Raw genomic sequence first — 126,933 nt, forward strand, 5'->3', positions numbered from 1 at the left:
CCAACTTTTTCTCTAGTGCTGGATTTTTCTTTGTTTTATTGTATGTTGGTCTTTTTAAAAAAATATGTTTGACTTTGGGTAAAACAAACAGACACCCTCTAGAGTCTCCTGGATTATATATGAATATCGAAAATATATATAAAATGCAGCCCTAGTCTGCAAAGTTGCACATATGATACAGTCACCAGCAATGCAGCTATCACATCACACCAAGGCTGATTATGTTAAATAGCATGGAAAGGGGACTGCAGGCCTGAAGGAGGAAATATACATTTGAATAATTAAATAATTCAAATTAAATAATTCAGAGTTTCTGATTTGGTCTGAAGATCAGATCCTCAGGTCTTGCTCATTTCTTTAATCCTACTGTACTACCAGTCCAGGAAAGTTGGTAATGTCCACAGAAATGCCAGTTATGTAAATGCAGCTATTTTTCACCCAGAGAATTCTTGTTTTCTCTCCACTTCCATTAAGCCTTAGCTCAACATAAATGATGAATCAACAATGAACAACTCATTAACTTATGAACTGCATATGTTAACATGGTTCCTATTTTAGAACAGTGAGCAAATATCCAAAAATGTTTCTCTCCTTTGCTTCTCCTTTCAGCCCGGCTCATTCATGTCTTACCCTCCCAATGCAGGGTAAGTAACAGGCCTGTTACTTGGCAAGCCAAGTTAATAGCTAATGGACTGAAGAATTGTGGCCTGGAAGGGCCAAAGGTGGAAGTTCAGACCCAAATAGCCAATAAAATGAACAACAAAAGGAAAGGGAGGAGTTGGAAAGAATCTCTCCTGTTGCTAGGTCACTTTTCAGACAGGAGTGCAACATTAAGGGAAAGGAAGAAGTCAGCAGCATGAGCAAAGCCAACAGAGCTTCCCAAAGCATCCTGTCCCTTGCTCAAATAGGGCCCAAATGGCCTTCCTGGCCTATAAGTTGCTTATTGGCTTTGCAGGTGAGTAGAGTTACTAGGAGGTAATATTCCACTGGAGAAGTATTCAAACTCTCTTGTGATGGGTAGTGGCAGGTGAGAAATTGTTTCTAATTAATTGGAAAGTGATTTCAGCATGTTGGTTGTCCAGCAATAATCCTGATATGCATGTGTGTCATGTTAGTAAGGCAAAATCCATGGGGTGTTATAATTATTAGCTGATTATTATTTTTAACTGATGAGCTACACTTTGATGTGTTACTCTAGGGGTGGGACAGAAATTATAGATCTGATTGAAGATATTGGACAGCAATTAGATAGACAAGCCTTCTAGATACACTATGCTATCTTATGAACAAGGACAGTAGCTTTATAAAGGGTGGGTAAGTGTTCTACTGTAGCCCATTGTTCCTTCTCTCTAGCATCTCCTGGTCCAGGTGTCTTTTCTCTGTGTGTTTCATTTTCTCTTCATTGCCAAACTGCCCAAGGAGCAACTGAAGGAGACTCCATCTTGGGATGGACTTCTAGCACATAATCTCTTTGCTTGTGGCATCTCCACGGCCATTCAATGTAACCTGGGTACCAGGTAAGATGGTTTTAATCCTTCTTCCCCCATATTCCCACAATCTTCCCTAGGGCCCATTTGGTTCAGTTATGGATGAAAGCCAAAGTGGTTCAGTGACAATGTTGAACAATGAACAAGGAGATTCAGATTGAGGCCTACCTTCAGCCAAGGAATCTCCCAGGATGATTTGGGACTAGTCATTACCCAGCTTCAAAAGGTTGCTATTGAAATACAGTTGGAGGAGGGAGGTGTTTAATACTGTCTAAGAGGAAAAGCTGCCCATAGGTTTGACAAACAAAGAAAATAAAATAGGCAATCCACAATGGCAGAGCTATTGGTATGGAATGATGTCGTCAGAGGCTGAGGAGAAAGAAGGGTAGGCTGGTTGCTACATTCTACTCCTTTCAGGTTGTGATGCTTTGTGCTGTTCTTCTGAATTTTTAAAATTTGCAGCTTTCAAGACTGGGCCAGGATGTAAGAACAACTGAGGGACAATGTTTACTCTTTGCCCATCAGCCAGGATACAATTGGCCCCATGATCAAAGGAGATGATCAACACATCCAGTATGGATGTATTCTATATTACATTTTTAAAAAAGCACCAATAAGACTTTTACTGAAGAAAACTTCCCTCAGCCTGGGAGATATTTGTAGGCCTGTCTCAAATGTTCAATTTCAGGAAAAGATTGATCAAGAAGCAGCTCCAGTTACAAATGTATCTGCAACTGCAGATACATTTGAATTATAATGGTTTTTCTGGTTCCATTTCAGTCAAGCTTTCAGCCAGGATAATTTATTGAATGAATGACCTTCATTAGATATGGGATAGGAGGAAAAATGGCCTCGTTAATTCTTCTGGATTTCTTGGAACCTTTCGGTACCATCAACAATAGCATCTTTTTAGAACCTCTGGTAGAATTGGGGCTTGGAGCCATAAAATAATGGCTCCAAGCCCCAGTGGTTCTGGTCCATCCTGTCAGACTGTGCCCAGAAGGTGGTCCTGGGAGACTATTGTTGAACACAACAAAGGCGTATCTTTCTTGCTTTTTTGGATAACTGTATTAACAGTTTTAAAAAAGAAGATAAAAGCTAACACAAACTGATAAAAAGAAAGGAGGGGAAAGAAAGACATCAAAGAGAAAGCTAAAAGTGCAAGAAACAAAACAAGAAAAAGAAAGAAAGAAAAATTAAAAAGAGCCCTCCTCCCCCAAGTTGTTTTACTTTATATAATCTTATGTTCTTAGAAGTCTAGGCAGAATATAGAAAGGATATGTTGTGTGTCTAGAAAGCTAACTTTGGAGATGGATAATAACTCCTCAGTATAAGAAGTTGCCACCAGTCCTTCCACCATGTTTATTGCCTTTCTCATCCCTGCAGATTGCCTCTGGTGCAGGCTCCGTCTTTTGAATTCCTTATCCCAGCCATGGTACTGACCCAGCAGATGGCTCCTGCTCATCAATCAAAAGAAAACAGTGAGTTATGGTCTACAGCACCCACCACTCCTTCAAAAACATATCACTAGACACAAGGCATTGTAATGACAATAACAAAGCTGGCAGATTCCCTATGTCACTTTCTTTGGATTTAGCAAAAGTTGTCATATTCAGTGGAAACCAGGTGGTGATGACAGGTGTCTGATTTCATTGTAAATCCATCCCTTAGAACAGGGGTGGGCAATTGTGGCTCTTTTACAACCTGTGGACTTCAACTCCCAGAATTCCTGAGAAGCAAGCTGTCTCAGGAATTCTGAGAGTTGAAGTCCACAGGTTGTAAAAGAGCCACAATTGCCCACCCCTGCCTTAGAAGAACTAATGTAACCATCTCATATTATATCAGGACAAAATGCACACCTTGCCTTGTCCAATCAGTAGAAAGGCCATCTAAAGCAGTCTTCTGTTTCCACCTGTGCTCCCTGTACAGGTAAAATATGGAAGGTAACAGCTGCTTTTTATCCTTACCTTTTGATACACTCTTTCTATTTTTTCTTTCTTTTCTAAATGATGAAAAAGTTTTAATCAGAGGGCCGTAGTTAATATTTTCAGTTATTGTTTGGGTTCAGATTTTGTTCTATTTGCCCTTTGATTTCCATTCTTTCATTTAGAATCTTTTCTCTAGTGAATTCTATAGATTCTGGGGTTTCCCCCTTTCCTTAATATTTTTTTTGTTCTGAGAACTCAGTACAAATGTACTGTCAGATATAAATGCCTTATTCTCTAATGTGTAAATAATGTATATATGGAACATCAGGGGTTAACTTATTCTTTGGACTTTAATGTATTCATAATTTACCACTCCCATTCCTGGCTCCACCCCTTGTATATATAAGGAGCCATCCTCCCCATTTTCATTGCTTCTATCTTGAATATTCAGCGAATATAGAATGCCTATTATGATTAAAGAGAAATATATTTAAATCTCTAACTTCTATTATCTTTATTGAGTCTGATCCTGAAAATATTGCAACAAGCTGGTAGCAGAGGATGGTTAATTGACTCAATAAGTAATAAAAAATGTCCAAGAAAGATAGGCCCAACACCAGGGCCTACAGCAAAGAAATAGAAACTGACCAAGAGACAATCAACGAATCCACTAATGCGATTTCGAGAGAATCCGAAGAATACACCACTGAAGAAGAAGAACTGATGAGTGAAAATAACGACCAAGAAGAAATCGAGATAGAAAATAACGAACTCAGGTCTGAGATATTAAAGATACTAAAAAGCCAAAAGAATGATGAAAGCCTCATCGCGGACCTCCAGGAGATGCTGAGAAACAGCGGAGCAGCGAGAGAGAAAAACGTCATTAAAGAAAAACCCAAAGATCAAAAAACTGTGAGTGAAATGACTACTGAGAAAATAGTTGTAAAAAAGAAAAGATGTGACATCGCGCGAAATTTTGAATGGCAGCCATCTTGTTTTCAACGAACTTCAAAAGAGAGTGAAGCGGAGCCAATCAAAACGCTCAGTTCAAAATTTCTGGCGCGAAAAACGCTATCAGACGAAGAAAGTGAAAAAGAAATCTCAAACTCTTCAGATGAACCAAAATCAGAAAGTGAAGACGATTTAACAAAGTCTCAAGTAAAGTCAGCAATGAAAACGCTTTTTGCTGCTTTTGGGCCAAGATTGAAAATTTCCAAGACATCAACAAAGAAGCAAGAAATCAAACCGACAACTCAAGACCTGCACGCTCCCATCCTGACTTCGAAAACGACGACACCCGAGCCCAGAGAGCCATGCCGATTCCGTCCTACACCGCAGACAGAATCGAGTGCCAGCGCACACAAGAGAAAGAAAAGAACCGTCGCCACCACCAAAGCCCCAAAAACCGAGCCAGAGACCGACTCATCTGAAGAGGAGCGGATCGAGAGAGCTGAAATGGAGAGAACCTTCCACAACAGCGCCAAAGAAGAAATGAGCAACGCGCATGTGCAAAACTACGTAGACGGCCCCGAAAGACTTGAACTGGCCAGAGAATCGCGCAGACTCGTTACAAGCATCCCAATGCCGTTCTGTAATTTCCTGCACTTGAGAGACCACGGACTGCCTCAGGTTGTAAGTAATGGACAGAATAATGTAGGGAATTTACCCAGTGACTTCCCAAAACTTAGAGTTGATGGCATTAATTTACAAGAGTGGTACCAACAGCTTCAGGTTATTTTTATGAAAGAAAATTTACTATTCTTTATAACTAGTCCTCCAAGAAGACCTTGGACTTTAAAAATAGATTGTTTACATCATAGAGCATTTTTCATAATAATTTCTAGCGTGTCTCCTGCAATGTATCATAGCATCAAACCAAACCTAACTGTATCAGAAATAATTCAATGCATGTTTAATCTATTTCACAGCGATAGCGTAGCCACAACCACGAGAATGTCTAAGGATTTCTTTTCTTCTAGAGTGAAACCAGGGGTTTCTATAAGTGAGCATTTGATAAATCTAAACAAAATAAGAGCAGAGCTGCAATTGAGGGGGGAAGTGATTTCAGATCAAACAATGAAAAGTGTTATTATCAATTCACTTGATCCATCATGGGATAGCTTTATGTCACACTTAGATACCATTAATTTGGGATATTTATCAATAGAAAGTTTATCTAACAAATTGATAGCAGAAGACAATTCAAGAAAAAATCGTTTCAGTAACCAAACAGAACACAAATCTTTTAGGAAAGTAGTCTTTCAAGATAAATATAATGAGGCCTTTAGATGCCACAATTGTGGATCCAGGGAACACAGTAGAAGAGACTGTCCCAAAGTCCCAAGGGAAAGACATAGGCCAGAATACAGGAGCAAATACAATTACAGACAATCTTCCACAGATAGACACAAATATAGAAGTCCACCAAATTACAGAGAAAGTAGAGGGGGTAGAGAAAATTCAAAAGAGAGAAAATCTGGGTCACTAAATGGGCTAAATAAACAAGACAGCACCAGAACACAACAAGATGAGAACAATAATTGGCTTATTGATTCTGGTGCAACAAATCACACCACTAACAACAAAAGTATATTATCTTCATTTACAGAAGATAAGTTTGTGATAAAGGTAGCTAATCAAGAAAAGGTTCAAGTATTAGGCAGAGGAAATGTGACCTTGCCTGGTTTAGGGAAAATAGAGGGGGTATTATTAATCCCAGAAATACCTCACAACATACTGAGTGCCATAAAACTAAGCAGAGAATCTGACATCAATATAGTTTTCTCAAAGGGGAAAGCAACTATAGAAAAGAACAAAACAAATGTAGGCACTGTGATGATAAAAGGGGGTCTACCCTATCTGATAACCAAAGAAAGATGGTTACATAACATTGATTCAAATATGGAAGATTGTATTGAAGCAGATGATGAAAATGTCAGTAACAGTGACAATGATGAATGTAAAATAACTCATGATAACAAAAATACACACAATGAGAAGAAACCAAAAATAGGTAAACCAATTCATGATGAGTGTGCTCACATCTTACATAGGAAGTTAGGACATGCAAGCTTTCCTGTAGTACAAAAAATGACTGAACACGCAGAAGGTGTCAAAATAAAAAATTGTGAAAATTATTTGGAATGCTCAGTATGTAAATCCACCAAACTAAAAACCAGTCCCAGACCAAAAAAATCTAACAGATCAACCAACAATATTTTTGATTTGGTACATATGGACTTAGTTGGTCCATTAACTCCATCAATTACCTATAGAAAACGTTACTTCCTAACAATAGTGGATGATTACAGTCGCTATGGTTTTGTTTACACATTAAAGCACAAGGATGAAACCTTTCAGAAATTTAAGGAATTCTACAAACGCATAGAAACACAACATAATATTAGAATAAAACAAATTATGACAGATAGGGGATGTGAATTCATGTCTAAAGAATTCTCCCAATGGTTAAAGGATAGAGGGATGCTACATTTCACGTCCAATCCATTTTCTGCATTTCAAAATGGGATTGCAGAGAGAAAGAATTCCACACTACAAACCATGATTAGATGCACATTAGAGGATGCTGGTTTAGGCAAACAATTTTGGTCAGAAGCCTTACATTATTCAAATTACACTCAAAATAGGACATGGTCCAGTATTGTGAATAAGACACCATATGAGGTGATGTACAATAGAAAACCCAAATTAGCACACATGCACATATTTGGAGTTACTGCAGACGTACACATACCTAAACAATTAAGGAGAAAGGGAGAAAACGTATCCAGGAGATTAAGATTCATGGGATACGAAACTGGAACCAAAGGGTACAGATTCATTGATAATAATAACAAATTTATAGTATCCAGAACAGCTGTGTTCCATGAGCAGGCCAATTGGTCTAAATTGCACCTTAATGAAATATTTCCTAATAAAAGCAAAGATAATATATCTTGCGAGGAAGGAACAACAGAAATTCAAAGTATTAACAAAAGTAAGAACAAAACCAAAACTTGGACAAACAGTCAGCATAAAATAAAGACAGACACATTAACAAAAAAGGAAGCTAGATTTTTACATGACAACCATAGCAAACCTGAAAGAAATATTAGAAACAATAGAAACCAAATACCAAATAAATACAAAGATTACATAATGCATATGGATAGAGAACAAATAACACCTAATACATATGAGGAAGTATTGAAACTTCCCCGTGAAGAAAGAGAAAAATGGGAACTAGCTATGGAAAAAGAGATGGAAAGTTTACAAGGATTAAATGTATTCACACCTGCGATCGCACCTAAGGATAAAACAATTATAGGTACCAGGTGGATTTATAAAATTAAGAATTTAGAAGGAGGTAATACCTTATACAAGGCCAGACTAGTTGCACAAGGTTATGCACAAAAATATCCAGAAGACTATACTGACACATATTCACCAACAGTGAGAACAGAGAGTGTCAAAACAGCTCTTGTAATAGCATCTGCACTCAATCTGGACGTGTTTCAGTATGACATACAGACTGCATACTTACATGCAAAATTAGATAAGGAAATATATGTAAGAGCACCACACAGTCAATACACTAATAAGAACGAAATTTGGTTATTAAATAAGAGTCTGTATGGATTGAAGCAATCTGGAAAAAGATGGTACGATTGTTTGGTAAAAGTACTTAAAACCATGGATTTCAACGCCACCACTGCTGATAACTGTTTCTTTGTAAAAAAAAGTAATGATCATATTGAATTTGTATTAATTTATGTGGATGATATTTTATATATTGGAAAGCATAAAGAGAGCAGGGAAATCTTTGTAAATAAGTTAAACGAACACTTCTCTTTGAAATCACTAGGTAGAGTGAACAAATACCTTGGTGTACAAATTAACAAAACAAAAAGGGGATTCAAACTTACTCAGAAAGATAAAATCATTGAACTCCTAAACAAATGTAACTTAAATAATGCCAAGACATGTGACACACCTATGCAAACTGATTTTCTCAGAAACATTGATGAATCTTCCCCTGAGTTTAAGGACAACACATTTTACAGATCAGTTATAGGTTCACTCCTTTATATATCCAATTGGACTAGGCCAGATATTGCATTACCTCTCAATTTATTGTCAAGATATGTTAGCAGACCAACCTTGTATCATTGGGAAGCTGTCAAAAGAATTTTAAGATATCTAAAAAGTACATTAGATTTTTGTTTAATATTGGAACCCAATAATGACAAAGAACCAAAAATTACTTGTTATGCTGATGCAGATTGGGCTGGTGATACATCATGCAGAAAGAGTACCTCTGGTTATGTTTTTCTATTGAACGATTGTCCAGTTTACTGGTATACTGGTAAACAAGAACTGGTAGCCACTTCTACCACAGAAGCGGAATATGTTTGCTTGTCTAAAGCTGCAAATAACCTTGTATGGTTCAATGATTTGATCACAGATATTTGGAAGAAACCTACTTTACCATTTATTATGCATGAAGACAATAAAGCAGCCATTGAAATATCTAGATCCGATGCAATTGGACAAAGGTCCAGGCATATTGATATAAAATTTAAGCACGTGAGACAACTATCTCAAGACGGATTCATCAAAGCAATACATTGTGATACTTCTGAACAATTAGCTGACATATTAACAAAACCCTTACCTTCTAAACAACACAAATATTTAACTTCTAAATTATATGTATTATATTGTCCTGAATCTGAATGTAACTGGTGTTGTATAACGAACCGGCATTTAGAGGGGGATTTGTCAGATATAAATGCCTTATTCTCTAATGTGTAAATAATGTATATATGGAACATCAGGGGTTAACTTATTCTTTGGACTTTAATGTATTCATAATTTACCACTCCCATTCCTGGCTCCACCCCTTGTATATATAAGGAGCCATCCTCCCCATTTTCATTGCTTCTATCTTGAATATTCAGCGAATATAGAATGCCTATTATGATTAAAGAGAAATATATTTAAATCTCTAACTTCTATTATCTTTATTGAGTCTGATCCTGAAAATATTGCAACATGTACATATCCTTCTTTTTCATTTAGGCACCGAGGCTCCTGAAATATGTGCTGGGCTAAGCTGTGAGAACACAAGAAACCCGATGCAATTATTCCATGAGGTTGGTAGATTTGATGATCTGTCAGAGAGCAAAGTTGGCTCTAGGATAACTAGCACTCAGATAAGAGTGCCAAACAATAGCACCTTGGGCTCAAGAGAGAACTGGAGAACAGGGGGAAAAAATTCTGTTGTGTGAAGAGAAGTACATTTTATAATACTTTCAGGGCTTTTAGTGCTTGGTAATATTATGTATGCATCAGTTGCCTGCTTAGTTTAGTGTAGGACAATTGATGACAAGCTACATACCGAAAAAACCACAGATGTTAAGCTAGCAGATGGAAATTTATTAATATCCAAATAGCTTGTCAGTTTAGAGGAGAAATGTAGATATTTATTACACTGCTTTTAAACGGTTGTTAAATTATAACTTTATGTTAGCCTTTTGCAACAAAAACAGCAGTCTTGGGCAAAGGCTTGGGGTGTCATACTGGAAGTGGTTAATAGACTGAAATAAGACCCCACCTCCTCCCCATATGCAGCTTGCTCCTTTCCTTGCCATCTTTGTTAATATTTAAGTCAATTTTAATGTTAATAACTATTGTTTTCATGTTTTATTGTGTTGCATTTATTTGGTTGTAAGACACCTGGAGTCCCCTGTAGGTGAGATGGGAATAAAACAAAACAAAACAAAACAAAACAAAACAAAACAAAACAAAACAAAACAAAACAAAACAAAACAAAACAAAACACCAATCATTAGATTATTGCTGAAATCAAATCATAGTTCTCTTAATGCACTGAATAGAGTGGACTATGATCCATGAAAGATTATGAAATAATATACTGTTTAATTTTTGAAGTTTTTTTTTATTTTTATACAGGTAGTCCTCGACTTACAACAGTTCACTTAGTGACCGTTCAAAGTTGCAAAGGCACTGAAATAAGTGACTTATGACCATTTTTCACACTTACGACTTGCAGCATCTCCATGGTCACATGATCAAAGTTCAGATGCTTGGCAACTGACTCACATTTATGACGGTTGCGGTGTCCTGGGGTCATGTGATCAGTTTTTCCAACCTTTTGACAGGCAAAGTCAATGGGGAATCCAAATTCACTTTAATAACCATGTTATTAACTTAACAAATACAATGATTCACTTAGCAACTGTGGCAAGAAAAGTCATAAAATGGGGCAAACTCACTTAACAAATGTTTCACTTGGCAACATAAATTTTGGGGTCAATTGTGCTCGTAACTCAAGGACTACCTGTACTTCTCAAAAATGCTAATAAGCACAGTTCAGCATCCACTTCAGTTTGCCATCTAGCAAAGCACCTCTAACCTCCGGGCCAATTCTGCTACAGTCTCTTTTCATGTCAGAGAACAATTTGGTAATAATGCCAAAGCCATAGCTTCTTGACAGCAAGAAAGGAAACAGTCGTCATGTAATGGTTGAAAGGTTGAAAGGTGAAGAAATGGTAGACCTTTCTCTTGCCAAATTGGTAGGTTGTCCGAATGCTCCACGCCCCTCAGGCAGGGGTGAAATCTACATACCTTCCCTACCGGTTCAGAAGTCACATCCGCGCGCGGACCCTCTGTGGATATGCAAATCCTTCTGCATATGCGCAGAGGGTAAGAAACAGGTTAGTAACGACGACTGGGTGGGTGGGCAGAGCCTTGCGCTGGCATCACTACCAGTTCTCCGAACCACCCACCACCATCGTTACCAGGTAGCATTTCACCCCTGCCTGCCCCAGGTTAATCTATTTTGTCTGCATGGAAGTAGAAAGATGGAGCAGCAATCATGAGAAGGCATTGTTATTCCCCCACCCCCATCCTCACAACTCCCAGTGAAACAGTGGTGAAATCCAAATTTTTTTACTACCGGTTCTGTGGACGTGGCTTGGTGGGCATGCTGTGGCTTGGTGGGCGTGGCTTGGTGGGCGTGGCAGGGAAAGGATACTGCAAAATCTCCATTCCCACCCCACTCCAGGGGAAGGATACTGCAAAATCTCCATTCCCACCCCCCTCCTGGGGGGAGGATATTGCAAAATCTCCATTCCCACCCCACCCCATTCCCACCCCACCCACGCCAGTCAGAGGTGGTATTTGCCAGTTCTCCAAACTACCCAAAATTTCTGCTGCCAGTTCTCCAAACTGTTCAAAATTTCCGCTACCGGTTCTCCAGATCCTGTCAGAAGCTGCTGGATTTCACCTCTGCTGTGAAATGGGTTAGGATAAATGTAACTGGCCAAAATCCACTCAGTGAGGTTCAGAATAAGTGGAGATTTGAATTTAGGCCTCCCTCAGTCCTAAACCAGCATTCTAACTCTACTTCCCTAATCTGAGCATGCTACAAGAAATCACCATATAGTATGTCCAGAATTTTGGGAGCTGAATTTCACACATCTCGACTAATCAAGTTGGGAAGGGGTACTGCATTATTATATTGCTCTGGCTTTTCTACAGGATTTCTTCTAATAAATCCTATAGCTTTAATAATATTTCCACTCTTCCCTCCTCCAGATCTCTGGTGCAGTACTAGTCTCTGGTCTAGTACAGATGCTGTTGGGAGTGTCTGGAGCCTGTGGATGGATTGTCCATCATTGTGGCCCCATGGTCCTGGCCCCAAGCCTTTCTGTTATAGGACTTTCAGCTTACAAGCCTGCTGCTCTTTTCTGTTCTGAGAACTGGATAATCGCTGTGCTGTAGGTTCTTCAACACTTTTTCCCTAACTCATTTCAGAAAACCAGCCAAATATCAGATACCTTTTCCAACCATTATGTGGTAACCAGAGGTTCTCTAAGAAGTGGCATGAGTATTCCAGCTGATTGGTTCTTTCACAGAAAGCTCTAAGAGGGCTTCTTAATGCTGAAATTGAAATCCAGGTGTTCTTAAAACACAATATGTTTCTCATTTTTAAATATTCACCTATGACATTTTGAATTCCACAAAACTTTTTGTGAGGTAATGGCTGACATGCAAAGTTTAAATCTTGGGTTTTCCTTCTACTAATATAAGACCAATTTAAATATATGCCATTACCCTCATATTTACTTTTAAATGCAAGGTGCAAGATGTGCAAAATTCCATATTCTTGACTCTTTTTGTGTGGTTGGCATTTCTCTAAATGTATTGCCTCTAATACCAGAATAAGGATTTTAAATATACATACCTTAATACCCAGATATCCTCTTTGTGCAAAAGGGAAAAGGTTGGGTGTGAGGATGCTTCTGTTGTGTCTTTCACTTCAACTAAAGAGAATAAAGCTCCTGTATGGACAGATCTGTGTAAGACCAAGTTCCCTCTTCCTTTGGCAGTATATTACAGAACCTCACCTACCCTACCATCTTTTTCAGGCTTGTGTTGCTGTGTATTTTGATATCCCAGCATCTGGCTTCTTGTCGACTGCCTCACTGCCAGTGGAGCCAAACAAAGGGACTTTCTGTAACATTTGATGATCCAGCCCTCCACATGTTTTCGGTACCAATTCATGAGTTATTAGTTAAAAGTTAAGAATCAAACATCAGTGCCATAAAACAAACGAAAGGAGGTGATATCCTGGAGATCAACATCCCCAATGTAGTAACACATTTGACTCTCCTCTCTGAATCCAGGATGTGGGGAAACAGCTATGTTTTCAAGGTCCATTTAAGGGATAGCAGGATTGGGACTACTTAAACCTCCGGAATGGTTCCCGTTAGGTCCCATCAGAGGATGCTATGTTAAAGATGGGTGGATCGTGCCTAGTTACGAGATGGGGAGAGAAAATTGAAGACTCAGCCTCTATGTTGAGAAGGAGTCTTCTCACGTTCACTCAGTAGTGGGTTGCTACCGGTTTGCCTTGGTTTGAGTCAACCAAGTAGGAGCGGCTGCAGGAGGCTCCGCCAACCTGCCCGGACATCATCAAATACGATCTGCGCATGCACAGAACCAGTAGCAAAGGTAAGTGAAACCCACCCCTGAGTTCACTCTATATTTCCTGCAGGTTCTGCTGCCATTCTCTAGCATCTGGGTTATCTGTTGGATTCTTAGACCTGTTGCTTTCCCTTGGGACGGTTTGCATCCTTCCACACAACATCTTAACCTCAGCAACAGCACTCTGCAGTCCCCATGGTTCAAAATACCTTACCCAGGTTAGTGAGTTGGCCAAGCCAGACTCTGCTTTTCCCTTGTGCTAATCTTCAGATTTCAATTCTTTTCTCTATTCCAGGTGAGCAGGGCTGGCCAGTCCTTAGCACCCATGCAATTGGTATTGGTGCTGCTATGGGGGTTACTGCAAGTGTGAACTCCATAGGCTGCTACCTGCTGTGCAGCAAAACCCTAAAGAATCCACCCCCACTGCGGCATTCATGTAACAGAGGACTCTGTGCTGAGGGTCTTGGCAGTCTCCTATCAGCTTTGCTGGGAAGCATGTCTGGAACTGCCTCCAGTATGTCCAATGCCTGTGCCAGCAGCTTGACTCAGGTACCAGTATGGGTTGGGGCCATGGGATTGCACAATGCAGAGATCTCACATGAAAATCAAAGCCCTTAAAGATTGGGGACATCAGCCCAGTTTCAGAAACAGCCTATAATATTCTTCATTTGTGTATGGAGATATGGTGGCTAGGTTCATACAACAAGCTAAGCCTTAATACAGTTCACCTTTTGTGACTTAGAATGTTTTAGGAGTCCATAGATTCATGGTTTATAGGCTACAGTTCTTGGTAAGTGTTGTGTGAACCCACCCAAGTCTAAATATCTTATATGAACACAGACATTCAGCTAGATAATGACTCAATTTCTTTACATTTTTCTCCTAAGAATAGACAAAGCAATTTATTCCTTTTGGTTTCTTTCACTTTGGGCTTGCCATGTTCATTGAGCTGTACATACTACTTACTTTATTGAATGAACTGTATTTTATTAAATTATGATACTATAGTTATAATCTATTTTTCTTTTGGGAATTCAAGTCAATTTAATATGGAATCTCTCTCCAGTTTTTAACTTCACAATAACTAGGAGGAGCATGATTGAGTTAGGGTGTTCATGGGATTTCCACAATTTGAGCTCCAGGAGGAAGAACATCTGAGCCCATCCAGATATTGGGGCGAATGGGAAATGCCAGAGAAGTACAGGTAGTCCTCAACGTACGACCACAATTGAGTCCAATACTTATGTTGCTAAATGAGAAATTTGTTAGGTGAGTTTTGCCCCATTTTATGACTTTTTTTTGGCCACATTTGTTGAGTGAATCACTGCAGTTGTTAAATTAGTAACATGGTTGTTAAATGAATCTGGCTTCCCCATTGACTTGGCTTGTGAGTAGTTGATCATATGACCTGGGACACTGCAACCGTCATAAATATGAGTCATCTGCCAAGTATCTGAATGTAAATCACATGACCATGGGGATGCGGCATCGGTCATAAGTATGAAAAATGATCATAAGTCACTTTTTACAGTGCCATTGTAACTTTGAACAGTCACTAAATGAACTGTTGTAAATTGAGGACTACTTGTACAAAGTAAGATTCACACACAGTATGACACATGCTGAAAAATCTGTTTCCAAATGAATGCGAGTATCACACATCTGAAGGGATTTTTTTCCTGTTTGTTTCATTTAATGGAGCCCTTTTACTCCGAGCTTCAATTTAGTTTAATGGCATGTAGAGAGATCTGTGAGGTAACATCCATGAGGCCAACTTAGTAAGAGATGAGCTTTCATTCTGTTTTCCATATTCAGGCTACCTCATATCGCTCAGTGTGGATTGGGGCATTGGCAAGCGTAGTGTTGGGCCTCTCTCCCCGTCTCATGGGATTTCTTACCACCATCCCTCTTGGAATTCATGGTAATAAATGCTTTCTGTATATCTCCCTGTGCATAGATTGGGGGTATCTTGGACCACTATCTGCTTATTCACATCAGTGAGATAAACTGGTCCTGCCTCTTTTTTGAACTGAATTGAATACTTTATTTGGCCAAGTGTGATTAGACATACAAGGCATTTGTCTCCAATGCAGAAGCTCTCAGTGTACATGCAAAGTGACAGAATAATTATAATCACAACAACAACAATAATAATGGGGAAGATAATAAGATCAATAATAATGCTACAGCCATACTGCGTTGGTAAATAAACATAGACATTAGACAGCATTGGGAGAATTAGGTGTTCAGCAGAGTGATGGCACAAGGGAAAAAACCTGTCCCAGTTGATATGGCCTGCAATGTCCCATACCACCATCCCGAGGTGATGAGTTGAAACAGTTTATGTCCAGGGTGTGAGGGGTCTGCAGATATCTTCTCAGCCCCCCTTCTGACCTTCACAATATACAGGTCTTCTATAGAAGGCAGGCTGGTTGCAATTGTTGTTTCTGTAGTCTTAACTATCAGTTGGGAGTCTGTACCTATTCTGCTTGGTTGCTGTACGTAAACCAAAATTTAAAAAACAGATAATTCTGGAACTTTATTTCTGGAGACAGGGACTCTGCATGGTCATTTTTAGCAGTGCTCGACTCCCAGAAAATGTCAGGGGTACACTCCTTGATTGTGGGTGCTTCCTGACAATTTTTTAAACTCACCCTGTCTTATTTATGGGATATTATGGGAACAGAGGTATTATTACTGATTTCCATTTGTAATTCTATTTGCAACAGCCATTAGAATTTTTCCATCTTTTTTTTTCTTACCATAAAAAGATCTGTTAGGCAGGAAAAGATGGAAAAGCAGAATGCCTGTTGCTTGGTAGCACCAGGAAATGGCCATCTAAAATTACTCTTTATTCTACTACTCTGTCCTAACATCAAATGAATTCTGTTCTGCTTTTTTCATTCATGGGGTATCTTTGATCGCCAATGCTGTCTTCAGGAGGAGTGCTTTGCGTAACATACAGTGTAGCTGTGGGTACCGGTGTCTCCTACTTCCAATACACAGATATTGATTCGGGCAGGAATATCTTCATTGTAGGCTTCACCATGTTCATGGGACTTCTGGTTCCAAAGTGGCTGTTTGGAGCACCTGGATCCCTTACCACAGGTACTGGCTGGGGGTGGAGTGGGGTGAGGATTTCTGCATGCTCAGAGCTATAAGAAGTATAGCAAGACAAATGAAAAGGGCATGATTTTTTTTAAACCAGATGTTTTATTTTAATGACTTGTTTCATTCCCAACCAGCAAGACTATTTCTAATCCTGGCCTATAATAAGAGTTATAATAATCAAAATATCTGGACAGTACATGTAAACTCTGCCTGTGTTAATACATTCTGAAAGTACAAGTAATTCTTTACAAACTTATAATAATGAGATAACTTACAACCTTCAAACAAGCGTCCCTTGATCCAGGCTGCTGAATTAAGCTATATTGAAATTAAAGAGAAACAGAAATAAATGATTTTAGATAAATTGTTGAAGATGTTATTTTTCCCATATGAAGCTTACTAAGTGTGAAGATGTGCAGATAAGGACTTTATTTGTGTTATCACTCATTCTGTGGAGATTTAGATCTTCCTGGCTGTGGGATTATTATTTAGGAATTCCCTTTCAAATGTAATTGCTAGGCAAAAGCTCTATTTCAACAAATATCTTTTTCTTTTGTCACTTCTATTTTTAATTCTTTGCGGATTAAATTAGATCTACGCGGGAAATGTTACATATAAAACATCAGGACATGACATTGTTAAATTAATAATGATGCTCTTTCTACAGGCTATATCCCATTAGACCTCTTTCTGCTTTCTTTGTTGATGGTTCCTTCTTTTATAACTGGATTCCTATCCTTCTTCTTAGAAAACACAGTCTCAGGTGAGGAGACAGATTTACTTATTCTGATGAGTTATTGAGACAGGTCTTCTAAAGTTAATTATTCATAATTTAATGTTATTGCCAGAGACAATAATTGCTGCATGTAAGAGTTTGATAAGAGTTTTGGATTAGTCATATTGCTGAAAATTCTTTGTATATTTATTGATTAGTGGGAGTAACTGTTAATTTTAAGTTATTTTGATTGTTATTCTGAAGGTAGTTTTCTCAAAGCTTTTTAGAGATGGTCTATAATTATGTTGCATTCAGTGAACAGAAGTATACTTGCCTAGACTGTAAGATATACTGTTCTCAGTTGAGTCACCTTTTAAAAAATTCTCTCCTAAAATGTTAGCAAGGTCTTGTTATTAACGGCAGCAAGTCAAAACAATTTTTTAACCAAATTTTTATACATCTGATTCTTAGCTGCTTATGGACTTCTTTTATTTGCTTAGTACAGCACTTACACAGTTTTAACATTGCAAACTGCTTTGAGGGCCAAAAGATGCAATTTATATTATTTTACAAACAATGAAAAAGGAAATTTTACCTCATAATTACAATCTACATTTATGGATATTTTGAATTGATACGATCATTTTTTTCAAGGTACTCTGCAAGAGCGTGGACTACTCAACCCTTTGTCAACAAGAAATCTAGAAACCGGAAGCAACTCGCTTCAACACAGAAAAGAAGAGGATTCTGCACAAAGATGTAAACTACCTTTAAACCCACAAAGGCATTTGCTGGCATCATGGTGTAAAGGGTTTCCTTTCTGTCTTCTCTGTCCCCTTGTGAAAAGTGAACAGGAAACTATGAATCATTATCCGTTATCCAAAGAACTGCACCACTTAGATGAAGAAACCACAGATCTACTGGTGAAAAGGGAAACAGTGAAACTGGAGTCAGAAATAGAGCTGGAAACAGAGAAGAAATTTAAAATTATGCAAGGGGATTTGGAGAATCATAAGCATGGTAGCTCAATGGTTCATGAGATAATTCCTCTCTGTTGATTTAAAAAGAAGCATCTTTCCTATAAAAATATTCTACAAAGACTATATAAATTACTTTGAAATTTCAAACATTTTGTTTGCAAACTGCCTTGGAGACAAAAATAATGTGACAATCTTTGTTAAACATGTATTTTAAAATTCTTCCTTTAGCATTTCTTTGCCTGAGATATTTGTTTGTTTATTTCCATCTCCCCAACTTCCATTAAGAGATTTTATTTTTCCGCTTGAGTGAATAGTTACTCCACACTAAAATAGACAGTGTGCAAACCTAGACCAGAATTCTAAGCCCAATTATATTAAAGTGCCTGTATTGGATAATGAATCTGTGGGGTTTTTTGTACTTCTCTTTCATTAAAGATCTGAATCTTTAATTATTCAATGAAAACCTTTATTTATCACTCAGATTGCCCAGAACAGAGGTATTCCTCCCAGTGTTGTTAGGTTATATTACAATCATCTTTACTGACTTAGGCTGAAATTGTCTCAAAATCCAATAATTCTGAAGGTCCTACACACTGCAATTATGTATATTGGGTTTTACAATAAAAATGTATTTAATGCTTTATTTTACATATTTTAAAACACATAAAATATAGAAAACATAACAGCACAAAACATACCATTATGAACAATAGGACTATCAGATCTCGGCTTCAAAAATCTGAACTATTGTCAACAAAAAGTTGTCTAAATTTTCCAGCCAAGAACTGGCAATACAAGTTAACGGAGGAGGAAGGATTTACAGTATGCCAATTTATTTATTTTATTTTATTTTATTTTGAATTTGTATACCGCCCTTCTCCCTGAGGACTCAGGGCGGTGAACAGCCAAGTAAAAACATCAAGTACAAATATTAAAATACAGTTAAAATATACCTATATAAATTTGGCCCCATTAATTAAAAACAATAAACAAAACACTTAAAAACACTTAAAAAAATTAGGCCAGCCCGGCTTGCTGGAAAAGGAAGGTTTTAAGGGCACGGCGGAAGGCACCGAGGTCTTGGATTCTCCTTATCTCTGGAGGCAATTGATTCCAGAGGGTAGGTGCCCCCACATAGAAGGCCCTTCCCCTGGGGGTCACCAGCCTGCACTGTTTGGCTGATGGCACCCCGAGGAGGCCCTCTCTGTGGGAGCGCACAGGTCGATGGGAGATCGTCGGTGACAATCTCATTTTTGGGTCATTTTCTAATGGCTTGGAACATTTTGCTTTTCACATCAGGACCATTTTTTCAACAAGAGAGTCACTTTTCAAGATCCTTTTTATCTTGTCAATCAGTCAAGTTTATGGATTATTAGAAAGAATATTTGTAATAGATTTAGATAGTAAAGTTGAGGCAGACAGCATTTTTTTCTTTTTGTTCTGCTTTATTTTGCTCTTTTAAACGAGTAGCACATTACAGCTAGCAGTTAAATGCTAAAACGTTTTCACTTTGGTTTTCGGATTAAAGTAGAGCTTGCTTTCTGGACCGCTGAACTAGTGCAGGCTGCATCTTTTTTTTGGTTCTGAGCTTTACTATTATTTTACTAGAGGCGTTCAGGGGCTATCTTCGTGCCTGTTTTTAAAGAGCATATGAATGTACTGCATCCAATTTTAGTCAGAGGAGCCAGAGGAGTCAGGTAGCAAACAGCCTCAAGGCGCAGCAGGAGCAATAGGATTGTTTCCAAGACCTCTCCCCGCTTCCCACTGAGTAATCTCAGTAGTTCCGGTACTCCGTGTGGAGGGAGGGTGTATGTTTATATTATAAGGCAGGACAGCCAGCAAAGTACAGAAGTGCAATATTTGAAGTATCTTCTCCTGCCTCCACATCGCTAATTCTTAAGCAAACAAAACAATTCAATACAAAACAAACAACAAAAGCACGCAATATTACCCACCCTGCCCTACATGGACTCAGTGACGTCCCTTTCCATCTAACTACAACTCCCGGCATGCCTTGGGAGATAAGGGAATTGTGGGAATGGTAGTTTCTAATGGCTAAAACCTTTGGTAAGGCTGCATCCGGGAGGAGTACACTATGGATCATGGAAAACGCTGTTTTAAAAAACCCTCCTCGCGGCTGCAATTCTGCCTTTGCTGACAAAATGCTGTGAGAGCAAAGCCAAGGGAGGTTTTGTTATTGCGACCTGTCTTTGGATTTTCCTTCCCGTTACCTGACCTTGCCGGTAGGATTTCTTCCCTTTCTTTTTGCTTTTCCTAGCCCCCTTTTCCTGCTTCACCCCCACTTGGTTCTTGCCTTTTCTTTCTCTTGGAAACGTTTGAGAAGCACTTTAAAGATGAATTTGGTGCGAGTTACTCAGGTTGAGTCCAGCCTGAAATAATCTCAACATCTGTTGCTCTCAGAATATCTTCAAAATTCCCCTCAAAGCTGTACTGCCTGTAAATGCAAATTTTTAGATCTTTACCCCCCCCCCCCCCCTTTCTCATCATTCTCATCTTTTTCCTTCCTCACTACAAGTTCTAGGCACTTTGAGTACTGTGTATAGGTAGTCCTCGATTTACAAGAGTTCAAAATTACAACAGTACTGAAATAAGTAATTTATGACCGTTTTTCACACTTACAACGCTTGCAATATCCCCATAGTCACGGGATCAAAATTTGGATGCTTAACAACTGACTCACATTTATGACAGTTGCAGTATCCCAGGTCTTGTGATCACTTTTTGTGACTTTCTTACAAGCAAAGTCAATGGGGAAGCCAAATTCACTGAACAACCAGGTTTCTATGGAGATTCTCAGTCATCCAAGCACCTTTGGGTTAACACAGCCAGGTTATTCACTTAACAACTGCAGTGATTCACTTAGCAACTGTTGCACAAAAGGTCAAAATTTACTTAACAAATTTTTCACTTAGCAACAAAAAATTTGGGCTCAGTTGTGGTTGTAAGCTAAGAACTACCAGTACTAATTTGTGATTTTGATTTGGTCTATAAAATTACTGACTTCAGAAGGATTTTGGAGGTTTTGAAAGGAAAGCAGTTATATAAATCAAATATTTCTTTCTCTGGGTTACTTCCCCTGCTTTTAGTCATTCAAATCCAACATGGCTTAGATTCTTTATTTCTTTATTTTTGCTTTTTGGTTGCTGCCCCTTAATTATAGAGTTACCCCGGTTGTATTTTCAATCAAACTAATTTGATCGCAGATGACAGGATTTAATTGGAGCTAATGAAAAACTAAACAAATCCTCCTACACTGTCAAAATGTGCACTCCTAGGCATGTCACTTCTGAATCAAATTGTATAAGAGCAAGCTACAAATAATTTTATTTTTAGAATGTATATTGCTGGGTGAGCTATTGCAAACAATGGAAACACAAATAGCAGTCAGTTACTCTTGCTGTTCCGTAAGTTTCTGATTTTTTCCCCTTAAGCTTTAACCCTATCTTCATTCACCACTTTTTAAAACCTGCTTTGTGTACCTTTTATAATGTGGTGTGCTTTACTGTTTATTTACAATATTTTATGTTGCTTTTCATTAAAAGTATGCCAAAGTGATTTGCAGACAAAATTGATAAAATAAATAACTAAAGTAAAACAAACATAGAAAATATGAAACAGTAAAAACAGAAAACTGATTATAGTAAAGCACTATAATCAACAGTTGTTAGGTCAGATGACTTTCAAACTGGTAGATCTGGGGAATATCTGGAGGCAACTCCATAAATTAGTAATGTTTATCAAAAGTTTGTAAAACTTTCATAAAGGGAACTGCTAAATTCGCACTGGAAGTATGTAGTTCCAGACAGTAAAGCATCATCAGAACATAATTATTCTGTAGGCTGTGCCTATAGACCAGGGGTGAAATCTAAAAATTTTCGCTACTGGTTCTGTGGGCGGGGCTTAATTAGTGGGTGTGGCTTGTTGGTCAGGTGACTGGGTGGGCGTGGCTTGTTGGTCAGGTGGGCGTGGCCAAGTAAATGCACTTCTTTGCTTTTTTTAACCTACAAAACAAAACACTACATAACTGGCTCACCCACAATGTAAAAGCAGCTGTGCTAGACCCAAAATGGCCCCTGCAACAAGCAGGAACCTCACACAGGCACAAAAAGCCCAAAAAACCAACTTTCACACTTTACACACACACAACACAACATAACTGGCTCACCTACAATGTAAAAGCAGCTGTGCTAGACCCAAAATGGCCCCTGCAACAAGCAGGAACCTCACACAGGCACAAAAAGCCCAAAAAACCAACTTTCACACTTTACACACGCACAACACAACTGGCTCACCCACAATGTAAAAGCAGGGGCAAAATGGCCCCTGCAACAAGCAGGAACCTCACACAGCCACAAAAAGTCCAAAAAACCAACTTTCACACTTTACACACACAAAATTCCACATACAGCTTTGTGAGATTTTGTGTTTGTGTAGTTAGAGTGAAACACTACAGAAACACACTAAATCTCAGAAAGCTGCACAAATATTATTTTATTTTATTTTATTTTTATATAAAAGCAGCTAAATTTAAAACTTCCTAAACTTTAAATGGCTAGGTCTAAAAAAAGAACAACTAAAAAAACCCCAATTAACTATTTTTTTTTAAGCTCCCAAAGAGGAAAAAAACTTGCAGGCAGGCAGAAAGAGCTGCTCACCAATGAGCTTGATTGCAGGCAGGGAGATTCAGTTGCTTGCTGATGTAATGGATTGCAGGGATTACAGCAAGTGAAGCAAGGCAGGCGTGCGAAGGTAAGAAAGCTGGAGGCTGGGGGGGAAGGGATTTTTGCTACTGGTTCTCCGAACTGCCCGCCGCCATTGCTATGTACTCTCCCGAGCCGGTCCGAACCGGGAGCATTTCACCCCTGCTATAGACTATTAACTGCCATTTTATCTTACAACACAGGAATATATTTGGTGGTGATATTAAAACTATAACTAGGCATTAGTTTGTGATTGCAGGAATATATTTTAATGCTGCACGGTTTTGCACCTATTTATGCCAAGAAAAACAAACAAAAAATGCAGGCAAGTTTGGAGTAAGCCATGTTATATATCCGAATTTACAATACATTGAGAGCTTTTAATGAATTATACCAGAATTCAAAGCATGTTTTTTTAGAATGAAAACTCAGACCTTCATCTTCAATATAAAAATAAAGATTTTAAAGCTACGTTTTCCTGTACTTTGGCATGCTATGATAGGTGTTTGCAATGCTTTGCCAGTATCTTCAATGTATAACATATTTAAAGAAATAAAATCGAAGGATATTATTGTTTACAGGATGGAGACTTCAGATGACCCACAGATTAAACTCCTTCTGCAGCCTTGGGCTTCAGTTTGTTTTTCTGAATCTACCAGAATGATGGCTAAGGCTTGGTTTTGTGATTCTAGCTATATCTTGCTCCTCTCTGACCTCAGTAATATGTGGTATGAAAGTGCAAATACTGAAGTAATACAACAGAGGTCAAAGGTAAGTAAAAAATTAAAATTATGAAATCATTCAGGGTATTTTATTCTAAAGGTCCTCGATTTACAACCGTTCATTAGTGTCTATTCAGAATGACAAAGGCACTGAAAAAATGACTTATGACCAGTTCTCACACTTACAACTGTCTCAGCATCCCCAAAGTCACATGATCAAAATTAGGGCTTTTGGTAACTGGCACTTATTTATGATGGCTGCAACATTCCACGGTCACATGATCACCATTTGAGACTTTCCTGGATGTCTTCCAACAAGCAATGTCAATAAAGAGTGTTGGATTCACTTAATGATCTCATGATTCATTTAACAACTGCAGAAATTGGGTGTGACTCACTCACTTTGCTGAGCAATGTCAATTCTGGTCCCAGTTACGGTAATAAGTCGAGGACTACCTCTTTTCCAGTTTGATGCTTCCCAGATGTATTGTAATATAGCTTGAAAAATTGACAGCCTATATGTTATTGGATAGTAGAGTTTGTAATTTAGGACAGTGGTCCCCAAACTTTCTGGTTTGGTGGACCGGAGGGAAGGGAGAGGAGATGGTTCTGTGTGAGCAGCAGGGATGCCCACTAGCACATATAGCTCCATTTGCTTAAGCGGTGTGCGTGTGCACCCTCTGCTTGCACAAATGGAAATTCACCCACAAGTGGGCGAGCCTGCCATTTGTGCAAGTGGAGCTGCATGCGCTTGCTTGCCTGCCACTTGTGTGACCCAGTTCCGAATGGGCCGTGGCCCGGGGTTGGGGACCCCTGGTTTAAGATATCCAAACAAGGAAGGGTGGGTAGCTGGGTGGGTGGGTGGGAGGGAGGGGGGGAAGCTGGAAAGAACCGATCAGTCCACTTCAGCAGGTAGGCTATTAACCTAAGTTTAAAGGAAAATCCTAGGAAAAGGAATCTGCAGAGAAGTAATTCTGAATTACAAGAAGCAGATGCTACGTAAATTGTCATCTTGTTTCTCCACTTCACTAGGAAAAAGTCATCCAGGTCTGAAATGAAATTATAAAATGAAACCAATGTGTTATTCCCAAAACAAACCAAATATTAAGAAAGATGTCCAATCTGTACAAAAATATAGTTTTTGAGTTCTAGATTGGGCAGCATATAATTTTTTAAAAAAGAAATGACTGAATTTGGTCTCCCAGCAATGTCTTAGTATGGACTCTGAAGCTTCTGGACAGTTTAGGTGCTTACATACACAGCTATGAAATGAGATTATGTTATGTTCTTTGAAGAATATTATTATTATTATTATTTCATTTTATGTAGGAGCTGAATAAACGGCTAACTGCTCCTGTAGCCTCCATTCTGAACTGCCTGCAGAACCTGTTATCTCCTCTTTTGGAAGGGAAAGAGAACAGCTCCGTCTCCTTCTCCTGTCAGCTTAGCTCTGGCACACTTTTACTCCATGTGAAGAGTGAACTTCTAGGATTGCCCTTCTACTGGGATTTTCACTGTGGGGCAGCACCTCTTGAGATGGTGAGTTGAAGAATGATGTTTTCAAATAGGAGAAAAAGTTGAAAATTTCTGTTCTAGGGACATGATGATGTTTGGCTATCAGAAGATTCCTAAAATCTCCTTGGATTTGGAATTGCTGCATAGGCACAAATTAAAGACAGTATTGATGTAATATATTGAAGTGTCACTTTTCTATTTGTAGCTTTTGGTTCAACCCTGCCTGTTGGAAGATGCTCTAGTTCTGCCAGTAGTAAATGGCTTGTTTACCTATGGTTTACTAAATAGCCTACAGTTGGCTTTCATATCTTTATTTATTTATTTATATGCCACCCTTCTCCGGAGACTCAGGGCGGCTTACAACGCGTCAAGCAATAGCCTTCATACTTTTGTATATTTATACAAAGTCAGCTTATTGCCCCCACAATCCGGGTCCTCATTTTACCTACCTTAGAAAGGATGGAAGGCTGAGTCAACCTTGAGCCTGGTGAGATTTGAACTTGCAGTAATTGCAGGCAGCTGAGGTTAATAACAGTGCCTTAGTCTGCTGCGCCACCAGGGCTCTATATAACATGCGAAGTCAAGATAAAGCAAACCTTATTAACTAAATGAGCCATTGTGAAATTAGGAGCAAGGCTACACTGATAATCAATTGTCAGAAGATCATCAATTGTCAGAATAGTGTTTTTTTAGTGTAATACAGAACTTAGTGTACAAACATAGAGATATGGTGATTTTATACATATGAGTATGTGTATGTATAAAATCACCATATCCCAGTGATGGGTTGCCTCCAGTTCGGACCGGTTCGCAAGAACTGGTGGTAAAACTGGCGGGAGGCTCTGCCCACCGGCCCTGCCTTCATCAGGTTCTGCGCATGTGCAGAAGCTTCTGCACATGCGCAGAAGATCGCGAGTGAGCAAAGCAAGCACACACGCGCGGCCCTGTTGCGAACCGGTAGTAAAGGTAATTAGAACCAACCCCTGCCATATCCCTATGTTTTTACGCTATGTACGATATATATACCGTGTGTAGGTGTGTGTATGGCTTTATTTTGATGTTGTAAGATGCCCAGATTTCCTTGTAGTGAATTGGGCGGCAAAAAAATTTAATACATACATACATACATACATAGAACTGGTAGAGAGAAGTTCCCTGAGGATGGGCTCCAGCACAACTCCGAAAGTTCGGAAGACTAAACCTCTAGTCCTGGTGACTGACCCAGATTGGATTCTGCAACATTATCCTGGGACACAAATATTTGCCTTCATTCGTAAGAGGGGAGTGATTTATTCTCCAAAACACCAGAGGGCAGGACAAGAAGTAATGGGTGGAAGCTTGTTAAAGAATGATCCAATCAATATAAATAAAAATGTAAATGTTTGTTTGTTCAAAATCTTAAATCTCCGAAAGTTCTTCACTGATTGCTTTGAAATTTTGACACAACGTTGCATTTGAATACGTGGGTGTTTTTATATACCTATATTATATAGATGTCACACCTGTGACAGGTAAAAACATGCTTTTTTGAAAAACAGCGCCATCTGTTGGACATAAAAGCAACACACGCTATACTAAATATTTTACTATTCCATTTCAATGTTCACAAAGGGAAATTATTGGCACTCGGTCAAAAAATATTGTATACCCACAAGACTGAGCCATGGCAACGTGTGGCCGAATACAGCTAGTCTAGAAATAAGAAGAAATTTACTGACAGAACAATTAATCAATGGAATAGCTTGCCTCTTAGAGTTGTAGGTGTGCCATCAGCAGAGGTTTTCAAAAATAGACTGGACAACCATTTAACTGGGACGGTTTAAGCTCTCCTGCCTTGAACAGAGGGTTGGGCTAGAAGATCTCCAAGGCCCCTTCCAGCCTTATCATTCTATGTTTTAAGAAAATGGCAAGCGGATGATGTTTCAAATCAACTCTGCTAAAGTAAATGGATAAATATGCCATACTTAATGTTTAATTAATTTTAATTTTGCCGTTGGTACACCAGGGGGCACTCCAGGCTCAGGTAATGTACTTTTGCTGGTTCCCAAACATCTGGATTCCTTGAATTCTGAATTCCACTATTACACTCATATTGAAATAAGAGACATGCCTTTTTTTAAAAAATAGAGAGATGTGGTGACTTCGGTATAGAATGACTTTTTTTAGTTTTGCAATCTTGCAAGACTTGATAGTATTATTTTAAAAGGATTCTGGCCATGCTGGCTGATAGGATTTACAATATATTAAAACAACTGGAGAGAACTAAATTGGAGGAGGCAGATTTGGAATATTACAGAAGGATAAGCAAGGGCTGTTGGTTTTTGCTTCTTAATACATTTTCCCCTATTATTCAGGATGAAAAAGAATTTAGGATTTTTCAGGGAAAAGATGAATCTTAGCAACACCAATTACTATAATAGTATTTAAAAGTTATGAATGCATAGAAGAGACATATCCATGGCACCATCCTATTTTAAATGTAGTGATTCCTTTTGATTTTAGCATCTCTTCCCTCCTTGAGTTATAATTGCATAATTTCTTCCTACGTACCCTTTTGGATGATGTTGGACAAAGCAGAGACCATATCTGAATTATGAGATGCCTTTTTGCAGGAGAAAAAACAACAACCCTCTTCTATGTGGCCGATAGACTCTTCCAGAAGACAACAAGAAAGCAGGAAGTACATGCAGTGGTCTGCAATGAAATAATAGAGAAATCTTTTCAGACTTGCATATTACTTTTGCTGGTCTCCTATAGCAGCCCTCTCTAAAAATGTTGAGATGAAACATCAGTTATAAATGGTTGTTACCTGATGCTTGGCCCTCTGCTATCACTGCTGCTACTTATGCCCTTTTTTCTCTATGACAGATGTCCCGCCACCTTCTAAGGCCTCTCATGGCAATGAGTTTGGCCTTACACGGTCAGGTACAGGAGTTGGCATCTTTGCTGCTCCAGAAGGATGCAGAGATTGAAGACTATCGGGAGAGCGGAGCTACTCTCAGTCTAGGTGAGATGCTGTTTGGTCTCCACTGTGCTTTAAAGCTTTTCTTCTTCATCAATGCTGGCCCTGAGGGTGTTGTGGCCCGCCAGCGGCCAGCAGAATTGGCAGCAGATTCGGACAGTGAGGAGGTTGGGGAGGAACATGGGCCAGTCCTGGAGTCTGGTGAAGGCTCAGACGATGGCTCTGAGTCAGAGGTAGAGAGGGGGCCAAGGCCATCTGGTAGTTCTTTGCTGCCTCCAGAGTCTCCGGAGTCTGACATCAGCGAGGCAGAAGAACAGCGTGAGCCTGTTCCCAGTGTGCGCATACGCAGAGCTACCAGGAGACAGGAACAATTAAGGAAACAGGGTCGACTTGGGAGTAAGGTTTGGAGATGATTGGCCCCTCCCATAAGACATAAAAGAGAAGCAAATGGGATGTGAGCTTTTGCAGGAAGCAATTAGTTCATCTGGCCGATTCAAGATCTGAAAATTCTGTTTGTGACTCTGTGCCAAGTTTGGCCTTGTCCTGCATCTGGAAATTAGGTCTTTGGCAGCGTTCCACGTGAGATAGGTGGGTGTTGATAACCTTCCTCTGAAAAACTGTTTATCAAGCCTTGCAGACTGTAAATGAAAGTAATTTACAGCCATGTGAATTAAAGAGGTTTGCTGGGACTAAGTTTGTGCTGTTTACTTTCTAAGGAAGCCTAGGTCATCTTTTACTTTCACATGTGCGAAGATCCACTAAGAATTTGGAGCAAATGGAAACTGCTTTTCCATCATTCTTTCCACCATAAAGTTGTATTCAAACTCATGTTTCTGCTTGAGATATTGGCTCTTCTAATTCTTACCATCTGGAGAACTGAAAGATTCATGCCAGTTAGGCAAGAATTGGGGTTGAGGTTTTGATGAGTTTGGTTCTCTGAGACAAAACAGCAGTTCAAGAGCAAATAGAATTAGAATAGAATAGAATAGAATAGAATAGAATAGAATAGAATAGAATAGAATAGAATAGAATAGAATAGAATAGAATAGAATAGAATTCTTTATTGGCCAAGTGTGATTGGACACATAAGAAATTTGTCTTGGTGTATACGCTCTCGGTGTACATAAAAGAAAAGATACATTCGTCAAGAATCATAAGGTACAATACTTAATGATAGTCATAGGGAAACAGTCAATATAAATCTTAAGGATACCAGCAACAAGGTTACAATCATACAGTCATAAGTGGGAGGAGATGGGTGATAGGAACAATGAGAAGATTAATAGTAATGCAGACTTAGTAACTAGTTTGACAGTGTTGTGGATGTGACTATCTGAATTTTCTTTCAAATCTAAACAGCAATAGAGAGCTTGCAGGCATGGCTTCTTCAAAACTCTCCCTATTTACTTTGATATTTCTATTGCAGAACGTCTAAAAACAGAACCCTTTAAAGAAGAATCTTTCCTGCACACATTTGAGACTGAGGTACAATTTTCCTTTTATTATTTAGCATTTGTGCAGTGGGGAAAATGCTTCTCCTAAGTTAATGTAACAAACTCTATCATAATCAATTATGGACTCTACTGGTACATTGTTCTGAATGCTTTAATATTATATCTATTGGATGTCCTATTTTATTCAATATTTTATTTTGGTCCCATGCCAGATCATTTGATTGCTCTTTCAATAAACTTCATATATACTGATGAGCATTGCTTTGGTTGGCCATGGGAATGGGAAGGAAGGTCTTTGTTACATTAAGGCAATGTGGCTTTAGTATAGGATGATTTAATGTTTGTCTTTCTGTGCTATTATGCATTCATGCTTTGAAGACCAAAGAAAATGAAGCATTGTCGCATTATGCTAAGTAAAGGATCAGTTAGCATGATATCTGATTATATCATGGAGAATGAATTAGCTTGGAGTTTCAATGATATGTGAAACTTACCAATATAATATTTGCTTTATTATTTAATAATAATGCTAGTAAACAATAAGAAAATAATTGAAATGGTATGTGAAGCTATTGATTCTGTGAAATTCTCATAACCTGCAAAGCTATAATTTCCATACTTCTTTAAGAGGATATAATGTGGTTAAATTGATATTGAACAAAAGAATCAGTACAACAAATATTTAACAAATTATTTCCTCTTGCCTACCATTACTATTAAAATTTCAGAGATCTCTTGTAGAAACTTTTATCTTGATAATGCCAATGTTAAAACCCTCAAATGGCCAGAGCTGAGAATATTAAACACTACTTATTGCTCTTATGTAGCTTATTCTTTGTCAGCTCTGTTTATTATTACTATTATAGTTGGTCACATAATCAGACAGATGTTTAGACTAGATTCGGCATTTTAGTCCATCTATCGAGTCCTTCCCAAGGATTTGGGATAGGCCTGTGATGGCGAACCTATGGCACACGTGCCACAGGTGGCACGCGGAGCCATATCTGTGGGCACGTGAACATTGCCCTAGTTCAGCTCCAGTGTGCATGTGTGCGCTGGCCACCTGATTTTTGGGCCTTCCGGGCCCACCGGAAGTCGGGAAAAAGGCTGTTCTGGCCTCCGGAGAGCCTCCGGGGGGTGGAGACCTTCTTCGCCCTCCCCAGGCTCCAAGAAAGCCTCTGGAGCCTGGAGAGAGCGAAAAACAGGCCTACAGGGCCCACTGTGCCATCATGTGCCAAAAGTGGGGGGAGTGCGGGGGGGTCGCGCACGCATGCGTGGTGGGGGTGAGGCATATTGAATTATGGATGTGGGCACACACGCGAGCAACACCCCCCCCCCGCGACCCCCGCTTTTGGCATGCAACAGCAAAAAGGTTAGCCATCCCTGGGATAGGCAATATTGTTGTCTGATGGTGTTAAAAGTATTGTTTCAGGATGTAAACTGTTCCAAGTAAAGCTGCTTTTTGCAATTGATGGATGGTAAGTTTGTCAATGCCTGAATAAGGTTGCTGGGCAACAGCCTTCCAACACACTAAGGGAGGAGAATTAGACATGTTTCACCTCTTTTATTACTGTAGGGTATGCTCAAACATGGCCACACACCAGGGGTGAAATGCTACCAGTTTGCATCGGTTCGGGCCAACTGGTAGCAATGGCGGCGGGTGGTTCGGAGAACCGGTAGTGGCGGCAGTGCAAGGCTCCACCCACCCGCCTGGACATCGTTACTTCCTGGTTTTAACCAGGAAGTAACCTGTTTTTTACCCTCTGCGCGCAGAGGGTCCAAAATCGCACATGACGCATGCGCACTTCCGAATCGGTAGGGAAGGTAAGTAGATTTCACCCCTGCCATACACCTATGCTTGATCAGATACATCTTTTGTTCTCCTCCACCAGTACTCCAGAGCAATTTCTCATTGATTTGTGAGACAGTTCCTTCAAGGGCCTGGTTGTTTGCTGGCTGTAAGAGCTACCAGAGACCTTGATGAGAATGTACCCAAGCAGGGTGGCAGAAGAGACCTCTGCTCTTATTTAGCAGCTGAGGCACCCTGAATTTAGTTTACATAAAAGCAGTGGTAAGAGTATTCTTGAGGCTCATTGTCGGGTATGCAAGAACTCAGACTGGTTTTATCTAAGAGGTCTCATTTGGAAGTCCTTTCTGCTCTTTTTTTTTTTTTTTTTTTTTTGAGTGACTTTCCAAGGCCGAATAGCCCATCTGCATAATTTCCTTTAAAAGAACTGCCAATATACAGCCTGATGTTCCTTTTAGGACAGTACAGTGTAAGCAACAAATCTGAAAGCAATTAATGTGTATAGTATGACTTCCTCCCCCCACAGAAAATTTTATGCAGTGCCTAGATTTACCGTTTGTCTGGTGGGACTAATTCAGTTTAGTAGTTGTCAGATTATGCAGAATGTATCCGATTGCCAAGTTGTTGAAAGTTCTTCTCAATAAATGGTTCTAATTGGTGGTAACCAGGGAATTGCTCTTAGTAATTCAGCAGCCGTAGCTCAGTGAAAAATAAGATGGGTATAAAACTTTTCTGTTTAATCACAAACATCTCCAAGCAGGGCTGCTAAAGATTTCTGTCAAAAACTCGGGAATGATACTATTGATGGCCTGTTTAAGCTATAATTTGCTTTGTATGGTACTTTGCATGAAGCCAAGTGTTCTGGTTTGTAAATTTTTATGGTTTAGCATGTGGTATGAACCAAGCTCCACTGTGGCTTGTTCAAGAAACCATGTTTAAAGCAGTCATGATGTGTAAACTGAGCCAGTGTCATATTCACTTGATGTACTATTTTTGAAAAACAGAAGATTGTAGACCTTTTCTTGACTTGAGCTACACCTTTGCCATAATTGTCCGTAGAATTCCAAAAATATATATGGAGTAAAAAGACTAATTGAAAACCTTTGCTGAGAAAAAAAGGATTAGTGAGTCAGTGCTAGATTGTTGCAGTGACAAGCTTTGAGAAAACTAAATAGAAGGTGATTCTCAGATTAAAATAAAAGTTAGAGGAATCTAAGATCCTGGAGGAAGAATCACCCTTCAGAACAGAAATGTGTGGATCAGTGGTGAAATCCATTTTTTTTTACTACCGGTTCTGTGGGCGTGGCTTGGTGGGTGTTATGTGGCTTGGTGAGTGTGGCAGGGGAAGGATACTGCAAAATCTCCATTCCCTCCCCACTCCAGGGGAAGGATACTGCAAAATCCCCATTCCCTCCCCACTCCTGGGGGAATGATATTGCAAAATCTCCATTCCCACCGCACTCTAGGGCCAGCCAAAGGTGGTATTTGCCAGTTCTCCGAATTACTCAAAATTTCCACTACCGGTTCTCTGAACTGCTCAAAATTTCTGCTACCTGCTGGATTTCACCCCTGGTGTGGATGTAACTATATGTTCATATATGTGAAATGTTAAATGTTATGCAAAAGAGGACATGTGGCCAGGTAAGATGCAAGAACATTTTTAAAAGGCCACTTGAGATTTTACTTTGGAGTATTCCTTTTCAGTTTTGTAGGAGTATGTAACATTCAATGTGTTTTAAAAGGGAAGATAAATTTGTAATTATGTTTTTTATAAGATCTTGATTGAAGCCTTCTAGCTTTAACAGTTTCGTGTGTGTATGAAGCTTTTCCATTCTGGTGACTAGATAACTATATTCATCATCTCCAACCATGCAGGGAATTATGGGGAAATCCCAGTACATTTAGAGGGCTCCAGGTTGTAGGAAACTAATCTATGCGATGTCTGTACTAGGCTAGACAGCTGTTACCTTACTGAGTTGCTCTGCAGGAGATTTTCCTTGGACAATATGTACTGTAGGGTTTTATCAGTAGTCATAACTATGGTCATGAAGAGCTCTTGTGTTCATAGGGCTGAAAGTTTACTTCGTCCTTAGTTAAGAGAAAAAAAAAAAAGCCATGTATTGTAAGTTGCTTAGGTATAACAGATTTAAATATTGCCTGTCTCCTGATAAAAATTGCCCAGAATATTTTTAAGTACTATGGTCCTGATTTTGCTACACATCTGCCCATCCTTGCACAATTTTCTCCAGCAAACAGGATGTGGAAAGGTGAAAGATCAATCTGGGCTGGACCAGAAGGATGTACCATCAAAATAAACAATTCTGAAGAGGAAGATAAACAAACAGGCGGTTCCCCGATGTGCCTGTCACTCCTGGGCAGGCTAAAAGCAAAAAGTGGGCTATCTATGAGAGTGTGGCCCATACTGACCACTGACCACTGACGTCAGTAAATTCTGGGTCAAAGGTAGTATTAGAAGAATTGGAAAGACTGATGGGAGGAGGGGATTTCTTGGTTGGGCCCAGGGAGGTCTAGACATGGGGTATATTTGCATGTCTTGGAAACTATATAGGGCAGGGGTCCCCAAACCTGGCAGCTTTAAGACTTGTGGACTTCAACTCCCAGAATTCTCCAGCCACCATAGCTGGTTGGAGAATTCTGGGAGTTGAAGTCCACAAGTCTTAAAGCTGCCAGGTTTGAAGACCTCTGATATAGGGACTGTGGAGCAGGAACTAGAAGACCCAGGAAACTGGAATGTCCAGGTAGAGACCATGATGTTTTTGGCCTAACGTCTCGATGATTGAGAATTCTAGGAACTGTAATCTTAATACATATGGGGAGGTGCTTGTTTGGGGAAAGTTTTATTATTATTATTATTATTATTATACAAGGTAGGAATATAGACTGAAATAAAATCCAGGACTTATCTACATATGACAGAATGTCACAGTATAAGTTGATGGAAGAATAAAAAAAATGGCAGACGATACTTTTTTGAAGAAAAAGAAGGATTTTTTAAAATGCTCTCACTATTTTAACCAATTATAATTCCAGGATGATTAACTTGATAGGACATATACTTGAGACAGGCAACCTTTTTTATTTTGAGGGTGTATTTCAAAATTTAAAACAGCCTCTTGTTTGGGTCCTCCAAAAATAAGTGGACAGTGTGGGCCATGGCCGATTCTTCTGCAAAAGGTTCTTCTGTTGGGCATGGCTTTTCACCAAAATACTGGTTTTCTAGAGAGCAATCTGGTGATGATAACTCCCTAGCTTCCTTGGTCACATGTGGGGTGGTGATGGGGCCTTGGAACACTTTCAAAAACAAAGGCTGGAATACTCATCGTTTAATTTTTGTAAAGAATGCTAATGAGGCTTGGGTGCATTCTTATGAATAGCAATGATACCAGAACGTGGTGCTTTATTGTGTTACCTGTCAAATTTTTCATCATGGTTTCGATACATGATTGGTATGTGTCACATATGAGCATTCCTGCAGTTGATAAATTATTCCTTTGCTTTTTATTTGCATTCCCTTTGACTATCAATAAGGCTGCATCTGAATTTTTTTTTTTCACAAGACTTCTTTTAATTGATAATTTTGCTATATCTCACATTATTGTCTCCTCATCAGGGTCTTTTTTGTGTCATATAGAGCCCTTGAAAGTCCTTTTATAGAAAATGCATTCACTTAGGCAATAATTGTCAGTCTTTGTGTGTAGGTGAGGGGGGCACTATTTGTTTCTTGCTGTCATTGTAAAGGCTTTACTATAGTTGTTCACTGCAGCTTTAGGCTGCAACTGGGTTGGATTGGGTTACTTTACTATTAGGTTATGATATTGTGTAATTCTGTGTTTTCTTTGTCATGAACTGCCTGGAATCTTTTTTATTGTGGTGGTTTACACATCTTGAATAACCAAAAATAAAAAATGAATGACTAAGGCAGGTTCAATGCCAGGAAAATCTAATCCCCAAAAGTTTAGGAACCAACAGTAAGGTGCACCAGTATCTAAAAAGAAGCCACTTACCATAATATTGCCTTCCTTCCAACCCTGCTGAATATGACTTAGAACAACACTCTCAAAGCATACTTACGCCACGATTCCATGAGAATACATAGTAATACAGGCAACAAGTGGAGAAGTCAAGTGATTTATCATTCTGAAAGTAGCAGATCTCATGTTAAGGAGTGACAAAGTTGCTAGGTGGGTCTTCTTAAAACCTGAGTAATAGAAGAAGTATGGAATAACTCACCATCTTGCTTTAGGTTCTACAACCCTTTTCTCATGTAATTTTTTTTTCTACTGAGTGGGTCAGAATCAACAAATTTATGAAAACCCATTTCCGGAAACGTGGAAAAACTTTCTAGCTAAAGTATTTGGAGAATTGCTATGGGGTGGATGGGAACAATTTCCTAAACATCCTCATTCTATTCCATCATTATTAAGACTGTTCAAAGAGTTGAGTCACAACAGATCTATTTTATATCCCTTGACCAAGAGCACCTTAAGCAAAAAACGGACCTTAAACTGAATGGCATAAGAGGCAAACTATATTCAATCCGTGCCTTATCTTTTGACTATGCTTATGTAGAGCGTTATCAATTATTTATGTGGAAAAAGTCAGCTCTGCTGCTTACTTTCTGTTTGATAAGGCAGAAAGTGATGTATCTATATTTACGGTAGATGGCAACAGATTTATATTGGTAAACATAATGCATCTGGAATCATAGCAAGTTTAATAGCCTGATATGCTTGGCTTCGTGGTTTTGGAACTCAGTAATCTTGCTTTTGATAGTGATCATTTGCTTTATGAAAAGATGAGTTATAAGATGGATTCAATGGTATATGTAAACTGGTCCCTTAATCAGGTGATTCTTGGCCTATTTTGTCTGATTGCCCCAGTATTTCAGTGTTTGAGATATATTTGTTTCTGTTAAAGCTACTTCTCTGAAATCCAATTCGGTCACAAGCAAAGATACATTCATCAAGAATCACAAGGTACAACACTTAATGATAGTTATGGGGTACAAATAAGCAATTGAATCATATTAGGAAGCAGCATTAAGGATACCAGCAACAAGGTTACAATCATACAGTCATAAGTGGGAGGAGATGGGTGATAGGAATGATGAGAAGATTAATAGTAATGCAGACTTAGTAACTAGTTTGAGTGTTGAGGGAATTATTTGTTTAGCAGAGTGATGGTGTTCAGGAAAAAAGATTTATTGGACATAAATATATAATTATATTTATCTTGTCTTGGTCTTTCTGTGTACCACAAGAAGCTGTATCTTTCTCCAGCTCAGTCTCTTGGCTTTCTAAATAAACAAGATCTTAGATATTGCTTTCTTGAATGAATGTATAGAAATTTCTATTTTTCAGCATTTACAGGGCCTCTTGTGTTACTAGGTATTACTAACATACAGTATATCCTATTCTGTATGAGCTCTGCAATTTTGGATCATCTGTCACTTTCCACCTCCATTGCCTGCCCATGCTCTCCAAACTCATTACTAGAAGAGGTGTGTTTCTTTGCCTTTGATAGTGCATTTTTCTCAGATTGTTTCCCCCCCCACCCCATAATCACTATCTTAATTGCAAATTATTGATGCTTTCTTTTGCAGGTGGGGAGCACGTTGTCAAAGTCTGTTTATATCCTCTCTTCAGTTATGAAACACTAGTTTTATATCAACACACTACAGTGTAGCTTTTACAGTGTATCCCAAAAGACTCTACAACCATGATGGCGAACCTATGGAACGCGTGCCGGAAGTGGCACACAGAGCCATCTCTCCGGGCATGCCAGCCGTCGCCAGTTGATCTTCTGGGTTCTGGTGCGCACATGCACACCTGCCAGCTGGTCTTCACATGCGCATGCGTGCCAGAAACCGGAAGACCATGTGACCGGCACGCATGTGCATGCCGAAAACCGGAAGCTCAGCTTCCCAGCGCACACATGCGTGCCAGGGAGCTGCTCTTCTGGTTTCCGGCACTCTTCCAGCGCTTTCCGGAGCTGCTCTTCCGCGCTTCCCCCTGCATGGGCATGCACGCTCCCGTTTCGGCACTTGGTGCCAAAAAGGTTCACCAATAGTTCTCTACAATATATCCCAGAGGTGCTTTTCCAAAGTCAACTGGACTGTCTTGGGTTTCTTTTTCCCTTGAAAATGTTTTGTTTTTCATCCAAGAAACTTCTTCAGTTCTGTCCTACCCATGAACCAGAGAATGCCTCATAGTTTTCAAGGAAAACTATGGTCACAGTGGTCTTGGGGATGCTTTCCAAAAGGCAATTGAGCTTTCTTGGTTTTGTTATTCTAAACCTCTTCAGTAATGTAGATATGACTTTCTTTTTTTGGTGAAATACTGGTGCATGGTCTCCAATTTGACTCTGATAAGTAGGATAAATGGTAGTAAGCATAAAACTTATCAAAGAAAGGCAGGCCACATTCTGTCTAACACATAGTTTAATTTCTTCTTTTCTTGTGGAGGTATGCGGGTGATCTCAAGGAACCAACTGGCAGAACAGGATTGCTTAGCCTTGATTGTAAATAGGTGGCTTTTTATCATTGTGACCTGTGGAAAGATTAAACCTGTTGATCTCAGTTTCCTTGTTAAACTGGAAGCTCATTCCATCCCATTTAACTTTTCATAACTCCCTCAAAATTTGATTACATTATCAGGCCTAGGAGCCCGAAGGGAACTGTGAGTTATTGAGGTGGTTCCACAATTGTTAATATTTGTTGATCTCTCCTTGCCTTTTGATTGTTATAATAATGTTAAAATAGAAATTTTATTGCTTGCTTTCATATAATTATTTTTTATTTTTTATTGTATGCCACTCATCTGGGCAATATGATGAATAAATAAAGCTTTTCTAAGCTGTGAACAGAGCCTCTGTTATGGTGGTATTGCCTCAGACTAGCTCCTATCTTTCTAGTGTCTCTTTCCCCAGCAAAATCTGATGCCATTTTAGCTGGTCAATCAGTGTAATACATATTATGATGGAAACCTGAAGAGGAGAGGTATTCATTATATAACAATTCTTGCTTCTTAATGTGGCTGCTTTAACTCACATAGAAGAAACATGTGGTACCTTTCAATCTATATACTATACTATTTTGAATGTTTTATGGATGATTACTTATCTTTATAATTCTCCCCTTTAAAAGTTTCCTTGAACATGATAAGCATGTACCAAATATAAAGTGGTCAGCCCAAATCTCTGCGTAAGGGAGCATTTCAGTATATAGCCTTCGAACCAATGGTCATATGTGGCACAATTTGGGAAGAATTTTATTAGCAAGGGCAAAAAGTGTGCCTAGCAATCTTGTTGTGACCTTCCTCTCAGATGTGTGTAGCAACAATGTCCCAAGAGGCAAGTAGCTCTGTAAGGTGCTTTAGAGAGTTTGCCTTCTATTGCTAAAAGAGCACCAAGATCACTGGAGAAAGTGGTAGACCAGGATCTCTATAAAGCAAGGGTGTCAAACTTGATTTTATTAAGGATCACATTGGGATTGTGTTTGACCTGGGGGGGGGGCAAGGTGGGTGTTGCCAGTTTGACGTCATTCTTGTCAGGGGCACCTGAACTCCATTTTTGGCCATGACAGCCTCCTGCAACCCTCTGCCAGCGAAAACGGAGCTCGGGAGGGCCTCATGTGGCCCTCCCCAGCTCCATTTTTGCTGGCAGAGGCACTGCGGGCCAGTCCTTCACTGTTTCCAGGTTGGCACTGCGGGCCAGAGCTAATTACCCTTTGAGTTTGACACCCCTGCTCTAAAGTAACCTGCTTGTCAGAGAGGCCCTGGTTTACTGTTTAAATACTGCCTAATCTGCCTGCTTTCATTCAAGAAATTAAACCAGATCTTCGCTAAAGCGGCTTGCTTGATGGATTGATCCTGGTCTACCAGTTAGAGAAATACCGGTCTAACAGCTATTGCTAAAGCAGCTTCCAGATTATTAGAGAATGTCCTAGATAAGGACTGCTTTTGCCTGTCAGGCCACTGTTTTTTCCTATGTGGATCTGCCAAGCAAGTTGGACTAAGATTGCTGGAGTGATATTCATATTTATATGAAGGTTGCATCAGGTGACTAAATCTGCTACTCTATCCCTCAGAATCTGTGTTTCCCCAACCTTTGGGTACAATTGGTGAATGGTTTTCTTACTGGCCTGGTGATCAATCAATTAACTTTCCCTGCAGAAATCTGTTAGGACATTGTCAACTGCTTGTAATTTTGGTGAGGCATCTTATTCCTCCATACTTTGCTGCCTTCTCACAGACTGGTGGTAAATATATTAAACCAGCTATTATATGGATGGAGTCAAAGTTAATACTTTTCTATTTTTGTTTTCTTTCATTTTGTTTTTTTTAGAACTCATGAAGTTAGAAACTGAGAAACATAAAAGGTTGTTCAATATGGAATAGATTGCTAGTTCTTCCCCAGCATACAGAACATGGACTTTTCCATTGACAATGAACTAATTTGAAATTATCTGAGCAATGTTTGGTGAAGTCTCAAAAAAGAGAATTAAATTATATAAAGTTATCAGGGAATATTGGTCTAATACCGTGATGGCAAAAATATGGCACGCGTGCCACAGGTGGCACATGTAGCCATATCAGTGGGCCTGCGAGCTCAGCTCCGGCGCGCATGTGTGTGCTGGCCAGCTGATTTTCAGGCCTTCTGGGCCCACTAGAAATAGGGAAACAGGCTGTTTCCTGCTTCTGGAGGGCCTCGGGGGAGGGAAGGCCCATTTTTTGCTCTCCCCAGCCTCCAGAGCCTTTCTAGGACCTTGGGGAGAGTGAAAATGGCCTTCCCACCTGGAGGCCCTCCGGAGGCCAGAAAAGGCCCATTTGCCAACTTCCAGTGGGACCAGAAGGCCTGTTTTTTGCTCTCCCCAGCCTCCAGAGCCTTTCTAGGAGCCTGGGGAGGGTGAAAATGGCCTTCCCCACCCGCCAAAGGCCCTCTGGAGGCTGGAAACGGCCCGTTTGCCAACTTCCGGTCCCACGAGGAGCGGAGGGGGGAGTGCCAAGAGCAGGGGGGCGCAGGGGCGGGGCGCATAGAATTATGGGTGTGGGCATGCATGTGTGTGACCCCCCCTCCTGGCACGCGATGGCAAAAAGGTTATCCATCATTGGTCTAGCATCTTGCCTAATTCCTGTTCATCATAAAATACACATGGTTGCTAGCAACTGAACAATCCAGATTGTTTTTCATTATAACTTTTAACAGTTTTTTTTAAGGGCAAAATGCATAGTGCTGTTTATAATCTTTCCATTTTCTAGAAACCATCAGTTTGAAATAGAACAAAAGGTATAGAATAGCCCCTGAGAGAGAAATGGAGAGAGCCACAATCCTTGTGACTGCGTAATCTTGTTCAAAGAGAAGTATTATCTACACAGTAATCAAGTTCAGGACTGCCAAACTAATTTTATGTGTATGGACTCATGTTCCCACTTAGCCAGCATTTCTGCCCCTCCTACCTGTTTGCTAATGAGGCATTTGTCAGAGAGTGAACCACTGTATTTATTTATTGATTTCGGCAGAATCAGGAGAAGGGTGAGTTGGTTCAATATAGCAACCACAAAGAGTTTATCCTGCCTTATGAGTCAGTTGGGATGCATGTTGCTGAAACCATACTGGGCACAACAGTCCCTGAAATAGAGACAGACCACAGGTTTGGGAACAAGCTCCACTGGCCAGAGCAACAAGGCCCTCATTGGCTGTGGTGTTGGGATACATTTCTACTATACCTGGGTTCGTTTCTATGGGATCCATTCTTAAAAGTGTTGCGTGCGTCACAGGGGTGAGCATCTGAATGGAATACTCTGGTGGTGTTTCTTATAAAATAGATTGGGACATTTGTATTTGAGCCCTTCTGACCCTATTCCAAATTATGGAAGAGTAGTACCTCATCTTCTCTCTTTCCAAGGCAGACCACAAAATTCAGCCCTCTTTTTCTTAAGGTTCAAGCATTGCTGATGCCAGTCAGAATATGAATCCTCCATTTCCCTTCCAATTAGCAGATAGATTATATTTAATCCATGTTTATTTCTATACTTATTTGATTAAGAGAGTCTTTCCCAATTTGGTGTCTTCAAGGTGTGTTGCAGCATCCCCAGCCAGTTTAGGTACTTCTCAGTAACTTTTTAATTGTATTTTATTGCAGGAGATTATAAATACCAATTATATTCTTTTTCTCAGACCAATTAGAATGATAGTAATAGGATATCGTAAACTATGTATTGTTTCTGGACAGGATGATTCCAAGGTTACTGTAGAAGAGATACCTTGATTTTTTTCTTTCTTTCTTGATGAGGTCTGCTTCAGATGTTTCATAGTGGAACCTTCCTAAACTCTCTGAGAAAGCCAGTTCTGGTGAAGAGTAAACATTAACCTCCCTTTGAGTAAACCACAGCAATAGAGTGTGAATGTCTTGTTCAAACATGTTGCCTGCTGAGCATAAAGGCCATTTAGATGGAGGAACAGGTATGTGGAAGAACATTGGAGAAGAAGGTTGAAGGAGATCCTAAAGAATCAATAAATATTACATAAATATCTCTACAGAGGAAAGAACCTGCGGGATTATCCTTATCAAGCCTGTTCTAGCAAACTCCCCCACGCTTCTATGCTGTTTGCCCTTGACTAAACTGATTGCTTTAGGCAGAAAAGAGATCTAGTTCCTCAAGATCAGAGGTCTTCAAACTTGGCAGCTTTAAGACTTGTGGACTTCAACTTCCAGAATTCTGGGAAGTTCACAAGTCTTAAAGTTGCCAAGTTTGAAGACCTCTGCTCAAGATGGAAAGTCTTCCTTGGGAGGGAAGAAAGGGTGCTAGAGCTAAGGAGCTGCTTATATATTTACAGATGTGGCTGGAAGGTTTATTGAGGCTGCTGGGGCATATTTTGAATGTTACTTTAGATTGCTTGGGCTCCAAAAAGTCCTTTTATTATTATTTCAAATCCTGTTTCTGAATGCTCAAGAGAATGCACTTTGGTAATTTTCTACCCCTTTGGGGAGTCCATTCTTTGCTTTCTATTGCTCACTAGTGAGCTCCCCATTTCTTAATTTACAAGGATCTCTGCTGCACTATAAAGCCATGGACCACTTGTAGCTCTGGAAGATGTTAACCATAATACAGTTAATCTTTGCTTAACAACTGACCTGTTTAGTGGCCAAAGTTATGCCGGCTCTGAAAAAGTATCTTTATGACTGGTTGTTATATTTGTTACAGTATCCCTGTGGTCTAATGATGAAGATTCAGGCACTTTACATCTGGTGGGTGTTTATGACTGACAGTGGCCCATGGTCACATGATGGCTATTTGTATGCTTCACAGCTGGCATCCAACAAGCAGGGTCATTGGAAGAGCCAGCAGTCTAATCATATGTCTTGGCCATGTCTTGCTTAACAAGTTGCCAGTCCTAATTGTGGTAGTTAAGCAAGGACTACTTGTAGAGATAAAAAATGATGCATGAAAATACACTAAGGCAACAAGAACAACAAAGGGAGGGAGGGAGGGAGGGGGAGACAGACAGATTATGGCTCATTCTTTCTTTTTGTTGCCTGTTATATTCACTTTGAAGTTTAAAAATTACCAAATATCTAAATTTGAGCTTCCCTTGACTCTTAAAGCTAAGCTAAATGTTATCTTTCTCATTGGCCTGGAAACCAATTTTTGCCATTGTCTTTAGTCATGTTAGTGTATCAAATCAGATGCATTCCATATCTCTGAAGGGTTGGTTTCAGAGGATGAGGAGTTTCAAGGAGAGCAAGGGAAACTACTGCATAGGTGGTAATTAATGTGCTTGAAGAAATTTATGTAGTATTTGGGTTGTATGCCTATTTTGAGATGCTATTGTAGTTTCTTATTCACTCTGATATCTATCTGTATCTATTCTATCTATCTGTATGTATAGCTATATAGACACACCTCACTAATTACTATACTATACTATACTATACTATACTATACTATACTATACTATACTATACTATACTATACTATACTATACTATACTTTGGTGTTGGAAGCACTGAAACACTTCCATGGTGACCAGCCGGTGACATTACTGTTTCCTGGGGGACACCCAATTGGGGGCTCCTTTCATATCCCCATTAATGGGACAACTGAAGTGGTACTTATTTATCTACTCATATTTGCACACTTTCCAATTGCTAGGTTGGCAAGAGCTGGACTGAAAGACAGGAGCATGACACCCCATAACAGTCAGGCTTCGAATGTGGGCTTGCAAATTGTCAATCCAGCATCCACACAAGCCACCACTCTCTATAGATACCTCCCTAAAATGTAATGTATGAAGAGATACTTAATTACATAAGCGTTGTTCCAATTAGATACATTGTAGTATAATAAATGGGAAAAAAGCTATATGATACGGATTTTCCAAATAATAATTATTTTAAATATTGTGACTTTTTCATTATCCAGCACCTTGACATTTCTTGGATTTTATTCCTCAACTAATGAATTTATCACACAAGCTGCTTTTATCAGTCTCTTTAATTTGGAAACTCAGTTTACCCTAAATATCAGAAATATTTTGTTTAGTTTTTAATAGCTTTTTAAATTGCTGGTTTCTGATAAGCTTGAAAAGTGTTAATTTTTCAAGCTCATATGTGCTATTCTCTTTGCTAGAAGCATCACCTAAAGGGTAGCATTTTGAGAAAGATTGCCTACTGAGAAGGACATTTGGGGTAGTTTGTCCTCCAAGATCAAGCCCAGTGGTTGTCTTCTACTAACGACAAAATTTTCTTAACCTTAAGCTGTCTTCCTGATCTAGATTTACTCCAATCATTGGCAACTATCTGAGAGGTGTTGTCTTTCAGATGGCTTCTTTGGGCTTGGTTGAGATATATGGAGATCAGAACTGGGTGCCCAGAACTTTTGTGGTTTTTCTAACTGAGACAAAAGTGACTCAGTATGTAGGGAGAGCTTTTCCAAGCTCCAATCCCACACAGGAAAATATTGGAGAAGCACTAGCCTCATCCCTCAGAGGCCTTCTTCTCAGCTCCTTTAGCTGGATGAAATGGCCACTATTCTGCCAATCTGCATATGCCTAGACTGTCCCATTCTATGTACAGCACTCATGGCTAAATATATATCTTCATGTGGAAAGTTCAGAGACATGCCCCATCTCTATGGCCTCTTTTCATGGCCAGTGCTAATGAGATTCGCTTCTTCCCTAGGTGATATTTTGTGGGACCAGGGGCTTGTCAACTGGATGATCTCTGGCATGGGTCTTGGCAAATATTTACCAGAAAAATAAGGTGGGGAGGGGGACATGTTCTATATAAATTTAGAATTCTGAAAATAGAGATTAAGTGAGTGGGAGAAAGAGAAAGAAAGACCAAACCAGAAAATACAGCCTAGTCTGTTCACGAGCAAGGGAATAAAAATGGAAGATAAAATGAGCAAAACCTCGGCAGTAAAAACAGCATCTTGGTAAATAGTCTATTAAAAACCCAGCTGACCTGCTTTATGGCTTTCTTGGCTGCCATTCAGCAGGCACTGGGGGGAAGGTAGCAGGAGCCGGCGGGCGGCTACTGCGCTCCCCTCTTGGAATGGGGTGTTAAATTTAGCCACATAATAACGGCCCTGAGGAAGCAGCCTCTTGTCGACCACACAGTAATTACTGCTTCCCTTCTGCATCTTATTTTCTTATTACGTTCCTCCTTTCCCCAAATGGTGCAAGAATTGTGCAAGAGCGGTGATCTGATCTCTGCCTCATTGGGGCTGCAACTTCAGTGAACATTTGAGCAGAATTTGAGGCAGTGCAAAGAACCTGTATGTGTGTATTTGGAATTTAAATTGAACTGCTTTGGATGAGGTTCATGGGATCTATCTACACCCCCAAAATTGAAAGAGTAGGTAATAATTTGGATAAATAGCCAGAAATCTTTAAATCTACTTTGACCTGCAACTCTTATATCAAGAATTTTGGGAGTCTCGAAGATCTAACAGTAGGATAGATAGACTTAAAGTATCTTCTAAAAGTCTAGTTGAAATAATTGCTTTGTAAAGTCTCGTTTTCTATTTCATTTAGTTCCTAAACAAATAGGAGAATATTCCTGTAATCAAAATGTGATTTGTTTGCATTAGAGTCTTTATTCTGAATAGCATCATATTTTAAATTTTTATAAACTACAGTATGGTTTGGGACAGCATAATGTAGGAACCCAGCCACTGTGGCTGGTTCAATAAAATATGGCTCCAGCCAGTTAACTATAACTTAGTGTGAACCTCATTGTGGTGTTTTATGGAAGGACATCAATTCAACTTCAGGAAACAATGTCAACAAGTTTTTGAAGAATGAATTTAGATGCAATTGAATTTCTCTCAAACACTTTAAATGATTTAAGTTTTTTAAGAATACCGTGTATGCAAAAAAGATTAATTGTTATGTTTAAAACATTATTTTTTATTGATGGGCCTTATTTTAGGACTCTACGATCTGGGCTGCAGAAATCCTGATAATCAACAGATGACAACGAAGTTCTGTATTTCTTTGCAAGCCATCTAGTGATTGTCTTGACTTTTCCAGCCTAAATATGAAACCTTTTTTTTTATACCAGGAAATACTCTCAAAATCAGAATTCTTTTTTTTTTTAAATCTCTGCTCAGAACTTGGGGGAGAGGGGAATCTGCTATCTGTTTATTGCAATGAATGTAAAGCCATAAAGACCTGTAGAAATTTATAGTCTAATACAGTAAAACAGCCACCTGTGTTTTGGTTATTGATATTTCTGATTAATCTTTTCCCCCAGAATTACTCCATGGTACAGCTAATAGTAACATAATGTAGTCCAAATCTAATGTACTCTAAGCAGCAAATAAAAAGACAGTATTAATTTAAATATAATGCGTATAAACAGCATCAAAAACACCCCTTTTTCTAGACAAGTTCTTTTCAGATGAATTGAGACTTCCAATCTTTTGTTGGTTGAGAATTCTGGGTGTTATTTCATTATATCTGGATGAAGCCAGTTTGGCCATTGGTAACTGAAGCTGTCCAATGTCACTTAGATGGTGTCTTCTGATATGTTTTCCTATATAGCAGGAAATAGTTGTTGAGTAGCACTGGTAAATCAACCTACATTATGACATATGGGGCATGCACAGAAGACACAATCTATCGAATAGATTAAATTAGATTAGCTTAGATAAAAAAGACCCTCAGTTCCTCATACCCTGGTGGCCAATGCTAAACATACTATTCTAAGTAAAGCAAGACCACTTTTTGTGCTTTTATTTATTTTTATTTATTAATCAAATTTATATGGATGCCCTTCTCATGAAATGTGCTTTTGGGCAGTATACAACAATCCAGTAAAAAGAGGCAATAAGACAATTGTTAGTTAAGACTACTATATAATAATGATTAAAAGGAATTAAAAATTTTAGAAACAGAGCTAAAAGAGGAGAATAGAATAATAAACTGAGGGAGGTTAATAATAAGAGAGCCACCTTATGAGTTCACCCAATCCCAGGGTTCCCGATCTGGATGAAATCAGGGAAAAGTGGTTCCTCAAATAACCGGGTCCCATGCCATATAGGGCTTTAAAGGTCAATACCAGCACCTTCAACTGGACCGTAAACAAACTGGTAACCAGTGTAGTTCACGCTCTACCAGAAACACACAGTTCATTGTGCGTCACTCCATTGACAGTTTATGTTAATATGGTCTAAAAATGGCATTTGCCTCTCCTTATCAGCATTGCATTACTGAAATATTTTCAAATGCTTGCAATCAACCTTATTAATTGACCTTTGGTATTTTTAGATGGCTTTCTTCCCATCAACCACCTACTGAGTCTTTAATTTTGTAGTAATATATGCAGATCTTCAGGAGCACAGATGGCGAACGCAATAGGATGTTTCTAGTCTGGAGTTCTTTTTACATCCCCTTCATTTTGCTGTTTCAGAATTCAGGAACAGAAATGTGCTTCACACCTTTTTCCTGCTCATCTTTGCAAGCTTCCATGTCTTTATGGATGCACGGGGAAGGGGGTTTAGAGGAGAATAGCCTTTTACTTGTGCTGGTCCAGTTGGGGGACCCTTTTGGCAAGGCAACAACATTCCAGAAAAGGTCTCGTTCTTGTGCTTGTTTTCCCAAAACAAAGGAAACTGGCTTGCATTGCTGGAAGTTGCGTGCTTGGGTTGTACTGCCTTGTTATCATCCGATAACCCGCCGACCCTGATGTTGCCCTGTTCCTCACCCGGCAGCCTCAGGCTAAGGGATGTGAACAGCTTCCGCACACTTGCCCTTGTGCAGATCTTCACCTTCCTTTCAGTGTATAGTTTATATACAGACACACATGGAAGAATAGCATTAAGAAAGGAGGTTCCTGAACCTTCTCCTTTTTACTCACCAATTGGCAATATTATTTAGGTGTTTGTGTAGACTGGCTACCATGGAGGCAAATCCTTTGGATTTACAATATTGGGAAGGCCGTTGTTTATTTCACTGTGAATGTTAGAGGAATGCGTTAATATCCAAGTATCACCTTGAGAACTTATGGCATATTTTTTTTTTTTTTTAATTTTGGTAATATCCTGCCTGATGAAGAATTACAGGGAAATTGAATTCAGATAAAATACTTTGTGTGATAATTTATTACCCAACTGTGGATTTTGTATATATGTCTTTTTAGCTATCATATCTACTTGTCCTCTCACCTACATTATATATTTGTTGAAATATCTCCCAGAGCATGAAGGGAGTGCATCCATCCTGGCTCGCATTGATTTCTCAGAGGTTTCAGCACCACTGTCCCTGGTATCTTTCTAGACTAGTAGAAGATTGTAAGTAGGAGACATTTTTATCATGGTTGGTCACAGAGTCAGCCAGACGTTTACACTGGATTTGGAATTGTTGCCCTGCTACTGAGTCCTTCCAAGCACCTGGAATAGGTAGATGTTGGTTAATAATAATGTAATTACTATTTTATCCTGACATTCTTTCATATTTGGAATTTTTGCCTACCTGTTGAGTCCTCCCAAGCAACCAGGATAGGTAGATGGTGTTTAATAATATAATTACCATTTTATCCTATCTATCTATCTATCTATCTATCTATCTATCTATCTATCTATCTATCTATCTATCTCTATCTTTCAATCAATTAATCAAACTGAAGGTGATGAACCAGTAGTGAAAATGCTACCGGTTCGGGATGGTTCTCCCGAACCAGTAGTAAAAATGCTACTGGTTCGCCTGAACCGGTAGTAAAAAACTGCTTTAAAAAGTAAAAAAAAAAAAGTTCCGACGATCGCGCAGCATAGCTGATCATTTAAACTTTTTTAAAACTTTTTTTTAGTATTTTTTTACTACCCGTTCGAGCAATAAGTAGTAAAAAAATGCTTTTAAAAAGTAAAAAAAAAAAAGGTTCTGACAATCAGCTGTGACAATCAGCTGTGTTGCGCAATCCTCGGAACTTTGTTTTTATCTTTTAAAGCATTTTTTAACTACCTATTGGGGGTCCATTTTTGCTCCCAGGAGGCTTCCCTGAGGCCTGCTAGGCCAAAAACGGGGAGTGTGGGGGGGGTGCTGTGAAAGAAAGAAAGAAAGAAAAAGAAAGAAAGGGAAGGAGGGAAAAAGAAGAGGAAGGAAGGACCACAAACCTGGCACTAGACGCAGCTTCAGAGGATGCCTTGAAAGAGCACAGCAATCCAGGCCTGGAAGGGACCTGGAGGACATCTAGTCCAACCCCCTGCTTCAGCAGGACATTGCTAAAGTGAGTTCCTGTCTTTTGACTCCCCTGTCACATGACTACATAGCCACACTCAACCAGTCACATGACCCCCACCAAACCACGACCACTAAGCCACAGCCACAGAACCGGTAGGAAAAAAATTTAGATTTCACCACTGTGATGAACATACCTATTACCTAATTCTCCTGCCTCCTATGTTTTTACAACAATAACTTTGGGAGGTGGGTTAGAGAGAGAGAGCCATCCAGCCAGCTTTCAAAGCTAAGAAAAGCCTATGATTCACACTTTCCTGGTTTATACATCAGCACTTTCACCAGTACATCTAACTGGCTCCCTATGTGTTAAGGCCAAGATAATAGGGGAACCCAAATTTGGGAGGAGAATGTGTGTTGATAGGCCCCAATTGTATGATATTGGTATCTTATTTTTTATAACGTTATTGTTACTATTGGGTTTTTATTTTATTTTAATTTTATTGATATATGCTGCGTAGAGTTGTGGTCATGGGTAGCTTTATGAATCCAATAAATAAATTTGAAAGCAGATTGTACAAATGAAGACAGTTACACAACTCAGAATGATCTAAACTTCTATTATTTCTTCAGTGCACTAATTCAGTTTACTTGACCGCCCATTCACAAGCAACTCTGGGTAGCTAATAACATTAAAAGCAGACAAAGAAATACAAATAGTGTAAATCCATAAAATAAAAATGTCACAAAGGAAGATATACAAATATCTATAGTGCCAGGATCAAGATTCATTTCGCATACATTACCACATATTAATGGTTCACTTAGCATCTCAGTGCCTGAGGGAAGAGTCAAGTTGTGGATCTTTGCCAGACAGTAAAGGTGTGCTTCCTGGGTCCGAAAGAGCAGAAAGAGATATGGTCTGGCCTTTAGTCTGTACCATGAAGGATTTCTTAACATTGCCTTTAAACAACTCTGCATAGCTGATAGTTAGTTGATTTATGTTTTCTCTTTCACTGTGTACTCAGTCATACATTGAGAGGCCATTGATGCCACGATTTCTATGAACTGGAATATTTAACCACTGATTTAAAGTGTGGCTTCAAAATATTAAATCTGACTTTTCCTAGTTTTGTAATTTGCAAAATTCTGGTTTTTGCACTTCGAGAAAAATGCTAAAGATGTTTAAGTTATGTGAAGACTTATGCGCATCTTATGTAGTACAGTCTGAATATAAAGCATGATTATTTTAAACATACAGCATAAACCTCTTATTCCAAATCATATTTTTGACCTTTAAGTCCAACATTGTTTCCTTTAACTTTTAAAAGCAATCAAATATTAAGTCTCTGAGATCTTGTACTCCTTTAATTACAAGGAAATTGTATAATATGATGGGTCCTACCAATGTTATCTTGAGTTCAAGTTGGATCAAACTCTGCATTCTTTATATGTTACTAGGATTTTGATGCGAACGCTGTCTTTTTTATGATGTCTTGAAAATAGATCTCTTCAGTTTCTGAGGATGAAGAACATTGTTAAAATTTGTTTAATTACATTAAATATAATCAGGTGTCTGAATTCCTGAGATAGCTAATCTTGGCTCATCCCCATCAGATTTCAGGATTTAAGTGGCTGGGAAGAGAATGGTTGCAATGAGGAGAACAATCAATGTTAGGCATGGGTGGACGGATTAGAAAGTTGGTGTGACATGCATAATAAAACAAGGTATATCGGACAAAATAATAGCAGATAGGTTCTGCATTCTTGCTAATAAATCAACCTGGACATATCCTTGTCACTCGCAGTCAAATTAAGTTTTTTTTAACTCTAGGGGGCAGTGCTCCATTTTAAAGCCAAAGAGCCAGCTCTGTCCGAAGACGTCCGTGGTCATGTGGCCGGCATGACTAAATGCCAAAGGCATACAGAACGCTGTTACCTTCCCACCAAAGGTGGTCCCTATTTTTCTACTTGCATTTTTTATGTGCTTTTGAACTGCTAGGTTGGCAGACGCTGGGACAAGTAATGGGAGCTCACCCCATTACGTGGCACTAGGGATTCGAACTGCTGAACTGCCAACCTTTCGATCAACAAGCTCAGCATCTTAGCCACTGAGCCACCGCTAGTTGTTTATAGAGAGTCTTATGTATAAATCATTTGACAAAGTTGCCTTGGAGCACTAGAACAAAAAAAATTCCAGGTTTAGATAAAAGTATTGTAACGTTTTAATTAAAAAAAAAATCTTCAATGACTGCTGAAAATAGTAACAAAAATGGAAGATGATCTATCCTTGCCATACTCTGGAAAAGGAGTTGACCAATATGTCATCTCTACCACAAGTTGCATGCATGCCAAAATGAAGGAGGTTTGTATTTGTCTATTTATTTGCTCATCATTGCTTCTCATTCATTGTGATTTCATTCTCCCCCTTTCCTCTGGGTCTCCTTTTTCCACTCCCACAATGTACTAGATCTTAATTTGTTCTATAACTTCCTCCCCCCATCCGAATTTCTACTTTTAGCATTGAAAACAAACATTATTTTTAGCTATTCCCTGCTGAAAAAATCATGCTTGATGCTTCTTTGCTAGTCATTTAAGCTTCCATCCCACAGATGCGCATGAAGGACAGCTGAAACATATAACTGGCATAGTAAATGAGCAAAAAAGCCTCTCAAATCTGGTCTCTATTGAAGTCTGGTTTTGTGTGGCATAAGAGGGATGCGCCCTGGAATCAGTCAGCCACTAGCGTGGGCTAGCCTTTTAATAAAGCTAATCTATATTTATTCCACTTCGCCTTGAAATAGTCTAAGGAGTCTTTCAAAGGGCCTTTCCCTGTTTGGGGTAAAGGAGGATTGGAAAGCAGCAAGAAATTTGTGAGTGGGTGGGTGTTCCAAGGATTGTGTGTACCTGTTTGCTTCCTCTTAAAGATGTGTTGTTGAGAACCAAGTCCCCGCATGTGGAGAAGAAAATGGGAGGTCTTCCAATCTTAAAGCTGCATTTGGAATGACCAGGACTACAGACCTGTGCAAAGTGCTTTTAACATGTTGCAGCTCTATTTTTTCCTTCTATTTTTCCAAAAGCTACCCATTTCACAGACTATTTAACAATGCAATGATTCACAGATTTAAACATGCATTTAAATGTTTGCTCTGCTGTGCTTTAAATGATTGGGAGATTTTAGAATCCCCTCTCTGAGGCAACTTAGGAAAGTTTGATTAGGGCATCTCTTTGCTGCCTTAGGAAAGTAATTTGGACTAGCTGACCCATGAACGTCTTTTAAACTCCATAATTCCTTAGTGAGTCTTTTATATTTTTAGGGCAAAAGCAAGCAGTTGCCTTGGTTAACGGCTAACGGTTAACTCTGAAGGAGTATCGGAGTCCCCACCTCAAAATTACTATGCTACAAAATGGCTGGATGGGGCAAGGGCACCACAAAGGAGTGCAACCATTCTTCTTCAAAAGATGTTTAAAGATTGAGTCCCCACAAATCCTCCTCCTATCTTTGATTTGATTAGGTGGCAAACAAGTCAGTGTCAATTTTTTGTGACAGCATTTAGACTGACCATCTTTAGGATGATCTGTCCCCAACCTGACTCTTTAAAATCTTCGAATGGTACCTGTTGCTGTCAGTCATTGTCCTTATCTTTGTTTCTCCCCTTTGCAGTACTACAGACTTTCAGACTTCAAAGAGTGTGTGCTAAATGTGATAATTATGGCCTTCTCCAACACCAAAAGCATCAATATTCTTCCTATCCTGCTTCTTTAAAAGTCCAACTTCAAGTGTTACATGGAACACTTTACAGGGCAAAGTTGCATTATTCTGATCTTTCTAGATATAGACATAATAAGGCATCTGAATATCTTTTCCAAGGCCTACATTACTATCCTATCAAGTGCTAGTCTGTCACTTATTTCTTCACTGCTGGGTATTTTACGGTCAATAGTTTTAAATGGCAGAAGCTTTCCACCATTGTCAATTCATTGTCAACTCTAAAGCTGGTTGCTGTACCTGTTGTCATTATTTTGATTTTCTGTATGTTAAACCTTAGTCCCATTTCCCCCTGTGGCCCTTGACTTTCGTTACTGGCTCTTGCAGGTCATTTGCATTTGCAGCTATCAGAGTGGTGTCATCAACACAATGCAGATTTTTTGTTTCCTCCTGCATTTTTTAAAATCATGCTTATCTTCTTCCAATGCAGCTTCTTTCAATTTATATTCAGTATATAAATTGTATAAATAAGGACAGAGTTTAGAGGTTTCTCTCCCTTTTTTGCCACTCTGGAGCCAGTTTGTTTTGCCACTTTCCATCCAGACTGTCTTGTGTATAGTTTCACATGAGGGCAATGAGATGTTTTGGGATTTCCCTTTTCCTAATCACTTTCTCCAACTGGACACAGTTGATCCAATAAAGGCCCTTTCTATAAGAATGAAGTATATACTGATTTCCTTATACTTTATTATTTGTCTTTCTCAATTATTTAGTATACTGTAATAAAAAATAATGTCTCTTGTTCATCGGCCTTTTCTAAAACCATCCCAAGCATTTGGGATCTCCCTTTCCATCCATGGCTATAATTTGTGTTGGATAATTCTAAAAAGTATTTTAATAGTATGTGAAATTAAGGATATTGTGTGATAGTTTCTACACTCTGTTAAGTCTCCTTTCTTTGATATTTGTATATAGACTAATCTCTTTCAGTCTTTTGCCAGTGTATAGTTCTGCAGCTATACTGGCACAGTTTCATAAGAACCTTTACTGATTTCTCTCTTCTGTTACTTGCCATATTTTTCTATAGATATTTCATCCAATCTAACTTCCTCTTTGGTTTTTGTAAATGAGGAATATTTTCTAAAGTTTCTTGGATGTCAACATCTCAGAATGTCAGTATTCTCCTTTCTTGGATCTTCAAATTGGTTACTATTTGTTGGCTAGCGTCCTTTAGCATACCAATTTGAAGTTGAGACCTCTATTTGAGTGAGTTTGGAGATCTTTTGGAAGAGTTTCCGTGTTTTTTCAATGTCAGTTTCCCTTTTCAGTGTCTTTACATATATTACTGTAATACTGCTTCTTGTCTTTTCTAACATTTCTCCAAAATGGTTTGTTAAGTTCCTTCTGACACGTTCATCTTTATTGACTTCTCTTCTCTTCTCTTCTCTTCTCTTCTCTTCTCTTCTCTTCTCTTCTCTCCTCTCCTCTCCTCTCCTCTCCTCTCCTCTCCTCTCCTCTCCTCTCCTCTCCTCTCCTCTCCCCTCCCCTCCCCTCCTCTTCCTTTTCCTCCTCTTCCCCTCCCCTCCCTTTTCATTTCCCATCAGCAAATTTCAAGGACAAAAGGATTCCCTTCCTCTAGTAGGACCAGTGTGAGGGAGAGTCCATTTCCTTGCTGTGTTAATAGTTGTTTCGATGATGCCTGGCTGCTATGGACTTTATTTGTTATATTGTATATTTTATCTATTTCATTAAAAGCCACTTTAAATCACATTTGTGAGATGAATAGCTATATAAATTGAATTAGTAACAGCAACAATAACAACATTTTTTTTTCCTTACAGGTATTGAATAAAAGATGATGACACTCATAGACATCACTAATCCCACTTTTGAAGCATATTTGCATAATTCATATATTAGCCTTAGTGACATTTCTGTTCTACTCTTAAAAGTTGATGTGGCCAGGGATGAAAGTGGTCAGAGCCATAAAGAAAAAGTGAGCAAGAACTTTAGGAGAGTTTATGTAGTATGCAATGTATACCATAGGTAATTTGCCTGTGGGTAAGATTAAGATGGATTAGACACAAGATGCAAATCTTGACACTTCTGTTGAGATCCATTATGTGATTACAGGGCCAATGCTATTTTATGAATAAACAGGCACTCCTGGCAGATAGGGCAATTAATATATTACTGTTATTTACAAATATGACCCCATGCTGAATTTGCAATTATACCACTTTACTAATCCCAGTGCTAAATTGGAGGGATTACAAGAGAAAGTTACTGGTATCAAATAGGTTGTTGCAATCCATGGAGTGACCACAAGCTCTGATCTTAACATAGATATGCTCTTGTTTCTCATGAACATCTTGCAAATCAAAATAAAAGTGTGAGAATTTATTAACTGTGATTCTGTACTCAGATATTGGACTTTAATTTTTGCATGAAAGTACTTTCCATAGGAAAAAAAAACAATATACTGTAACAAGGCGGTTTTAATTTGTGGAGTTTAGAACTTCATTTGCAAGCAATGATACCTCTGCTACATGTTGAAAGATATTCCTGGTGATTTTTTAAAATCTATGTTTGGATTTCAGATCATCTTGGGCAATAACCTGCAGGTGTTTTCTAGGGTTAGCTTGTAGCTGTTATAGAGTATAGAACCTGTGTAGATCTACAGTTAATCATGTTGCTTGTTCTTTGCTATCTCTAAAGACTTTGAGTATCAAAGTCTGTTTGCTGCTTAACTTTCTATCTATTAAAATCTGTCTCTCCCCACTTTGTAAAAAGTACTTTTGACTATGCCTAAGTCTTGACTTGTAGTCCATGTATTATTATTATTCTTTTAAAAACGAATTCCACATAAACTAGCTTTATTAACCCTCACTGAATTGCCCTTTTTCCCCTGAGTGTCTGGAGGCTGGAACACTACTGGCTTGTTTGTCTGGGTGTCTGTAGGTTGAGTGAAAGCAACAATGTGAAAGGCCAAATAATTCCTGGAGATTCTGACGCCGAGGAGGACTGCGGCTCTAAGCAGCCTATTCACGCCTGAAGTTCTATAAATACTTTGACAGTGTGGCAACTAGGAAAACTTCAAGCCTTTTTATTAGCACTGCATATAGTATAGTAATTGTGTGTGGTTTAAGTGTGATTCTCAACTCTGGTTTGGCGTTCACATTCCTCTATGTCCTAATGATCGACAGAGATGGGAGATCTTTGAGAGAAGGTGACACCAGGAGTGGGATCCTTGGGATGCTTATAAAATTGGCATGGAGTTTGAGAAGATAGTAAGCAGACTGCGTCTTGCCCCATTTCTCTGAGGCCTGTATCTAAACAACACTTGTAGATAGCTTTTTAAATACTTTGAGATTAAGCATCACCTTGTTGCGCTGGCTAAGACGCTGAGCTTGTCGATCAGAAGGTCGGCACTTCAGCGCAGGGGTAAAATCTAAATTTTTTTGCTATCGGTTCCGTGGGCGTGGCTTAATTAGTGGGCAGGGCTTGGTGGTAAGGTGACTGGGTGGGCGTGGCCAAGTCAATGTCACTTCTTTGCCCTTTTTTAACCTACAAAACACAACACAACACAACTGGCTCACTCACAATGTAAAAGCAGCTGTGCTAGACCCAAAATGGCCCCTGCAACAAGCAGGAACCTCACACAGCCACAAAAAGCCCCAAAAAACAACTTTCACACTTTACACACACAAAATTCCACATACAGCTTTGTGAGATTTTGTGTGTTTGTGTAGTTAGAGTGAAACACTACAGAAACACACTAAATCTCAGAAAGCTGCACAAATATTATTTTATTTTAATTTATTTTTATTTTTATATAAAAGCAGCTAAATTTAAAACTTCCTAAACTTTAAATGGCTAGGTCTAAAAAAAGAATAACTAAAAAAAAACCCAATTAACTATTTTTTTTAAAGCTCCCAAAGGGGAAAAAAACTTACCCAATAGAACAGGGGTCTCCAACCTTGGCAACTTTAAGACTTGTGGACTTCAACTCCCAGAATTCCTCAGCCAACTTTGCTGGGAGTTGAAGTCCACAAGTCTTAAAGTTTCAGATAGAGCTGCTCACCGATGAGCTTGATTGCAGGCAGGGAGATTCAGTTGCTTGCTGATGCAATAGATTGCAAGTATTACAGCATTGCGACCAGCAGCTAAGGCAAGTAAGCTGGAGGCTGGGGGGGGGGGGGGGAAGAGAGGAAAAAAGAAACTTTTTTTTTTTTTACATAGCTCTGGCGATCCAAGCTGAGTTGCCTGATTAGCAACTCGTCAGAGCCATTTAAAAGGAAAAAAAGGCTCTGATGATCGCGCGGCTCAGCTGGGCATGGGGGGCGGGGGCAGGGATTTTTCCTACCAGTTCTCCGAACTGCCTGCCGCCATCGCTACCTACTCGCCCGAGCCGGTCCGAACCGGGAGCATTTCACCCCTGCTTCAGTGATTCGAATCCCTAGTGCCGTGTAACGGATTGAGCTCCCATTACTTGTCCCAGCTTCTGCCAACCTAGCAGTTTGAAAGCACGTGAAAAATGCAAGTAGAAAAATAGGGACCCACTTTGGTGGGTAGGTAACAGCGCTCCGTGCGCCTTCAGCGTTTAGTCATGCTGTCCACATGACCATGGAGATGTCTTCGGACAGCGCTGGTTCTTCGGCTTTGAAACGGAGATGAGCACCGCCCCTAGAGCCGGAAATGACTAGCACTCGTGTGCGGGGGAACCTTTAACTTTACCTGTTGCACTGGTGAGCTTATTTGTCCACTAAGGCAAATGGTGGTAGATAGATGCAGAAAAAGGTCTTCACGCCCTCTCTCTGTTTCTGCTTCTTACCAGGCCTATTGTTACTTAAATGAATCTATGTTAAAGAGTCAAAGGGAACTTCCCCTCTGTGTCTGTCTTGTGTTTCAGATCACATTCTCACATCAGAATATAATCACATTCTCACATTCTTCCCAAACTGCAGGATGTAGTTTGGGTGGAAGTTAAGTCTTTTCCATCTTCATATATTTCTTAATATATCTAACTTTTACTTCAGATAATGGGCTATGTACATATTCTGAATTCAACACAATTATATTCTTTGTGATTATAAGCATTTTAATAATAAAATATTGGGCTATTTAATTACTCAGGATTCTTTCCGTAACATGTTCAGGATATCCTGAAGTGGACATATCCACTAATAAATTCAAATCTCCAATGTTATTCTCCTCATTGGTTTTCCCTAAATGTTACATTCCATTTTTTCCCCCTCTGCCCTATTCTTTTGACATCTCAATCATTCTACTGCAATCCTCCCTCTCCGTTTTTCCAGCCTACATTTCCTTTGCATCATTTATTGGCTGATATGGAAGCTGTTTTCATTTTTTTTAATTAACAACCTATATTTGAATGGCTGGTCTGGCTTTTGGTTTTGAAATCTAAATGGAGCAGGAGCTTTGCCTCAGCAGCAAGGCAATAAGAAGTCAATATGAAGTTTCTCCATTCTTTTGCAGACTTTAAAATTTATTTGCTTTAAAATTTATTGTGCAAAATTATTTGCACAATTACAAATAATTGTGTCATTATTTGTATGTAAAGAAGTGAAGAAGAGGTGAATTGGGAAGTAGGTTGTCAAATGAAGAGTTCAGTGATGTTCTATCCAAATTGAGTTTTGAGGCCTTGCCCCCCAAAATTTATTGATTTTAACATCAGTAGAAAATATGGAAATTCTTTCTAAATAAGGGAATGCATTGGAAACTTATTTAGATGCTATTGGTTTAACGTTGTCTTTCTGCAACTGATGTCATGCAAATATTACTATCATAATCCAAGTTAGGGATGGTAACAATTGTAGTCCAGCTCATGGCGGGGGGAGGGGGGGATCCCTGTACAGGAAATTCATATGGCAGAATGTTGAAGTTGGAAAGGCTGAAGTAATTGGTCATTCTGATGCCCCCTCAGGAGCAATAAGGTTCTTCCTTATGCAGGGAAGGAAAGTGAAATTAGGACTCCCTAATTCTATGCTCCTTGCAATGTTCTGGAAGCAGTGTTTTTCAGCTTCCTTGGGGTGAACATTGGTCTTATCATTAGCCAAGAGTAACATTAGACCTTCTTAGCATTCTTGATGATGTTCCTGCTAACTAGGTTTCATCCATATTCATAAGTCTACAGAGATCTATCCATGTTTATAAGATTTCCATACACACACACACAGAGACAGAGAATATATATATGGATGTCTACCCAATTGTATGGCCATGCGCACCTCTTCACCTGTGAGATACAACCAGACCACAAAATGATTTTGTCAAGTGTGTGACCAAGATCAGGAGTAGGAATTACTCAGGAAGGAGAAAATAAAAAAATCTTCTTAAATGCTCCACTGTCTCTTGGAGTAGGATTCTGTGGATATTTCCTTTTTATGTAGCAATCCTGGCTGTGGCTTCTTTCTTTTCAAATCTTGTGAGCAAGCCTTGTTGGTGCTGGAAAATAGGACCAGTTAGCGTATAAGTTCCTAAATACAAATCTTATGGATTGTCTCAAATAATTCCTTCTCTTGACTTATTCCTAGAAAGCTCATTCAGCCTTTGGACTGCGTTTAGAATGTCAGTGGGCTACCCTAGTCACATGATGTCACTGTGCTGAAAAGCTGTGAATATTAGGAGTATTAGAAAAGATTAAGGTTAAAGGCTTTTTTTCTGCGGAAACTTAAAAAAAACAAGATTTTTGCCATGTTCTATATCCGTGATGGTGAAACTATGACACATGTGCCAGAGGTGGCATGCAGAACCCTCTCTGTGGGCAAGTGTGCTGTTGCCAGTTGCTCTTCCAGGTTCCATCACGCACATGCATATGTGTGCTGGAACCCGGAAGAGCAGCTGGCCGCGGTGCACATGCACACTGGCCAGCTGGTGTCTTCCGGGTTTTGGCGCTCTGGCACGCATGTGCACACTGCAGTTTCAGTACTCAGTGTCAAAAAAGGTTAACCATCACTGTTCTATATCTTCTTGCTAGAATTTGCAGAATTTTCTCCAAAACATGTCATCTGTGTATGAATATATGTGTGATTTTTATATCCCCATGCTTCAACCCTGACCAGTATACTCTATTGAATATATAGTATTCAATATAGTGGCTAAATAAATGGTTCATTTGTTATTGATGCTGATGCAGATACAAGAAAATACAACCTAAAATTGAAAAGAAGAAACCCCTAATGGTGCTTCTCATGACTTCATGAAATTTGGAGAAATTTTCCCCTGGAAACAAATGGTAAAAAGTTTCATCCCATTTCTTTACCTATTAATTTTCCAATTTCTTTGCACACAGTTTAACAGTCACCCTGATTGACAACAGAAAATCAGGACAAAAATAAGTTGGAATGCAGTAACTTTGGACAGCAGCATGTAAAAAGGTAATGACACAAAGGCAGGGATTTATTTATTTTTTTGAAACTTTGTTAGCAAGGTTTCTTCCTAGCTTCTCCCTCAGCTAAAGTACCCTATTGAGAATGTTTCCTCCTTATAAATCTATCTCCCTATGAAATTGCACTTTGGAAATAGTTTAAGATGCTTCTTTATTCTCCCTTGCTGTTACCACAGAATTTAATCTCCCTTGACTAGGCTTTCTGTTGAACAGTTATCTTCCTAATGACTTTGAGGTTTAAGATCTACTCTGAGTAGCCTCCTCAGATGGTATTGAAATATGATGTTCCCTGCATGTTTTGTAGTATAATTTACATAGACTTTTAGTCTTGGCTCAAAGCTGATGAGAGTTGAAGTCTAAAGGACCTAGAAGCACCAGTTTACCTGATCTGGCAGCATAGCATTTTGCAGGATAGAACAACTACTTCCTATTAGGTGCTTCTGTCTTCACAGCAGGAGACTGCTGAAAAAGCAAAAGTCTTTTGGAAGATTGGTAACCGCACAAGCAGATCTTGCTAGGGAGGGAGAGAGAGACAGAGAGAGAAAGAGAAAAATAGAGAGAGAACAATAAGCTTCTGAAACATTTGAGCTATGAACTCTAGGATAAGTGGACCAGAGTTTCACATTTAAGAATGGTAGGGATCAGGGAGCACATTTTTCTGTCATTAACATTTTATTGAGTTATAAGATAAAATAAGATACAAAATACGAAAGTAAATAGGAAAGCAGTGGGGGAAAAGGAGGGGGGGAAGAAGGAAGGTTGGGAAAAAGAAAAAGAAGAAAAGGAAGTGTTGACTTCTGACTCCCTCTGTTGCAGTAAAATAAGGCATTAACATCAAATAGCTTTTTGTTTGTACATAATAATATAAACTAGACATTTCTATAAGAATCAATCAATCTAATCGGTCAAACCCAAAATCAAAGTTTCATCCTTTTCCACTTCAAACACAACAGTTCAGAAGCGGTCTCCAATGTGGAAACAAAAGCACTTATATTCTTTTCTTTAATCAAAATAGTCAATTTTGCCATTTCAGCCAACTCCATCAGCTTCTGCAGCCATTCGGCCATGGTGGGAATCAAAGTGTCCTTCCATTCTGTGCATACAATAATCTTGCTGCTGTCAACATATATAGTGTCAAAGTTCCATTTTTTTCTCCAAACTTTTCCATTAGACTCAAAAGGAAAGTTTCTGTTTTCATCTTTATCTTCATTTTCAGAATTTTCTATATTATACGAATCATGCTCCAATTTTTATTTTTATTTTTGCTTTATCACATGTCCACCATAAATGATAGAAAGTCCCTTCTTTACTTTTACATTTCCAACATTCATTTGACATACCTTTATACCAGTGGTGAAATTCAATTTTTTTTACTACCGGTTCTGTGGGCGTGGCTTGGTGGGTGTGGTGTGGATTCGTAGGCATGGATTCATGGGCGTGGCAGGGGAAGGATACTGCAAAATCTCCATTCCCACCCCACTTCAGGGGAAGGATACTGCCAAATCCCCATTCCCTCCCCACTCCTGGGGGAAAGATATTGCAAAATCTCCATTCCCACCCCACTCTGGGGCCAGCCAGAGGTGGTATTTGCTGGTTCTCCGAACTGCTCAAAATTTCCGCTACCGGTTCTCCAGAACCTGTCAGAACCTGCTGGATTTCACCCCTGCTTTATACATCTTAGAAGGAAGCACATTTCTCAAGGACAACAGATTACCTTGTCGCCCACAGGTCAGCAGAAAGAAAGTTTGAATTCAGGCAAGAATAGTGTAAACATATAGAAGAGTTCCTGATATGTTCTTTAATAGTTTTGTGCAAAGGTCTTTTGAAAACAAAAAACCCACTAAAAATAGATGATCTGTTGACTTTTTAAAATCAGTCTAAATGGCATACATGCAGCTTCCTATTTTGCATGGGCTGAAAGCACAGACCTTCGCTCAGTTTTCTAATCATATGCAGAGATTCAGGTTGGCTACAATCAAAGAAGAATTAACTTTTTTATACAACAGACTTTTATATGACAGATATAAAGAATCAACAAGTTTAAGGGAATACAAGCGATTTTTGATGGCTTCATGGCAACAAAGATCAGTCGTCCCCCACTCCCCGAAGTATAAGGCAAAATGACAGACGGATGCCAGGGTAGGAATTTTTATGATATGCAGGATTGCGGTTTGTTCACATCATGAAATGAATGGCTATTTCCTCCCCAGTAATAACTAACTAATCACACAAAGCTTAATTTTCTCTGTCCTCCCCTTCCTTCTTTAAACCCTAAAGATTTGTCAAATTAGGATGAGCTTACATTCCATGAAGCCCAGTCCTTAACTGTCTGTAAATGACTTGGCAGGTGTTCTCACAAAATATGCTTGTCCCTATTTTGCATACTGTACGTACAGTATTTTCCTTCTAGTATTTTGATATTCAGAGTTGAAGTTGAAATGTTCTTTTAGGTTGGATAATTGTGTGAGGTTGCCTATTGTGTGGGATACCCCTTGCGGATATGTCCATACAGTATATACCCCAAAAATACTATCAGCAATGTAGAAAGTAGAGTGGGGGAGATGGACTTGTGATGGGGGGGAGGGAGGACCCATTTGCTCTTGTGCTGCTAAGCAAGTTAGAAACTCTTGTTGGTTTTCTAGTTTTCTCTTTCAACTCCTTTAAATGCCCTTTAGAAAATTAGAGCTGCCTAGGGAAATGTTTATTGGAGATTGGGGGCAAGCAGGAGGCTGGGTTTTGTGTGTGCAGTGTGTGCATGTGGGAAGACTTTTTTTTTTTTTAAATTTGATTTATATGCCGCCCTTCTCCGGAGACTCAGAGCGGCTTACAATGCGTTAAGCAATTGCCTTCATACTTTTGTATATTTATTTTATTTATTTTATTTATTTTATTTATTTGATTTGTATACCGCCCTACTCCCGAAGGACTCAGGGCGGTGAACAGCCAAGCAATAAGATACATAAATACAAAAATTTAAAAAACCAGTTAAAATCGAATTAAATCATTTTTTGGCCCAGACAAATTAAAACACCCCAATAATTTAAGAACAGATTTAAAATTTATATATTAAAAGAGGGAGGAGATTAGGCCAAGCCTGCTTGATGGAATAAAAGAGTCTTCACAGCGCGGCGGAAGGTGCGCAGATTGTATTTATACAAAGTCAGCTTATTGCCCCCAGAATCTGGGTCCTCATTTTACCTACCTTAGAAAGGATGGAAGGCCGAGTCAACCTTGAGCCTGGTGAGATTTGAACTTGCAGTAATTGCAGGCAGCTGATGTTAATAACTGTTAATAACAGTGCTTTAGTCTGCTGCGCCACCAGGCTCAGTAAGCAGTCTTGTGTGGACTGCTTGCAAATACTAGTGGCAACAGCTGGTGATGCACAATCAGTAAGAGAAGAACAGTGTTGCGATGAGAGTAGATGAGATGGCTAAGAATGCATTTGAAGCCAGTACATTCAAGATTTTTCCCCCTGTGGAATGGATTGTGGAATCCATTCAGAACTCTAGGATTCAGCAGAATGTTGTGTGAAAAACTTTGACCCGGAATGTATGAAGCTCTGAATTAACTAGCTTGTCCCTGGTTGACACCTCTAATTGGAACGTAATTGAAAAGCCTTTCCTTATATATGTTCATAGCCCTGGTTGCTTAGTTCCTCTGCTCAAGTACATTCTAAGTTAGTTTTCAGTCCCATATCAATTCCCTAAAAAATTCTAGCTTTTTATCAGTATTTTATCCAATGGCTGCACTTCTGCTCTATAAATCTGGTTGACCACTAGATAGCAGCCAAGACATATGAGAACTCTCAGCTCCTTGCTTCACCTGATGGTTGACTAAGCTCAGCAGCACCAAGCACACCATGGCTGACCATTCCTTCCATAGCTGTAAGGAATGAAAATAAAAGTTTTGATCATGACAAGAAAGGTAAAAGAATAATAATGTATTCAACCAGACTAACCAATAGCATTGTGTGGGTGCCATTTGAAGGAAGTTTTTTACTTGGTAGATGATATTGAGCAGGCCTCGAATTTCAGCCACAGAAACAGACAAACATGGCCTATGAACTAAAGCTAAATTGATATCAATGCATGTAGAGAAAGGGCATGCTGGAGAGACAGAAATACTAGGGATTTCTGTAAGCTTGAGGATAGAAGGGCAGCATGGCAAAGTAGCTATGTGGATGTGGCCAAAAAAGTGACTATCCTTTTAGAAATTATAGCAAATATAGTTGACAGCCTTTTTATAAAAAGAGTCCTGTTGCTGTTTTAGATTTTTTTTATTTTCTGATGACCTTGTTTCTACAAAACTTTAGGCTGTGCTTGTTAGGTTGGGGGAAAACATTAATAGATAATTCCTTTTAGAGAGTCATAGCAAGACTGAGTTAAGCCTCTCATACTCATGAGGAGATGAGACCAAGGCAGCCTCATGATGACACTGTGGAAGAAAGATATTGGCAAAATGTTTTTGTACTGTGGTAATTGCAAGTGGAGAAAAGTTTTTGGGCAGACCTTTTTTTTTTTTTGAAATAATTTTTATTACACTTTTCCTTTATACAGCTCTAGTACATAATCAACAGACTGTGTCATTTTTGTATACTTCGGATCAACATTCCATACAATATATACATTATATACATTCAATATCTAATCCTCAATAGCCTTATGTATATTTCCAATTTTTATTGGGCAGACCTTATCCACCATTCCTTCTAGCAGCTTCTTCTGCTGCTGTTGTGGAAAGCCCAAAACTCTGTAGCACTCTATGAATACTGAAATTTAGGTTAGTTATATTTAATGTGTGTTTGTTTATGACACAACATGTAATTTTTTAAAATATCAGTGATGCTTCATTTCCCCCTCCACATCCCAGCCTCTTGCAGTCCCTCTTTTGATTTAGTTTTTTGTAACCAAGTATATTTCTGATACGAAGGCAATAGGAATGGCAGAAGCTGTAGAGCCTTTGCCTTCTAGGTTACCCTTGGAGTCATTTACCTTTCACAAAAAAATCAGTCAGCAGGAGGCTACACTGACATATATTTTGCTTAATGTAGGATGGCCTTGCCCCACACCAGGGGTGGGTTCTAAATTTTTTACTACCGGTTCTGTGAGCGTGGCTTATTTTGTGGGTGTGGCTTGGAGGTCATGTGACTAGGTGGGTGTGGCTAGCTGGTCAGAGTCATTTCTGGAACGTCCTTGCACTTACAACCAGTCCTCGCACTTACGACCCGACTCATTTGTTTGCTTTTAACACTGATCAGCTGTAGGACGGCCCTTTGAAGCCCCGTGGCAAGAGTTTAAACAGTTTTTTTCCCTCTAGTCATCAGCTGGGACTCAGGAGGCAGCAATAGATTGGGGGTGGGACCAAATAAAAGGTAAGAATAACGTGGGTGGGGGGGTGGGAGGGCGGGGGGGAGAACCGGTTCGGTGACGTCATATCGTCACTGCTATCAGCTCGGCCAAACCGGACCAAACCGGGAGGAACCCACCACTGGCCCACACCACTCCAAGTAACTTCTGAAAGCAGGGTGATTTCTGAGGAGGAAAGTACAAGGTCTTTGAATTGAGGAAAAAAATAGGATTGTGAAAGTATCTTATAAAAGACCAAAGCAATAACTATACAAATGGGAAATAGGTTTTGAGGTTTTTTTCCTTTTGTTTCTTGACGTTTGGGGTTAATAGTGCTGAACCAGCCATAATTATTGCTTTACTAGGGCCTTAACATTATGTGAATCTCTGCCTTTTTTGAGGAAAGAGCCAACTCCAGTTTCTAGTAAAAAGCTGCTTGTCTCTCCCCACCCCTCACTTCCTTTCTTAGCAGAGTAGAGGCCCCTGCTTCCTCATTTCTTCCCTCAACATCCATGACAGCCCATTTTCCATCCAAATTATTTACCTGGAGCTGATCCCCAGTGCCAGAACTTGATGACGGTTCCCTGGAGAACATGTCCCAGCTTGTCACATCCTACCACATTCTATTCCCTGGATTGTTTACTGTTCTTTTGTGGGCTGGGGGTTTCCATCATGGTGGAGGGTGCCATGGGAGAAGAGGAGGAGGTGCCTGGCTGCAAGGGGATCAGGAGGGCCAGCAGCACAAGTCTAGTCTTTATAGAAGCCCGTGGGCTGCATGGTTTATAAAACAACCCCCGGAGAGAGAGAGGGATAAATCACTCAGGTGCTGGCATTGGTGGTTACCCACAGTGAGACATTGGCTTTGCTTTGGACAGGTCCCAGACCATGAGCTGCGAGAGAGCAGAAAGGTTGTTCAACCTCAGACAGCCTTTTCCCCCCACTTTCCATTCTGCCTGCCTTGTCTATTGTTTCTCCATCAAACCCAGTCTTGCCCTCCATTTTTATCCCCCCTGATTTTGATGTTTTAAACCGACCCCTTGATGCAGGGAGGACAGATCAAGAATGCGAAAGTGTTGTTAGATTTAATGTCAGCTCCGTCGTGCTGTGGCTGGGAGGTGATGCTCCCTGCTGCTGATGGGAAGCATTTCCAGATGATTTGCTTTGCTTGGGTAACAGTTGCATTCATGAAGTGGCAAATGGATGGCGAGATAAATGTCTTGACTACTATTTTGTATAGTCAAGAAAAGACTACACAAAGGGATATATGTGGTGGTGTGACATTAGGCATGGAAAGGTTTCATCAAGCTCTGGAATTTTGCTGCAAAATGGTCTCTGAAATGCACAGGTTTTATTTAGAGGAATAGGTGACTTTGGTTTGGTTCTGTTTCTATCATGCGAAAAGAAATCAGTAGTGAGACTCCTTTATCAACAAAAATTAAAACATCCCTCCTAAATCCTTCGGTTTGCATTTCTTACCAATACTCATTCTTGGGTAAAGTACTGAAACATGTGATGAGGGTTCCAGAGGTTTCTGAATGATATGGATAATCCAGATACCTTTTAATTTGATTTCTGGCTTTGTCATTTCTGGTTGAAACAATTTATTGAAAACTGAATTGAGCAAAATGCCTGTTTGTTTTTTCAGATGCCTTAGGGAACTTCTCATTTCATTGGGCATCATATTCTTGCAGAGCAACTGAAATTTTGGAAACTCTGTTTGGAGCAGTAATTTCAGAATATGAGGAATGCTGGTCCATCTGGTCTCCAACAATTGAACTAGATTATTCACTAGTATTGAGGATTGTCTCTCTCACCCCGTCTATCAAATTTAGTTCTGTATTAGGGCCTGATTACAATCATAATGTAGGGAGGGTGGAGGTTTAATCTAAATATGATTGATCATTTGAAAAGCAAATCAGATAATAGATATTTAACCCACTGTTGGAATGATGCATTCATTTTGAAGACTCAGGGTATGCAGTTTGGGTGTGTTCCTGGAGGCATCCTGAGAACCAAGATGCAGAGGTAAATGCCAACTGTGCTATAAGAATTGACCACAATGATGTATGACTTATTTGTGTTCTGTTTGCATGATTGTCACGTGTTCTGCGTGCGACTTTCTTTGAAAAATATTTGGAAATAGTTTACAATACTGTAGCTGGTTTAGAATGCTTTGGCCAGATTATAGAATAGTGTTGAGTATGAGTGACTTCATTATAACAAGCAACAGTGGCTATTTTGCACCACAATTTTAAGTCCTTGTTATCATTAGTTAATATTTAGAAAAGAGACACCAGGGAATATTAGAGATATAGTGAGAAGTTGAAAATATTTGCTAGAAGAAAGCAGAGGCAAATCACACCCATATTCTTACCGATAAAACTGCACTTTGATCAAGTGAGCAAGAGTTTGGCTCAATTTGTAGGAGACTTTATGGTTTTTGGGGCATTTAAAACCTGCTTAAGTTGAGACCACATTCTTCTACATGAGTCTCATGAGAAATCTTTCTTTCTGCTATCCACGACTGGAAGCACAAATACGGCCGAGAAGCTCCATCACTTTATTCTTTTTGATACCTGCCAAAGATTTTCATTCCCATAGGCATTTGGCATCTAAGCTGCTGAAGTAAATTTTAACTTGTGGTATGTTTATTGTTTTCCTTATTGATTTCTTTATTGAAATGTTGCTCTTTGAATAAACTGTATTTTGGTATTATTGCCTTGAATGCCATTTTTAGCGGGAAGGTGACATATAAATTTAATCAATTAATACTTTTTGACATTTTACCTCAAGATTCCCAACTTCCATAACAGTGATACACATATATATACATTTTAAAATGTATTTGGCTTCTGGGGGTACCCCAAGACACAATGATAAATGAGACCAGAATGGGCAGGACCAAATTTTTGTACCAGGACATTCATGTTTGGGCTGGATTTGAGACTTTGCGGACAACAAACATATGAACTCATAAGACTGAAAATTGGCCTATTTGTTGCCAAACTTTAGGAATGTTCGGGCATGATTTGTGGATCACAGAGTAGGTGTTGGGGAGAGTGTGTGGTTTAATTTAATGAATTCCAGGCATCCCAATTAATGGCTGGAAAGAATATCTATCAACATGCTCTTAGTCGATCATTGCTTGCTTGTCATGCACTCCCACGCCATATGGCACTTGTGCTTTTATACTGAAGTTACTACTATCATCCACAGAGCTACTTATGGAATTTCAGAAGAAGGAGTGTGCAAAACCATAGAGGGTTGACGATTTTTCTTTCCCTCCTACTTTGTATACGAGAGTTCTGGAAGTTTGACTGAGAAGGTGGATGACTCAGAGCCATGATTTGGCTGATGGTTGTTGGGGTACCAGGTCTTTCCTTAGGATTGTACGAAGGATGGGCAAATTCAGAGTGGAACTTTTCTCACAATTTCCACAAACAGAACTGCAGGTACTGCCTCTGCAGCCCAGCCTTCTCCAATGCGATGTGTTGGATTACAATTTCCCTTATCAATAGCTATCACAACAATTAGTGTTTCTAAGAGCAGTTGAGTGCTGGAATCCCACATGGTTGTAGGGCACCAGGGTGCAGAAGACGGCTGCAATATATTGGCTGGCTCCTTCCCTGCCTGTACTACTGTATGGCTTTTGGCTCTATTATAGCTCCTGGGCTATACTTTGGGATTAGTCTCTAATTGGAAGCCGATTTTGTTTCCCTTCTCCCCTTTACAAGACTCGCCAGTCCCAGCGGGACAAAACGATTAAGCTGAGGTTTGGAAGGGAGATTTTATATTTTGGAACGTCCAGGATCTTTGCATGATGGATTCACCAAAAAAAAAATTAAAAATCCTCAGGCTTTGCCTTTCCTACGGGGCCCCTTTTCAAGTGGTTTTGCATAGTACATGTCTCTGGGCAGCTTGAATCTCAAACAGTTGCTGGTAATTATAGAAGCCTCTTTCCCACACGCCCATTACTCAAAGGATTCTTGTGTGTTTCACAGAGTGTTGCTTCAGCCTGAATAAGACTCTGTTCAGGATTTCCGCGGCCCGGGATAGCAAAGCATCTCCCCTTTTCTGTGATGGCTGCATCCCTCTCTGTCATGGGGTTTCAGACAATTCAAAGCGCTGAGGCACATGTAATAAGAAAAATCTTTCTTGGCTACATATATGGGCACATGTCCCTAGGCAGTTTTTTCCACGTCTTATGTGTGTTCCTACAGAGTTTCATTCCATTTTGCAGGTTGTATTACTGATAGAAGTTAGGGACCCTTTCAGTCAGCTGCATGATGGAAGATGCTTTTTTTTCCTCTGTAGAAGTCTTGTGCGGAGGTTTAGGGAGATGGAGGGGAAGGAGAGAAGAAAAACATCTTTCTGATCAAATAAATTAATTCTGCAGGCAGAACCCGGAACCCTCTTCTTGGGTTCCAAACCCAGAGCATGCTTTTCAGGGTGGGCTGCTGGGGGTTCGCAGGGGTTCGGGAGAACCTCTAGCTAAGATTCTGTGGAGTTCGGAGAACCCCAAATCCCACTCCTGGCTGGCCCCGCTCACCCCTTCCTGTCCCTCCCAGGAGTCCCCAGGCAGCCTGTTTTGGTTGCAGGTAAGTGCAGGGCACGTGCGGAGACTCAAGGGCGAAAAACAGTCCTACCAGAAGTTCGGGAAGGCTGGAAATGGGCTCATTTCCAGCCTCCAGAGGGCCTCCAAAGCCTGGGGAGGCTGTTTTTATCCTCCCAGAAGCTCAAAGAAAGCCTTCGGAGCCCGGGGAGGGCAAAAATGACTCCCCCCCCACTATGGTGCAGGAGGCCGACCTGGCCATGCCCATCATGGCCACACCCACCCAGCAACCGGGCAGTGAACTCCTTACTAAAATTTTTGAAGCCCACCCCTGATGCTTCTTCTGCAAGATCTAACTTGATGAGTAGATACTACTGGAGAGAGATGGTCCCATAAGCCATTTCTAAGCCATGAAGGGCTGTAAAAGTAATCACAAGCACCTTGAATTGCATCTATAACCAGTGCAGCTCATGGAGAGGAGGTCTCACGTGTGCTGAATGACTAACACCCATAACTGTCCATATTGCTTCATTTTGCACCAGCTGAAGCTTCCAACTATTCTTTAAGGGCAGCCTCATGTAAAACATGTTACAATAATCCAACTTGGAGGTGAATAATTAATGTTAGAGATAAGGATTTAAAGTGTATAGAACAGGAGCATTTTAAAGGAGTTTGGGGAGCACAGGAAAAGTTTCAAACATTGGAAAAAATATTAAGCCTTTCTATGACACTTAGTCCATTTTAATATTCCAGGTTTGAGTTAAATAGTAAACATCCCATGACCCATTGGCATATCCTTTCAGAGATATTTACTTGCCTAAAAGATAAACAAAATGATCATGGACATAAAAAGCAGTGGGAGCAGCAGTGACTTCCAACTTCCTGCCAACTTCCCCATTGAGTTTCCTTGTGTGGGAAGCTGGCAGGAAGTGTCATAAGTCACAATCACATGACTGCAGTTGATCACAGTGGTGCTGCAATGCTCATAACTTTGTAAATACAACTGGTCTGAAGATCCTTAAAATTAAAATGATGCTGGTTTGGGGCCCAAATTAGTTGTGGGCTTTGAAAGGGAAGATTTTTTGGAGATGGGTCTGAAAATATCACCACCGAAATACGTTGGAAAGAAAAGTTTCACCAGCAAAATGTGGACAATAATTGAAAGAATTTACTGGACAACCAGAATGCCACAATTGCAAAAATTGTGCTCTCTCAGAAATTGAATCTGAATTCTTATACTTATGAAGTGCTGTTGCACTGGAGCACATAACCACAAGGAGACTCTGTAAAAACCCATATCATGACCAGCAATCTTCAAATCTTCTCATTCTCTCAGTCTCTGAAGTTTAAATTGTGTCTGATAAAATGCAGTATAGAAATAAGCAATAATAAAATTGATGCCTGTATAACAGTGTTGAAAAGCAGAGTGTGAATTATGAACTTCATTGCATTCAACCCAAAGTGATCTTTTTTTCTTTTTTGAGAAATTGGGCTATGATTGCGTTATGTTCTTTGAGGTGAAAAGGAGAGCTTTGTAGAGAGAATCCTATGACTAGAAGAGGTTCAAGCCATTCGAGAAAATTAATCTCATCTTCTCTGAGATTTCTTGACCTGATTTTTCTATGTATGTGATACAGTCTGTAATAATGAGAAACGTTCTTAAAAATCTTGCATGATATACAGGATATGTGGCATCTCCTGAATTTTCCAGAACGTTCTTTGCTTTCTGACTCAGCCCTTCTCTGGTTTTTACCAAACTTGCGTGATTTTACTTCGTGTTTATGGAAAGCTTTGGATCTATTTATTGCCCACAGAAATGTTCCCAAGCCTACTCAAATTAGGACCCTCTTCCTACCCTACCGTTACCCACTCTCATTGTATCCTTGTTCCACTTCATCCTTGGTCCATCCGACAAAAAAAGTGCATAAAGTAGCTGTAGTCATCCCCATTTATAAAGCTAGTAAATATACTGCAACCAGTTTGTGTCCTCTCCAAAAGTCAATATTTGTGCAAAGTTTAATTTTAACTTAACAAGGAAATGTTTATTGAACTACTCTCTTGTTTTAGTTCCTTGCATACACTATTGTGTGCCCAAAAGTGTTGAGGCTACTTCCATATACTGTGAGCATAGATATTAGGGAATGATGCAATTCATGTTAATCTATACTGGCAATTTAATACAATATGTGTAAAAGCGGAGTTCTGTTTAGTGACAGATATGACTTTACCCCCTCTGCTTCAAGAATTACTATGTGCTTGAAGTATTAGTGGTGAAGTACTTCAACATAAATATTGAAATATGCATTTCATTATTAAAATACATAAGAAAAATATATTAAATGCATATTCTCTGGACAGCCATTAATTTTCGGTTCACATGTTTAGTCTATCAGTTGATAACACTTGAGGCCACTGTTACATATCTTTACATTTTTTTACATCTTCTTATCGTGAGTTCCTATCTCCTTCTATTCTCTCAAGTTCTTTGTGCTGATAGGTTAATGTTTATGAATATGATGTTCTGTAATACCATCAAACTCAAGGTGTTATCAGCAAAGGTTGCATGAGTATTCCTATAACCTCCACAAGCACAATTGTTTTCTTCTTTGGTAGTAATTTTTCCTCATTCTCTTTCATCTTAGATGTGTCTACACTTGCGCTCTGGTGTTAAAATAAAGCTAAAAATACACTTGCAATAAAGCTGTGTATTGTAATGTTGATATCAAAATCAGATATGTCAAACTACTGGCAGTTTTACAGGGTAGAAATTTACTTCATCTTTGCCAGAGTCTGGGAAGTGACATTTGTTAATTTTGACTTTAAAAAAACAAAAAAACAAATCTCTGCTATGAACTTTGCTGGAATGATTTGTTCACTAGGTGTACATGCCCACTAACAACTTTGGGTAGGATTTATTCCTTCTACCACATAGACATATATAACCCATATAGCAAACACTTAATGCTGAAATACACACGGCACTCTCATACACAAACATTAACACTGCATAAAGACATACTGGAATCTGAGCAAATCAGTCTGGATTTTTTTAGCAAATTGGTCTTGTGGGAAAATCGTCTAGCTTATTTGACTATTTCTTAGCAGATCTGTTCATACCTCGGTACTCAGAATGAAGTTAATTTTGGGAAGAGAAGTCTTCCTTTGTTTCCCCATAGCCAGAGTGCCAAAGTTAACTTCTGAGAAGTTTATTAAGAATGCTCCTCCACGTCATCACAGAGATTGGTGACAAAAAAAGGCCGTTGCCTTAAGCCCGATTCAGTTGTTAAGGGTACTGGGACAAATATCAAGAGAGGACTTTTGCTGAAATGTGTTCTTTTGCTATTTGCAGTGCTGTCCTGCCCTCATATACAGCATAAGCCGAAACATCAGGGCATTGGCTGGGACGTTGCCATTGGCAACCAGTAGAACAACGAGAAACCACTATGGGATCTGCATACCACTGTGAAAACAAAGAGACTTGTGGCACCTTAAAAACTAACAGATTTATTGTAGCCGAAGTGCTTGGGAACTATAGTCTACTTCCTTATAGGCAGGAAATGTTCTCTACAGTGGACAGATACAGAGTAGATAGATTTTACAGAGTGAGACCAAGAAGCCATGAAATTTGAGAGTTTTAGAAGGCCTATTGCATTTCTATGCAGTGTAAATATGTAAAAAGTCTATTTGTTATTTTGTGTATAGATCAATTTCTGCGTAATATCAATAGTTTACTTGGTGGTGGGGGGGGGGAGTTCTTCAGATGTCAGTTTTATCATATTGTCCAAAGATAACCCTACTGCAGATTCTCTGTGCCAGTGTTAATATCCTGCAGCTCACCTCAGACTTTTCCAGCATTGTCATTAATGTAGAGTAACAGGAATTGCAATCAGATAAAAATGGATGGACTTCACGTTACCCTGCCTTCTCAATGTAGGGTTCATTGTTCCTGTCACCCTCAGCCAACAAGGCCAATTAATATGAATTCATCAGCTTCCATGCAGGTTGTTTTATCACAATAACAGTTTTTGTATCTAATGATGTGGGCCATAGTCCATGAAAGTACATGCTAACTTTCTCTGACCTCGTGCCTTCAAGAAGTGCTGAAACTACAGATTTTCAACTTAGCCAATGAGTGGGAATTTCTAGAATTGTAACCCCTCCCCCCTCCCCCCCCCACCCCGCAACTGGAGGACCACCTATCGGGAAATTCCCTCTTACATCACATTAAGTATATTAGTCTTTTATGAGACATAAATGTTTTATTGGGTTGATGTTTCAGGAATTAGGACTGAAGTTGTTACTGTGGTGAAGCTTCTGTCAACCCTGAAGCTGACATGACTGAAGCCATTTTTGACCGCTTCAGTGTCGCCACACTGGAGCTGAGGGATAGAGAGGGAGGATTTGAGATAGAGGGAATTCTGTAGCCAAAACAAAATATTTTCTCTTGGGAGCCAAGGACATTCTCACACCTGGTTGGAGGAAAGCGGAGTGATGCCACCTGGCTACCAGTCCGCATCATGATTGGACCATGTGAGTGATTGTTTTGAGAAAGTAGAAAAACTTTTACTTTGGTGAAAATCGCGGGAGACTTCAGAGTCGGTTTTCACCAGATATGTGCCAATATGATAATTCCAATAAAGGTATTCTTTGAAGAATCTACCTGCCTCGGAGTTTTGCTTGCTATGGATTTATTACTTGGAACCCTGACAGCTTCCCATTTCAAAGGCCTAAGTGGAAGCTTTCCTGTATGTAAATCTCCCTTCAAATGGAACTCAATCTTAGGGGCTCAATGGACATACTCAGGCAAAATGTTTTCCTCTCATTGAAATTCTTATTTCCGTGTTCTAGAGTGTGAGTATGCTTTATCCAACAAATATAGGCAGAAATCAAATTTTACCTGGCCTTCTCAGTGATGCCCTAAGACGTGATGCTTCTTTCCTGTGTCATGAAAAGATAAGAAACAAATGAGACAGACAGAAGTAAAGGATATATGCGTCAAGAGGCTGGGTCCTCTACTTGTGGCTAGTAGTTGTAATTTACCCCTTCCTCCAATACTCTGAGGTTGACCTGTGGGTATGGTGGTTTGTGGCTTTGTGTACAACTCTAGTATATTTTGTTGTTCGTTCCCCTCTCCTTGCCAGGTCCTGAACAACCAGCCACAGTGAAGCTGCTTTGGTCCATGACAACATTGGGGGGGGGGGCTTTGGGTTGTAAACAGAGACTTCTTGATGGCCAGTGAACTCATCTTGTGACAGCCAGCCTGTGGCTGTGCAGCAAAAAGCAGTGGTTAGCCATTCCCAGAGGAGCGGTTCTATTTTCCTGCTGTTCGGTGCCTGTCTAACGTATAAACTTTAATGGCTGGTTTAAATGGTTCCTGCCATGAATACTTTGGTGCCAGATTTAGTGCTTTAATTTGGAAAGTTTCTCCCTTTGTGGTCATGGGAAGGAAAAGGTCTTGGGCCATTTGGGGCCAGTCATGAGGATCTGTGGGTGCTGAGGAGACAGTGCTTCCAGTTGCTGATGGCATTGGACTGGGTTGGCTGAGCTGGAGCAAAGGCAGCTGGGAAATCGTCGTCTTGTTACTTCTACACTGCCACCCTTCCATTTCTCCACATACATATGGCATCACCATAATTGGAGGACATTGTGGGTTGCATCTGTATCTTCTAGAAAAGGGCAGTTCTGTATGCACAGCCATGTTGCCTCATCTGTAAATTTCAAAGCACACTCATGCTTTATAATGCATCATCCTCATCTACTGTGAAGGATCATCTTTTCTCTACATCGCATTGTCTCTCGGGACAGTTGAGAAAACACTAGTTAACCCCTCCCCTATCATGGATAGATAAGATTACAGAACAGTAGATGGAAAGGAGTTGGAAGTTTCATCCAAATTATGTGCACCAAATCAGGATGCTCCATGAGCAAAAGTGTATACATGCCTTATGTGATTTGGCTCAGATTATTCCAATTGAATTCAGCTACATAAATACACTACACATGGACAAGTTATTCCAGAGCAGGGACTTTTCTCTGGAAAGAAATAATTTCAGGAGAAAAACCCAGCTTTTTCAGAGCAAATAAACAAATATTATTATCAAGACTAGAGGACAGTGACATTTTCAGTATTAAACCTATAGTAGAAAATAACTCTTCAACTTAATTTGCCTATTCACATGCAGTTAATACAAATTGACTCTCATACTGTTGCCATTCTTCTGATAACTAAAGGAGGCTCTGTTTCTGTTACGTTCACACCTGAAAATTGTTACTACTTTTTGTTTCATTTATTTTATTTACAAGTGAGCTTCATTTGTTTTATTTACAAATGACAGCAAATATGTGTTGCTGTCTATAAGTTTTATTTTGTGCTCTTTATATATCAAGAGATTTTCAGACTGTTGTCATGAGTCTGGTTTTGGTCACAGGTTTAGTAAAACTTGTTTCTCTCAAATCATATCTTGTATACTCCTTTCCAGGTAAACTCAAGGCTTGTTTTAGTAATTAAGTTAGGCTAGTTCACACCTCATCCCAAATACAGGTAGAGGGCAGAATCATCCTTATCTGCATTATAATTTCTTATAACTGTCATTCAGTAAAAAAAAGGTAAAGTGGCCTGGCTCACTTGGTAAGCCTTAAAACTAAATAATAATCCACAGTATGCTAATCGAAAATAAAACAAAACCATGCTTTGTTTTAATGCAGGGGTGTCAAACTCGCAACGTCATGTTGTCGTCACATGACGTATGGCGATTTTTCCCCCTTAACTAAAACGGGGGTGGGTGGGACACATCCGGCCCGCAGGCTGTGAGTTTTACACCCCTGTTTTAATGCAATGTGTAAATCTAATCAGTGTCTGGGTAGCAAGCTGAAAGTAAAAGTTACAGCATGCAACTGCAAATTGTAGATAGCTGAGTAAATGCAGAATTGGAAGTACAGGTTCTGACAGGATTTGGAATGGACTGCTGCCCTGAAACTGTGAAGTAAAACCGTAAAAATTGGGCTTTGTAAGTCTAAATGTCATTTGGAGAGGATGATCTAAACCAGGGATGAAAATCTTTTAATCCCAGAAGTTATTGGATTTTAGTTCCCCCCCTTTTTTTTTTACCAGCTACATGGCTAGAACTGAGAGGAATTACAAGTCCAACATTTGTTGCTCTCCTCTGGGGTTGGCCATTGAACAATGGAGAACGGACACATCAGAGAACTGGAATGGGACAACTCACCACAGCCAACACGCCATGACCAACTTGCCACAGCCAACTCACTACAGGACAACTCGCTACGGCCAACTTGCCATGGAATAACTAGTCATAGGACAATTCAATAATTCAATTTAATTATTTAAAATAATTTCTAAAATAATTTTAATTTTTGTCATTCACATTTCATTGTGTCCCTACTTTGGCATCCTTTCTTTAATGATTCTATTCCACCATTTCTTCAATATTAGTGTAACTCTTGTCCCACAGTGTGTTGTCCCACAGCGAGTTAGCCATGATGAGATGTGTCGCAGTGAGAGGACCGCAGCGAGTTGGCCGTGGTGAGTTGACTGTGGTGAGTTGTCCTAAACCCTAAAGAACTGATTGGAGACTGGCAGGTATCAATGGCATCATGTTGAAAAAGAAATTTGAGAGGCATAGTCAAATACTTACGGTCAGGCCAAATGAGGCAGAATGAGGCTGGCTGGAACAGGCTTGAGACATGGAAGAAAAGTATTGCTCCTTTCTTCCCCTGTTTGGTAACTACTAGTGGTACAGAAAGGGAATCTGAAAACTGATCAGTTATCTGCCGCCTCTAATCTTTTCATGGCTTTGTAGGAATATTGTTTGGGTGAAAATTCAGGTGTACATCCAGGTAGGCATTTAGCCTCTTTGGACTAGCCCTCAAGTTCTATTTTGAACAAGCTGTGGAAATGGGTCGCTGCCTTTTTAATACCCCAGGACAACAGTTGATTATGGTGGGATAAACTGCCAAGGGGTGGGGGAGATAGTTTGGCAGAAAACTGTGCCACAAGGATCGAGGGAAAACCCATGGTGGGCACCAAGCTCTCTATTTATAGAGAGGCAGAGGAGTGGCTGTGCTTTCATACCATGTTCCTTTTAAGTGGTTGGTATGTTCCTTCCACATCAACCATTTGTGCAGCTGCTTCTCTGGGGGAGACGGGGTGGAATGGGTGTGGCTGGGAGGGGAAATTGTTCTGTTCTTAGCCCGTTCAAGGGATGAAGAGATTTGGATGCTGCCTCTGAACTTTCTGCATTTTACTGGCACACAGTAGCACAGGGCTGTGTCCTATTGTGGTTTTTACCCTCCCCTCAACATGCATATACTTGGACAAAGTTAGAAAAACTGGAAATGCTTCACTTAATTTTAAGCCACAAAGAACAGCGTACAGTAGAGTCAGATGTGATTTTGATAGGAAGAAAATGTTAGGAAAAGGATTTCTAAGATGGAATGCTGTGTTTTGATGGCAATGATTCAAACTGTAAGTACAGGTAGAAGGAATTCATCTTGCTTTATCTGGTTCTCCTTGTTTACCATTGCCCAGATTAAAATGAATATATTTTCACTTGACACTCAGGCCTTAAGAACACCACATTGCAAGAAAGTTCTTCTGGGCACTTGCTTCTCTTTTCATTAAGACACAACCATGTTTGTGACATATTCATTGCCTGTCAAGGTAATGCAACATTGAGACTTGCAATGATTACTTTTTCCACTGATGGCATCCCAAGTAAGTAAGGGGTTTGAGATATTCTATAAAAACTCAAGATGCAAAACTTAGTGCAGAATATCTTTGAACACAGGAAAATCTGTACATTTTATAGTGGAATCAAGATACCTAAGGATCTGAATTTGTAGAACAGTTGTATATAATCTAGTTGTGGACAGCATCGTTTGGGGGCAAAGAAAGCGTTGCTGTTTGGTGTGGTCTTTTCTGTTTAGCATCCCACTACATTTTTGGCTGGGAGAATAGATCTTTTTGATGTCCTAAATACACGCCATAGTCCAAGTATGGTTTTGACTTAAATTAAATAAATAAATAAATAAATTGCTTTACTAAGTATAGCATTCACGATTAAGAGAAGCAATTCAACAGAGAGTCAGTGGGACTAGTGACTAAATTATTTATTCACATTTCTAAAACTTGTGGGCTGAACTTTACCTTTTCAAGATTCATTTTATAACTGATTTAGTGCAAAATATTAATCTGTCCCGATGCTAGGAATAGCATGCAGTTAGTAGGTACACATGAGAGTGTCTATTTATTATATTTTTATACTCAAATACACAGACTCTTAACCAAAAAGTTTCATGAATAGCTCACAATATAAAAAGAAGCTTTCTAGGATACAGCAGGCTTTTTATTCTTCCCAACCCAACAGAGTGTTGGAAAAAAAATTATGTAAAGGAGCTCAGGAGTCTGCATGTCTGTCCATCAAGAGGAAAAGTCTCAAATGAACCAAACCGGACCAAATTTTTGCCATGGAAGGAGCAGCTGACAAAAGAAAAATAAGCTTGAAAATGGCCCTGTTCAGACAAGGTGTTGTAGAGACTAACATTCCAGAAATAAATCCTTCATTACACTCCAAGGAAAGGAGAGGCAGCTGGGCAGAGGCACAGTATGTCACTGACTGTTCCATTCTATTCCATTTCCCTGTCCATTTTGGTCATGTAGAGGAACATAGAGGAACATTATGCAGCCTATCCCACTGCACACATAACCACATGGATGCAGTGTAAGGAGAAGCAGAAACATGCAAATGCAATATGTTTGATTCATCATACCAAAGAAAATACAGCCCCCTTCTATGACCATGATTGATAAAGGGCTTGGAAAGAATTCCAGAAACCACGTTTAGCAGCCTTAATTAGTTATCTATCCTTAGTTAGTTATCTATAGCCCTGACCTGACCCTTGTTGAATTGTTAATTCTCACATCATGTCCTAGTTGTTCACTGAACGCACTATCTCTTGGGAGAGGGGACTTGAGATTGGGTGGGTTTGTTTAAAGAACAGTGTGTCAGGCACAAAGGTTCAGAACCATACGTTAAATTTCAGCCCAAAAGATTTATTTCTCAGGTCTATTCACAAGAATCTAGTCAACTGAAGTTCAATACTAAATTGGTGCCAGATAAGAGTCAATGGAATTGAAGAGGATTGTGGGAACCTAGCAACTCTAAGCTGATGATGCACTTACCTCCACCCTCCAGCTCTGCATATTCTTCTCCTACACATTGTTATAATAGAAAACCACTACTCCCTGCATTTTAGCTCTGCTGTTGAGTTCCATAATATTTTATAGTACTGCTGAATTTGTGTCTGTCCCTATATATACTGTGTATACTGTTCTTGGTCCTAGAGTCCAAATTTTAAGTTTTAAATGCCAGTCTTGGATCATTCTGTCCAAAACCTGCTCTGATCTTGACGAATGCTGGTGCCATAGTTCTGAACTGTCTGATCCAGAGTTCTGTCCATTTTTTCCCCCATTCTTGATTGCATTGAGTTTTGGTGCAACTCCTGAACAGAATTTTGTCTGGCTGTTTTGGTTATCACAAGAACACATTTTATTCATATGTTTAGTTAGCTCTATATGGACCCTGCAACAGTCCATTGATGGGTCTTCTCTGTTGTGCTCTAGCTTAGATGAATAAAACCAGATATATGGGGCTGAGCAAATTAAAATATTTGCATCAGCCAAATAGCGTAATTATCCACTCTCTGGTATAGAATAGAAATAATTCTGTATATAACTTTTTAATAATATAGCTTTTTCAGTATTTGTCTTTTATTGAGATTTGTGGAGTCATTATAGAATTACAAAATTTGAAGACATTCTCTGGAACATTTAAGGCAATTGCCATGATTAGGGGATGTCTGAAACGTGCTTCACATCAGATGGGCCACTCCAGGATTTTCTTGGAATTTCCGGAAGAAAACCCTTTTATAGGTAGACTGTACAAAACTGCTGATTTCCTTTCTAAGCTGGTTGATTTCTAATACTTAGTGTATTTCTTTGCTAATGTAGTTATAGTTGAACATTATTATTCCTATTACTATCTAAATATTGTCAGCAGCATTTATAATAGCCAAAATCTGCCAATCTGTTATTTTCTTTTCAGCGGTAAACTTAATACAGTTCTCAAGATGCCTTCTTTTGCATTGCAAAAATGGTTGATTCATGCCTGTTTAATAATCCATCATAATTTCTCATTTTTTCCTGGCAATGATACTTACTAACTAGCCACTTATTCACCCAGCTAGGATTTCTGCATTTCATTCTACAAGTAAAAGAGTTTGCTAGTTCAAAAGACTTTTTCTTTCTTCTTCAGGTAAATGGTAACATTCAGCATCAGGATAATTGGCAAAGCAGAACCATTACAACTTGAAAACTTTATTGAGTGAAATAATTGCCATTATATAGGTGGCAATGGAGAGCTAGAGGGGGAAGGGGAAATCTCTTAGAAATAAAATTAAAAGTGGTGAAAGCTGCAAAGTTGACCTTTGCTTATTTTTACTATGCAAATGTGGTAAACCTCTCTCTGACTAATGTTATTGCAAATAGCTGAGGGAAACATAAATTAAGCTAGACAAAAATCAGAAGTTTTTGTACTTTTTCTGATTAATAAATGCTATTAAAATAGAAAAGCTTTCATGACATGCAACTAATTCCATCTGATATCTTGTCCATTGTGTTATGTCAAGTTTGACAAAGTCAGATCAATAATTAAGTTCAGAAGTCATGGTGGGTGTGTGTGTGTGCAGGAGGAATCTTGTACAATCAGGAGCCAGAACTGTTACTGAATATAGAGCATGAAGGACAATTTAAGCAAGTATTTAAGATACATGTTTATTTCTACTATAACCGTTCACCTCAGGATTGCTTATAATTGGATATGTTTGTTTTCCTAAAATTTAATTCAAAGGGATATGAAATCACTCTGTTTCTCTCAAATTTAGGGACAAATTGAATTGTAAATATTGCTCCTTTGAGACAGTGAAATTAAAAATACTTCTGGAAAGGGATGCACAAAACATTCAAAACAAGTGCTTTACAAAGCAAGTTTACATAATAAAATACACCCCCTCCCCAAAGTAAATCAGGTGCATTCTTCAGGAAGGCTTGCATATCTGCTGTAATGCACAGACGAAGATAGACCTTGAAGCAGTTACACAAGCTTTCCAAAGGAGGTGGCTGCTTTAAAGCTTCAAGGAAAGGGACTTTAATGCTTCATACACTCATTTGCATGCTTTGTAAAACCCCTCTTTGAAGCGCTTTCCACAGTCCTAATGGCAGTTCTTGAAGCTTCCGGGCTAGGAAGATTATGCATTAGCAATTTTGACACATAGCAAAAGATCAGATAAGAACTCTGCATGTTGTTTTTGGATTCAATTTTAGTATTTAGGAGATCCTTTCACAATAAAGAGGACATGTGTTTCTCTTTGTTCTTCTTAGTATCGGGTCAACATCTCCATTTGTACAGAATACTTAATCTGCCCTCTGAAGTGTTTGCAGTCTTTCTCTGTTCTGTAGCGTAGTATTTATACCTTGGATCATATTCATATATAGACAGTACAGTATTACTGGGAACAATTTAAATAGCAGCTTGGTCAATTGAATGATTGGAATGCCGCCTTTAGGAGTGGCCTTTCTGTTCATTTCTAGAGAGCATTTATTTCTTTCCTATATTCAAAGGTAATTTTAAAAAATATATTCAGTCTTCTTCTATTTGAATTTCTCTTGCGAGAAAAAATGGTTTTGCTTACAAGCTCAAACAAAGCAGGTTTTTCCAGGGTTGTTTTAACTTCCCAATATGTTTATTGCCTTAATTAAAAAAAGAGATTAGAACAATATAACACAACAGATAAAAAATAAAACAAGAAAAACTTTTTTAAAAAAGGAAAGTAAGTTAAAATATATGAACATAACTTAATTTTTAAGCAGTAGGTTAAACATTGACCACACAGAATGATGTTGGTCAATCTTTTTAATGCAGTGATAAACATTCATAGGTTAAAAAGTAAGCACATATCTTCAATTTAGGATTTTAAATCATTCATATATATATATATATATATGTACATGCACCCAGAGTATGTGTGTGTGGATGTGTATTTTTAATTTTTTTCATCATATACCTCAATATAACATATACCCCTTTAAAGTTTATTTCTATTTCCATCCCAATATTAACAAATCTACAACTATTAAATCAAAATGAGGCAACAAACCCAACATATGCATGAGAATCTAGTTTGACAAACTGCACTTCCAACTTCATGAAGTTGATAGCTAAATATCCTCTGGCATGTTCAATAAACACAAAAATGATTGTTTTTAATTAATTGCACTTTAAGATATATATTTAACATAATTTGATTTGCTAAAACTGAATAGCTCAACTCTTTCTTGCACATTACCAATATGTATCTCAGTAGTACAGTAGTCTTAAATTGTTTATAAAAAGAAATCTATAGCTTTGGGATCATCCAAAATTCTTTCTAGTGATAATTTAGGAGATTTTGACACTGTTAACACATCTTATCCAAAATGTACAGTCAAAATAAGTTTAACTGAATAGATTCAGCACTTTCAGACAACCCAAATTCCTACTGCAACACAGCAAATGTTTCAGAAGGAATAGGATATCCCCAAAGTGTTTTTTTTTCAAGAAGCAACTAGACTTTCTGGTTTTTCTTTGAAGACATTTCGCTTCTCATCCAAGGAGCTTCTTCAGCTCTGTGCTTCTTGGATGAGAAGCGAAACGTCTTCAAAGAAAAACCAGAAAGTCCAGTTGCCTCTTGAAAAAAGTACTTTTGGGACAATCATGACCTGGATGACTAAGAATCTACATAGACTAAGGAATAGGATACTTTAGACTATTTATATGGGAAGGATTACAGTTGACCTCCAGAAGAAAAGTTTACAAACAACTTTCCGTGGTGATGGCCTTCCATTGGAAGTGGTAACCAGGTTAAACCTTAATCATTTTTTCTAGAACAGCCAGAGTTAACTTGGTGCTTTTATATATTATTATTCTTACATTCAGAGTTTCTTCACTGTCAATTTTTAAGCATTCCCTTCCAGAAAATTTTCTCCCCAAAGAATACTAAAATGATATACTCGGGTATATACTCGGATATTTTTTCTAAATATAGGACACGGTCTGAAAAAGTGTGTGTGTCCTAAATGTGACTTTTATCTTGTTAGCATCAATCCCTTACTTGCTGCATTGTAAATTATTTCAGAAGCTGCAGAGGACTCCAGAGCTATTTATGACACGATAGGAAAGAACAAAGTTCAACAACAGCAACAACGAAAAGAATTTTTTTTAAAAAAAAAATCATGCTAACTGCGTGCAACCATTCGTGTTTATATAAGAAGCTTATTGGAGTGTGTCCAGAGCCAATTGTTCCTTAGAAGTAAGAGTGTTTAGTTTAGTTTAGCAGAGCATGCAATGTAAAGTAGTCTATTGCTGCAGTAACGGTTATATTTATTGACTTTTCTCCAAAAAGCCCAGTGCAGTATATGTCACACTGTACACCAGCCTTGTGAAATGGGTTAGGCAGAATAAATGAGATTTATAATAAAATAACCTTCGTGACTTTTTGTGAATTTCAGATTTGGTCTCTCTGGCCTTTGCCCAGAATTGTATCTTCTGAGCCGGTTTTGAGTTTTATTGTAAATGGAACCGTGCAGTGACATGTTAAGTCTTGCATTATGCAAGAGGTGATATTTTTGGATACATCATCAGGTTTTAAAACATTTATAGTGGTTTTCAAATATTGTCCAATGACATGAGGATTCCGTGCCCAAGGATTGGGGATAAGAGATTTTCTTAGTGATCTTGCTGCAGAAGGATGTCTGGTTCTAGGTTCTTTTCCTTTATGTGGCAAGCTTAGTTCATGTTATTACATAATCCTGAAAAAGGGGTGATTTGCTGAAGAGAGGGTAAGATGGCATCAGAATGGCAAAGCACCACACCTTATAGTTAGATCTGAGATTATACAGTTATACAGTTATATTAATTTCAAATATTGGCTTTGCAGTAATGTATGCTTACCAACATACTGCTGTTCTAAATTTGATTTTTTTTTTTATTCCTGCCTCGTGAGTTGATCTAACAGTCTGAAGGTAAGATATACATTGGCTTTTGATATCCATATTTCAGTATTTGTTTTGCATATAGACTTGTTTCAGTGGTGGTATACATTTCTTTCCACTGTTCTTTAATAAAGTCTATATATCAACTCCCATTTCTGAAAATAATGTGAGTTCTCAGAATGTATCCAGTAATAAAAAAAAAAGAAGTTTCTCCAAGGAAGCTTGAAAGAAAAATTTAATTTTAAAAATGTCCAACATATTTCAAAAAATGTTCTCTATCTACTAAGAAAAGAAAGTTTTACATAAGCTTGAAAATGATGAGGAGGAGGAACGCTAAACATTTTTCAGTAAGTATTTTTGATATAGGCCTCCTAGGAGATTAATCTCTTCTTCATTACTGTATTCTTTATTATTAGCCTACTCAACCATTTGCACTGTTGTTCTGCATTATGGTGGCCTTAGTTATGAGAGAGAGAGATCATTGCTCAATGATGGTGCAGGCACATACTTTGCCTTCAGACTCCAGTTACCCAAGGATTTACTAGCAGGTAATGGGAGATCTAGTTTTACAACACTGGGAAGTTTCTGCCAGTCAGAGAAGAGATAATGTTGTGCTAATTGATCAGATAGTGCAAAGTAGATTTCCATGTATCAAAGAATGAACCTCCGTTTTGGCCAAGAAGCACCCCAATTGGTGAGTCCAATTTTATTGATACAGCTTGTTTTATCTTAATGTACAATCACACAAAATATCACAAGAGCTGCATATGTTTAATTTAAAATGCAAGAAATATTGAATAGTATTAACAAAGAAATCCAGCAGAATATGTTGAACCACAGAAGTATTTTTATCACCCTCACTAAAATTGATTTTATGTAATGGAAACATTCTTTAAAACTATTTACCTTTTTTTTTTAGTACAGTTGAAGTGGAAGGTTGTTCTTCTACATGAGATACTGAAGGTGTGTTTGCCTTTGATGTTAGAAATATAAAGGACTGTCGGTAGTACAAACAAGCTTCTCTACTCAAGTGCATTTTATGACTTTATATTTCCTTTGGAGTATGAATCCTTGATCTTTGCTATGTTTGCACTGTGCCTACCAATAAATAATGGTAAATAATTAAAGAATCCTATCTAATAATAGTGGTAGCACTGAGCTATGGAACTGTACTGGAGAATCTCCTGCATCAATGTAATTTTGTTGATCTGTTTTTGAAGAAGAATTTCCTTAAAGAAGTGGCTGGAGAGGCATACATTGGCAGTAGGACTTGGTTAGCAGAAAGAAATTCAGGGTTCTGTCATCATCTTGATTACTAAGCAAACCGCATTGAGACTGGGAATGGAATGCCAAGAGCAATGCTCTTGGCATTCCAATGGAGCATTCCAATGAGAGAGCCAGTTTGGTCTAGTGGTTAAGGCACCAGGCGGGAAAGCGGGAGGCCAGGAGCTCTGATCCTATCTTAGCCATGAAAGTGAGCTGGGTAACCTTCGGCTAGTAACACTCTCTCAGCTCAGCTCAACTCACTTCACAGGGTTGTTGTTGTGGGAAAAGCAGGAGGAGGTAAATACTTTGGATATGTTTGGCTCCTTGAATTATTTGTAAAGATAATGAAGGCAGGACACAAACAAATAAATAAATACAGGTAGTGCTCAACTTACGACCACAACTGAGCCCAAAATTTCTCTTGTTAAGTGAGACATTTGTTAAGTGAGTTTTGCCCCATTTTACAACCTTTCCTGCCACAGGTGTTAAGTGAATCACTGCAGTTGATAAGTTAGTAACCTGGTTGTTAATTGAATCTGTCTTCCCCATTGACTTTGTTTGTCAGAAGGTGGCAAAAGGTGATCATGTGACACCGCGACGCTGCAACAATCATAAATATGAGTCAGTTGCCAAACGTTTGAATTTTGATCACATGATCATGGGGATGCTGCAAAACGGTCATAAGTCACATTTTTCAGTGCCATTGTAACTTTGAATGGTCACTAAATGAACTGTTGTAAGTCAAGGACTATCAGTAAATAAAATAAATGCCAGGCAGATCTTCAAAGTGTTTAGTTGAACCAGTAGGGACCAAGAATCACCATTGAAGTCTGTGAAATATATTAATGGCTGTGAAATATATTAATGGTACTTCCCTCCCATTACTGGTAGCTTCCTTAGTGTACTGTACATGCAGATATGTGTGTCTCTGTAATTGTGCACCTACCAATTCTCCAACATGAAGAAAGTTCTGTATAGGAAATTCTTGTTGTGTTCCCTTTACATATTTTGTGAACGCATACCTGCCAACTTAAAATGCTTCCTGCATCTTGGGCATGCCAAATGATTATTGTGTTTTGTTGTAAGAGTCTTAACCATTTGGAAGATGCATTTCATTCATAGGTGTATCTGAGTATATTAGTTAGGGCCAGGCATATTCATATGAATGAACGAATGAATGAACGAACAAACAAACAAACAAACGAATGAATGAATGCTCCGTTGAAAACCAAGTTGTGACAGCTGTTTTTGACTTTGAGCTCAGGGAATTTGAGTGCATGTGTCAGCTCTGAAGGTGATAATAAGTAATGTGCTACTTCGCAGTTTCATTTGGCTCATCTGTAGAGTAGTTTAATCAACAGGGGATGATTATGATTTTATCATTCACTTGTAGGAATCATAAAACACTTAGCCCTTAGCAAGTATCAAAGAAATTATGATACATTTAAGGAATGCAGCTGAAGCAGCTTTTCTTCTGCAACCTAGCAGAGGTCTCACATTTAGTTTCACAAATATATTATAATCCTAAAAGTTGGAAGCACAATAGTGATAGTGCCATAACCTATATATTAGGATATTGTGATACCACAAAATGTAAATCAGTTTTTGGATAGGTAATATATCCTTTTCACCCCTTTTTGCTCAGTGAAGAATTATTCTTCCTTTGCCCAAGAGACTTCCCATGACAATGAGTGTTTTATTAGTGGCAGGTGTTTGAGCATCTTTTGAAACCTGAGCCCTATATGTCCCCTCACCTGGCGATGAACCCAGAGCCAGGGCACCCCTGCCCAGTGCCAGAGATTACTGCTGCCCATAGTCTTGACAAGATCATCCCACTGCTGGAGACAGGCATGTAATACAAAATTTCACAGTAGCATGGTGCTCTGTTTGTTTGGTGCACTGATCTGTTGTGGCCCTCCCCATCTCACAGTCTTGAGGGCTGTCAGTTTGGGATTATGGCCACAATTTAGTGGCTGCCATAATACTTCTTCAGGGACTGCATCACTGTCTGGCAGGAAACGAAAGGGAAAACCGATCCAGGAATTTGAGGAAAATTGGCACTGGAGACCGAGAGGCCTTCCCAGTATAAAATAGGGGGACTTTTTCCCCAAACAAGAGTGAGTGCTGAAAGAACAACTCTATTTTTAGTGTGTTTAATTTCCAGTGATTGATAACCAAAGTCAATTCCTCTGCTTCATGGGAAGGAATACAAGTGAACTTGGATGTCTTTGAAAAATCCATCTCTGGAGTCATTGGAGAATCCACCAGTAGTCCATTTTTGCATTAAAGCCTTTGAAGAAGTAATCGGTGGATTAAGAAGAATGCGTACAGTATTATGGAGTTGTAAGAGAGAGAGGAGTAATTGGTAATTATCAAGAGTTTAAAAAGTGGTGGAAGTGAGACAAAGGCTTCCAGACAGGCCAGAGCTTTTGTCTGTTGATGGATTGGATAGCCCTTGATACTCCTCTCCAGGTTGAGAAGACTCTGCCTAATAAGATGCTAGGATAGTAATAGGCCAGAAGGCCGAAATTCCTGAGAGTTCTCTGTTTTATTTTTCACGGAAGGAGACTGAGATTTTTCTGGCGATAAGTGAGATCAGAAATACAGAGCCTGGTATAGTGAAAACTACCCTCGATCGGTTCTAGGATGCTTAGGATATCTTATTTTAAAGTGGTGCTATTTTATACTTGGATTTTAAAAATTTCAGAATATGTGGTTTATTCATTCTATTGGCTGCCCTTTTCTTCTTTAGCCATATCACATCAAGCTGTATCGATATCATTTCTGTGTGTGTGTGCTCTGAAAATTGTGTGTTTTTCTATGTTTTGTGAGGGAGAGGGTTCTAGCATCGATTCTTCCGAGCACCACTCAGCCTGGAGCTAACCCTCCCTCTTCCGCTGCCAGGCTTCTCCCGAAGTGTCACTTCCTCATTGTTTCCCTGGACCCAGCCGCTGCTGGCTTTGTTGGCTGAAGCAGTTTTTAGCTCTGACTGGTTGTACAGTGCCCTGGAATGCAGGGCCAGGTTGGCCCCCTGCCAAACCAAACATCCCCACCCTAGTGCACAACGTGAGGTGATAAGAAAGAGAGCTTGGAGCAGACCAGGATCCCTCACGGAAGGGCAGGTATCTTGTGTCCAATCCATGACCTCCCTACCACATGACCTTAGAGGCCGAAATTAAGAGGTGTGTGGGTGTGTGTGTGTGTGTGTGTGTGTGTGTGTGTGTTTCTCTTCCTTCACCATCCATCCTTATGAAATGCTCTCAGTGCCTCTGTCAGCCAAACCCACAGTGCCTGCTGCCCAGGACTGACTCCAGGCAGACGGCTTTGATGGGTAGGGGCTTGACTATATATTTGGCATTCCAGCTGCGGCACGTGGAAGCTGTGAAAGCCTTTGCTTGACAAATTCAGAGGGCTGTCACCTCCCAGCTAACCACCAGGCCACGGATATTTTTAGGCTCGAAATGCCAAGGAATTTTTCACTTTCTGTTTTTTCTTCGGTTTGTTGTGTTTCTTCTTCTTCTTCTTCTTCTTCTTCTTCTTCTTCTTCTTCTTCTTCTTCTTCTTCTTCTTCTTCTTCTTCTTCTTCTTCTTCTTCTTCTTCTTCTTCTTCTTCTTCTTCTTCTTCTTCTTCTTCTTCTTCTTCTTCTTTCTGAAGGGAATTTTTAGTGCAGAAGATGAAAGGTACCTGTAGGCTCAGTGTCTGAAATCATCTCATTATCACCAAACAGGTAACAATTCTTCACTCGGCCTGTTTGTATGATCCCCACAATAACCTTTCACTTGCCTCCTACCTGAAAGGGATGCCTATCCCTGAAAGATCTGTATTCCAGATGCCAGAAGCCTTGGGAAATCTGTAATTTTATTCCTATGATCATTTCTCACTAACGTTCATTAGCATTTGGAATTTGGAGAACACTTAGGATATTTCGGACAATTATTTCCTGAAAACATATACAGGTACCCTTTCAGAGCTTGATTTCCCCACACATCTGAACAATTCCAGAGTTCCCATTTCATTCTAAGTGATTGATGACGGTGACTTTTAAACTGTGCCTGACATAGAGAGAGCAACATTTTCTAAATACCATATAGTGGCTTGATTTGGGCCTCCTGATCAAAGGTGTCTTGTTAATTGTATTAATTGTGGTGGTTCCCACCAGGGGGAGCTAGCTGCCTTCTCTTTGGGAACAAATTTCAACAAGCTTGATGAAGACTAGGCTGAATTGGTGCCACCAGGGTTATTGCAATTACTTTTTTTTTTTTTTTTAAGTTTCATAAAATTCACTTTGCCTTTTTGGGGAAAAGAAATTGAATTTGAGGAATGATTCTACTCTGAGGCACCATATCATCACCTTTGTAGTTAGACACCTAAATAATTCAGGTCATTGTTCAATGAAGTCTGCAAGACAGGAGAAGACAGGAGGTCAGTCATGGAGGAGAGTATAATAGTAGCAGGATCAGACTTCAAAATTCCTAGTTCCTGGCTGTTAAATAACTCTACCATGGAGCTTGTGCCTTGTTTGTAAATTTCCTTCCATACAGTTGTCCACTTAGCTGACACTGTCCGGTACCTTATGCCACCTTATTTTTTGACTGGAGGTGCTTGTCCATTTTGAAGCAAGGCTGTTCAGTGTTGAAAAATGTACTTTTTGGAGATGCATTTTACAATGTGGAGACTGCAGTTCAATCAATTTGCATCTCACCTTTTGTCTTCTGTAGATTCTCCATGTGTCCCTTTTGTATTATCAGTGTTTCTTGGTGGCCTTATTTTAAAAGATCTTCTAAGAGCATATTTTCTGATTCAGGACACTGAGTTGAAACAATAATTATAAATCAAAACCCACTATTGCCTCTACTATCAAAATAATCTTGACTTTTGTGCAGGAAAAACAAAACCCACACTTTTTTTTTTCCAGGAGAAAAATCTCCGGGAATATAAAGTAAGAAGCGTTTCTTTAAGATGTTCCCCCTCACAGGAAACAATTTGAAGCATTTGTGCTTCTCAGATTTTTTTTTTCCAGGGCACCAACAGGGAAATCAGCTTCTTTTTCATGTGGTTACTTGAAAACTTTTGTTGGGATCAAACAGATCTGCTCAATTTACATTTTCATTCAGACTTTTTTATATCACCTGTTATGTAGGTTTAGCTTAGGAAATGTTATGCTGCCCGCAACAAAACAGAAAGGCCATACTGGCTAACAGAATCCAGATTAGGGGAGATATAGCAGCAGGTGTCTGGGAGCCTAAACTAAATGGGGAAGTGGAAGCAAAGAGACCCGCCTCTCAGATCGGTGAATGAGACCGTTGTGCAACTCTTGATCTACCATTTCCTCTTTATCAAAATATTAAATCAAAATGCAAGAGACCAGGTAGATGGACAGGTATTATCCTGCATAAAGCCTCACCTGTCCAATAGCTGGGAATCAAATGCCTGTTCATTGCCATTCTCCAGGCAGTCAGGCAAGTATCCACATGACTAGACCATGCGCTCTCCCAAATAGTGACTGCCAGGTGCTTTGGATAATATTTCTCTTTTAACAATTTTCCAAAGACATCCGATTCAGTGCTGGATGGGTAGATTTTTCCTCTGGGAAAATTTGGTGTCCAGATTTCTAGATCAAATACCTCCTTGGGAAGGCGCCTTGGAAGCAGTAAGTAAGGACTATCTCAAGAAACTTGTAGGCAGACATCTACTTCTGTGATTAAGTCTTGTTCTCCCTCCCTGTTTTTGTGGTGGTGGCTGAGGCTCTTGACTCAGTGGAGACTTACCTGGGCACCCACCACTTCCTCAAGATGGGATGCTGTTCCTTCATGCTTTCTTTTCCCTGTGTTGCTCCTAAGCTTATCCAGCACTGATAAAGGGTGAGTGCCTTAGAACCACAAAACCTTCATCCCGACCTCCTCACCTGGCAACTGTGCCCACTTTATTTCCAAATGCACCTAGATTCCTTCATAAGCCTATAATCTGGGTTGGTTTTCCTGCAATCCTCTGCATTTTCAGTCTGCTTTGTCTTGCTTAACTCTGACAAAAGGTGTACCAGCTGTTGCCTGGCCCATCCTTGTGGCTTCTGGTTTTCTGTCGGCTTCTTAGATTTCTGTACCACTAGTCAAAGCTCATGCTGTGCGGCTGAGAAGAACACATGACAGGATTTTTCCAGACTTGGGCAGTAAATGAGAAATTGCAAGAAATGTGTGATAGCAGTGTTTTAGACCCCGCTTGTGCCAAATTATAATCTTGTTCCATTGATTAATTTTTGCAGCTCGTTAAGAAAAATCAAAGAACGTATTTCAAAGGCTACATTTTGTGGTGTCTTTTGGAGCAGGAAAATTTGAGCAGCTTTTCCTTCAATTACTCTTCTCTATAGTAAGGTATGTACCAGATCAGGTGTGGTCTGTTACCACAGATCAAAACAAGTGGGAAGTGCAGAGTTCACTTTAATGCAGGAAAGATCCCTTTTCTGGGATTTTGTGACATTGCCTGTAATGGCTCTTGACACACATACTCTATAAGAGGTTTTTGACCTCTGATATTTGTTCCCAATCCTTGCATCATATATAAAGGAGTCTTAAATGCCTTCGGAGTGATAGCTAATTTGCATTTGCAACTTCTGGGGAAAATCCTAGATTGGGCACTAGAAAAACAAATGAGATTAAAGCCATATCTAATTATGGTGGGTATAGCTGGCATAGTCAGTATGACATCACAGAACCCTGCCTTTGGAAGCAGTGATCAATAATAACTCTTTTCATTCTCTGGCAACTGTCAATATAGTGGATGGGAATTCCCAAGGGTTGGAGTTGCTAATAACTGTGTTTCCTGTACTGTTCCTGGAGAAGTATGAGAGAGTTGCTCTGGTGCTCTTCTCTCTGTGCTGCTGGGAGCTGCCTTTGGCTCCTGTTAACACTGTGTGGTTTCCAAAGTGACTCATGGTGGGTAGCAGGATCAAAGGTGTCTCTCCTAGCTCAGACGGGACAGATTGCTCTGCAGTGTATTTTCTTTCCACTGCGTCCTCACCAGGCACTTATTTACCTTTTGCTTTCTCTCCTTATCCAGCACAGAATAACCCACTCTCTGTCTTCCCCACTGTGTATATGTACTCCCCTCCATTTTTAATGGCTTTGTAGGCTTCTGCGTAGCATAGTACTGTGCATGAATGGCTCTTTCTTTAGGGGTGAAGAGCAAGACTACAATCCTCCACCCTGCTATCAGTTTGTTACAAGTAATGTACTTTGGGCCTCTCTCTAGTACTTCACAGTAGCCTGGCTCCGTTAGCATGTGTATATTTCCATATGAACGTAAGAATCTGTGTTGTGCTGAACCATAAGCAGTACAGTTTTTTTTTTTTTATTTATTTTTGTGATTGGGTCCGTAAGGACATCTTATGAACACGGAGCTGCCAAAAACGGAAGCAGAAATATTCTGGGCGCAAAAGAGATGTTGTACAATTAAGATTTGCTTCCATTTGTTATCTCATAGAGTTGGGAGGGCAGATCAGGTCACTGTGATTTTCAGTAGGAACTGAGAAAACACAAGACTCCATCCATAAATCTGGAGCCTATCATGCTCTAAAAGAAGAGTCAAAAAAAGAATTGTCAACTTCTCAGAGTTAGAATCCAATGAATTTACTGCTTCACTTCAATATAAACCCCTTAGCTTGGTTCAACAAGGTTTAACTGATAAAAATTGACATAGTTTTTACCAGTCCGATTACTTGGCTACATATTCTCTACAACAACATGTAGATGCTTAATAGAGTTAGAGGTAGGAATCTCCCCACTGATACCTGGATATAGTTAAATTTGGCTGTCTGTGTGCAATAAATGTGTTTTGTTCTTGAACAGACAACAGAACATTGAGTAGAAATGATAGGGAAGGCAAGTGAGAAACAAGGCGCACATACAGCATGGAAGTAAACAAAATAAGATAAAAATAAAAATCAGCTAACTCATTTGCCTTCAAAAATAAGGCATTAATGGTGAGATACCCGGATGCTGATATGTGCATATTCTTTTGTGTTGAAAACAAAAAAGATAATTTCATCTGAATCTGAATTTCATTCATCCAGATATATATGAACTAGAATACTGTCATTGTATTTTAAGCCTGAAGTTATGAGTTTTGTCCATTAAGAAAAAAAAAATAGTGAAAGAAAAGGTGGGGGGTTTTTTTGTCTTGTGAAGCCCATCTAATAAAAAGCAGGATCAAAGTAAAGGACAAGTGAAATTATGGTATGTTGTAAATGACAGAAGAAAATCCCTGATAGGAGATAAGCGTTTTTTTCCCCTCCTTTACAGCTGAGATGGATTATCGGGCAATAATTAATGAATTGGGATACTGAGGATATATCCAGAAGGTATAGAAGGTTCCATGATAAAATTGCCCACCAAAGTACCAAAAATTAGGTTGTATATTTCAACGTGGCATAACTAGCAAGGCTTCTGAAATCGTTAAGGCTGGATTTTTTTAAAAAAACAATTTTTCTCCACTTCCCATCTGCCAGAAAATCTGGAGAACACACAATGGCCAACAGACTGGAAGGGGCAATCTACATCCCAAAGCCAAAGAAAGAAGACTTAACAAAGGGTGCAAACCATTTGCACAATATCCTTAATCTCACCTGCTAGCAAAATATTGTTTAGCTTCATCCATTGCAGATTAGAGCCCTATACCAAAAGTGAAGTGCCAGATATTCAGAGAGAAAAGGCTGAGGAACATGAGGCATTATTTCTGAGACAAACTAAATAATTCAGAAAGCCAATAATACCAAAAGGAAATCAATAGGCCCTTCATTGTAGTCAACATTACTTTGGCTGTGTTTACCATGTCAAGCTGTGGAAGGTCCATAGGAAATTGGGAATCACAGAACATGTAACTGTCCTCATGCAAAACCTAGGCACAGGACAGGAAACCACAGTCTGAATGGAACATGGCAAAACAGACTTATCTCCCGGTATGTATACTCTCTTCTTAGTTATTCAAGCTATACACTGAATATATATATCGAGAGAGATTGGATTAGGGAACGAGAGTGGTTTTTAAAGTGGAAGAAAAAACGTTGTAGCTTGTGCTATGCTGATGTCAGTGCTCTATTAGCTGAAAATGCAAATGATCTACAAGTTCAAATTAAGGTGCACAGTGAAAAAACATGGGATTAATCTAAAATATAAAGACCAAACTAAGGACAACAGGTACAACAACCAGAAGTAAAATTGAAGGTAAAGAAATAGATTCTTCCTTTTAAGATCAACCATCAACAGTAAGGATCCAGAAGTCAAAATAATATGCAAGAGACTAGCGCTTGGTAGAATAATGATGAAGTCCTTTGAATAGGCAATCAAATGTGTGACATACCTATTCTTAGAACAATCAGTATCATACAGATTGTGATTTTCTTTGTTATAATCAATGGAAGCAAAAGTTGAACTTTGAAAAGCAGGATAGAAGGAATAATGACACTTGTGACCTTTGCTATCGGAGAAGATTCCTGAGAATATCATGATGAGCTAGGAAAACAAACCAATGTATCATAGAACAATTGAATCCAGAGTTCTCATATAAGGCTCAAAATACTATATTTTGAACACATATAAACATTTAGTTTTCTTGGGAAGTCTATAATGCTGGGAAAGATTGAAGGAAAGAGAAGAGGATGACCAGCGGTGAGCTAGATGGACTCAATATCAGCAGCAGTGAATGTCCCATAGAGTAACCTAAAATGTTAATTTGAGGACAGATCATGATGGGGAAAATCTATATGGTTGCTAAGAGTCAGCATGAACTTGATGGCATAATCTCCCCGCAACTATCACAAAAGTTTTTTTTTAAAACTTTGAATTCTACAGATTCTTTCTCTCATGATTAGCATCCTCAAAGCATACCCCATCAATACCCAGAGATATTTCATTCGATAGAGTGCCAATAGAGCAAACATTAGTAAGGACCAATCCAACATAGCAACGTTTAGCCTTCCTGTTTTGAGCAATTGTACTTGCACTTACTTAATCAGTATGAAATGGATAGAATGATGGCAAGCACTAACAAAAGAGATCCTTGCTGGGAATCAGATTATTTCAGGATGTATTGATCTGTGTGACAAAGCATCATGATTTGAAGTCCCGTGCTTTAGAGAGCTAGATTTACAAAAACAGCTTAAAATGGAGATGTCCACAAGCCTAGGCAGCAGCTGAATTTAGGAAGAGATGAATTTAGTCCCGCAGGGGTCGGCAACCTTAAACACTCAAAGAACCACAAAGGTCCTAACCGGAAGCCCCCTTTCTATTCTGGAACCAACCGGAAGCCTGGTTCCCCCACCATAGAGTCTCCTCCTAGTATGGCGTCCTTTTTCCTCTGCTGACTGGAAGTCCGGTTCCCCCACCATAGAGTCTCCTCCTAGCGCGGCATCCTTTTTCCTCTACCTGTCCTAACCGAAAGCCCTATCAATTGTGGAGCCAACCAGCAACAGGGAGCCACAGCAGAGGGATGAAAGAGCCACATGCGGCTCCAGAGCCGCGGGTTGCTGACCCCTGGGCCCTATTGCCTCACAGTCCCTTTCTATGGTGGCTGTTCGGGCTTTACGGTTTCAGAGAATAACAGTAATACTGAACAGCTGGAATAAAGATTGCTTGTATGTGTATTTGGAAGTGACCCCATTTAAATTTGAAGGTTCTCTTGATCCAGCTTTTTACTAATTAATTAATTAAATTTATATGCTACCCATCTTACTATAAAGCAACTCTAGGTGGCTTACAACAGAATAAAAACAAAAATATAAAAGCATTGAGATTAGATAAAACTAGGAACCAATGCAGGAGCGAAATGGAGTGGGATCTTCTTTCTTAGTCCTCTAGGTGGAATAACCATCAAGACCTCAAGCCAACTGGCAGAGCCAGGTTTTGTCACCCTTTCAGAAATTAAGAGGATGGGATATCTCACCTCCAGTAGCACAATGTTCTGGTAGGCGGGGGCTACATCAGAAAAGACTCTTCTCCAGGACCCCAGCAGCCAAAGTTATTTGAATAATGGGTCTTCAACATGCCCTTTCTGCCAGAGTGAGTGGGGCAGACCAGTCCCATTGGGGCGAGAGAATTCCTCAGTAGCGTGGTCCCATGCCATGAAAGGCTTTTAAAGGGGACACCTTGAATTGGACTTCAACACCTTGAATTGGACTTGGAAGCAAAGTCTCATCATTCCAGCACCATAAGCTCCCTTGCTGCTAATGAAATGGACAGATATTGGAAGGCCTAACAACAGAAGTATTTCTGACCCCAGTCAAATTGCTGTCTGATCTGTCAATATGCTCATAATCAACTCCTTAGTGTAAAGGTCTGATTTCTGGCATCATAAGAGACAATAAGGAGATACTTTAGAAAACTAGTATTCTAATTCAAAGTGAAATATTTAGAAGGATGGAATGAACATTACCCAGTTTCAGGAAAAATTTGCAGAACACAAGCAGCCTCCATCTCTGCCTTTCCAATAGTTCTATAGAAGAATGGAATGTGGCCCATTATGACTGGCAAAGATTATTATAATTGTCTCAAGGAAATATAAAATACATAGGTGTCAGAAATAAGATGGCTGGCTGCAAACAAAAAATGGCTTTAAAGTTAACATTTTTTCCCCTTTTCCTTCTGAATAGTGCTTGGTGTACTCTAATTCGAATTGAACTAAATATTACAAATTTACAAATGAAAAGTAAGAAAAAATAGATATAAAATTGTGACAGTAAGATTGAGAGAAAGTTCAGGCTTCAGAACTTTGGATCATTGTTAGATTTCCAGTGGAATCATCTTTCAAATTTCTGATATTTTTATACTTTGGGGTTATGAGGGAAAGAGTCACTTTGTCATCAATATTAACTTAATTGTTTAAAAATACAGTTCCTTGCATTCTTATCAAGGCATAGTCCCAAATCACGATTGCCTTATACCTGTGATGGCGAATCTATGGCACGCATGCCACAGGTGGCATGCGTAGCCATATCGGTGGGCACGTGAGCTCAGCTCCGTCCCATTGGAAGTTGGCAAACAGGCCATTTCTGGCCTCTGGAGGGCCTCCGGGGGGGGTGGAAAGGCCGTTTTCACCCTCCCTAAGCTCCTAGAAAGGCTCTGGAGCCTGGGGAGAGAGAAAAACAGGCATACCGGGCCCAATGTGCCATTGTGTGCCAGGAACAGGGGGAGGAGCATGCATATGTGGGGGGGGCGCATAGAATTATGGGTGTGGGCATGCATGCACATAAACCCCTCCTCGCCCCCTCCTGGCACGCGATGGCAAAAAGATTAGCAGCAATCACTGCCTTATACCATATTTTCACTTAATAGTTTCATGGTTCAGACATCACAGAACTGCTATTTAAATTGACAGAAAAGTGGCAGATTAAAGTACACAGTGAGAACTACTGGATCTTTGTAGTCACAAAAGAAGGTTCATTTGTCTACTGGATGGATTCTTTCCAGATGATTATAGAAAATGTATTATTGAGGGCTTATGGATTATTGAAGTGCAAATATTGCAAGCATTTTGTAAATCTTTTGGCTGTGTGGTACCCAGCTTGAAGCAAATTTTCTAAAGCAATGCCAGAACAATGATGGGAACGTAATCCTGCAACAAACTCAGGTATCTGTTTTGCCGCAAGATTTATACCAATAGTACCATCACAAGGCCCCATAATTTCACACACAAAATTAGAGGCTCCTTTATATGCTTGGTGTCATCATCTACTAGCATTAGCCTTCTGGATTGTACATACGGCAAACCGAACAAACTTTATGTAAAAGAATAAATGGATACAAATTTGACATCAGGACTGAAAATAAGAACAAAATAATATCAGAGCATTATTCAACACGCTTCCTGCTGTTTGATGCTCACCTGGAGTTGCACAGGACTAATGTGGCAGAAGAAGGAACTTAACTCATTCATCTAAGCTTTGGGCCTTGGTCCAAACTACAGGTCTGTTCTCTTATCCTTGGTCTCCTTTCTCCCAAGCGCCTGTAACTCCATCACCTTTCCTTTGGCTCTGCTCCAGAAGAATGAAGAAAGCTTCCACCGCTCTTGTAAACAGGCAAAAAGGGCACTGCGGGAAGGGAGGGGGAGGGAATCTGAGGGTGGGGAAGATTCCACAAGGGGCCTTCACAATGTCGTTTCCCCCGCACCCCCTTTCTTCCTAACGGAGAGCTGTGAGAAAGGATTGTAGCCCAAACCGGGGAAAACAGCAGGCCGAAGAGGAAAGAAAAGGTTATTGAGCAGCGGGCAGGGCTGCTGTGGTCTCCGAGTGAGCATAGACCGTCAGTTGTTAGGTGGGTGCCTTAGTGGGGAAAGACTGCCTTGATTATGCATTATGCGGCAGTTACACAGGGACAGCAACCCTGCATTCCCCGTTCCACAGAGCTGGCCTTTATGTGCCTGACATTTACTCTCCAAACTTTGGGGCTATGGGGGAGAAAGGAAAACACTGTGTGCAGCACTTGGCCACGCTGGCCTGTCACACACACACTCACACACACACTCACACCACTTCCACTGGCTGCCTTCTTCCTGTTTGCCCCATTGGCTGCCCCGCTTATGACCCCTCAATCCCCCCCTCAGCCCATTGCTTGACCCTCCTGGGGCTTTCCTCTTTGGTGGGGTCCCTGGGATGACCTGGAAGCTGAGACCTGTTTTCCTGTTGTTGGGCAAATCTCTAAGACTCGGGATCGGGCAGAAAGCAGCTGAGATGAGCCTTTTCCCTTCTGATCACTTGGGATAAGCATAGCGCGGAGCAAAGCCAGATCGGCTCCATTCCCCTGAGGGATCACGTTTGTTCTTTTCAAAGGTGTTGTTTAATCAGTTTGCTGGTTCTCCTCTTTCGTACATCCTTCCATTTTCGTTTTTTGGCAACAGATCCTGCCAGCACTTCAACTTTCTTTAACTTTCTTTCAGCCTGCCCCTTTACTAACATAAGTTATCCTTGGCACCTAAGATGCGAATACATAGATGAGATGATTAAGTATTTATTGGAAGGATTGAGGCAGTAGTGAAATCCAATTTTTTTTACTACTGGTTCTGTGGGCGTGACTTGGGTGTGATGTGGCTTGGTGGGCATGGCAGGGGAAGGATACTGCAAAATCTCCATTTCCACCCCACTCTGGGGCCAGCCAGAAGTGGTATTTGCCGGTTCTCCAAACTATTCAAAATTTCCGCCGCCGGTTCTCCGAACTGCTCAAAATTTCTGCTACCGGTTCTCCCGAACCTGCTGGATTTCATCCCTGGATTGAGGTCCTGGAGTCTGCGACACAGAGCCCTGCCATCGCTAGCTTCAACCCATGGCCCACTGCAGGAGGTTGATTCATGGAGTGGGCATGAGCATGGTAAGATCGTGCTGTGTTTGCCTATCCTTCCATTTCACTGGGGGCATGAAGGCTGTCCTCATAAAATTAATGTCCCTGCTTGCTGACTTCTTCATCAAGCACAGGGATGGGGACTTGCAGCCCTCCGAGGGAGCAGAGGGACATCTTCCCTCAAGCTTCATCTATAGCCAGAGATAAAATAGTATAATTCAACAACATCTATAGAGCTGCAGTTTCTCTACCTATGCTCAAGGTTTTTCTTATTTCATTGGCAAAAAAAATGGTATTTCAGCAGGATTTAGTTAAGGTGAAGCACTAGAACAGGAGGAGGAGGAAGAGGAAGAAGAGGAGGAGGAGGAGGAGTCTTCTCCATGGTTCCAGGGCACTTTATTGTTCCAGAGTAGTTAAGAAGAAACCAGGAAATCTTTAGGCTGAGTGTCTCTTGTTTCAAAGCCTCGACGGTCCCACAATCCCTTCAGTTCACTCCCTCTGTCTTGGCATGGATGCTACCAATCCTGAGTCTTGGGTCCCACCCTTCTGAGCCACGAACCAGTACTCGGGCCCCCTGCTTCCCTTCCTCCCCACCCCCGGCACTCTCCTGGCCACAGAGTGATTTATTAAGCAGGCCCTCCCTCAATGGAACATGTGCTGAGGTTGCCCACGGGAATGTGGGTAGATCTGACAGTCGCACCGCCACAGCCCAGGCTGTAATTTCAAAGCCTGCCCTAATCAGTTAAAAATATATTAAAAAATGGGAATGTGGGTTTTGCCAGGGAAAATATTTGTAACCACTTGGCAGGCCCTGGTGTGATAATGAAAGGGTCCGGACTACCCCTGGGGAATGACCGATTTAGAGATTGCACTCACATAGGGACTTAGTCCCTGGACCTGGCACTCTTTCCCAATATGTTCCTCTTTCCCACCCCCAAATGCATATTCAGCCTTCCCAAACCACTGTCCAGTGTTGTTGGCTTTCCGTTAAACTATATGGAGGTAGAGGAAGATTGAGGGATTTTGTCTTGGGTAATAGTGTCCTAAGCCTGCCCCTTTCTAGACCATGTGTGGCCATAGCCTTGTTGTGTTCACGTGACTCAGAGAAATTGCCAATCAGGCACCGTAAGACACTCTGCCCGAAATCTATTACAGAGTTTCTAGAGCTATCTTCATGGCCAGAGTGGGAGATGCTGGCTATGTCCTGGTTCACAACTTCCACCTCTCATCTAATTTGGCTGATGCTGGTTGACATCTAGTCACAAAGCACTTTTTAAGGACAGGTTGGAAATCAGGAGGTGGAATGAGGAGATGCTACTTCTCTTATACGTCTGTATAGGGTTATGGGCTATGGACAGATAGGAACCATGTAAGGGAAGTGTAATTAAATGAATTAGATTTTATAAACTAAGGTACTGTTGATTACGGCAAAGATAACAGAGTAGGAATTTGTGGGTAGGGATTGCAACTAATAGAACATATGGTTTCCATACAAAAAAAACCTGGTATTTCTGTTGTAAAAACAGAAATGGGTCAGGTAGTACTTGATAGTCATGAGACCAAGAAACCTACCACAATAATAATGGGCCATAGATGCACAAAAAAAATATGTTGTGCATTCCTAACTTGCTGTTGCTTTGGGACCTAAATTATAATAATCATGGAGACATCATCCTATCCTTTTAATATTAGTAACGTAACATCCATTTCTATCTGATGTTGCAGGGCTCCATTTGTTATAGGACAAAGATCTTCAGATGTGATAGGAGAATTCTTATTTGAGCAAATTACTGTCTGAAGTTGAGTCTTAGTGCAACATGCATTGGAGACTATAAAAATTCATTGGGAATTCCCCCTAGGCAAGTGTACATATCACCCTTCCAAAACATTGATTCCCAGCCAGAATTGTCCATGCTGGCTGTGAATCTCGAGAGTTTTACTCCAACAAATCTGAGGGGTATTGAGGTTTGGGAGATGAGCATAAATTAACAGTTATGTAGATACTCTAAGATATGAAATAAAGATAGGGAATGTTCTGTAATTATTCCCTGCTTTCTTTAACCTAGCAGTTCTCTTTACTGTCATCCATTTCATTATAATCGAAGCTGTCTTCATGTTTGGGAGCAAATTCAGACTAGGCTGTCATGGGTACAAGCAAGGCCTGTTAAGCCTTGCCAAGGCCCTCAGTAAATTTAGCTTGATCTAAAATAGATTATGTATCCTCTCATAGTCATATATTGTATGGGAAAGATTGGAACTGGTAATAAAACTGTTTTCTCAAAGACAGTTTTCTGACCGTACTGATCTTAATGAGGAATCATTCAAAAAACTGTGAGGAACCTCCTGTTGCCTGGACCATAGTTGCAAGCTATAGGTCTTATCAAAAGGATATCCATATTTGCTTTCTTCAAAGGCCACTTCTTTCTTTCAGCTGGTCTGCCAAGCAGGCCAACCCTTGGTCAACTAAGATGCAAACATAGATATAATTACCTTTCTTTAGTCTTGCCTTCTAGTCAACAAAGTGATCTCTTTATTTCTAAATATTCCTTCCTGGGCAGATAAATGTCATTAATCTAGTTTCTAGCACAATAAGTTAACTTTACTATGTAGGATGTGGTCCCTCCTAGATCATTTCCTGCAAAGTAAATGCATATTATCCGGTAGTCATTGTTGGCCTGTCCTCATGTTCAAATTAGGACTTGGATTTCAGAGGGAAATGAAGTTTGATGTCCATATGACCCTGTTCATGGTGTGCTCCAATTACCTCTAGGCTGAAATCTAGCAGAACATGTTGCTATTGTGTTAATGAGAGCTATTGTTAGGGTTTTTTTAAAAAAACAGTTAGCAAATAGCTTGCTTAACTGTCAGTCTAAAATATTAAAAAAATTATCATTTTGCCCAAAATATAAAAAATTCTTAAAACCAGCTATAGATGGAAATTGTGTAGCCTAGTAGACTTGAATTTTTCAAGTATTATCACATAAAAGTAAACTCTCTTTCATGAGCCATAACTTCCTTGGCAACGGTACAGAAGTGATTTGCTATTACCTTTTCTCTGGTTTGTTTTTACTTTCCATTCTAGCCTGCAACCTTAAAATCAACTTGTTGGCCTCCCATTCAAATACTAACTAGGTCCGGCTCTTCCCAACCGCAGATAAGGTTGACCAGGTGCTGCCACTAATGCATTTCTACCACTATGCACAGTGTAGGAAATAAACAGGGGAACTAAAAATCTTAACTCAATAAGACAAATGTGATACGATAGGCATCACTGAAACATAGCAGACAAAACTCACAATTCCCACGTTTGGCTAATTTAAAAGGAACAGACCAGGTAGAGGTGTTGCGCTTTATGTAGATAAAATAATTCCAAGAAAAAGAGTATGTTTGAGTAAGACTAAAAGGAGAAATAAAAGTGATAGTTGTGGGAGTTTACAAGGAACCTCCAGACAGAGAATACAGACAAGGCCTTTTTTTGTCAAATGTCCAGAGCGCACATCTATTGTTTCCACTTCAATTTAGAGGGAAGTATCAAATGGAGGGCACCCAGGCTCTGCCCTAGCACTGTGCCATCATCCTTTTCATTAATGACTTCTATGAAGGGGTTAAGGGGATCTGGAAACGACAACCTGTGAGGAATGGTCAAAAGATGTGGCTATTTTTCCCCAGTAGAAGGGAAGGCTGAGGTAAGATATAATAGCAGATCAGTTGTCAAGAGAAACTTCTTGATGAGTTATTTTATTTTTTTATTTTAGATTATTGGCCAAACTATTTAATAATTTTAAATTGTTTTTAACTTTTATATTGTTGGTTTTTATCTTGGCTGTACACCGCCCTGAGTCCTTTGGGAGAAGGGCGGTGTAAAAGTTTAATAAAACTAAAACTAAACTAAACTTGACTGCACAAGCTGTTACTGAAACAAGCAACCATATGAAGTAGTGAGCTGTTCTTTGCTAAGGATGTTCAGGAGCTGGACAGCCATCAGTCAGAGATGCAAAGACCTGCATTCACAGAGAATTGGATTATATGATCTCTAACACCCTTCCAACTCTACAATAAGCCTGAACATCGAGCATTTCATATTTATGCTGTGTTTCCCCAAAAATAAGACACTGTCTTATATTTTTTGAATCCTGAAATAAGCTCTTGGCCCTATTTTCAGAGAGGTCTTATTATTTTGGGGTATGTGGAGCAAGATGGGGCTCCTCTTGCCGTCTTACCTGATTTCCAGCTCTGTGTTTAAATATTTTCGGGGAGGGCTTATTTTCGGGGAAGGCTTATTTTAGCACATGTGCTCAAAAGCCTGATTGGGTAAATTTTCAGGGGATGTCTTATTTTGGGGGAAACAAGGTACTATTTTTAAAAAGTGGGAGTGCTCCATCACCGCCACTAAGCATGCCTGTTAAACTTTCCTTTGGCTCTCCAAAGCTACTTCTATCTGCTGCACTCTGTTTCTGCTTATAAAATTCTCTTCTATAAATGCAGATAGTTAAATGGGATTTCTGGATATTGAGTGCTAGGGTAGACAGTCAGGGAGACCTCTTGTCCTCACACAATGTTTGCAAATGGCTTAGAATCGCTTGTCCACCAGATGGATGCAACATGTTCCCTCAACATTCTAACCATACCACTCCCAAACTGTATTCCTCATTATGTACTATTTTTCAATTATACCATATTCCCTCTATTGCCAGTAGCTGTGCTGATTGGGTTAGTAGAAGTCATCAGCCAACAGTTCTGAAGAGTTGAGGAGAACTCCCCAATAGAGAGTATAAGTCAAAGGGAAGAGTTTGAACAAATCACCTTTGGGGCAATATTTCTGCTACACCAGAACATCCATCCAGCGTATGCACCAAAACAAATTCCTTGTGTGTCCAATCACACTTGGCCAATAAAGAATTCTATTCTATTCTATTCTATTCTATTCTATTCTATTCTATTCTATTCTATTCTATTCTATTCTATTCTATTCTATTCTATTCTATTCTATTCTATTCTATTCTATTCTGTTTGATAGACAATGAACCTAGGAAGATGCTCAAGATTGCAGATGAAGTACAAGGCAATAGTTTTTCAAGTACCATATATTGCAGGGGGAGGCAATTAATTTTCCCGAGGGGCCATATGAAAAACTAGGACTTTGGTGGAAGGCCATCACCACTGATAGCCACCACTGATGTCCCACCTACTACCACCGATGCATCACCCTCTGTCGCCCACACCTCGCCCCCCCCATCAAAGCAGTCTGCTATTGGATTGTGACAGACTGTGGACTGGATGTGGCTCATGAGCCATAAAATGCTCAAGTCTGATATATTGGTTACTTTCTATCTCAGCTGTTTATGCATGTCCATTTGTTTTAATTTCCAAAAGCTACTTCCTTTGATTGAGCATTGGTATGGTATAAAGGACATTGTCTTGGTGTAGCTGAAGATAATATCCAGATTTCTCTTAACAATTTTTTATCTACAGTTGCTACCAGATTTCTTATCTTTAAAAAAATGTTTGGTATGGGAAATTTTTAAAAATGTTCCTTCATCCTTCACTGTTTTGTTTACTGTATGTGTTAATGACCAGCTCAGAATCTAAGTAAACTGGATCCAATGTTATTTCCTCATTGCAGCCTTGTTACAAATCTGTAACATAGGTTTATCGAGGTAAACACTGCTATCCTGCCAAAGATCTTCTAGCTCAAAAGGGAAAATATAAAACAAAAACAAGACCACTTGAATGACCTACCACCGTTTGTAAGAACCTAAACTTAAGGGAATTTTTAAAAACTTTTTTTTTTAATTAAAGGGTGGTTTCATTGACTTCTAACACTTTCCCTAGTACTGAAAATCCAGAAAGAACAAGCAAAAATAATCTTGCATCTCATGGAGGATATAGATGGAGATGGGGAGAAGAGGAAGAATGTAGCCTACCTATGATCAGTTTGGGATGAGGACTATGAAGTTTTTCTCTTCACTCTCAGCAATCTGCAGTTCCCCATTGGCTAAGAAATCCTGTTTAATTTTATTTGATCTTGTCCTTTTTTCACTGCTTAAACTTGTACCAAAATATGCGGTTTAGAAGCAAGACTTAATCTGAACCAAGATTTAGTTTTAGGGATTGTGTTTAAATGTTAGGATGACCCCCCCCCCCAAAAAAGCTTGTGATGAAAGGGGGACGAGCATTTTTCCACATGCTCCACCTCCCTTCCCAGTTTTTATCTTGAGTGCATCTAGGAAGGATTGGCAGGACATTCAGATTACACATTATGCCCCCTGAGGCCTAATCTGTCTCCATTCAGGAATTGGTCAGTGATAATTTTGAACTGATAGAAATCCAAAATTGTGCACCAATTCTTCCTTCTTGCATGCAGAGTTGACCGATCAAGCTTTTTCCACAGATTCTTTATCTTTGTTTGTCTGTCTCTCCTTTTAGTTTAGTCTCCTTTTGTCTAACCACACTACGTCTAGAATCTAGTTTTGTTTTGTTTTTATCTCTTGAAGGGAACAGAGACTTTTCAGGACCTTTACTAATCTTTGCCCGGGTACCCTGAAAACCATTGCGCTCCTGACTGGCGTACTGTAAATGTCCTCCTCCTCCTCACTTCAGCCTTGAACTGCCATCATCTGATACACGCTTGGTCTTGCTGTCATGTAGTCATAACATAGGCAGAATATCCACCCCTTAACATACACGACTGGCATTGTCATCCTCCAGGCTTGGCTAGATGCAAGTTTTTGGTCTGACGTCAATCTTCTCATGGCAGCAGCTCTGGGCAAAGGAATGACTTGTGCTCTTACACATTTCCTCAGCTTCTTAACCTTCCTTCCCCCCCATGCTTGATAGTTTTCTATCTCAGCAAAGACTGAAAACCGGAAATGGTCTCTCCAAAATCTTTTCTTGGCAGAGATGCAAGTAGATTTTGAGGGGGGGGGGGAAATGAGGATTTTGAAGGGAAAAAAAGACCCTACCACCATGATGGCGAACCTATGGTACGCTCTCTCTGTGGGCACGCAAGCCGTCACCCCAGTTCAGCTACGCCGCACATGTGCACACATGTCCCACTGACCAGCTGGTCATCGGGTCTCTGCCGCACATGCACAGGGGGCAGAGCATGTGCTGGGGGCACAGCATGAGTGGGGGGCTGCGTGCGCATGCACAGGGGGTGGGGCATGTGCGGGGTGCACAAGTGTAGGGGGCAGGGCCCATGCGTGGGGCCCGTGTGCGCATTGCATTTTGGGGGTTCGGGTGCATGCTCGTGTGCACATTGGACACCCGGTCCAGAAAAGGTTAGCCATCACTGCCCTACCACATTGCATTTTTAATGGAAACCTATGCTGCAGGGGAAATTAGAAACGCAGCTCAATAACATTAAAGAACTCAAAGTATCATTGATCATGTCATCTCAATTGTAATTTATAAATGGCACCTAGTATCTTAGTGGCCTGAATGATGTCTCAAGTCTCTGTTTTGAAATGTAAGCTATAAATTATCTTACAGTGGATTTGAGGAAGCATATAGAGAACAGCAACTTTATGAAAGTGGACGGAGGGGTTGACATGCTCTGGGATTTACGCCTAGGCCTTGCCAGTATCCCTGAGGATGGTTGAATGGATGGCAAAGAAAAGAAAGGCAGCAGTGACCTGCCCCATTGCTTGCCTGGTTACATGGTTTTTCTTCTGGGCCAGGCCCCTGAGATTTACTTTGCCCTGAGTTATGACTGTGTTTTTGCCTTTGATCTGGCATCTCCAGCTGCCTAATGGCTGTTCTTGCCCAGCCTTTGGGGTTCATTTACCTGCCAGTTTACAACTCATTGCGGCCTGGATACAATGAGAGAGTTGATCTTCAGTGGCTATGAGCAAAGCTCTCTGTATTTCTCATCCTTCTGGTTTCTGATCTCTGCAGAAGAGTCTAATCTAATGCCAGTAAAGGTGCAAATCAGCTTGGCCATGCCAAGCAAGATCTTAGGTTTATAGGGATAAAAAACAACTTGTGGATAAATGATGGCCTTTTCTCGTTCTTTGCGTTGCACTCATTTTGTATTTTGTTATTTTATGGCTTGTAGAAAAGCACACACAGCTGTTTTAGTTCTGCTGGTTTGTGTTACAGTCCATGCTATTTAAACAAGGTGGGGCAGTGCCCCTGAAATTGCTGATACATTGAGTTGTATCACATGGATATATGGATATATATTGTGTTGTATTTTCAAGTGTTATTTAACTATTTGGGGCAACTGACTCCTGCAAAAAAAAAGATTTATTTCTAATTGACGAGCATTATTTTTGCTAAAGAGGCTGCAGTCTTTTCTGAAGATCAGAAGGAAAAGACCACATTTTACTTCTGATGATTATGATTCTAGGCTTGTGTTTTCTATGACATTAATTGAATCTGCACTAAGTGTGACTAAATCTAAACCAATGGGAGAAATGAAGCAACTTTTATTATGCCCAGGCAGATATTTTGGTTTTATCTCAGTAGGTGACATAACCTACCTGATGTTAGTTGATGCCCCATCAAAAAAAACAAAGTCAGGCCTAGTTATTTTGTTTTATTTTAAATGTCTTGATTTGTTTAGAATGATTTATCTGGCCGCCTATTTCACTAATGTGACTCTGGGTGGCTAATAATTAGATTCTTAAAATATAGTATAAATGCAGTATAAAATTACTCTCCTAACCTAATGCTTGGATTCAAAGCCACCAAATAATTGGAGGACTAGATTAAGAAATTGAAAGAAAATTGTGGAATAAAGTATGGCAATCCAGTTTCTCATTGCTAGTAAGAAAATGAACATTTGTTGAAATCTTTATTTTAAATATTTTAAAGGCTTTCCTGCCCATTGCCTCCAAGAAAGAAAGGGCAGGTAGAATAGCTTTGCAGAAGATCTTGTTTTAAAAGATTTCATGGCGTTTTCACTGCATTAGGAGTGTCAAACTCAAGGCCCAGGGACTGGATCCGGCCCACATAGATCTGGCCCGTGGGGCCACCTTGGAAACAGTGAAGAACCGGCCCGTAGTGCTTCTGCCAGCAAAAACAGAGGTCGGGAGGGCCATGTGTTCTGTTTTCGCTGGCAGAGGTTGCAGGAGGCCGTCCTAGCTCAAAACAGAGCTCGCGAGGGCCACGGGCACCCCCCCCCAAAGCTCCATTTTCACTGGCAGAGGGTTGCAGGAGACCATCCCAGCTGAAAACAGAGCTCAGGAGCCTGTTTTCACTGGCAGAGCTTTCGGGCCCCCACAGGCGCTCCCGACACAAGTGATGTCAAACTGGCCACGCCCACCCTGGCCACGCCCACCCCAGCCCTCCCAAAGTCAAACACAACCCTGATGCGGCCCTCAATGAAATTGAGTTTGATATCCCTGCACTACACCATCAGTAAGGACTCAATTTAAATGAAAACAAATCTGGAGAAAACAGATGAATATTTTAAAAAACCAAACAAAATCTACCAAGGATTACAGAGGAATCTAAAAAGATTATGGATGGACCTATAACAATAACTGAAGCTTACAGAGCTATAAAAAAAGATTAAAACAGGCAAGATACCTGGACCAGATGGATTACCAGGATCTTATTATTACTGTTTTGAGGATTATTCACAGCCTTTACAAAATACGTTGAGCTGTATTTTACAGAGAAGAAGGAGGCCAAAGAGATGGGAAGAGGCTAATACAGCATTAATGCCTAAAGAGGGGCAAGATTTGACTTTTAACAAGAAACTAATGGCTGAAATCCTAACAATTTTGGCTGAGAGGCTGAAAATAATTTTGCAAGAATTTATACGTGAGGATCAATGTTGTTTTTCATCTAAAAGTTAGTTAATGGACAATATTAGCAACATAACAAAAAACAAAACAAAAAACAAGTCACATTGATTTTCATAGATACAGAGAAGGCCCTTGAAAGTTTGAACTGGACCTTCCTGTTCAAAGTTTTGGAGGATATGAACTTTGGAGAGAATTTTATTAAATGGATAAGATTGATTTATATGCCACATAAAGTACAAATACAGGTAGTCCTCAACTTATGATCACAATTAAGGCCAACAGTTCCTTTGCTAAGCAAGAAAGTTGTTAAGTGAATTTTGCTCCATTTTAATGATATTTCTTGCCACAGTTGTTAAATGAATTGCTACAGTGGTTAAACTAGCAACATGGGCTGTTAAGTGAATCTGGCTTTCCCACTGACTTTGCTTGTCAGAAGGTCGCAAAATGTCATCACTTGTCCCTGGGACACTACAACAGTGGTGGTATTCAGCCGGTTCTATCCAATTTGGGTGAACTGGTAGCGGCGGCGGCGGGAGGTTCTGCCCACCCGCCCGGATGTAATCACGTCCCGTTTTTTTGACGCTCTGAGCATGTGCGGAAGATCCTGCGCGCACTTACATTTGCGAACCGGTGGCGAAGGTAAGTGAATACCACCCCTGCACTACAACCATTCTAAATATGAGTCATTTGCCAAGCATCTGAATTTTTAGCACGTGACCATGCTGCAATGGTTTTAAGTGTGAAAAACACTCATATCACTTTATTCAGTGCTGTTGCAACTTCAAGCAGTCACTAAATGAACTGTTGTAAATTGAGGATTACTTCTGTACTTCTTAGCAGAGATCTAACAAAACGGTATGAAATAAAAAAAGGCAACAAGACAAGAATGGCCATTGTCTCCTCTCTTGCTTCTTTTACTTCTTTAAATATTGAAGAGAGATATAAAACAAGATGAGAAAATTATGTGAAGAACAGATTGAAAAAGAAGTTAAGGACATCTGTGGCTGTCCTGGTACTGGCTTTGCAGGATCCTTTAAAGGAATAGAAACATCAGTGGGAAAATTTAAAAGAATTTGGTACTAAATAATTATGTTCAGCCATGGAATGAAGTGTATAGAGCTATGCTTTGGTGGGAGTAATTACAGTGGCCATTGTTGGGAAGAATTTCTATGATAAAAATGAATGCTTTTCCTAGAGTGATGCTTTTATTTCAGAGGAATTTAAACATTAATATACAACTAAAATCAGAACTTTTCCTCAAGACTGATAAACAGTTGGAAGAAAAGTCATGGAACTATTTTTGATATATGATAACTACAGCAAGATTATTGTAGGCCCAAAGAGGAAAGCTTTGGCAACACCTATGAAGAAGGAAGGATTGGTGAAGATGACAGAACTTGCTCAGTGGTGGGTTTCTACTGGTTTGCCCTGGTTCAAGCAAACCGGTAGTGGCAGCGGCGGGAAGCTCCACCCACCCGGACGTCATCATGGACACTCTGTGTATGCGCAGAAGGTTCTGCGCATGTGCAGAAGCACCACGCGGGAGCTCACAGTTCCGAACCGGTAGCGAAGTTAAGTGAAACCCACTACTGAACTTGCTGAGATGGCTAAATTGACCTGTTTGATTAGAGAAAAGACAATCTCTATGTTTATTGCCGAATGGAAACGCTTTATGGGCTGTTTGCGAAAAATAGAAAAAAATAGACTCATGATTTGTGGTTTTGATTTGATTAGATACAATAGAATAAGAAAAGAAAATAATCCCTATGTAGCTTTACAGAAAGAGGTAGATCTACAATTGTAGTTATAACTGCTGTAAATATTGGAAACCACTTTTTTCTTCCTTTTCTGCTTTTCTTGTATCTTTTTTCTTTTTTGCACTTTAGCTTTCTTTTTTATTCATTTGTTTTTCTTTTTTCCTTCTTACTCTACTTGACTGTGTACTGATTTTTGCTCTTGTGTTAAAACTTCCATCAAAATTATTTTTTTAAAAAAAGAATTAAATCCTATGCAAATGGCAAGATCACCACATATAAATGGACAATAAGCAATACAAACACATTATGTTTTAAATTATGGGCCAAATTTCATTTAATTATTTTTAAAAATTATTTTAACTTTTGTGTACAAATGTTTTTATTTTGGTTGTTCACCGCCCTGAGTCCGAAAGGAGAAGGGCGGTATACAAATCTAATAAAAGATAAAGAAGATAAAGATTATCTGTCCGCATGGTCAATATTACTATACATGTTAAAGACTCAGGATGCACTGTATTTTTTTTTCATGACATAATACTGTATTTTCAACCTAGCAAATCTTACATTGTGAATGCTGCCCATTCCTGGAGCCATTGGATCAGAATATGCTAACATATAACAGTTACTTCTTCATCGGACTACTATAAGACACTCTACATGGAGCTGCATTGCAAAAATTGCTCTGGATATTTAGATGGAGATCATATAAATTTAATAAATAGATTGGCCTTGTAGCTGAAAATCAGAGCTCCTGCTTGGCATTGCAGAAAGTCCCAGGTTCAAATCCTGGACACTTCTAGTTTAAAAGATCCTAAAAGGGACCAGACCAGGAGAGCAGGAATGCTAAAAGTACTTTCAGATATTCAATCCAGTTGGTCCCTCTTAAAGCTCTGGAAAGAAGGTGGGAGTCATCATAATGCCAGTATATGATTGACTCTCACTTCCCACTCCATCCTGCTAAACTGTCCCCTATAGTACTGGCCAGGAGCCTTGTGCCACTGCTGCAGGCTGCGGTGGGAGGAGTGGGTGACCGGCAAAGCTTTGGACTCTGGCCTTGAGCGCCTCAGTGCTTGCAGAGGAACTGGCCTGTTATCTGTTACACTTTGTTCTCCTGCCTGTTTGGGTGTGGAGCAGCTGCAGCACATGGAGGCATTATCTCTGCAAACCTTTGAAACATGGGCAGCCAGCAGGATTCTGGGTTCCCTCTATTCAGGATGGTGGGGGTTGGTGGGGGTTGAGGGCCTTGGTCCCTGTGCCTGGATGCAGCAGAGTACCTGTTCTCACACTTCTGTCCTGCTAGGGAAAAACAGATTCTTAGCATGTATTGGTGGAGAGGGGTGTGTGTGTGTGTGTGTGTGTGTGTGTGTGTGTGTAACATGTAGAATAGAATAAAAATTGGAAGGGACCTCGGAGGTCTTCTAGTCCAACCCCCTGCTCAGGCAGGAAACCCTACACCACTTTAGACAAATGGTTATCCAACATCATCTTTAAAACTTCCAGTGTTGGAGCATTTACAACTTCTGGAGGCAAGTTGTTCCACTGATTAATTGTTCTAACTGTCAGGAAATTTCTCCTTAGTTCTAGGTTGCCTCTCTTTGATTAGTTTCCACCCATTGCTTTTTGTTCTGCCCTCAGGTGCTTTGGAGAATAGCTTGACTCCCTCTTCTTTGTGGCAGCCCCTCAGATATTGGAACACTGCTATCATGTCTCCCCTAGTCCTTCTCTTCATTAAACTAGACATACCCAGTTCCTGCAACCGTTCTTCATATGTTTTAGCCTGCAGACCCCTAATCATCTTTGTTGCTCTTCTCTGCACTCTTTCTAGAGTCTCCACATCTTTTTTACATTGTGGCGACCAAAACCGGATGCAGTATTCCAAGTGTGGCCTTACCAAGGCATTATAAAGTTGCTGCTTCCAACACAACAGTCCTCTTTCTGAAAATGGAGGAGCTAGGCACATTTCGAGCTAAGCTTTAGTACCATTTCTATATTAGAAGTCGAAAATTCAGATGCTTAGCAACTGACTCGTATTTATGACAGTTGCGGGGCATCCTGGGGTCATGTGATCCCCTTTTGCAACCTTCTGACAAGCAAAGTTAATGGGGAAGCCAGATTAACAACCATGTTACTAACTTAACAACTGTGGCAAGAAAAGTCGTAAAACTGGGAAAAACTCACTTTAACTGTCTCACTTAGCAACAGAAATATTGGGCTCAATCGCGGTCGTAAGTCAAGGACTACCTGTGAACAAAAGAAGCTATTTTATACTGTAGTGCTCTATGTTTATTCTCTGGTCCACTTTTTTCTACTTTGACTGGCAGCCTCCTCTTCAAAGATTGCCCGCCCCAAATGCTAATTCCCTTCTCTGGGTACCAAAGTTCCTTGTAAGTGAAAAATAACAGGGCACCCATTGCGTGCGGAGTACGGATGTTCCATGGAATTAGGGCCTGTACCTGAACTTGACGCATACGTATTGCGAAGTCACTCCTGAATTGCCCTTCTTATTATAGACACTGATACTATAGCAATGCCAGCAACGTTTCAACAAGGACATTTGTTTAGGTGAAACGTAGTGTGCTTATTTCCTGTGTTCTATAATCCCGTGTGTAGTCTCCACCCTGTACGCTATCTCCTCTTTTGTTTTTCAGACTTTGCCCCAAGCCTGCTGCCTGGGAGATGGACGCTTGTTCACTTCTAACCTAAAATCTCTCTATGTGGCAGTGACCCAGAAACAAGCCAGAGCTGCTTGCAAACGGCACCGGGCAGGTGAGTGGATCAAGTGTAGGAAGGGTGTGTCTGCTCTGCCATCATCCCTTTAAAACGGGGGTCTCCAAACTTGGCAACTTTAAGACTTGTGGACTTCAACTCCCAGAATTCCTCAGCCAGCAACTCATGGGAGATCATGTGACTGGGTGGGAGTGAGTAACATCAAGTTGGCCACGCCCACCCAGGTTTTGTGGCTCCTGGTGATTTCTTTGCTGTGGGAAACGGGTCCAAATGGCTCTTTGAGTGTTTAAGGTTGCAGATCCCTGATCTAGGACAACTCACGACAGCCAACTCGCCACCACCAACTCGTGATGGTCAACTGGCCGCAGTCAACTCACCATGGAACAACTTGGGACGTGGGACAAGAGTTACACTCGTATCAAAGAAATGGTGGAATAGAGTCATTAAAGAAAGGGTGCAAAAAGAGGGACAAAATTAACAACAAAAATTAAAATATTTTTAAAATTATTTTAAATAATTACACTGAATTGTTGAATTGTCTTGCAGTGAGATGTCCTGTGGCAAGTTGGCTATGGCAATTTGGCCATGACAAGTTGACCCATTCTATCATGAGGGAGTGGCCTGAAAATTAAAAGGTTATGGATAACCCTGCCTGAACCCTCTCTGCAATCCAAGCCTAAGATACCTCTGTTTTCATGCTTGTTGAGAGGGTGATGTCTCTGCAAGACACTGATTATCTTAACCCTTCACAGTCTTGGTTCTGGTAATTCTGGGACAGAATCTACCATAGTTATCATTTTGCAATTGAACTACTGCAAAAGAGAGACAGGGAGCATTGATCTCTTGACCACTGATAGTGCCTACATTGAGGACTCTGCATTTCATACTTGTGGAGATGATCTCAGAAGTACAATAAACGAATCTCCCTCTGCATTTTGGCCATTGTGTGTTGCCACAATGCACTATGTTTGTCTCCAATGTTATTTAACAGCTACTGTATATGAAGCCATCAAAAGTAGTTGTGTCTTTTTTCTTTTATCAAAGCAGTCAATTTAGCCATCTCTGCTAACTCCATCAGCTTTTGCAACCTTTCATCCATTGTAGGGATTGAAGCGTCCTTCCATTTGTGTGCGTAAAGTAATTTTGCTGCTGTCAACTTATATAACATCAAAGTTCCAATTTTTTCCCAAGTCTTTTTCCATTAAATCCAAAAGAAAAGTTTCTGGTTTCATTTTTATATTCACTTTAAGAATCTTCTGTATTAGAATATAAATCCTGCTCCAATATTTCTTTGCTTTATCCACCATAAATGATAGAAAGTCCCTTCTTTACATTTGCATTTCCAACATTCATTTGAAGTACCTTTATACATTCTTGATAACTTACCTGGTTATAATTCTTATACTCTTGATACTTTAACCAATGCACTAGTCTATATGGCACCACCGTTTGTTATCTTCTTCCTTTGACAGAATCAGAAGACTCTGGATCCCTTAACCATGCTGCTTCTCAGGACCCTACAGAAGAACCGGTAGATTTGCCAGGGGCAGAAGAACAGACAGAGACCCAGTTGTCATCTGCACAGCATGTGGAAGAAGCAGTGGTGGGTCCATGACCACTAGATACATATGGGAAGGGGTCCTCAAAGGGTTAGTTGTAACTTGAAGAACCATAGTTCCTCTTTCCCTGATGAGGTCAACTCTGCTCCTTAATCCTCTTGAAGAGCTCTCTTGAAAGAATTAGTAGTAAACTCTTCTATTGCTTATGTTTGTGAAGTTCAATGATGGTCAGCAACAACCTCTAGGTTCTCTAACCCTATGGAGGCATCTTTGTGTCTGATATGTGTGGGTGCCATTTTTATTTTCTAACTAGTCTTACCTGCCACCATTGCTTGGTGTTTGATTGCTATTCACATTCCAGAGAATGTGACACATTCTCTACGTCTCAGCTGTAGAAGTCAAGAGTCAAATGATGAAATCTTATTTGGCTACATTTGGTTGGTTTTACTCCTGTTTATTTGGATTGGCTGGTTGACTTACTAATTCTGATCAGTGCCTCTTCTTCCCAGGTCCCATCTTCCCAAGCCCAGAAAGCACAAATGCCTGTTGTCAAGACTAAAAGGAAGAAGGCAAAAGGACTCTTTGGCTGATACAACCCATCACTTTACAAAGACAGGGGTGCTGATGCAGTTTTGAACTTCCCTTTGTCTTCCTGGAACATCTAGGAGAAAAAAAACCTGGACTTCATATTGAAGCTCACAATTGTATCCCTCTATTCCTTTTGCCATGTTACACATGATGGTTGGGAACATCTCCCTCTGCACCAGAGCATTGTTTTAAACCCCTGCTTATTCTTTCCTGCTGCCCCAGAAGCTTAGAAACGATGGATTATTAGGTAGAAGGAAAGAATCAGAACTGCACCCTCTATTTTGCTTTATTAAAATGTGAATAAAGTGCTTGGCAGTGATTTCCATATATGCACTCTGTAATACACAGGCTATCCTTAAAAGGTGTCTGTAAAATTGCAATTGGTGAAAAATGTGTCAATTTCTTTATTTTAATTGGTGCTCAGAAAATTACAGAGTATATGGCAGCCAGGCTGCTGACTGGCATAAGGTTCAGAAATTATGATTCCTGGTCTGTTTGCCAATCCCCTACTGAATACAATTTAAATATGGGAGTTGATCTTTAAATGGCTATTTCTGTGACTGCCTCTTCCCCTATGAACCCGTTAGATTACTGAAAAAAGTAGAGGGTGGATTTGAAGATGCTTCCCCCCCTCCCCTTCTAGAACTTAGCTATCTTGCTATGCAGAATTCACTTCTTCCCTGATGCTTCAAGGCTTTGGATAATTATCTCAAGGTGATGGTCATGACCTCCCATTCTCTCAGTATTTAGGACATGGCAAAAGATACCTCTTTCACCAAGTTTGGAGTTGCTAATTGATTTTAATTGTAAATAGTTTTGTATTGATTTTACTGTTGCATTTCACATCTATATCTTGTCCTTGAATGCATATGTATGCGCTCTGTCTTAAAATAATGCAAAATTTCATGCCTAAGAAAAATCTACCATAACCCACTGTAATGCAAACTTACTATAGGAATTGATGGGACATCTACTAAAATATAGCAAGCAACAAGAACAAGACTCATAAAAGGTTCTAATCAAATTATGCCAGAAAATCTAGAGAACAGTGGTCAAGATATTGTTTCCTACTATTAATAGTCTGAATGCTCTTCAGGTCTTCCTCAATAGCATGTTGAACGTTATCTAACCTGAGAGGCTAGTTTGGTCTATTGGTAAGAGGACCAGGCTAGAAAGCAGGAAATGGGTTCAAGTGCCATCTTAGCTATGGAAGCCAGCTGGGTGACTTTGGGCCTGTGTCTCTCTCTCAGCCCAACCCACCTCGTAGGATTGTTGTTGTTGTTGTGGAGGAAGAGGAAAATGTTTTGGATAGGTCAGTCCAAAATTCCTCAATCTTTTTAGCTTTGTGAACCAGCGGGAGAAGGAGAAGGGATGGTTCAGCGCAAATGTTTGCCCACTGTTCATGCGAATGGAGATGCGTGCACATGCTCACCCACTTCTGCAGCCCAGTTCCAAAAGGCTCAAGGCCTGGTAGTGGGGCATGGTCTGGGGGTTGGGGACCCCTATGTTAGTCAATTTGAGTTATTTGTAAAAATAATAAAGGCAAAATATAAATGAATTTTTAAAAAAATATCCAGCACTGCTTTATATTTATATTTCTTTGTATTGTCTGTCCACGTGGTTCTCTTAATAAAATACAGGAATGGTTGCCTCTGCTTTCTCTCATGCCATATGGATGGTGCCTTTGTTGTTTTCATTAAATTTGCCTCCAGCATCTTCCTATCTACCTGCTGCCCAGTGCAAGTACCTGTTTGCTTTGGCTGGGCCCCAGGGATGACCTTCATGCTAGGTTAACTTGCTGGGAGTACATACTCTTGGCATACATGTCTGATGTTCCTTCATCCCTTCCAAGAACACCCATCATCACCATGAGGCAACAGGGCAGGACTTCAGGGGGTCAGAAGAAATGGCACACCTCTTTTGCATTTTTTTGAAAGCTCCCATACAACTCAAAAAAAGAAAAGAGAAACTAGGTTAAAAAAAAAATTCTCACCACCAGCGATGTTGCTGCTTTCTCAGACTACTTTAGAACTGCAAGCTTACCTTCTTGTCAATCTTCCCTAAAAATTTGTCCAGGTCTTTTGGATCAAGCAGTGACTTTTTGAGAAGGGGGGCAAACTGTTGCCTCTTTCAGAGCTAGTAGGATTAGCTTTCTCTCATGGATCTAGAACTCAGGTGGACACATTAACAATTCCTGGGATCCTGTCCACTTCCTCATGATATTAAGATTGAACTCCTCCGAGATAACTGTGTAAGGTTGTATCTCAATTCCATACGACCTTCACAATGAGTCCAAGTCTGTGTGAATCTGAACAATTTTATTCATCAGGTGTCAAGAACAGTCCTTGCAAATGATCCCTTGCTTTTTTTTACCCAAGAGAGTTCAAGTCACACTGCACCGGGGTGCTGACCAGCACTCCAAAGATGTAGTAAGCAGGGAAAGTTTAGACTGAGAAAGTAATTGGTCCAATTCTGTGAGTTTTCACAGCTTAGAAAGTTTTTGAACATCTGTCTCCCCAATCCCAGTCCAAGAGTTTAATCACTGCACCACATTAGTTTTGGAGGCCAAAGATTCTAAGAGGAAGCAAAGGTTCTTTATTATAACTGCAGGGGGAAGTTTCTAACTTTTTAACCACTCTTAACTGCTTCCAAGATCAAAAGACAGATAAAAACTGGCTGCTCTGGCCAGGGGAGTTACAGACAGTCCTTGCAAACTGGAAAACCACACCCACAAGAGAAAAAAGAAAGTAAAGAAAGGGAGGGAGGGAGGGAGGGAGAAAAAGAAAAGGAAGGAAAAGAAAGAAAAATAAAGAAGAAAAAAAGGCAGGGAGGAAGGAAGGAAAGGAAGGGAAGAAAGGAAGGAAGGAAGGAAGGAAAAGATTTGTAGAGCAAGTGATGCTCAATTATTAGCTATTCCTCAAATGCTTTCTGCCAACTGGACTTTTAGGTACAAGGCTGTCCCATTGAGCCATTCCCAATGGTCACAGAAGCATTCACATGAAATTCATTCCACTGACCTTAGTGTAGTTTGCATGCTTAGCTGGAATAGCACACAACTCTTGCGTGCTAACAAGACATTAGGGAAGTCTAGTGGAGTGGGGATGGAATCAAGGCACGGAAAATTCTCTATTCTTTAGGCATTCACAGATTGTAGGCATAACAAAGCATCGAGTTCACCTGGTTGTTCACCTGGTTGCTGGCATGGGTGAGAGCAATGATGGAGAATGGGCTCTGTAATCAGGCCTTTGCTCTTTGCAGTGTGGTTTAATGTGGGTTGTGTGAATGTATCAAAGTCATAGTATTTTGTTCCTTCAAGGCAAGTTTCTCCAAGACTCGTGATGGCAAACCGGTGGCATGCGGAGCCATCTCTGCAGGCATGCAAGCTGTTGCCCTAGGTCAGCTCCACCGTGCATCTGCGCGCACCGGCCAGCTGAGGCCTCCCGGAAGTCTGGAAACAGGTTGTTTCCAGCCTACGAAGGGCCTCCAGAGGTCCAGGGGAGGCCATTTTCACCCTCCCGGAGGCTCCAGGAAAGCCTCCGGAACCTGGGGAGGGCGAAAAACAGGCCTACCAGAAGTCCAGAAACGAGTCGTTTCTGGCCTCTGGAGGCTTCAGGGAGGCCTGCTAGGCCCAAAACGGGGCCCAGGGGGGTCACGCGCAGATGTGCAGGGGGCCGGGGCAAGTGGGGTGGCACCACATTATGGGTGTGGGCGCGGGCGCAATAGCGCATGCGTGCCTTCGGCACCCAAGAAAGTAAAGGTTAACCATCACTGTCCTCTCTAGAGAATGTAGAGAATGACCTCTCTACAACAGGTGTCAAGTACCAAGAAGACCAACCCTCAAGCACACACACATGCACACACAGACTCTCTGGGGCCAGAGCAGAATATTTTGCTTAGCTTTCTTTTTATCATATTGTGAAGGCAGTAACAAAATAATCCCGCCACAATCCTGTCTTTGTAGGGAATGAAATCATCTTTCATGGCTGTATCTAGCTGATCCTAACATTCAAGGATGAAAATTGCATCATTTTATATTGCCTCTGCCTGGAATGCATAAAATACTGTACAGTAATGTTTGAGGAAGGGGAGACATGGTTATTCACTACGTTCTCTTCTGCTAAATCAGGATCCATTTCAGAGCATAGATATTATATGTTGCTTGTCTTTTTGTCCATGGTTCAATAGCAGCCAACCATTTAAGTTTACTCAGAAATTCAAATAAGTGACTCATGAGATGAAGTAGATAGCCAGCTGGATTAGTATTGTGCACCCCTCAGTTACTTTGTCTCTTGTTGCCCTGATGGGTATGGATATGCACCCACCCAATCCTTCTTGAGTGACTTCTTCCTCATTTAGTTTGGAAGGTGTACTTTGGCAACATAAATATCCTTTTTGTCTGGCTTTGCATCTTAATGATGTTTCTGATTCCTTATCCTCAAGTTTTTTCCGTGTAGCTTTTGGAAGACACAAGGTGGTATCCAGTATGAAGGAAAAGCAGGCCAATTAATCTTAGGGTCCAGCCGTATAATACATTTTGCCCCAGTTATGGCAAATACTTTCTTAAGAGTGAAATCAAATTAAATGGTGTAAAGGAAAGAAAACCATAGCACAGGCAGGCAAATTTCAAAAATCAAGCTGCTTTAAATTAGTCTTTGCAATGCCACTCTTTTGCCAGAATAATAGTTGCTTGCTTTGATTCCATATACAAGAACACCACATTTCTCTAACATTTCATATTTAGACCCTCTAAATCTCGAGACCAGAAATGGGATTTTTCACTATCTTTCCCACTTTGAGTTTAATTTATATCATCTGCATGATAGAAACACCTTTAATTAACTTAATTATAAGTTAGTCAATTAACCCAATTATCTGGCTTCACATAATCATGAATCAAATCCAGGACTGCTGTGCACAAAATATTAGTAATCAGCTGGCTTACTGTTCAAAATGTCAGGTAAACATTGGAAGAAAATGAAGTGCAGGGGATAATGTAAGCTCTACCCTACCCATTATGACAAATTATGTATATTGCTCATTTCTAAGGTTATGATGGGGTTCTGCTAACTATTGGCTGAACTTTACTTATCCATTCTTTTTGCATTTGTTGCAGTCATTGTCATACCATTTTCCTTTTACAATGCAACTTTCTAAATGATGTTACTGGCTGTAACATGTAAACAAGATAAACTTTGCAAGAGCTGCACTTAAGGTAGGTAAGATAACTTTAAAAGACGTCAGATAAGAATAACCCTTGCCAGACAAAGGAATCCATAACAAGGTTACTGTTCAGCCTTGAAATATGCCACAGGGAAGTACATGGGTGTTTTTTCTTCGGACATATAATTACTATGAATCTGAAGGTATTCAAATACTTGGAAGTAATTTTATTAGATTAGATTGATCAAGATTGGGACTGATGGAAACAGGGTAAAGGGAACTGGCACAGAGCTTTCTAGGCCAAAGGAAAGTATTCCCTCTAGATTGCCAGAAGTTGCCAGGATTATTTTTTTAATTTATTATTTATTAAGTAGCATAGGTAATGAACTGAAGGGATTTGTTTCCTTTCAATCACCTTTCTTCAACTTGCAGATTTCAGATGTATGATTTGGCGTGACGCATTTGCACAAACACTAGGGGAGACCTCCAGTCAATCTTGGAGATTTACAAAAAAATCTGGTCAGGAGGTAACATGTTTGTCCAGACTAATGATCAACCTTTCTTGCAGTATCTGCTAATGCCTGAGTTTCTGCAATCAAGCAAAACCAAATGCATATGAATGCTGGTTGGGAATATTAGTGGTATTATTAGTACCTTTATACGCTCTGTATAAATGTACTAATATTCTCTGCAGAGACATTCTCCAGCCCTTTTCTCCCCAGAACAGGAAATTTTTCAGATTTGATTTTTTTTTAAATCTCATTTTCAGTGCATGATTCCTGAAAATCCACAACAAGTTCCTGGATGGTCACAGAGAACGTTTTTGGATTCTTTGAATGCGTAAAATGGGATTAAGCTCAGGGAATTGTCTGATTCTGGGAAAGAACCGTAGCTCATTTGCTTTCCTGATGTTCTTTAACTTAATTCCCAGTTATACCAGATGGACCTGGGAACTTCTGTACCACCATTTCCAGTAAGCAGAGGACAGGAGTGAACAACCAGAATCTACAAACAATTCTTAGCCTGGTTTCAAAGTCCACTGCAAACATTTCAGTCCTGACAGCTGATTTATAGCACTACAGTATAATATTACAGTCAACTTCTATTCTCCAGCACAGATTTTGATTTTCCTTGATGACTTCTGTGTTTGCTTTTTTAAATAATGTATCGGTATATCTATTGATTTTATTCTTATCTTATTTTATGGTGAACTTGCCAGTTTAGCTATGTGATGTTTTATTGGCTATGTAATATAGCCCTCATATCATTTTAAACTGATACCATACCCAGATTATATTTATTATTGGTTATTGTTTGCTCATCAACTCATCAATAATCAACTAGCATTTGATTATTAAATGGCTGAAAACATACTGTAGAACAATGTGACATAACATCCACTCTCTGCTGCCCACATTCAGATTGTCAGCGGCTTTGGATATAAATAAAGGACATAAAACATATGCTGTTTGATTGCCAATCTCACAGAGTTGATTAGAAGATGGGCAGCTATATAAATGTTTTAAATAAATAAAACATAAATAAGTCATTTTGCACAATGGTTTTTACTACTGTGATCGTATGTCTTTTACTGTAAAGGACAGTTCTTTATTTCAGAAAGCTGTCCTATAGATTTATTTTTTAAAAAACTCACTCTTCCTTTATTTTGGTCATTTAACTTTTAGTATATAAATGGTACTTCTTAATGCATACTATTTATGTGGAAAATATGGAAACGGAATTGTGTTTTAAAAATAAATTTACATATACCATTTGAATTTAGATATTTTATTAGATGTTTGTAAAGTGTTGTTTGGTGTTGCTCTTGACGTATTCTTTGTAAAGCAAGGTTCTAAACTATTTATCCTTATTAATCTCTTTCAGATATAGCAATAGCACTTAGACTTATATACCGCTTCACAGTGCTTTACAGTCCTCTCTAAGCTGTTTACAGAGTCAGCATATTGCCCCCAACAATCTGGGTCCTCAATATGCCCCCTTTTCAGGGTTTCTTTTCTCCCATGAAAATGTGGTCATCGTATCTTTTACTCAATGCTAGACCTTTTCTTTACTTGTCAGCGGTTCATATATCAGGGCATCCTTGCATCTTAACTCTTAATTCTTTCTACTTCCATCTTTTAGCAAAATCAAAACCCAGTTATCTTGACCCTCCTCTCTTCCATTACTGCATCCAGCCCCAGCAGTGAAGAGAAAGAGAGTACTTCTGTTCATACTAAGCTGCAATTTCAAGGCAAGCCGTTGCCAGGCATGACCAGGCCCTGAGCTGGCAAAGAACAAAAATCCACCTCTTTGTCACCAATGCTCAAGCAGAAGATTCTTGAAAGAGACGAGGCCTCTACTTGTATGGATCCACATTCTTTCGCTACCCCGGGTTCAACCAGTCAGAGAGGACTCCTTTAAAACCCTTTCAAACATCCAGTGCAGCTTACTTGTTCAAAGGCCCCATAGACTACAAGTGGCTGGGCACTGGTTGCTTTAGTGTCCTGAGAGTGTCCCAAAGGTTGTCCTTGCCAGCCACCAGCCGACCGAGTGGGTGTAGCCTCCGTCTGCAAAATAGTCCCTTGGCCCCGTCCAAGTGGTGCTTCCCAAGCAAGGATCTGCTTTTGCTATTAAGGGCCCATCATCAGCCAAAGGAAAAACAGAAGTGTGGATCAGAAGGGATGGCATTCCTGTTCAGAGGCCGCTCCTAACTTTCACCCTTGCAGTTGATGTGTTTCCTGCTAGGAAATCAGGTTACAAGTGATAACGGAAGCTTCCAGAGACGACAACCATCACAATCAGAACGTGCGTGCTTTCTTATGAAAAAAAAATTCTTGGAGACAAAACAGTAGAGCTAAACATATTAAGGCTGGGGAGGGAGGCAACTGCAAGCCGAGTGTTATCTACATCCACATGGAGGAAAGCACGCAGTGGGGTACCCCAAGGTTCTGTCTTAGGCCCAGTACTCTTCTGCTATTCTGTATTATGGCACAGAGAAGGGGGAAAGTTAGCTCCTGTCTTTGTATGTATACAAAGTATGCCTACAAAGACAGGTATATATATGCATGTATACATACATATATATATGCTCATATATATATATATATATATATATATATATATATATATATGTATGTATGTATGTATGTATGTATATATATATATATATATATATATATATATATGGGTTAACTCCAATCTGATCTAAATATTCGATCCTCTTCAAAATGGTCTTTGAAATAAACAGTGTAGCTTTACTAATGATATGCCTATACTTTTTAAAAGGGAGATCTCTATATAAAAAATAGTCTGAATCACAGATCACATGTGCATAGAAAGGGTTGTGAGAAGCAGTGAAGGTGCTTCTTTCCACTATGCTAAGTACTGATGAGTATACCTATACTTGTGACCTGTCAATCACTCAGAAGCAAAGACATACACAGTTGGCCTTCTGTAGTTATTTGCACTGACAGAAATGTGTCCAGGTAACTGAATACTCCTACTTATTTCTACTTTTGTGCATGTTGAGCGGTACTGCTGACGGTAAGTGACCAAGCCATCCAATTTGACCATCTGACCAAAAATATCCTGAAATAGACTAGAAATATGCAAAATGGTAGCCTCTCCAAACGATCAAAAACAGAACGGCAACATACATGAAACTCATAACCACTTGTAGAGAGAGAAGCAGAAAATCTATAACTGGCACTAAACCAGATACACGCTTATTTGGCACTACACACAGTTAGTAGATTCTGAATTCAGCTGTTTTTCCTGGTTTAAATCAACCATCTGTGCAACACAGGATTAGCACTTTCCCCAGAGTGCTAATCTTGTTTGTTAAAGAAATAGGTTTCGTGCTTTTTTAAAAAGTGCCAAACCCATGCAAATAAGGAGTGTGTATAACACCTAATGTTTTTCAAAGCAGAGCTCAGGTGTTATGTGACAAATGCCTCTAAATAAGACAGATTCCCACTTTCTCCTGAAATCCAAGCTCAAGGAACGCCATGGAAGACATCTCCAGTGACTGAAAAGTAGGGAATATGCCACACCAGTCTGAAATGACTAATATGAGCTGGACAAACTCCAGCCACTGGTTGTGTCATCAACCACATCATTAAGGAAGTCTTGTCTGTCATGTCCCCAACCAAAATTCTGTTGGGAGAAGAACAAAAATATTACTCTAAAATTGGACGTCTATGTATGACTTCAAATTGCTTCAGCTGTAGGCTGGGATTGAGACAATATGATGAGGTCATGGCATTCAAGGCAGCTGGCATCTCCATGCTGTGACGATATGCAGATGAGTCCTGAGAGATCACTGATAAAATTACAATAGAAAGGGAATCTAGATTCATTTATTTAAAGGCAGCAGCAATAAAATCAGTGCTTCCTTCCACCCATTTCCCTCTTGAATTACATGTTGGAAAGCAAGGCAGTTTAAGATAATCAGAAGTGGATTTTTTTTGTGAGAAAGATCCAAGATCACTTCAAAACTGCATTCCTGGGCCTTGGAATTAGTTCATCTGAAATATTTTACACCAAGCTCTAGTTCAGAAAAAT

At 39.7% G+C, this 126,933-nt stretch overlaps 2 protein-coding genes and 1 long non-coding RNA gene across 3 annotated transcripts; 2 read left to right on the plus strand and 1 right to left on the minus strand.

The window, feature by feature from the left end:
* The first annotated feature begins 856 nt into the window (after positions 1–856).
* Positions 857–18,608, plus strand: SLC23A3 (solute carrier family 23 member 3). Its single transcript, XM_070957141.1, has 12 exons — positions 857–955; positions 1,354–1,517; positions 2,874–2,968; positions 9,497–9,570; positions 12,038–12,219; positions 12,871–12,994; positions 13,500–13,647; positions 13,725–13,978; positions 15,245–15,350; positions 16,370–16,537; positions 17,208–17,303; positions 17,910–18,608. Exons 1-12 carry the CDS (start codon positions 857–859, stop codon positions 18,311–18,313), a joined length of 1,914 nt encoding a protein of 637 aa, XP_070813242.1. The 3' UTR covers positions 18,314–18,608.
* Positions 16,472–18,080, minus strand: LOC139327337 (uncharacterized). Its single transcript, XR_011601664.1, has 3 exons — positions 18,024–18,080; positions 16,819–16,858; positions 16,472–16,584 (listed from the first exon to the last, which is right to left on the minus strand). It is a non-coding gene; the product is annotated as an uncharacterized lncRNA (long non-coding RNA).
* A 1,726-nt stretch (positions 18,609–20,334) lies between the features above and the next one.
* On the plus strand, positions 20,335–118,847 carry NHEJ1 (non-homologous end joining factor 1). The gene is made up of 8 exons (XM_070957142.1): positions 20,335–20,478; positions 23,538–23,727; positions 25,008–25,217; positions 28,062–28,200; positions 29,582–29,640; positions 114,985–115,102; positions 116,536–116,666; positions 117,132–118,847. The coding sequence occupies exons 2-8, from the start codon at positions 23,539–23,541 to the stop codon at positions 117,210–117,212; spliced, it is 927 nt and encodes a 308-aa protein (XP_070813243.1). The 5' UTR covers positions 20,335–20,478; position 23,538; the 3' UTR covers positions 117,213–118,847.
* Positions 118,848–126,933: the final 8,086 nt, after the last annotated feature.

This window comes from Pituophis catenifer, unplaced genomic scaffold, assembly GCF_029215685.1.
Source record: "Pituophis catenifer annectens isolate HBS135680 unplaced genomic scaffold, rPitCat1.0.hap2 SCAF_1, whole genome shotgun sequence".
In the NCBI taxonomy this organism is placed as follows: Eukaryota; Metazoa; Chordata; class Lepidosauria; order Squamata; family Colubridae; genus Pituophis; species Pituophis catenifer.

Excerpts from the sequence above, each read along its gene's own strand:
- SLC23A3 (XM_070957141.1), top strand. The coding sequence starts at position 857 with ATGAGCAAAGCCAACAGAGCTTCCCAAAGCATCCTGTCCCTTGCTCAA. Across the intron at positions 1,518-2,873 it reads CAATGTAACCTGGGTACCAG|ATTGCCTCTGGTGCAGGCTC; the intron begins GTAAGATGGTTT and ends TCATCCCTGCAG. Across the intron at positions 2,969-9,496 it reads TCATCAATCAAAAGAAAACA|GCACCGAGGCTCCTGAAATA; the intron begins GTGAGTTATGGT and ends TTTTTCATTTAG.
- NHEJ1 (XM_070957142.1), top strand. The coding sequence starts at position 23,539 with ATGGAGACTTCAGATGACCCACAGATTAAACTCCTTCTGCAGCCTTGG. Across the intron at positions 23,728-25,007 it reads TAATACAACAGAGGTCAAAG|GAGCTGAATAAACGGCTAAC; the intron begins GTAAGTAAAAAA and ends CATTTTATGTAG. Across the intron at positions 29,641-114,984 it reads TGCACACATTTGAGACTGAG|ACTTTGCCCCAAGCCTGCTG; the intron begins GTACAATTTTCC and ends TTTGTTTTTCAG.